General features: G+C 48.4%; 1 protein-coding gene across 2 annotated transcripts; it reads left to right on the forward strand.

The window, feature by feature from the left end:
- The first annotated feature begins 38,187 nt into the window (after positions 1-38,187).
- On the forward strand, positions 38,188-104,573 carry Elk3 (ETS transcription factor ELK3). Of its 2 annotated transcripts, XM_028880235.2 has the most exons (5): positions 38,188-38,562; positions 66,271-66,480; positions 87,214-88,011; positions 97,394-97,516; positions 102,903-104,573. In XM_028880235.2, the coding sequence occupies exons 2-5, from the start codon at positions 66,274-66,276 to the stop codon at positions 102,999-103,001; spliced, it is 1,227 nt and encodes a 408-aa protein (XP_028736068.1). In that variant the 5' UTR covers positions 38,188-38,562; positions 66,271-66,273; the 3' UTR covers positions 103,002-104,573. The 2 variants fall into 2 exon arrangements, with proteins under 2 accessions (XP_028736068.1, XP_037052713.1); XM_037196818.1 differs by lacking the exon at positions 97,394-97,516.
- The last annotated feature ends 6,876 nt before the right edge of the window (positions 104,574-111,449 follow it).

Raw genomic sequence — 111,449 nt, forward strand, 5'->3', positions numbered from 1 at the left:
TTCTTACCTCTACGAATCCTCGGACCGAATGGGGGCTGAGATCCTGTCTCCATCCACCTTATATTCCCGTCTCCACCTCCTTAGTGCTGGGATTAAAGGCGTGCACCACCACTGCCTGCCTCTGTTTCTCTTTTAGACTGGTTCAATCTCATGTAGCCCAGGGTGGCCTTGAACTCCTAATCTTCCTGCTTCCTCCTCCTGAGTGCTGGGATTAAAGGTGTGAGCCACCACTGCCTACCCTCTATGGTTAACTAGTGGCTAGCGCCTCCCTCTGATCCCCAGGCAAGCTTTATTTGTCAGAACACAAACAAAATATCGCACAGCAACACCTTCCCATCACACCTGGCCAAAACATACAACATCTAGATCAATAGGAGGGCATGTTGACATGTGAATGTGCTGCCAGATCTTTAGCTGGCCAAACATTCTAGAGGACTGCCAGAGAGAGAGCTGAATGGATGGGCTGCCTTGGGCTATCATCACAAAGCAATGCGGACTGCAGCAGTTTAATGAGAGAAATTTATTTTCTCACGACTCTAAAAGCTGAAAGCCTTAGATCAAGGTGCTAGGACAGTGGGTCTCTTATGAAGGAACCCTCCCCTAGCTCACAGGTGCTGACACTGTTCTGGTACTCCTGCAGCCGCCCCTCTGTGCATACGTATGCACGATGGCCCTCAGTGCATATGTATCTGTGATCAGTCATAACCATATGCTGTGAATGAACCCATGATGTCATATAAACCATGATATCCCTCTGTGCATAGGTACCCATGATGGCCCTCTGTGCACATGAACCCATGATGGCCCTCAGTGCATATGTATCCATGATGGCCCTCAGTTCATATGAACCCATGATGTCCCTCTGTGCATATGAACCCATGATGGCCCTCTATGCACATGAACCCATGATGGCCCTCTGTGCACATGAACCCATGATGGCCCTCTGTGCATATGAACCCATGATGTCCCTCAGTTCATATGAACCCATGATGTCCCTCTGTGCACATGAACCCATGATGGCCCTCTGTGCACATGAACCCATGATGTCCCTCAGTTCATATGAACCCATGATGTCCCTCCTGAGCACATGAACCCATGATGTCCCTCTGTGCAACCAAATTTCCTCCTTTTACACGCTTATAATTATTTCCTCTCTTTTAACATGAACCTCCTGTGATGGTTAATCTTGGTTGCCAACTTGACAGAATTTAGAATCACCATGGGAACCAATTTCTGGTCATGTTTGTGAGGGATTTTCTGGAGTAGCTTAACTGAGGTGGAAAGACCCACCCCGAACGTCCGTGACGTCATCCCATGGGCTGGGGTCCAGGACCAGAGAAGAAGGACAAAGGGAGCTGAGGAGCACCATTCATCTCCCTCTGCTTCCTGCCTGCAGACGCAGTGAGATGAACTGCTTCCTCCCTGCCGGCATGGACTGTATTCTCCGGGGCTTGAGCCAGAATAGGTTGCTTTTCTCAGCTCTTTCGTTTCCGCCTACCTGGTCACTGCCCCTCTTCCCCGTGGAGGACCCGCCTCATTCTCTCTTCCTCTGGCCTTTCTCTTCCCTCTCCTTTCTACTTCTCCAAGACAACCGCACAGCAGCTCCTCTATGAGCTTGGCTTTTGTGCGAAATGGCAAGCAGATAATTTGCCTTCGGTGAACCCTGGCTTTGGCTCTACCGTGCCACCACCACGGCGCTAACACAAGACGGAACACGGAGATACAGCGAGGAAGTCGATTTCTTCATCAATTAACAAACCAAGGCTGGAGCAGCATTCAGGGTCCGTGATCTGAGGAAAAAAGCATGGGATATGCCCCGCGTCCATCCACTAGGCCAGCCAACACTCACCTAATAGGCTAGCCAACCCGCCACGCACAGCGACTGAGCACTTGAAATGTGGCAAAACTTGCCAAACACAGATTTGTAGAAACAGAAAAACTCTAAGCTGTCCATTTAACCACACCAAACCGCATTTATACAGCTAAGAGATAAGCCAGCTACAAAAACTGTAAAAAGATTGTCAGGCAGCAGAGACTTCGTGGATATTTTATTTATATTTATTTTTGTAGCTGCAATAGAAATGGGGGCGTGTTCATTCTAAATAATCTAGCAGTTCCCACCGATTTCCTGGCCCTGGCCGGAGGCCAGTTCTGCTCAGCCACGCTGTACAAAGAGCACAGCTCACACCTTCCCAGTTCCTTGCATGCAGATCTGGGATGCTTGGGTGTATTTTCACGTTGCTATTCCCAGCTTTCTGCACAAAGTGAAGCCAGTCTCTTGTGACTTTAGTTTGCAGCCTGCCTTGGGGTAAATTTTTTCTGTGCCATTTAAGATACATGCTTACAGATAAGCGTATGTGTATTGAAATATAATGAATCGGGATTGTGTGTGTGTGTGTGTGTGTGTGTGTGTGTGTGTGTGTGCTGGTGCAGATTTCCACACCACCCATCAAGATGCTGCAAGACACCGTGCACGCAGCCAGCCTGGGAACTGCACATTCCATCTCACCTTAAGCTGCCAAGGTATGGAATGCCAAGGCATGCCAAGGTATGCTGTGGAAGTCCAATCAGGACAATTAGGGGCTTTAAACTAGCAATGCCTTAATGGTATGCCCACTGGAAAAACTTCCTTGGCCCAACTGGACCTCCTGGCTCCTGTCACCTTCTTATTGTGGCTAGAATTGGCGTGGCAGCCCTGGAAAGCGGGCACCAATCGCCTTTACGTTCAGCATGAATCGCCAGCTCTGTAGAGGAGCAGGGTTTGCCTCGGACGTCTGCAGACGTAACAGACAGTTCCTTTCCCGTGTCCTCCTTTCCCCGGGGCCTAGAAGAGGGCTGAAAATTCTTTCTGGAGCTGCTGTGAGTTTCTCTCTCCTCTCCTCTTTCGCTGCCCTCTCCAAATATCTAGTTTCTTGGGAGTAGCATGTTTTTTAAAAGTCTCTCACATAGCTTCCCAGACATCCACAGCAAATATGCATGTATCTTGAAGATGAGTCTGGCCAACACCAGAGGAATTAATGAAATCAGAGGCGTGCGTGTGTTTTAAACACTTTTCTGAGTCCCCATCACTCAGTCTGATCCAAGCTTATTCATACGACTAAACTAGGCCCGTTGTAGTCTGGGTCCTGCCCGCACTGAGAGCCTCATCACTGCCTCTTCCCACATTCCTATGCTCAACAGTACCAACGTGCCCATCACACATGCAGCTTGCACCTTCACTTTTTACCTGGGCTTCTGCCAACCCAGAAGGCCCTCTGTCTCATGTCCATTCTGGTACAGTTCCCTCCCAAACATCCGGGACAGCAGGTATCTGCTATGGGTAGCTTTCTCTTCCCTCTCCAAGAATGACTCCCTCCCAAGCTCCGTTCAGCTCCCTATGTGTCTCATCTGTCTTCCTTTGTTACATTCTTTTGCTTGCCCATCTTTCTTTTCTGCTGTCTTTGAGATTGTTGAGGGCTAGGGCTGTACCTTTCTTTAATCTGAACACTCAGAACTAACCACTGTGCGGGGCTCATACCCATCCATCAAAATCATTCAGGGATTAGTTGAGACAAAAAGAACATCAAGCCAGGTGGTGGTGGTGCCCACCTTTAAACCCAGCACTCGGGAGGCAGAACCAGGCGGATCTCTGTGAGTTCGAGGCCAGCCTGGTCTACAGAATGAGTTTCAGGACAGGTACCAAAACTACACAGAGAAACTTTGTCTCGAAACGCACCCCCACACACACCAAAAAAGAAAAAAGAAAAAAGAAAAATAAAAAGAACATCAAATGGGAGAAGGCTGGGGGTTTTCCCACACTGCCTGATTCATCTCAAAGTTTTGTGGAGCCGACTGGAATCAATCTGACATTAGACAGGACTCATATCTGTCTATTTAATGAATAATATGCCGGACACTTAAGAAACACCTAATGCTAGGCTCAACAAATGAGACAAGGTGGTAGCAAGGGGTTGAGAGATGAACAGAGGTCACCAAATGCTGTGGGAGTTCGACCCGTTTAGCCAACGACATTTGGGGTGACTAGCCCCATGGGCATGGCTTTCTCTGGATACATAAAACTGAGGAGGGGGTCACGTTCTCTCTCTCTTGGGTGGTCGGAGCAGGAGCAAGCGCCGGCGGAGAGCATGCCTTGCATTTAGTTGGTCGTCATTGCCCTTGGGCAGAACAGCAGGACCACAACAGCTGGATCAGCAGCGATGTTACTTTATTTTGATACAGGAGTGTGTGATCCCCATTTCATCCCGTAATAAATAAGTCTTCTTCTCAGACATCCATGGATTTCTCGTTATATCCACATGTGGAGATGTTTGCTGGGGGCCCTGATTCTAAAGGATGCCCTGAGCTAGTTCACCTCTTTCCCCCCAGTTATGCCCAACCCCACCCAGACCCCACTGTCTCCCCTGGACCTCAACAGTCGCTCCCCTCCTTCCCTGTGCTTGCTTGTCCTGTTCCTGACAAAAAAACGCATGAGTCCTCTTATAGGAAAAGATCTCCCTCTCCATCCCCCGACCCCACCTCTCCTCTCTCTTTTCTCGGTTCATAGACACTAAAGAGACACTCCTCTCTCCTTTCTCAGTTCATAGACACTAAAGAGAGGTCCTGTTGAATACACAGCAAGACGCAGCGGGCACTCGGTGTGGCCTGCTGACAGCCCAGGGGAGAACCCTCACCTCAAGCGGAGTCTCCCAGCGCCCTGACCTGGAACCTCCCAGCCTCCAGAACTGCAGGTCATAGATGTTTGTCCCTCAACCCGTCCAGACTAAGTGCTTTGTAGCCTCCTGCGCTGCGGCACGCTCCCCTTCGCTCAACTATGCACTAGTTGCCGGAGTCACCGCTGATAAAAACCACTTTTGAGGACACTGAGGACACTTTGGACCATTTTGCCTTAACCTCCTTACTGCGTTCAGTTCAAATATGAAAACTACCCACCCGTCTTTGCTGCCTATAAAACGCTGTGATCTGGTGGCCACGCCGTTTCTAGGCTCTCCCTCTTGGGCCACCCCTCACACTCGGGGCATACCACTTTCTTCCAGCCCCTCCATGCTGAAACCCGATGTATCATTGCCCAAATGTGTGTGTGTCATCCTGCAGTCTTCCCGATGACTGGCCCTCCCAAGATGCCTCCGTACTGACTACTGTGTGTGAAGTCCCTGGGGAGGTCGCTACCCATCATTCCATCTGTCTGGCTTGCTTCACAGCACTTTTCAAGACCTGACACCCTACTGTCTGGTACCCCGTTCTCTGATTCCTTGTTCTTAATTGAGAACAGGAACTTGGCCTGTGCGTTCACTGATCTGGACTTGACACAGGACAGGCTCATCTCAGGCAGGAGTGACTAGACCTGCTAGCAGTGGGAGCAGAAAGACACTTAGTCTCTCCAAGTTTGTTTTTCTCCTCCCTTAAAAAAAGAAAAAGAAAAAGGAATGGCTGGATGTGTTCACAAACTGTATTTTTGATGCATTCCCAGAGCATACACCAAGGGATTGTTGATGACTCCTAGGATTTTGACATACCTGGGGTGAGTTGACTCATAATTAGTTTCTTTGAGGTAGAAGTGAGTCAGAGAGCTTGCGAGCTCATACTCAGATCCACATCAAAGTGTTTAGGGGTGGATGCAGAGGCAGCAACATTTAATGAAGACTTCAAGTGGAAGGTGCGTGAAGCCCAGACACAAGGGGATGTGGTGACAGCATCCCATGGGGGTCCATGCTTGGCTTCTTTCCCTCTCCAGCCCTGACACCCTAAAAACCTGCCAAGGGTTACCTACCTGAAAAATATATCTAGCCTTGCTGAGAAGAGGAAGGGGTTACAGTTAGTTGGGGGAGGGAGAGGAGGCAGAAAGAGGGCATGAATATGATCAAAATACATCATATACATGTAGGGAAATGCCACAACGAAGCCCACTTGTATTAGCATATAAATGCATGCTAATAAAAACATTTCAGAAGGTACATCTAGTATCTCCTGCCTACCCACTTTATGTGGTAAAAGATGATGGAATTTCTTAAAACATTGAGCTTCATACAAGCAAAATAGAACGCAGAAGTCAGTTTAGGAGAGCGTTGTCCGAGGGCATCTGGAAATTTTCTTCAGCTACAGAAAGAAAACCAGACACAGAACCAGAGAATTAGGTCTGAGCCTAGGTTCTAAAGTTGAAAAGTAACTTTGGGTAGGAATTTTAAACAGTATCTCATCTACTTTTTTTGTTTGTTTGTTTTGTTTTTGTTTTTGTTTTTCAAGACAGGGTTTCTCTGTGTAGCTTTGTGCCTTTCCTGGAACTCGCTTTGGAGACCAGGCTGGCCTCGAGCTCACAGAGATCTAATCTACTTTTGTCCTCCTTGTTAAAGAGATGCTATTCTACACACCTTAGAAGTTGGTCTAGAGCAGAGGCTCTCAGCCTGTGGGGCGCGACGCTTCTGGGGGTCACATACCAGACATCCCACACACCAGATATTTACATCCTATTCATACCATAGCAACATTACAGTTATGAAGTAGCAACAAAATAGTTTTATAGTGGGGGGGTCACCACAACATGGGGAACTGTATTAAAGGCTTGAAGCATTGGGAGGGCTGAGGACCACTGACCTAGAGGCTATATCTCCGTGGCTCCTTGGGAAGGTGTTGGACTGTTAGGTACCAGGTACTGTGGATTGTTACTGCAAATGCCATTGAGATCAGCTCTCTACAGAATAAAAGGACCACAGGATGTCAGAAGCCATTAATCAATACCCTTGCACATGGTGTGTGTGGTGGGGAGGTGGGGCATGTGTATGTGCATGTATATGTGTGTGTGCACATGGCTGTGTGAGCATGCATGTGATTGTGTGTGTACGTGTATGTGTGTGGAGCATATTTGCCCATGCATACATATGTGTGCATGCATATGAGTGTGTGATCGTGTGTGTGTGTGTGTGTGTGTGTGTGTGTGTGTGTGTGTGATGTTATATGTGTTATAGGTTCCTTGCTTTCAATTTTTTTCCAGTAAGAAGAGACCACAAAGCCAGGCAGTGGTGGCACACACCTTTAATCCCAGCACTCGGAAGGCAGAGGCAGGCGGATCTCTGTGAGTTCGAGGCCAGCCTGGTCTACAGAGCGAGATCCAGGACAGGCACCAAAACTACACAAAGAAACCCTGTCTCAAAACACACACACACACACACACACACACACACACACACACACACACAGAGAGAGAGAGAGAGAGAGAGAGAGAGAGAGAGAGAGAGAGAGAGAGAGAGACTACAACTGGATGCAAAGCTAACCGTTGAAAGAAAGGTCAGATGAGCCCTTGAATGAGATGCTGTGGAAATCTGGGACAGTGACTGGAATATTGCAACAGTTTTCTTGCTCTTCAGGCTTCCCTGTCCCCAAACCATGTCCTACAAGACACATACATATCTTCAACAAAAATTAGACAGGTAAGTGCTAACTAAAGCTGACTTTGGAACCAGATTGCTTAGGTTCAAACCTCAGCTGTGCTGGCCAACTGGAATTGATTACAGTTCTTTGTGAAGTTGGGGACATACTACCCTCAGGGCTGTTTAGAGAATTAAGTGAGTGTGTATGAAGGTATCCACCTGGCTTACATTTGGTGCGTGTTTTCTATGAATAGTAAACTGTTCCTGTGACCCAGTCAGTGGTCTTATCCACATTATTTGAGGAGTCTTGCTTCCTCCCAACCAGGGCAGGAGATGCCTAGCAGATGGCAGAACCTTCTCCATAGTCCGGCATACCCTGCTGCTGCTGTACTCTCCAGAGGCTCCTCTTGCCCTCACAGCTTGTGGTAGTTTGAAAGAAAAGGCCCCACAGGGAGTGGCACTATTAGGAGGTGTGGCTTTGTTGGAGGAAGTGTGTCACTGTAGAGGTGGGTTTTCAGGTGTCATATACACTCAAGATACTACCCAGTGTCTCGGTCCACTTCCTGTTGCCTTCTGATCAAGATACAGCCAGCACCACGTCTGCCTGCATGCCGCCATGCTCCCTACCATGATGATAATGGTCTGAACCTCTGAACTGTAAGCCGCTACCTCAATTAAATGTTTTCCTTTATAAGAGTTGCTGTGGTCGTGGTGTCTCTTCACAGCAACAGAAACTCTGAGATACAGCTTCACCCTACTCCCCAGGGCCGGGATGTCTTTCCCTCCCTTAGAACCATTATCAGATGCATCTTTATACACATTTCACTTGTTTCCTTCTCCTGCTGGACTATCCACTCCCGGATGGCAAGCATGGTGAGCATTCAGTGACGTCTGTTGGATGAACAATATGAACAGAAATGATATCACAGACACCAGGTTGAAGTGCTTTGAGGACGAGAATTTCAACAGCCACACTCACTAATTTGGACAGCAGCGCAGTGATTAAGAGCACACACCCCAGAGCTAAACTACTCGAGTGCAGACCCCAACATTGACTTCCACTGAGACTTTCGGCAAATGACGTGATTTCAAGTGCCTTGGTTTTCTTATCACACTGAGTAGAGTTCACATCGATCTTTTCGGCGGCTTTATATTATGAGGGTTACCTCACAAACTTCATGGTACCTCCCAGCTCCCATAAGTGCTCAGAGTACCGCAGCAATTGTTGTTATTATCACACACATAACAAAATTTCTTCTTGTATGAAGACCAACAATGTAGCCAACGTGGAAATGTCCCCTCATTCCACCCAAGCAACCTACCTGCATACAGAGCAATGGCCATTGCTCTGGTCAGCACAGTCCCGGAGGTTCTGTAAGTATAAAATACATTAAGTGGTATGAACAGAGACATGTGCCGCCTTGTAGACTGTGCACACAAACGTCTCCGTCAGTGTCAATGCATACCATTCCTCTTTGTCCCCTTTGACACCTGCCCAGCACTTTGGGCTATTGATCATGATAATTAGCTTACTCAGTGCCGTTCTGGGAACCACTCAGACCTTTCCAGTTCCTCTCCATTATACACATTATGTAGGGCCTGGCTCCGGAATATGATGCTCAGTGCCAGAGAGTTGCAACAGTAGGCAAAGTCCTGAATAGGACACAGACCGCGCCGGTGAGAAGCGGTCATCCCGATGTTCAAGGACCCCAGGTGCACAGTATAACCTTCGGGGTTTGTTAGCGAGGTCGTGGGCTAGAAGGTCAGATTTGAGACTGAGCAGCAATGCTGAAGAGCTGCGGACTTAACTGACAACAGGCAGTGAGTCACCGAACAAAGGAGTTATTACCATAAAGACTTGCCGGTGGACAGTCAAATTACATTATTGTAATTTGCCAAAAATAGCCTGTATCGGTTAGGAGAGACTGAGTCATGCTCTAACGACAAATCACCCTAGCTCCTGCCTCGCGAACACTGAACCAGAACCACTGAGCACCATTCGGCTGTTTGCCCTGCTGTTGTGTGGTTGGCAGGCACCACCGCTCGGCTGCAATTCCAGCCCTGTATACGCATGCGTGTGGGTTCACGTTGGTGTCAGTTTCGAGATAAGATCTTTCTGTGTAGTCCAGGATAGCCTCAGACTCAAGATCCTCCTGCCTTAACCTCTCGAGTGCTAGGATCACACACACACACACACACACACACACACACACACACACACACACACACACACACACCACTGTACCCAACACCTTTACCCCATAAAACTTTATTTCTCACTCATGCTATCTGCTCACTGGATGTTGGTTGAGAAGGGGCTGGGCGTGTGGTGGCTCTGGTCAACATTTATGAAAGTCACCGAGGTTTGCAGACCAATGGTATAGTCCCCACTTTTTGCTGGATTCCATGCCAGAAGGAAGGACAGCATGGATAGATCTTGTGTTAGCTACTAACATGCTTTATCCTGTAAGTAACACACTTGACTACAGACAACTCATTGACCACAACTAGCCAGTTGGACCTCATTCAACCCTCCAAAGGAAGCTGGAAGAATGTGATCACAACACCAAGAAGAGAGGTAAAAAATGATCACTGATTATTCCTACGGCTCATCCCTATCCCATTATCTGCTGATGAAACCTGATCCTGAGGAACCCCCAAGCCAACTAAGAGAGAAGAGCTAGGCGAGGCTGCTGTAGCCAGTGTCAGCCGAAGACAAAGCTTGGGCCTTCTTCAAAGTGGTCTAGTTCCACGGGGCAATCCCACCCCTTGAGAACTTCTGCCTTTTACCCATTTATTTACTTAACCTTTTGCAATTTCTTCGGTCAAAACCTCGCCCTTTATTCTCTCTTATTCCCTTTCCCCTTCTACCAAATCCCTCCTTCTTCCCCAGTCCCACTCCACAGCCTTGTGTGTGTGTGTGTGTGTGTGTGTGTGTGTGTGTGTGTGTGTGTGACCCACTGCACCTGAGTAGGACTCCTGCATGACTGGTAGGGTGTCTGTCTGTCTGAGTCAGGCCAACGTACCAGTGGCAGCATCATTGACTGTCACCCCCCTTCCCCACCTTCCCCGGCAACTTCTAACTGTCGCTAGCTCTCCCGGAGGGGTGGGGGCTTATGAGCCCCTCTCCCTTCCATGATGGGATGCTGATGATCCAGTCACCTCTGAGTCTTGTGCAGGTAGCAGCCGCTGCTACGAGTTCGTGGGCCCAGCACCCATTCATTATCCTGTGCATAAGACAGCGTTTTACAGCACTGATTCCCATTCTCAACCTCTTTCACGCCCACCATGTAGCCCCGAGGCTTGCAGGAGCGGTACAGATGTCTCATATAGTCAGGGCATTCAGCATCCACTCATTCTCAATGCACTGAACAGTTGGTAACCATGGCTCACTGTAACAGAAGCCTCTCTGGCTAATGAATGAGTCGACTCCTATACTGATAATGGCTTTGAATGGGGTGAATGGGATGAGAGGTAGAATAGTGTGAAGAAGCTTCTGAAATGGATAAAAACCAAGCAAGCAAGCCAAAAAACCTAAGATGGTTACAGAGGCTACCCTGGCCCCGCCTTGTACTTCTTAGAGTTCCAGACCTTCTTGGGGACCCATCCACTCTGCAGCGTTCACTGTGTTTCTCAGTAGAACACAGTGATAACAATAAGGACCATCACGCCCGTGACCTTCAGGTCTATGTCTATGAACCAGTGCTTTCTGTTGACAGACTCATCTCTCACTGATGTGACAACACCTGAAAAAAGCAGCCTGAGGAAGGAGGGTTTGTTCTTGCTTATAGTTTGAGTCCAACACACAGTCCATCAGTGTGTTAGGAGCACGGGGCGACTGTCACATGGCATCTGTAGTTAGGAAACAAAGAGAAATGAGTGCTGGTAGTCATCTGCCGCCTCCCCCCCCAAGTCCAGTACCCTGGATATGGTACAGTGTCACCCATACCAGAAAATAGGGTGGGTCTCCCCAGTTAATCGTCTCTAGAAATACCTTCCTGGCCACACCCAGGGTTTGTCTCTCTGGTGATTCCAGATCCAGTCAAACTGAGAATGATGATTAACCGTCACAGACATGAACTCTTTGATCCCGTCACCAACCCCTGAGGTAGGCATTTTCACTATTGACACTTGACAAAGGAAACAGAGCAAAAAAAAAAAGAAAAAAAAAAAAAAAAAAAAAAAAAAAAAAAAAAAAAAAAAAAAAAAAAAAAAAAAAAAAAAAAAATTGACAACTATGACAAAGGAGGAAACAGAGGCTGCAGCACATTGACTTGCCCCAAGATATCCATGATCTCAGAAGTATACTCACAAAAGAAAGCAAGAGCACTATATGGGGACGGTACACCATGAAAGGAGTCCTGTCCCTATCCTCCACTCTGAGACACACACACACGGTGAAATTATATGAATATTCACCAATTTTTTTTAAAGTAAAAAGCAAACGTAAGGGATTGTGTGTGACAATAAAAAACTTCTGGTTTTGAGCGTCTCTAGGACTAATTCTTAGGGAAACTCATTAAGTGGACCCTTCAGCAATGAAGTGCTGGAGAGAAGACCCTGGAAGGCACATGGGAAAAGTTGAGAAGAACCAAAAAGTGCTGGGGATTGTTTTCCACGAGAGATTAAGGGAATTTGGAAGCAATATCCTTTCACTTAATCACTTAAAAGTGCATTTGGTGAGTTCAAAGAAAGCTGCAGGTTATTCAGATAAACAGTCCTTGTTCCCTGACCCGTGGGATCTATTGCACTCAGAATAATAATAAACACAGGAAAGCTTCCTTATTGGAAGCATAGACACTCAGAGTCAATAATGATAGTGGTGTTAATCAACCACAGACCATCCACACGGATGACTGTGACAGTGACTTCATGCCTTCTGATGGGTCAGCGTACACAAGCGTGACTTCACACACAAAATCATTAAAAATGTATAAAATTATTTTTAGACTCTGTGTATTTGGCAGATGCGAAACATCAATAAATTCAGAGTTTACATTTGGGTCCCGTTCCTAGGATAACATTATAGATTGCAGATATTCCAAAATATAAAGAGAAAAGGGCCCCAAAGCAGAAACACTTCAAGCATTTCGGATAAAGGATATTCAACTTTTAATATGGTTCCTTGAGTCATCCCAGGCGGATCTCCTCTTTCTGCTGATATCACCATCCCCACCCCCCCCCCCCACCCCGGCTCCATTTTAACTGCAACTCACTCCATCTTAGGTAAGATGGAGGAGTATAGTTTGATAGACACTTGGGGTAACCCCCAGGGTCCCTGAGGTAGGGGACTAATGTGCTCATGATGAAGGTGGTGATTAAGACACTGGGACTGAAATCCCAGCAAATTAAACCTGCTACCAACTCCGCCCCCAGGAGCTGTGAGGTCAGTGTTTTATGGTGAGGGGTATGGAAATGCTGAAAATTAGGGAAGTGGCCACAGTGATATCAAGCAGAAAGAGGAGATCCGCCTGGGATGACTCAAGGGACCGTATTAAAAGTTGAATATCCTTTATCCAAAATGCTTGACATATGAATGTCAAGGTTAAGGGACAGGCTGGGAACGCAGCACACGTTAGGATAACACAGGTTAAATACTCCCAGTTCTTCAATGAGGAAGACCAGCGTGGGCCCTAAGGACAGAGTTTTGATGTGGGGAGGGTTGAAGGGAGTCCATTCCACCTTCAATTGTGGACACAAAGAAGTTGTCCTTCCCTGTCGTTAACTCGTCATGTGTCCAACCGCCACTTTCTTTCGAGATTTATAAGCATCTCGAGATATTGCACTTTGGGCTGACCACATTGTACAAGTCCACCGGGTCCAGGGACAAGGGTGGCTGTCATTCTTAATAAACAGTCATTGAGAAGAACGCTACCAGCGGTCCTAGGCAGTCCTGACCAGAGGCAGAGGGACAAGGCACTAGTGTGGTTCCCAGGCATAAGTACCACAGACTGTGAGTGAATCATGGGTGGCCCCTGGAGGTGGAAGCTGTTCAGTCCCCTCAGATCTCGCCTGTCACACTTTTCTTTTCCTTGACGCTCCCCAATTCTTGAAGCACAGAGGTTGTGGCTTAGCTGGGATCTGTGCTTATCTGTGGCATTTCTGCCAAATGATTTGCCCTTCCTGTGAGTCTTTTCTATTTCCTCAATAGACTACACTTTTTTGAAATGCGAAAGTCAGGGAAAGTCTTTTCCTGGCTGTTTTTTTTTTTTAAACTGTTTACTATAATCTCCTTTCTCAGAGCCAGTTGGCACAGAAAATCTCCACCATCTCAGAGCTTGTAAGGATGCAAAAAACATGAAGAGAAAAGAAATTTGGGAGCAAGTATGGCCTAGACCATGGTTTTCCTCTTAACAATCTAATTCTTGAGCAAAGATGTAACTGTTTCCACATCGGTCATCTTACCAGGCAGGGGGGGAAACATTGCCCAGGAGGCTCTTGGCAGGTTCTTTTGGACTTTGGCATCAGAAACATCAATCGGGTACCCTAGAGTGAGTGAGCTTGTAGGGGGATAGGGAGGTTCTCATCACACACAGCCCAGGGTGTGGACCTGCAGAGAAATCTGAGAGCAACAGCCATCCCACAGGGCCTGAGAAGAGAGAGGGAGGCTGGAGGGCTTCCCCAAGCCTACAAATGCCCTCTCCCAGTGTGCGAGCCCAGCCAGCAGCCTGAGCTCTGGAAGATGGGATGGGAGCTTTGATCAGAGGCAAGACTGTGGACTGAGGCTGGCGTGGCCCGGCAAAATCACAACACAGTTGAGTGGAGACACGCGGGTTTCTGATTCTGGTGTTCTTGAAGGGCGTTTAGGTAGAATGGATTGGGTCGTGACTCCACCTCGCAGGAGCCTACCATCTTCTAAGTCTGAGCTCCAAGACCGAGTGGAAATATTGAATAAATTTCCCCCCAACCCCCATTCATGAAATATAAAGCTTTATGTAACTCCCGTATTTAGGGCTTATCAGCAAAATGACTGCTTCCCTTAAAATGTTATTCGCTAGTGTTGCTTCCCTAGGACACAAAGCACCTGGCCAAAGCCTCGTTCCTGTCCAGGATCAACGTCAGCGGCTGGGCCTGATGAAGTGGAAGGTAGGGGGTTGACCACAATCATACGAGAATCCTTGCAAAACGGACGTGGCTTCTGTCTGCGTCTCACACCGGTGTTCAACCTACACCGCCAGGCAGCTGTGAGTGGTAACTGTTGATATCTGTGAACACCAGGCAAAGGCTTTCATTCCTCCAAGGTGCTGTGCATTCCTGGGAGGCAGTAGTCAGTGCATTCAAAGGTCTCCATGCAAGATGGACTCATTTCCAATCCCGAGAGGCCTGCCTTTGTGTAAACGTAGGACATATCCATTTGGGGGTGAACGGAAATGTCCCCGACTTGGGGTGGTAGAGGATACATCTGAAAAACAGAATGGAATCAGTTTTCCTCCCCAGAGGGACAGGTGGAGGACTCCCAGTTCCTGCCAGTTCGGGGGGTGGGGGGGAGATAGTGAGGAGAGCGAGGGGGGGGGGACGGAGCCCTCCCCTCTGGGTCTGGCCTTAGACATGAACTCCTGATAAGCTCCTGGAAAACAAGCAGCATTTCTAACAGCCTGTTTTCCCTCTTCAGCTGAGAAAACAGCATGCGCCCGAGCTAGGGACAGGGGCGACCTCTATTGTGAATGTGGCCAGGCGGACCGGTTGTCGCCAAATGGCAGAGCCCGAAATGACTGAGATAAGGAATATAATAACATTTTCACATGAACCTTGCATTCTTACCTCTTCTATAGGAAAGGATATCCCTACAGGAAGGAGGAAGTGGGGCCCTGCCCATGTCCGACTGCAGGGCCCCCGGACTGCATTGTCCAGGCCTTCGGGGGGACTCAGGAAGAGGGTACGGAAGTTTCGACCGGAAAACAGAAAAGTTCAAACATAAACAGCGTCCAAAAAAATTTACCAATAGCACACGAGATTTCCTCTCTGCTTCTTCCCATGTTTCAGTGCATCTCTGGGCTGGCAGATTTTAATCTTGGCTTCTGTTCACCTTGGTAACCTCCAGCCGGGCAATCGCACTGTTTCCCTCCTTAGTAAGTCAAGAGGATGTGTTTTCCATGGCGATGGAGACAAAAACAACCTCTTTCCAGAGACTGTATCCTGCCTGGCCTGGCCCGAGTCTGTTCTCTCTTTTCCATTGGTCATTTCTGGGGAGAGCAAGAGCTTCCTCCAGTCCCCACATGGTGTATGGGAGCTGGCTGCTAGCAGGATTTAAACAAGCCCAGGGGTCCAGCTCCCCTTCCTAAGGCAAAAGTTTAGTCGGGCTGCCCAGTTGGGGCCCGAGATGGGTTTTGAGAGTTCCACTCCTAAAGAACATTGAGAGAGTTGGACCTGGTCCTCCCCGAAGGGTTCCAGAGGGGGTGGGATTTCCTCCACCTACCCTGTGGCCTGTCCTCTCAAAAGAAGTTGCATGGTGACTCTGGGTTCAAGGTGAGGAAGACCAAGGATGTGACAGGAAGAAACCGGTCCCCTGATATATCTGAAAGTCAGCCGCAACAACAAAATGTCTAAGATACCAGGGACAGTGGTTTCAGAGAATCTCCTCCACTCAGCTCCATCCCTTTGTAGGGAACCAAAACGGCTCTCTTAGAGGAGCTGGGAAAATGGTTGACAGGGAAAGAAAAAAAAAAAAAAAGATAAATGTTATCAGACTCCCTGCTGAAAGTCTGAGTGAGGGCAGACCCTAATTGGAGGGAAGTTCTCTCCACTTTCCTGGAGACTCTAGCTAAGAACTGCAAAGACACTTCTAAAGTGGTTTTAATGGGGGCTGCTAGGCACTAAAAGGAGCATCCATTACCACTCGGATAGACCCGATCACACATTCCAGGAGCGAACAGTTGCAGGTAGTAGACAGACTTCTGTGGTACTGCCATTATGGGAAATCAAAGCATCCCTGTCCCGTCAAAACAGCAGCTAAGCTCCAGTGTGTCTGACAGACCCTCCATGGAAAAGCTCTGAGTGGGCCGCTAGCAGCGTTGGGAGGGAGATCTCTTTCGGAATTGCTTTTTCCAGAATAAACGCTACCATTATGTTCAACCGGGGACCAATTCTCTGCTCAAGTATGTAAAGCAAACCGTGGCTTGTTCTTTAGAATGTGCTTCTCGCTACAGAAAGCTATTGTGTGCTGCTCTGAAGGGGATGGAGAATATTGCATGAAAAAAACCCAAGCACCACCAAGAGGGTGACCTTGAGTTATGCAGCCAGTTTAAAGCGGCTTGAGATGGATCCAGGGAGATCTGCCGTGAGTAAGATGTGCATTCTCAGAAAGCAGGATGCGAAGAATGCATTCCTGACACACGTGCTTATTGAACGACCGCTGATTCCATCCATCCATCCATCCATCCATCCATCCATCCATCCATCCATCCATCCATCTCCATCCATCCATCCATCCATCCATCCATCCACCCACCCACCCACCCACCCACCCTTCCTTCCTTCCTTCCTTCCTTCCTTCTTCCTTCTTCCTTCCTTCCTTCCTTCCTTCCATGCACACACACCTTTTTTTTTTATTTATTTATTTATTTTTTTTATGTGAGATGCTGGGCATTTAATTAAATTTTAAGGACAGTTAGGGGTGGGCTTCAGGACATCTAGCAGCAAGGCATTGGCCCTACCTCATCAGAAAGGACCCTGCAGACCTCATGGACATGCTGTGGGAGGTCACCCACCTCTGTGTCAGATGGTTCTTGTGTCTTTTGCTGCATTTTATTCTGCAATGGCCACTCCAGCTGTGTGGGAGCATGCCAGCCAGCTAGGGCTTGAGTTCAGTGATGTGTAACGCACAGACTCCAGCTCCAGAGACCGACACCTGAGGCCCGCACTTTCAGTCAGAAACCCCTGCCAGGGAGATCTGTGGGAGTCTCGGGCTGACTGGAGCTGGCTGGAGATGCTTAACTCCATAACAGAGAGCAGCATGGACAGGCCTTTCTCTCCAAGCGAAGCCTTACTCTTGCCTTCAACTTGGATGTGAGTTTTGTTGAAAGGGATAAACAGAGGAGGGGCTACCCTGGAATGCTGAGCTCTGCTCAATGCAGCTCAACAGGAGGTCACGTCTGCCAGGAGAAGCAGGCCTGCCACACCCTGAGGCCAGCAGGCCTCTGAGTGGGAGTCCTTTAAAATGTCGGTGGGTCGGGGCAGACATGGAGGCTCCTGCTACTCTGTGCTCCGGTGTCTCGTCTAACACCAAGACCCCATTTTCGGCTGCCCACAGGGAGACGACCGTTTCTGCCTCTCCATCATTCTTCCCACACTGCCTTCCCAGAAACAGAATCCTGGATCCACAGCCCTTTTCCAGCCAACTCCTGGGTACCTTCCACCCTGCTCCAGGCTCTCCCCTCAGCCTCCGTTGTCTTCAGTCACCCATGGCACTCACACACTCACTCAACAAATGCTCAGGAGCACGGACCATGGCCAAGCAATGCGACATTTGCTGAGATGCGCATGACCTTGAATTCAGAGGGATGTTGGCCTAGCAGTAGCAAGAAGGGGGTCAAAATAGACTCTGTTACCTTGAAAGTCTCTTCTTAATTCTATTCCAATACATTGTATAGAAGCAGAAATATAATTTATTAATGCTGTTTATATTTGTTTAAATGCTTTTATCATTAAAACCTTGAACATGTACGAAGCCCATAGACCCCCAACTAGTATGCCCACGTAACCCAGGCTGTCTTCCTGAAGGTGAAAGGTCACCCAGGCTCATGCCTTCTGCCTAGTGGTAGAGACGCCAGGTTTCAGGCTCTGTGCTCAGTATTCTACACAGATTCCCCCATTTATCATAACAACTCAAGAGGCGGTTAGTAACACCATCCCCATTTTACAGATGTGGAAACCGAGGTCCAGAGAGGTTAATAAGTTTAAGAAAAACAAACCTTTTAGTGGGTAAGTCAGAAGTTTGTTTGATATTGTTACTCAGGCTCGGGAAGGAGGTAAATAAGACAATTAACAATTGGTTTGATGTAGGCACTAGGTAGTCAGACAAGTGCCAGGCCAGGAAGCTAAGGCATGATACCAACTCTGAGGCCCCTCAGGGGCAGCTGGGTGATGAGTGTGACCAAGTCAGCAACAGAGTTGGCCAAGACGGCATGGACCTAGTATTTTGCTATGTTAAGTACTGGCCTAGCTTATCCAGGCCCACCAGGAAACATGGAGAAGCCCCCTTCCCGTTCACAGGCTGCACGCTAGTGAAAGTGTTCCTATTACTAAATTGGAGAGTTATTAAGGGTCAGTTTGACCTTTACAGACCATTACACATTCTGTGTGCTTTGGAAAAGGCTGAGGCGGTGAGTCTGATTTTCTTCCCTGTCTTTGGCTACTCAGACCTTTCTTTCCTGATTCTAGACCAGAGCAATAAAATCATGTTCTATTTAACCCACGCAGAAGCTTCTCATTTGTGCAAGTGTGAGAGTGTGTGTATGTGTGTGGTGTATGTGGAGTGTGAGTGGTGTATGGGTGTGCCAGTGTGTGTGTGTGTGAGCAATGCGTGTGTGAGTAGTGTTTGTGTGTGAGTGGTGTATTTGTGTGTGTGAGTGGTGTATTTGTGTGAGTGTGTGAGTGTGAGTGGTATGTGTGAGAGTGAATGGTGTGCGAGTGTATGTGTGTGTGTGTGTGAGTGGTGTGTTTATTGTCTCTTGATATAGGCAGGTGGGCTCACTCCCCTTGTGATTTGTATTAAGACCAAACTAAAGCAGAATGGCCAGAACTGAGGCAAAGCAATCGTGGGCGAGTTTAAAGCAGCCATTGACTAGAATCTGATTTCCCTCGAACCCAAATTGTACAAAGACATGAAATTTGTACTTGGAGAAAAAAAGTGTTCTGGTTATTAAATGAAATTCTTCACAATTGCCTACAAACATGCGAAGTTGGGAAAACAGTACTACAGACAATGAGATTGTCTTTATAACTCATCTTCTGGAATTCTGGCTTAGACACAAGCCAGCGACGAGAGGTCTCGCTGACACCCTGACCTGTCTGTGTGCCGCGCTGAAGGAATCCCTTTGGAAACTGCCTTAGGGGCTAACCACCAAAGCCGGTTTATGAGCCACCGAGGAAAAGACTTTTATATGGCTTTATTGTCAGATTTTATTTTGATCACCTTTTCCACCATTCTCCAGAGGATACTGCTGCTGTCACGATATGGAATCCACCAGAGAATGAATATTTATTTCTACGGAGAAAATAATTAGCAACGATCTTGGAAGGCAAGGCCTTGGGTGTTTCCACAACAATAAATCATTGAAGTAGGAACACAACCTCGCAAGGTGACCTGGAAGAAGTCACGACTTGTTTGTCCATTTAAAAGGGTTTGTTTAAGGAATTTACAAAGGGAATACTAAATATACATTTACTTTTTAAAGAATGATACGTTTGTATGTGAGAAAATTGTAGCTGTGCACACTAAAATATGAATTTTAGTTATTTCTGGGTGGTACCATTACATGTGATTTTCAAAAATTTTTTTAATTAATGTTAATTCAAAAGAACTCAGTGCTTATTGTCACTGGATTAAATGCTGGGAACATGGTAGGAGGCTCTTTACAATTTTGTATATAATGACAGGGTATAATTTTTTAATCATAAAAAATTAAGTTATTTCCATTCTGAAAATGGCAATGTTGCATATCCATCCGCCAGGTAAAGATAATGAGGAGGAAGAGGGTCTGCCTTGGTCGGCTGACTTACCGAGGTAACCAGCTCTTGGGACATCCCTAATTCTGTTCCTAGAGCTCTAGGCAGATGAGATCCCAAGCAAGCAGCAGCTCACAAATGCAGTGACTTGGAAGAGAGTAATAAAAACAGAATGCGCCAAGTGTACATGCCTTTAATCCCAGCACTCGGGAGGCAGAGTCAGGAGGATCTCTGTGAGTTCGTGGTCAGCCTGGGCTACAGAGTGAGTTCCCCGAAAGGTGCAAAGCTACACAGAGAAACTCAGTCTTGAAAAAACAAAAATAAAAAAATAAAAAATAAAAATAAAAACAGAACGAGTTGACTAGAGGTTTAACATCTAAACCTGCCATTGTTGGTGACTTTGAACATGAGGTTTAGCTGTCCCGGGCTTTGGGTTTTAACTTGTTTCTGGTTTTTGTTGTTGTTGTTTACTGTGCTCCCCCATGACAGAATGCCAGAATAATATATAAACAATGGAAACATATTTCTCATGTTTCTGCAAACTGGGAAGTCCCATATCAAGATGCCAGCATATGGTGTAAGTTCTCTTCTCTCCCCCACCCCCTCTCTCTCGGCTTTTCAAGACAAGGTTTCTCTCTGTAGCCTTGACTGTCCTAAAACTCTGTAGACCAGTGCTGGCCTCGAACTCACAGAGATCCACCTGCTCCTGCCTCCCGAGCGCTGGGTTCGAGGCGTGCGCTACCACCGCCTGGCATCACACATCTCATAGCATAAAGAGAAGGGGAGAGGAATAAATCGTTTCTTCAGGAACCTACGTTTGCAATAATAAATCTACCCGTGAGGTCAGAACCCTTCCAAACCGGTCACTTCAGGGAAGTTCTAACTCTCCATGGTATTGCTTGGGGATCGGATTCCTAACCCAAACCTTGAAGCCACAGCAGATCCCTGGCAGCCTTGACTTTCTGTGGCTCCATGAACTCATTGGTGTAAATCATAACATCAAAATAAGTTGTTAGCTGTGAAGTAGGTGGTGCTGATAAAGAGGTCTACAAGTTGCCAAACAGGAGCTTGGCTGTAAAAACAAAACAGAGCAGCAAATGGAGGTGGCTTTGTTTCCTGAAGACCATGTAGTTCGTGACCCTGGAGTGGGTGGGTTCAGAGCGGGTGGATACCAGGTAGGAAACAGAGGTCGGTCCTCAGCTGTTGGGGTCGATCTTCAAAGACAGGCTTTGGGAAGGAGAAAACTGCTGTGCACAGGGTGATGTTGGTCATGGGAGAGACGGGGAGGGAACAGGGGGCAGTGGTGAATTTCCAGGAGCTCGCCCGCCTTTCTATAGCGAGAGGGAAAATCTACTACGTGTGGCCTCTCAGCAGAGACCGTGGTGCTATTCAGCAGACGGGGAGCTAGGGGAAGGGAGGCAGAAGTGTGTCTTTCAAGTCCTCTGAGCAAGCCTCAGGGGTGTGGGGTGTGCGTGGGGCCGAAGGGAAATCAGCTGAGCTCTGCTTTCTTCTTAGAAGTTAAAGAAGATTCTCTTTCCAGGCACCGCATAAATCCTCGGGACAGCCACAGTCCAGTCTCTCCAACGAGAAGAGCCTTAGATTGTTTCCTCTTGGCCTACGTGCGGTCTGTAGAGACACAGAAATTCCTCTAGAATAGTGATTCTCAACCTTTCTAACGCTGCGACCCTTTAATACAGTTCCTCATGTTGTGGGGACTCCCTCCCCATCATAAAAATTTTTTTTGTTGCTACTTCGTAACTGTAAATTTGCTACTGTTAAGAATCATAATACAAATGCCTGTGTCTTCTGATTGTCTTAGGTGACCTCTGTGAAAGGGTCATTTGACCCCCAGAGAGTTGCGACCCACAGGTTGAGAACCCCTGCTCTAGACCTTCTCTCAAGCTAAGCTAAGAGGCAGGGCCTGAGAGCTGATGGGCAAGAAGGGGGTCCCCACAAGCTCTCAGGTGTGACGGCTTAGCTGCCTGGAGGCCAAGCTGATCCCACACATCCCAGAAGCAGACACTGCTCTCAGGGGCTCCAAGGCCAGAAAGTCTGAGGTGCGGGTCGGGAGCAGGGCAGAAAATGGTGCTGAGCTCTCGCAGGGCAGAATCGGAGGCGACCCCTCTCAGCCCAGCCAAGCCCTGCCCGACAGTTTGATGGCAGCCTCTGGTCCTGCAGCTAGGGGACCCTCCCTGGAGCCTTGAGGAGGGAGGGAGGCCAGGAAGCAGCCCTGATAGGAATTTTCATCTCTGAAAATTGGGGTGAGGGGTGGGGGTGGAAACAGATTATTGTTAACCAGAAGAGGTTGATACCTTCCAATAGGAAGTTTAAATTACACACACACACACACACACACACACACACACACACACACACACACACACACAGAGAGAGAGAGAGAGAGAGAGAGAGAGAGAGTACTATATCAGAAATGAAAGCAGATGAGTCCAATTTTAAAAATAAGAAAACCAGACTATTTTATAGCCACCTTGAGCGCTGGTTCAAACATTCCCATTTTACTGAGTTAAGTATAAAAATATGACTGTTAGCCGGGCGGCGGTGGCGCACGTCTTTAATCCCAGTACTCGGGAGGCAGAGCCAGGCAGATCTCTGTGAGTTTGAGGCCAGCCTGGTCTACAGAGCGAGATCCAGGACAGGCACCAAAACTACACAGAGAAACCCTGTCTTGAAAAAAACCGAATATATATATATATGACTGTTGTGAATCCTATGAAGAAAAGGTCTGTGGTGCTTTGAATGCATTTTATCAGGTCACATACATAGACTGGCAGATAGACCTCAGGGGCAGCTTCTAGCAGGAATCGTGTTGGAGCTGTGGGTTAAAGGAGGTGTGACATGGGCAGGGAAAACCCCCGACTCTCCCTGGAAGAAGCGGGCTTGTCCACTGGAGGTTAGATGGGCTGGAGGACTGGGAAGGGCCAGCAAGTGATCTCAGAACAAAGGTCGGGGTCAGGTACCCAGGGCAGTTCAGCTCAGGTTGAATTGCCTAGTTCTCTCCCCGCTGTTAAATGGATGGGAAACAGAAACAGTAAGAGTGAATTTCCCCCAGCAAAATGAGACGCTCAGAGATGCTGAGGGCAAGGCAGAGAAATGAAGAGGGAATCTATAGTCAAGGCAGCCGGCTGACCAACAGTGCTGCCCACTCCTGCCAACTTCTATGATCCCCTGGGCCACCGGGCATTCCTGGGCCCAGACAGTTTCCCTGGATCTCCACAGGCCTGTCTTTGTGTGACTGAGCCAATAGAAATGTCATGAAGAGGCTGGTATGCTTCTGGTCATTTCTGGGGACCCGGGAGTGCAGCATATGAATTCCCGTTGGCTCGGGGCATGAGGTGGTACCTCTAAGGATTCTCCTGGCTGTACAGAGGGTGTAAAGGTGCCAGGCCAGAGAGAATGGCACCTCGTCTATGTAGAACCGCTGGCCTTCTCCCCATTTCTGCACCCAGGCACCTGCTCTAGGCGCCCCCTGTGTCTGTCCAGAATATAATAAAAATCTTTTATCAAGTCTTTGTGCTCTCATTCTCTCTTCTTGACATTTTTTAAAAAAGATTTGTTTATTTTTATTTTATGTGCATTTGATTTTGCCTGCATGTATGTCTGTCTGTGTGAGGGTGCCAGATCCCTTGGAACTGGACCTACAGACAGTTGTGAGCTGCCCTGTGGGTGTTGAGAATTGAACCTGGGTCCTCTGGAAGAGCAGCTGGTGCTCTTAACTGCTGAGTCACCTCTCCAGCCCCTCAATTTAGTTTTTGAATTATGTGCATATGTGGTGTGTGTGCACGTGCGTGCGTGCGTGCGTGCGTGTGTGTGTGTGTGTGTGTGTGTGTGTGTGTGTGAGTGCAGGTGCCCAAAGAGACCAGAAGAGGGCATGGGGTCCCCTGGAGCTGGGGTTACAGGTATTTCTGAGCCAAACTCAGGTCCTCTGGAAAAGCAAGAAGTACTTTTATTGGCTGAGCCCTCTCTCTTGGCCCCTCTGCTTCCCACCTTTCTGCCAAGATTACTTTTAAGCAGCTTTTTTTAACATTACAAAACGAACCAGATCGTGTCTATACTCTGCCTAAATCCCTCTGCTAGACTTACTCCCATCTCGCTTGTAACAAAATCAAAAGTCCTTCTACACCTTTAAGACCACAACCTGGCCCCTGCTTACCCGTCCAAGGCCGTCTTTCCCCCCACTTTCTCATTCCACTTCCCTGATGTCCCCATGAGGCCACCCTCTCCTGGACTTTCTTGGGTGTCACTTTCTATCAAATAGGTCTTGGCCCACAGGTTGCCTGCCCAGGAAGGCTTCCCCCCAAGCAACAGCATCTCCCGGCACTGGTGGGTCACTTTCCAGCTTACCCATATGCCCGTTCCTCTCATGGCTTTTATTTAGTCTGGCGTTTTCTCGTTTGTTTGATGTCTGGGTCGTTCACTAGCATTTGAGTTTTTTGAAGGCGGAAGCTCATCCTTGAATAATGCTCATTGAAAAGAAGGGGCACAGTTAATGAGTGCCCATCAGAGGAGCACACGAACAAGTGAATGAATGAGCAGATGTCTCTTTTATTAATGGTAGATCAAGGTGATAGAATGGCTATAGATATAAACGTGCATCATAGATCAGTACCGGGGCTGCTGATGGATGAAAGACACAATGTTGGAGGGGGAGTTTTGCCTGGAGCCCCCTAACTGAGATACACACAACAGAAATATTGCATGCTGACATTGCCTGGAAAATTGGAAGTATTCCCTAGATCCAAATTTAGTCCTGCTGGGGTTTGGATCTTGCATGTTCCCCCAAAGACCTCGCCCTCACGGTGGTGTTATTTGAAGATGTTGACCAGTAAAATGTTGTGAGGCAATTGAAAGGGACTGAGCCTCGTCCTGGTCTCTCCTGCCTCCTTTCCTTGGCTCCCTGGCCATGTGATGAGAAATTTCCACCACAAACTCCCACTGTGATGTGTTGACTTGCTACAAGCCCCTGAGCAACACAGCCAATTAACCTCAGACTGCAACTTGCAAAACTGTGAGAAAAAAGAAAGTATTTTCCTCCTATGAGTTGATTTCTCAGGACTTTTGTTACAGGGACAGAAAACTAGCTAACACAAGTTCAGTTAACAACAAACTGCGGGCATTTACTGCCCCACAACAGCCTGGATAGGAAGATGAGCACATTGGGTCCTTGCCCTCAGAGCATACAGCCTAGTAGAGGAGTCAATCACAGGAACACTGAATTAGAATACAAAGTGATAAGTATGGGCGAAGCCAGAAGAAACACCCAGAACAGCTCTGAGTAGGGATGTATTGGCTTTCCCTGAAGAGGGTGAGACCAACTTTGTGTAAGAGCTGGCATCTCATGGTGCCCTGAAACCGAACAGGATTTTTTTTTAAATTTTTTAAATTATGTGCATGTATGTGCATATGCACTTGTGTGTTTGTGAACAAGAGTGCAATGACCTCAGAGGCTAGAAAAGGGGGTCAGATCCCCCTGGACCTGGAGTTCCAGGCAGTTGTAAGCCATTCAATATGGACGCTGGGATTGAAACTCTCAGAGGCAATTCTGTTGAGCAGATCACTGTAGTGTTACTGTAGCTAAGAGATTTGCTTATACGTCTTCTAGGATATACTACAGACTTATTGCCTGAGGAGGGGAAAATCACATCTTCTAAAGCTGTGTTTGATGAGATGCCTACAATAGATCCTAAGGAACTGGGGTTTGACTCTTAAATCTAGCTATGGCCTGGTTAGAAGACTTTCTTGGGAGTGGAACCCCATTCCCATTCAGGAGACTCGTCCAGTCAAAAAGCTGCAATCAGCCTCAGCAACAGGGCTCTGGTGTTCTGTTCAAAGTCTGTATTTGTGCCACATGGCTAGCCAGAAAGATATCCTGAGATGTGGAATGGCTCATTGGACAGGCTTGGCCACTGGGCTTGTATGAAGATGAGGATCTGTTGGAAGAAGCCCTTGAAGGTATGAGCACACTGGACCGAAAGGGAGGAGATCTGAGTCCCACTTTGGATGTGACGTTGATTCTTTATGAACTTGGCGAGGGCACTGAACCTATTACGTCTTAGATCGCATCAGCCTTAAGGCCTCTGCAGTAGATTGTTAGCAAAAATGGTCACAATGTCGCCCGTCATTTTTTTTTTTTTTTTGGTCCATCTTTGCTACACAATTTTGCTTTTCTCCTATCAAGGGGTGAAATATCTCAAGAAGAAGGGATTCCCTTTAAATCAGGGCTAGTCCCATAGCATGATGTGAGGTAAAGTATATAGTACACGCAGCGCTATGTTTGAGTCTGAGCCAGTGATTCTTAACCTATGGGTCGTGTCTGCTTTAGGGTCGAATGACCCTTTCACAGGGGTCGCCTAAGACCATCAGAAAACACAGATATTAACATCACGATTCATAACAGTAGCAAAATGACAGTTATAAAGTAGCAATAAAATAATTTTAGTATTGGGGGGGTCCCCACAACATGAGGAACTGTATTAAAGGGTCGCAGCACGAGGCAGGTTGAGAAGCCCTGCTCTAAGCAATCAGAGGTCCTATCTGCATCTGCTTCTATCACTTGTGGGGTGAGGCTGTGGCCATGAGATCAAGCCCGAACTCGTCTCCTTGAGATTGAAAGATTATGTGAAAAGAAGGTTCGGACCATAGCCAGTACCAACCGCTGGGTATGGGAGAGGCCAGCTTGGATTATTCAACCCCAGTGAATTCGCCAGATGAACTAACACTGTCAAATAAGCCATCTGTCCATGATCAGCAGAGAGCAGCCACTGAACTGAGCCCAGCCAATGTTTCTGACCCATAGAGTTGTGGGTGAATAAAATGGCTGGTGCCTTAACCTGCAGGCGGTAGGCCTCTTGTAGCTGACACTATGAGACCAATGTCTTGCTCTTCAAGGAATTAGGCCAAGTGATGTTTCCGTTGTGTGTCAGGCTTGGTGGTAGAGAACTGAAGCAGAGGTTAAAGGAAGCGTCAGCCTTCTCTCACCCTTGACCTTGAACGTGTTTCCTTCCGACACTATTGTGTGGACCCCCTAGAGCAGTGGTTCTCAACCTGTGGGTCTCGCCCCCCTTCGGGGTCAAACAACGCCTTCACGGGGCTCGCCTAAGACCATCAGGTATTTACATCACGATTCATAACAGTAGCAAAATGACAGTTATGGAGTAGCAACGGAATAATTTTACGGTTGGGGGATCACCACGACGTGAGGAGCAGCCTTAGGAAGGTGAGAACCGCTGTTCTAAGGAAACATGTAAATGAGAACACTCTATTGGCAGGTGGAATCCCAGGGTGGTGAATGAGGCAGACAGATAAGGGAGAGGAAGGAGCCCCAAATGCTAGGGTTTATGCTTGTGAGCTTGTGAAGAGTCAATGCTTCTTCATGGAGACAAAACTAGTTGCTTAGTCATTTGGGTTCATATCTACTTGTGCTTAAACCTCTGCCATTTCTCACTGCAAGGAAATTCAAACGTTCCCTCCAAAAGACTCAAAACTATAGTCACTGAACTAAAAATCACAACAGATCGACAGGGGAAAGTTCACAACAGATTTATTAATGCGTGTGTGTGTGTGTGTGTGTGTGTGTGTGTGTGTGTGTGTGTGTGTACAAAAGGCATACAGAGCATAAAAACTCAGGTTCAATGACAGAGCATGAGCTTAAGCATGGGTAAAGTCTTCAGTATGATCCCCAGCACCAAAGACGAAGAGGCAAAAATAAATAAATATTCAAACACGACATCAAAGAGTAGGAAGCTGAACGCCATGCCATATAGGACAAAGGGAAATGGGGGAGATGAAGGAACTTCAGATGAGAGGTAAAGGCTTTTTAGAGAAAATGAAGAAGCCTGAAGAGCAGACAGGCTCCCAGAACGAAGGTGCTCATGACGTCCGTGTGTGCTGTTTGCTTAGTTCCGTTAGTGATATGAGTTTAGTCTCCCTCGAAGAGTGAAACGGCACTGAGCAGATCGCAAGTAACTGTGTTTCTCTGGCAGGTCTGATCCTTTGTGGATGACAGACCCTCAGGGAAAACTTCTCCCTTTGCGGGAGAGGAAAGGAGGTGTCAGGGATAAGCCTGGCAGGTTTCAAGGCTGTTTCTGTCATGTTGCATGTCAAAGTGCCCAGTGCCACGGTCTGCTCCACCTACCTCCCATTTGCAAGGATTGCAGGGTGTGGCACCACACCCAGCTGGAGTGTCCCTGGCCCCAGCAACACCCTGGTGGGGATTGACTTGGAGGACACCAAGCACCACAGGAAACAATTTGCATGACTCAGTAGTCCCTCATCTTGAGTCACCAAGTTGGCAGTCCCCAAGCTCTACCATGGGACTAGTTTGTTCCTTCATTCTGCTGATCAGTGAACAGCTGTTGTGTGCCAGCTGTGTGGGACACGATGTGTCAGGGGAAGAGGGATATGGACTAGGTCAGGAGAAGGGTTCACTTATCCTCAGCATCTTTCTCGTACCATCTCATACCCTTCAAGGTTTCCTCCGAGGTGGCTCCAGCCTACAGGCACGGAATCTCAGACCTGGGAGAACTTCATTTCCTCCTAACATCATGTGCACCAACAGCATGGGAGAACACCAGCCCCACAGACAGCAGCTAGGGGTCACATCCATCCTGTCCTCAAGATGGGGGTCCCAGGCCCTTACCCTGGAGCCTTCATGGGGCATCTTTGGGGACCTGAACCGGAGCCAGAGCTGAAATTGAAGCTGGAGCCCTGGCTTTGGCCAATGGAGTCCAAGGCTTTGGTAATGCAGATATAGCATCCTGTACGGCATAGGGCGGGTGATGTAGGCACACCTATGGAGCATGCGGCTTTTCCTTTTACAGGGAAAGAGACTGCACCCAAGAAAGATGATAGACATTAGTGCTGGAACCAGAGCCCTGGGTTTGCGGGCTTGACTGTTCATGTCCTCTGTTATAATGTGGTACAAAATGAAAAAAAAAAAAAAAGAAAAATAAAAAATGTAGACTTAGATAAAGAACCAAAAACCCTGGATTTTAATCCCAACCCCATTATTCATTATCTGTGTGACCTTTAGTTCAAAACTCTTATCTTTGTTCTTTGATTGAAGCAAAGCAGGATTAATAATCTAAGTATCAATGGAATTCATCTATTGCATGGAACTGTTTAGAATGTAGGCATTACAAATAGTCCCCTTTTGCTTTTTGAGTACTTATTCATGGTATTTATTCACAGAAGGTCTAGGAATGTCGTATTGTTAAGTTTCATCCCCTTAAGATCATTCATTGACATTTTCTAAGAGAACATGTGTAGGCGAGCTTTCATGGGAACCACGGATCAGCTCTGTCCTGCTAGCTACTCCCAAATAACCACACAGAGACTTAATATTAATTATAAATGTTCAGCCGATGGTTTAGGCTTGTTACTAACTTAAATTAGCCCATATTTTTATCTGTGCTCTACCATGTGGATCCGTATCTTATCTCAGTATGGCGTGTTCATCTCAGGCTTCCTCTGCCTCTTGCTGGCCACTCGTGAGATTCCGCCCTTCTTCCCACCCAATCTCTTCTTGCCCAGCTATTGGCCAGTCAGATCTTTTACTAAACCAATCAGGAAGCATCCTGGCAAAGACACATTTTTCCCAAGGTACAGAAGGATTATTCCAGAACAGACATGTCATTATCTCACCCCAGCATCTCCTGCTGCCTCCTTGCTCGGACAGAACCTCTTTAGGTCCTGGAACCCTGACGAAGAGCAGGAGAATGGAGAAATGACAGATGCACGAACACAGAAAAGCTGGTGATCTGGGTTCTCAGATGCAGAAGCTGCAGCAACCTGGAAGCTCAGCCTTTCTCTGTGTACAGGAGGAGGCATGGTCATTGTGTATAGCTGAACCAGGAGGCAGAGTTAGATGATCTCGGTGGGAACAGTCTCTGCAGGAAAGCAGTCTTCAGGCTGTAAACATGGTGTGTGTGGCAGGGAACTATGGAGGACATTTTCTGTACATGCTATCAATATATCAATATCTGCACATGGACCAGGGAAAGGCCTTGCCATTTTTTATTTTATTTATTTATTTATTTATTTTGTGAATCTAAGGCATTGGGATCCTTGGCATGGTCATGCCCATGCCAACCAATACACATTCACTCACATTTTCACTCACTCCCCACAATTTCTTGTCTTCAGATCCATAACAGTGGCTTATGAAGTCAATTTATTTAAGATAGTCCAATAGCATGGTATCAGCCAGCATCCTTACCTGTAAACCTCAGGCAGCCTACAAAATGACCTTTTCTCATTGTCTTGGGGTATTGTGACTTCATCTGTGTTCCAGGTACATAGGAGGCCTTGAGATAATATTAAGACATTGCTTAGCCAACATATGCTCCTGTGGGAACTCAACACCTGCCTCCCCCAAGTAGTCTTAGAGTTTTCTTTTTCCTCATGTGTATGTGTGCATGTATGTGTGCTTGCAAGTGCATTTGTGTATGAATGTGTAGCGCCTCACACTAGCACCAGGTATCTTCCTCAACCTCTTCCCATTTTATATATTAAGGTAAGGCTCCTCACGGAACAGGGAACTTGCCTTTTCAGCTAGTCTGGCTAGCTAGCTAGCTCCAAGGATTCGCTTTCTACTTCCTGCTGCCTGCATGAGCTGCCTTGCTTGCCCAGTTTTACACTGGTTCTGGAAAGCCAAACTCCAGGCCTCATTCTGAGCCTTCTCCACAGCTCTTATTATTTCCAAGTTACAAGGATTCCAGGTTCAGGGGGCGCTCACCAACCTAAGACAGAGTGCCTGTGTGGCCTGGGCAGGCGTCTCCATGACGGGTAAGGTGACCTGCTGACATCCCACGCAACCTAAATCAGAAGCTCATTTATTAGTAAAAGGGGGACCTGTAGGGTCCTGACCCCCGTTTTGGGTAACTGTTGCCTTGCTTGCTGACCTTGACCTTGATATCCTCCCTGTGCTAATTCCCTGCTGGGTTTCACCCTCCTGAATGCTTAAGGGAAGTTCCTTGTCTGTGTATCCTGAATAATGGGCATTAATAGCTTAGATGCAAGATTGTAAAACATCGGTAGTGAACTTCAGCCCTCTGGGGTTCTCCCATTGTGCTGTAAGCCTGTATTTAAGACCTCCTCCCTCCTTCAATAAACGGCATTGGGGGGATTATACTGTATCAAGCTGATAATAGAAAAATGAATAATAAATAAAAATGAAAAAAAAAAAAGAATTCCAGGTTCTACATTGTCAATGTAAAGAAAATACGCTCCCCTCCTCTCTGTGCTGGGCCCCAAGAGCAACAGTACCTGACTCTACCTAAGAAGCCTCTGGTAACAGCTTCATCACCGCGCATGTGTTTTGGAGTTTCCCTGTGTTCAGAAGCCCCTTATCTGGAGTTCCCCCTGGCGGTTTGGTGGGCCTGAGACCTTCCTGCACCATTCTAAATAACTACTGTCATTGGAGTGTCAGGGATCTTTCACATGGGACATGACGCCACATGTCTCACCCCTTAGCTTTTTTCAACATTAAACAGTTGGTCTTGATACTTCAAACTGTAACTTTCCCCCACCTTTGCCTTGAACCTGCTAGTTCTTCCATGGTATTTCTTGATATTCCATGGTATTTCCTGAGCTTCTGGTAATTGGAGAGATAGAGATAGAGATAAAGATAGATAGAAAGAGAGACAAAGAGATAGAGAGAGAGATGGAAGAGAGAGAGAGAGAGAGAGAGAGAGAGAGAGAGAGGGAGGGAGAGAGAGAGAGAGACTGCAGTTTCCTGTAAAGGCTGATCCAACACCTTATAGGATCAAAACAAAAGAGAACCCCCCCCATTTTTTTTTTTTTTTTACTTACACGTCTAAAATCCAAACCAGCTGTTAGCATAGGTATTCAAGGCATCGCTGAGCGCCGAGTCCATCTGTGCTTTTTTGGGCTTACCACACTTATGTCATGTAGGAAGTGATTTCGACTAGTCTGGGCAGGTTCTGTGTTGTATTGTTCTGGAAACGAAGGCAGTGCCTCTCAGCTCGGGGACCTGTGCTACTCTGTCACTACGTTGTGCTTTTTCCTTCCTTCTTTCTAATGACACAAAGGTGGATTTGGGGGCGAGTCCTAGAGTACAGAGTCCTAACGAATTTCAAGCCACTGAAACATGCAAACATCTGAAATTAGCTTTAATTCCCCCATCGGGTGCTCTCCTCTGGTGTTCTGCTCATACCTGTACCACCCCATTGTAAAACTTCGTCATGCACCATCCCTCTTCTTACGGGCTACCGGTTAACTTAACAACAACAACAAAATTAGCATGGCCAGGGAGATGGCTCACTGGGTAAGAAGCTCCGTTGTTCAGAGGGTAAAAGTGGTCGCTCTGTACGCCCAATGACCCGAGTGCACGGAACTCATGTACAAAGCCCAATACCACGGCGCACTCATTTGTAATCCCGATGCTCCGATGGTAAGACAGAAGGCAGATGGGAATCAGTTAGCATCTATGGGCTCTTAAGCCTAGAGGACACAGAACAGTGGCAGAAACTACGAGAGAGACCCTGCCTCAAAAAGAGGTGGAAGGAGAGCACTGGATCTTAAAATGTTGTTGTCTGAACTATACATCTGCATGCGAGTGCACAAACACACAGCAAATACATTAAAAAAAAAAATCAAACAGTTCCTTTCTGAGAAGGTGTTAAGGTTAGAGATGAAGGATTCACAGGGGAGTGATTTATATAAGCAACTCAAAAACCGTATCGGAGTCATCTGACCGGCTTATCTCTCAGACCCATTCAGTTGAAGGATTTATCCTTGGGTGTTTACATTGAAATGGACTGAGACCAAAAATCAAAGCATCGTATTAGCTAACAAGAAATTGTTGTGGTTCACACAGAAAGACGTTATTGACGTATGAGTTCCAAGTCCATCTATACCGCATGATCCCAGGCAAATGTGGGCTCATAGCCTCATGTGTCTGCTATATTTGTATTGTTAGTTTGTTTCTCATTTATTTATTTATTGAAACAGGGTCTGGCTCTTTAGCCAAGGCTGACCTAAAACTCATGATCCACCTGCCCCGGCCACCTCCTGGGTCCTGCCTGGTATTACAGGTGTGTGCCACCACACTAGGCTCGATGTTTGTGTTAATGGGTGTGCACAGCAAGAGGAAACACATAATGAAGTTGGGGTCGCTAGAGTGAGTGTGAGTGCGAAAGGCTGGGTGGCCCTACACACCTCCCACGAATCAGAGTGGATGGGAAACCCAGCTGCACCACACGGTGTGGCTGGCAGCAGAGAGCGAACGGAAGGCTTGCTAGCCATTTCCCAGACGTGACGGATAGTATCGACGAGCACCACGGTCACACGTCCCTCTCCAAGAATCGGACCCACAGGGCAGAGACAAATAATTCCATGAAAGAATTGGACATGTCGGGACAAATTTTTCAATGGGTCTCCACCAAGTTCAGACATGATCGTGCATGGGTAAGGAGAAATGGTCCAGGTGGTTTCTCTGGCTGATCTTGGAAGGCTGCTTGGAGGAGGCCGGATGCGGGATGAGTAGGGATGGATAAGACACTGACGCTTGCTTTTCAAGGACGAAGGTGGTCTGGGTGGAGCTTTGGAGAAATACAGATTCCTAGGTTTGACATCAGCCTCGGGGATGTGGGGGTGGGGGTGGGGGGAGGACCCGTGTGACCAGCTGGGATGTAAAACCAGCATCAGGGCCCATCAGGAGCGAGGCTCAGGTCCATTCAGAGACTATGAATTGAGTCTTGAAGGGGCATCTCAGGGCTGTGCCTGGATCAGTCAGCTATTGTTCACCTCTTCAGAAGACCAGACCAGAGGAATTCAGTGAGGCATGGTTTACTCTGAAGACGCAAGTCTTGGATGTGAAGGTTGTTAAAGACTCTGAGATTTCCATCTGATATCACAAATAAAGGCCTTCTTCGGAACAAGAAGAAAACCATTTAAAAATCAAGCCCTTGTCTGTGGTTGACATCTTGCACACCCCAATAAACTTATCTGGGGGTCAGAGAACAGAACAGCCACTATATTAAACATAGAGGTCAGGCCATGGTAGCACACGCCTTTAATCCTAGCATTCTGAAGGCAGATCCATCCAGATCTCTGTGAGTTCAAGGCCACATTGGAAATGGCCAGGCAAGGTGACATACGCCTTTAATCCCAGGAAGTGATGGCAGGAAGCAGAAAGGTGTATAAGGCCTGAGGACCAGGAACTAGAGGCTTTTAAGCTTTGAGGCTTTTAGCAGCAGTTCAGCTGAGATCCATCTGGATGAGGACTCAGAGGCTTCCAGTTTGAGGAAACAGGATCGGCCTAGAAGTTGGCAAGGTGAGGTTAGCTGTGGCTTGTTCTGCTTCTCTGATCATTCAGGATTTACCCCAATGTCTGGCTCCTTGTATTTAATTAATAAGACCTTTCAAGATTCATCTACAATTGTCAGCATGGTGGTATACGCTCATAATCTCAGCACTTGGGAGGCTGAGGCAGGAAGATCAGAAATCTGAGATAAGCCTGGGTGGGTTGTGTAACCCGACTCAATCTCAAAATTCAAAAGGCAAACCTAAAGCAAACCAAAATGAAACAGAAAACATGCCAACCTCCCCACCCCCAAAAGAACAACAACAATCAAGAAGGATTCATAATTTTGTTGGCTAAGCCAGTGGTAGACAAATGTTTCCTGTAAAGAGCCGAAAAGGAAATACTTTCAATTGTACAGACCATATGGTCTCTGTCACAGCCTCAATCCATTCCATTGTGGAACAAACATGATGTTAGACGGCGTATAAGTGAATAAGCATGTCTATGTCCCAATAAAACTTTATTGATGATGAAATTGAATTTTATGTCATGTGCACCTGTTACAAGATGCTACCCTTTAAACATTTTGTTTTCAACCATTTCAAGATAGTAAATTCCTGGGCTTGGGATGTAGTGGATTATCTAATACATACAAGGCCTTGGACTTGACCCCCCCCCAGCATCACAAAAATAAATAAAACAAATTCTTATTATTTCCAGTAGCGAAGAGATGGATCTACATAGACTAGAAAAGTGTTCAGCTTTCATCTTAAGGACGTTATGCTAAGTGAAATAAGCCAGCCGAGGAGAGACGAATATTGTATGACTCCACTTACGTGAAGCATCTCATCAAATTCATAGGAGCAAGAAGTAGAATCAGTCTTTCCAAAAGCTTGGGGCAGGCTAAGGGTGGGGTCGAGGTTGTGCTTAATGGTTATAGCATTTTAGTTTCACAAGGCGAATGTGTTCTGGGGAATCAGCTTCCTAACAAAGCAAACACACTTAACATGACTGAACTAGACATTTAAAACAGGTACATTTTATTGCCTTATTTTTCAAAGCTACAATTAAAAAGAAAAAGAAGTGAATTCTTCCACTTAAGCCCGGCAGATCTTGCTATTTTTTTCCCCCCAAACTATAATTACAAAGGAAAAAGAGAATCTCCTTCACTGTAGCTACACAGGAACAGGCCGTAGACTCCTGAGACAATCCAAATCCAAATCCATGCTTCTCAGCGTCCCCAGCAAATCCTCTAACCACATCGAGTGTGAAAGGCAGCTCCCACGAGGCCACCCACAGGTCTATGAAACTTCTTTAACTCCATAATGCATGCTGCTTTGATGTAAATGTGGCTTTCACTGTAAAAAAAAAAAAATCATTAGGAAAGGGACGTTTGTTCGGGCTCAGTGAGGCTGGATAGTTCAGTCCCAGAAGCACAGTTCAAAAGGGCAGCAGAGCACTGGGTCTTCCAGTGGACACTGACTGCAGAGTGAATCATGTTCCCTTTACCCCATTTCGCTGTCCATTCCCGACCACTAACCACTGCCGCACCCCCAATACGGATGCCTCTCCAGAGCAATGATGGCCGACTACTTTGCGGTTTCTCCCCAGAACCACCAATCCCCAAGTGTCTAATATCACTCACTCTGTTGATTTTCTTCTCCCCCTCTGATTATGCTTTTTAAAAAAATCTACCTGTAATTCTTTCCCCCTTCACTCTATCTATCTATCTATCTATCTATCTATCTATCTATCTATCTAACTATCTATCTATCATCTATCTATTTAGTAATGAGGATTGAACTCACGGTGTTGTGTATGCTAGGCAAGTACTTTTCCCCCAAGTGAGACCTGTGCAGATTTCTAGAGCATTCTCTCTGAGCTGCTGTACAGGTGTTGTGTCTCCAACCCCCAGCCATCTTCCTCAAGAGAGTGAGGTACCACTAACAAATGACCTGCCTGGACACTTTGACACATCCCTCCCTGAAACCCACCCTTCACTTGATGGCCCTGAAGAAGACCTGTGGGTTTTGACCAATGTGAGATTACACATGTCTACCACAGTAGCATCACACAAGGCAGTTCCTGGCTGGCCCTAAAAAGTCTTCTGCCTCCTTGTCCCCAACTCCCAGTGACTACAACATTCTCACTGCCCCCCATAGTTCTGCCTTTTCTGGAAGAGCTGGAATCATACATTTAGCCTCTTCAGACTGGCTTCTCCGAGACGCACACTTTCTAAAATAAAAAGCAACATGAGTTGGATGGCACATTTACAGTTCTACATTCAGTTCACACGGACAGCTGGATCGTATAGGGACACACACAGTCTGAGTTCTTCTGCTGAGTGACAGGAGAAGCCAGCTAGGGATTTTAAATGATAATCTCCAAAGTGGGAAATGAGCCGTGGAAAATCAGGGTTTGATAAACAGCCCCCTTTCCCACAGTCCCCTCGCTCTGTTTCATTTGTTACCTGTTTCTTCTCAGAGCACTGGGGAGCCTGGTCCCAACCAACAGGTTATACACATCAGTTATTAAGCAAAAATGTTGGCCCTGTTTAACAGGGTGTCCGGATAAGCACTAGCAAGTTTGGGGGTGGGGGTGGTATTTATTTCCATGAATCCAATCCCCCAGACCTTTAATAAGTAAAAAGATACTCATAAACAAGTAATTCAGAGACATCACAAATACTAGGAAAAAAAGAAAGCCAGGAAATGTCAGAATGTGGTCCTCCTGACCTGGAAACTGGTGTTGGTCTGCTTTGAGTATGCTGTGGCTAGTTTTCAAAGCACCCCCAACCCCATCCCACCGGGATTCTGTTGTCCTGCTCTGACAATCACACCAGACACAGGGGGCGGGGGACAGGCGGGGTAAGGCCGGGCAGTTAGGGTTTTAACAAGTCACTGGTCCCCCCTAGTCCCCCCCCCCACCCCTGCTGAATGTTCAGGTTTGAAAACCACTGATCTGAAGCCCTAAAGAGTGAAGGCCTGGGGCTGGAAGGTTCTGGAAGGCTGTGAGTTTGAGGCAGGAGGCTGGGGTGGGGGAACTGTGCTGAAGAGTTTGTTAATTAGAGACCCATTCCCCCCCACGCCCCCCCCCCTGCAGCCTCAGAGCAATGTCCAACTCTCCAATCAGATCCTGGCCAGGGCTTTCAGGGACGGGGAGTCCAGGCTTGAGACCACAGGGTGCCCCTTCCGGAGTCTCAAGCCACCTGGAGCTCCAAAGTAGGCACGAGAAGGTGGTGTCTGTTAAGTTGCTTTACAGTCTTCTTTCTTCTGTTTCTGGTTGTGAGCCTCGCCTTTAAGGGCTGAGCCATCTCTCCAGCCCTACCCGTCTCCTTCTTAAGAAACCTGGCTTCTAGTTTGTAGCTCTTAAAAAAAAGTTTTTCCCCCCAAAGAGGACCCTAATGCTAAAAGTTGGCTTAAAATGATGATTATTATTATTAATTATATTGTTACTGTTAAGTAAGTCCCTGACAGTAACTCTATCCGACCGCATCTCTAGGAAGCGCCCATCATCTCCTTTTGTGTACACCCTACTACATCTTTTCACCCTAACCTCGCCTGGTCGGCAATAAAAGCAGCCCGGTGCCCAGAGCATCCAAGCCCCGAACCCCACTCGCGATTCCTCGAAACGCTTCCATGCCTACGGACAGAGATCATCGCGCCCAGCTTCCTTTCAGGCCAGCTTTGCAGGGCACGACCCCAGCAGGGTGATGCCCAGCTCAGGGAGCCGCCGGGTGCACGGGAGCCGACGGAGCCCGCCGTGTGGAGGGGCGGCGGCCTTGCCGGCGGGTCCCCAGGCTCCTCCCCTGGGGTGGCCGAGCAGGAAGCGGGGCGGGCGCGGCGCGGGGGCGCGCGGGGCGTGCGGGCGGGCGCGGGGCCCGGCGCCGGGGGTATGCGCGGGTCTGGGCGAGCAGCCCCGGCGCACAGCCGCGGCCCCGGGCGCGCGGCGCGGGGCGGAAAAGCCTGTTTACACAGACTGCACACCGCCTGGGGAATAATGCAGTAAAGGAAGTGAGCAGGCTCGGCCTGACTGCTCCAACTTCCTGCTCTCACACACAGCAGAGGAAAAAAAAAAAAAAAAAAAAAAAAGAGGAGCGAGAGAAAGAAAAAAAGGGGGAAAAATCAGGATCTCATTACAAGAGCAACAGACCGTCTGCAGACGCCTGTCAGCATGGAAAGTCGGGGGCTTTCGCCCGGGTCCTCCTAGAAATCTCCCCAAGAAGACTCCCAAACGCTCCCCCACATCTGGGTAGGTTGCAGGACTGTTTGCCTGTTGCTCCGGCGCTTGCAAAGTTCTCTTCGGGGTAGTTTTTTCTTTTTCTTTTTCCTTTTTCTTTTTTTCCCCTTCGTTCTTTCCTTGGGCTGGTGGGGGTGGGGCGGTGGGCGCTGTGGGGTGTGGGTTGTGGATTGTGGTGGGGGAGGATGGGGGTGCGTCCCCGCGGGGGAGGATGCTGCGCGCCGTCACCGCCACCACCACCGCCACCGCCACCACCGCGGGAGCTCGTGTGCCGGCCTGGGGGCTGCCCTGCGAAGCTGGTGGAAGGGGACCCGGGGCGTGCAAGCTCTCACACCCCTGCAGGCTGGCGAGCGAGGCTCCGGGGCCCTGGGATGGAGACTGGTGGCCGGAGCCGGCTGCGTGGCTGGAGGCTGGGTCGCCGCTGACCTCCAGCTGGGGCTGCGGTCGGGATTCCCTTCAGGATGGGCACCAAGGCGCGGGTGCTCAGATCCAGGGAGGGCACAGGGATGGAGAAGCGGGTGGAGGACGTGGGCCGTGGAGATGTGGGGCCCGGGGTTGCGTGTCCACTCTTCGCTGGGCAGGTGACCCCTGCCCAGGTCACCGCCCCAGGCGCACGCCCAGTCCAAGGGACCTTTAAAAGCCGGCCGAGTCTGCTGGTCCGGATTCGGACCTGGGAGATGGGCCGGGCAAGGGATGCTCCTGAAGTTCTCACTTCTTTAACTGCCAACAAACTGCCTGCTGGCCTGAATTGTTACTGAAACTTTTTATTTTATTTTATTTTTTGGGGGGGAGAAGCGGGGATTAATTTGGGGGCGGGAGCTAAAAAAAAAAAAATTAAAAGGTCTCTGTTTTGTTACGTTTTCTGAACCGAATCATTGCCGAGGATAAGCTGCAGTTACGCGGCGGGTGGGGGTGGAAGCCAGAAAGGCTATTTCAGAAACTGCAAAAGGGGCTTTTTAGAAGGAAAAAAAAAAACGAGTGTCGGGAGAGTTTCTGGCTTGTCTGGAAACGGCAAGACTAATTGCCGTGCGCTTCCGCTTTGAAACTGGCTGCAGACAGCATCTTGAAAATGACTCACTGAGGAGCTCACAAAGAAACTGTGGTTTGCTGCTTCTCAGGTTTATGTATTTTGTGCCCTTTTACAGTTTCCTTTGTAGTGTTCGAGAGGGTCCCCCCGCCCCTTCCCCGCCGGCCCCCTCCCTCCCTCCCTCCCTCCGTCCTTCCCTCCCTCCCCTCTTTGAAAGCCCCTTGCTGGCCTTTAACTCCCTCCAGCCCTCTGCCCGAGGTGGGGACAGTTGGGGGTGGGGGAGGCCGAGTTGTTTTTGGAGTTGGCTGGGGAGAGGGTTAAAGGGATTCTGCTGCTGTAGGGGAAAAAAAAAATCCTTGAATTTTCCACTGGCTGCCGCAGGAAGAGAGAGTCCCTTTAGTCATTGCTAAGTAATGTCTGCACACACACACACACACACACACACACACACACACACACACACCGACTAATCTCATTGGGAGTTTCCGCTGCTCCGCACAGGAGGGGTTTTGTGCAAGGCACTGTCAGCCTGCGGAGCAGGCAAGTCACTGCCTTATTGACTGAGAGGTGCCTCCTCCACCCCGACAGTCTTTCCAGGGCAGTCTCAAAAAACTTGGAAGTCTCTTTGGCCATTTTGGTGCTCAGGCGAACATGCTTTTCTCTGTGCGTGTGTGTGTGTGTGTGTGTGTGTGTGTTTTGTTCTCTGTTGTCCAATCAACTCTTTTACACACACGTCTGCCCATCCTCTCCCATCTGTGCCTCGGCTTTGTTGGGGGGTGGGGGCGGAGGGGGGGGTCGCTGGGAAACCCAGCGTATTCCGGGCATCTATTAAAGAGCCTAAATCGATTTCTGAGCCTTACTGCCCAACAAAATATTCTCTGGCCTCTCTCCTTTTCTCCCTTTCTGTGGCACGCATTTATTTGGAGAAGGTCAGTTATGGGTTTGAATTTATGAGGATTATAAAATTAGAGATTGTGTGAGGAGGGCGTACAGGTCAGACAGTTAAGGAGACTGTCGGACATAAGTGTCCTAAGAGCTTCCAGTAATGACTCTGCTTGCAAAACCCCCAGAGCATGAAAAGTGATGGCCTTTCATTGCCAAATATAGCTCAGGCCTTCTGGCTTTTTTATTTTTTTTTCTTTCTTAAGTCTTTAAATGTTGACTAGAAACGTGTAGCGTTACTAAAAAGGACAAAGACTTTTAGGGAGCCCCCCTTGGACGCACAGGACCCTTTCTTGACAAGGATATGCCGCCTCTTCAGACTTCCTCAGTGGCAAATGTACCCCCAAAACAGCCCAGCCCGCCCACCCTATCTGAGTGAGTGGGCCCAAGTTCAAGATTTCTCCTGCACCCTTCCGTGTGCTGAGTGGGTGGTCAGTAAACTGTTGGTGCTGAGTGACTGAGTTGGAGAACAGAACTCTTAACTGATGGGGAAGCCTTCCGAGTGCTCACATGCATCGTCCTGTCCTCCAGGAGAGTTCCCTGAGGTCCAGGTCGTGAACCTCTAATCCAGTGGTTCTCAACCTTCCTAATGCTGCAACACGTTGATACGGTTCCTCGTGTTGTGGTGATCCCTCCCACCCCCCACCATAAAATTATTTCCATTGCTACTTCATAACTGTAATTTTGCTACTCTTATGAAAATATCTGATATGTGACCCCCACCCCCAGGGGGTTGCGACCCGCTGGTTGAGAACCACTGTTTTGATCCTAAGAAGGACGGGTGTCAGAGAGTCCATCCAAGTTGTTGAAGATGCTTGAGATCTGCTTCTGTGGTTTTTCTTCAGGGCTGATTTTTGCTTCCTGTAAAGAACACCTACAAGGGTGCCACTGGCATCCACCAGCCGATGCCAGGGGTGCTGCTGCTCATCCAACAATGCCTGGGACACCTCCCTATAAATAATCGGCCAGCCCCAAGAGTTAGTCGTGCTTACACGGAGGAACCCATTCTCATTCACCTTAATGATGACAATGATAAAAAGCTCCCACGGGCATTCATTCAACAAATGGGCATCAGAAGTCTTCAGTTACCCTTTTCCTGAGGGCAGCATACTCTTTATGTCTGTTTCTGTCTCTGTCTCTCTCTCTGTGTCTCTCCCCCGTCCTGTCTGTCTTTTTTTTTTTTTTTTTTTTTTTTTTTCTGGTGCCACAGAATGACAGATACTGACATTGTGATGCCGTGACTTTTGTGAGCTGAATTTTTGAAACTCTCTCAGCTCTGACTCTTCACACAACCAGTACCGAAGCCTTTCAGACGGGAAGGGCAGTATTTGGATGGGGGAGAGCAGGATTTTTTTTTTTTATCAGCTCCCAGTTGAATTTTGAAGTCACCTAAGCAATTATTAAAAGCCTTGCCTTTTGTCTTCTGTAAGAAAGCAATTAATTAAAAAAAAAACTGCAAATAAACAGTAAATGCAGCTCTGAGGTCATACATTAAAATTTATGTTTGTCATAACTTTGTGGAACTTAAATCTCTTCCTGAAATTGCTTTTAGAGGACTTCCAGGCAGTGTGTATAAATTAAAATATTCCTTCTCAGTGATCAGATACTGGATTTTGTGTGTCCTGTGCCACTAAATTATATGTATATAGATGGCATTGTCAGATGTTACAAAACGTAACCTATGACAAGCTCAAGGCACTTAATTAAAAGATTCCCCATGGATGGGCCTCCCTGGAGTGAGGTGAGTTACACCTTACTAGTAGGTCTTTTGGGTCTTTGACGTGAGTAGGCAAAGACATAGTCCTCTTTCCTTTCCTGTGCAGGCAAAGACATGGTCTTCTTTCCTTCCCAGGCCTCAGGCTCCTCATCATGCATAAAAAGCAAAGGGATCTCCCTTTGTTTTGATTTTACCCTGGTGACCCTTTCCTCAGCCTACTTTTATTCACTAGCGTTTGTGAGTGGCATGACGTCCCTCACATTCATCAAATAGCCTTGTATGTTCTGGGCAGACATTTTCTGTGTAATAGACGCCTTAGCTCCTCTTGGTTGTTGGAGGGTGATTTAGAGCAGGTTGGAACCACACCAGTCAAAAGGCATCTTCTAAAAGTTACTTTTTCTGTTTTTCTTGGTTGTGAAGCATATCACAAATTACCCTAGGAAAACATAGAAAGCCACAAGGACAACAATAAACATCTCCAAAAATCCTGCTGCTAACATGTCGTTGTATATTTTTGTAGTCTTTTAAAATGTGTGCTGTGTATACAGACGCACAGGAACATGTGTGCTCGCAAGGTTTTATTTGGAGTCATGTCGTATTTTTAAAAATAGCTGATTTTCGCATGGCATCCCACATGGTGCATTTTAATAATGAGTACCGAGACTCAAGTTGCCAAACATTGAGCTTGTGTTTCTTGGGGATGGGTTGACACGATTTCTAATGAACTGGTCTTGTGTTCTGTCTTCTGGAATGTTTTCAGAATGCTGCCCTCTTGAAAGCTTGGGTTCCTGTGTGCTGTGAAATTTGGGATTTTGGTGAGTTTCTCTATGACTTAAGTGTGAGTCATGATTTGCAGTAGAGTATCGGGCTGTGGTAACAGGAAGGGAGGGCACTACTCACCAGAACAGAATGCTAGACGAAGGTAGAGAAAGGAAGTCACACTGAAAAATACACCTTGGGATGATCCAGATGTGGAGGGGAGGAGTTCCGGTCCACGTAGACAAACACTTATTTATTGCTGTAGCCATACTTTCCAAACTTTGGTGTTTTAAATTTATTATTATTTTTTTTTTTAGAAAAAAACTCAATATTATCATTGCCAATGGCCAGTTTGAATTGAAGTCAGCTTTTTGGTCGAAACCATGGCAGCGGCACCATGGTGACTCCCTTTTTGCCATGTAGAGCGCAGCGCCAGCAAATTAAATTACCCCTGTGTTTGTGTGGTTAGCGTTCTGTTAACAAATCCTGAGGGCTCCAAAGGTGGTAGCTCATTCTGTCTTTTAAGTAAGTGCTCTTCAAATATTTAACTCTCTGTGATTCTCTTCCACAATCAGAATTAAAATAGCCTTGTACTCATTCCTGGAAATCCGCACCAGGGTCAGCAGTTTGAGAATAAACTCTGCGATGGTCACTTCAGACAAATGTGATTTGGGCTGAATTCTCACTCGGAATGAACTCTAGCAACTTTACTGACATGTAGTGATGTACATTTCCTGGGAAGAATTACCGAACTATTTTAGAAGTTAAATAGAATTCATTTATAACTTAGCTGAGAATTCTAGTTGCATATTTTTAAAGTAATCAAGGTGATTGGTTGTAATAACATTCGAATTTGAATCAAACTAAAATGAATTGACTTACACACTCAAAGTGACTCAAAGGCTTTTAGTATTTTTAAGTATTTCTCAAGCCATAGGAGTTAAGGCATTCTCATTTAGCTGCGAATCTGATAGGAATCATGGAGTAGATATAAAACACAAATATCTGGATGTGTTTTCTGAAGACTAGTTAGGTTAGGGCCCTCAACAATAGGAAAAGCAAACCAAGACAAAAAAAAAAAACAAAAAACCGTTAAGACCCTGACATATTATTTTTTTACCTTAACAAAAAGGGAATCGGTGTTGCTGCTTTGGTGTGTACACCTCTGACCCCAGCATTTGGGCAGTCGAGGCAGGCTGATTTCTATGAGCCTGAGGCCAACCTGGACTACAAAGTGAGACCCTGTCTCAAACAAGTAAGCAAATAAGCAAACAAAAGGTGGCATTGGTTTACATACATTCATATATAATATTTTTATTTCCATCACTTCAAAGTATTCCCTGAGTATTTTTTTTTTCATTCCAATGGAGATAGTTTCATGATTCTACCAAGCAGATTTTTAAATCCCCAAATTCCTTGATAAAATACTGCAATCCTTTTACTTAACTTTACGGCTAAACATGAACCAGTAGGATATGTGGATTTCCTCATCATACAGGGAAGAACCTCTTCTAGTTTATTTGATGTAAAAATTATTTAACCAGTGTTGTAGGAAAAAATGAAAGTATTGCTTTAAAGCTAACTGGGTTGAGGGGATATTACTTAATCATTCTGTGCCTCAGTTCCCCTGGCTGGAAATATGACTGAAATGGAGGAGCTTGAATGTCAAGTCCCAAGTCCTATAGCGGTGTTCTTGGAGGACATACTTGGCCTTGTGAAAATGTGATATGAATTTTTGCTGCTACCTTAGGGCCTAACGTAGCAATTTAAGTTTCCCGTTGACTTCACTTGACCCTTTATTGAATAAGGAGGACCCAAAGAAGGACAGTGCCACCCCCACCTGGCTTCCTTCCATTCTCCCTGAATTTGGGGACAGAGCTGAATGCTCATTTCCAATGACCTTCTGCCCTCTCATACTGTGGAGCACAGTGACTGAGCTGGGCTGGGCTTGGAGTCTGAGTTGTCCCAGAGAAGGTCCTTGTCTCGGGGCTCAGCCCTCCCTCTTTTGTATGAGCATAATGGTATGCTCCATCACCTCTGCTGCTCAGAAGGGCACCCACCTTCTTTATCCTCCCCTGTCCCCAGACCCTGGCAGCACCAGGAGCTACAGTCCTCTCTGGAAGGACGCAGCTCAGGGTGAAGATGCAGATCTCTAACTGCAGCTGCACACTGTGGATGCCGCCAGCCTCATCAACATGTGGTCCTTTCTTCTGTTCCTCAAGCGCTTACTGGTCCCCCTGCACTTTGCTGGGAATCCACTTTTCAGAGGCTTGCAATCTAGTCATCCTTTATTTATTTTTATCTTTGAATGAACTTAGTAGTTTTCCTGGTTTTTTTTTTTGTTTGTTGGCATACAAGGTAGTAGATGTCATCATGTCATGCATGCTCATGTATGTACTGTACCATGCTCACACCCCTTCTCCACCCCCTCCCTCCCTCCCTCCTCTTCCCCCTCAACTGGTCCTCTTCGGCTTTCCTTATATCTCTCTCTCGGTTCACCTATCCCCTCCCTGGCAAAGCCTGTGCTGGCCCTCAGCCTTCCCTTGGGACCCTAGCCCTCAGGAGAGGCTTTATTCCCAGGTTTCCTCATTACCCAGATTCTTGCTCTCTGAACCCAGGAGCTAGACAGTTACAGGCGTGTATATCTGGAGACTGGCTGTTATTCCTAGTTACCTATTCATACCCCTTACCCCAAACTCCAAAACCAAGGGTATGTGATAATATGTTGTCTAGATCCTTGAACAGGGTAGCTTCAGAGAGTGAGGGATGCTCGCAAGTGTGTGCAGCCTGATGTGTCCCACATCTGTGATGCCCATCCGGCTGGGCGCTCGCTTTGGGCCCACATCTGTTTTTCTCGTCCTTATGTCCACCCAGCACTGTGTGCAACACCTGGCACTTGGTGAATTAAAGCCAAAACAAAGCCAAGAAGCCTTATCAATGTAGCCTGGGCTTGATAAACGGCCTTGTTGTGCATAAACCCAGCCCTTCTCTAGAAAGTCTCCTGCTGAATGGCTAACAGGCAGGTCTCCTGGATAAATCATAAAGCCAGCCGAGAAGAGTGCCTATGCCATTAACCATAGTTTTTATTTAAACTTCCCAGGAAGGTGGATGTTCAGAAACCAGGTTAGTTTGTTACTATTGAGACAAACTTGCCTCTGATTTTAGGATCAGTGGTCGACCGAGAATGGCCGGCCACAGCTCGGAGGACTTTCCTAGAAAGCGCTTTCCTGCCAGAGCCCATCAATTTTAAAGACACCCTACTCCTTTATGGAAGATTTCAGGACAAGAGTCTCACAGCTGCCCTGATCATCCGTTTTGAGATCTGCCGTGTTCGGATGAAAGCCGTTCTTTACCTAGAACAGCTGCACATGAAGTGTCCATCACCTTTTGAAATCAACGATGTTTCTGCCTGAGTTTAAAAATAATAGAAAATATGGGTTAAAGACCAGCTCATTTTTTGACCGAGGAGGACTAGTTATACTAACTAGTTTCCCCTTGGTTTTGGGAAGGAGCCCTTTGCTGGGGTCAAGTCTGTATTAACCAGAATATATGATCAAACAGGTACACCCCCCACACACACAGCCCTGCCACCATGATCTTAGTCAGAAAAGAGTAACCAAAACAAGCCTCAAGATTTACCCCAGGGCCAGTAACCCAGCATGTCTAGGAATTAACTGGGAGACTGCTCACGCCCATAGCCTGTCATCCTCAAAATGATGTCACATACACTCACAGTGCTCACCTAAGGAATACTGTAAGCTAGAAGAGGGGTTGTTGATGTTGGATGACTAACACTCGAAGTTAAGAACGTCTCGCTGGAAGGCTTCACTGAATCTGGACTGGAGTGTCTCCACACTGTCCCCTTATTGGAATTTGTTAGATTTGCCTTTGGAGGCAGAAATACAGACTCTACTTATTAGGATTATTTTTTTAAAAAAATGAAAGAGATTGGTGTGGAAAGGGGAGTGTACGTATGTGTTTGCTTAGGTATCAGTGGCTGCTGGGTCTAAGAGAACCTGGCAGGATGTGACCTCAAAAGTGACCAAAACAGCTCTTCCTCCTATGTAGGGAGCAAGGCTGCCTGTGTGTGGTTTGAACCCTCCTTCTGTACCTAGGGAGGTGCCCAAGGAATGTTGTTTACTGTGCCTCTCTACCCGGAAGAATCATTGTTTCAATGTAGGAAGTCAGGCGAGAGCCTGGGTTTACGCTATAATTTTCAGGAAAGAGAAAGCTTAGATCCCCCATAATGCCAGCCAGTCCCATTATGGACATATAAAGGAGGCACCCAGGCAGCTAGTGCTGTCTGAAAGGTTAAGTAGCAGATTCGCTGCCTTAGTTTCCTTGTATGATCTTGGACTTGAACCCTTGGAGTCCAGGAACATTGATAAGGAATGTTATTTATTATTTATTCCTTTTTTGTCCTGCCTTTGTCCATCTCTATTCTCCAAGCTTCACCTCCAGAGGCCATTTAGACCAGAGGGCATTAGGTTCTCTCTCTCTCTCTCTCTCTCTCTCTCTCTCTCTCTCTCTCTCTCTCTCTCTCTCTCTCTCTTTCTCTTCCCCTACCTCTCTTCCCTCCTCCTGTCTCTTTAAAAGAAAAAAGTATTTTAGAACTGTACCTCCAAATGCTTCTAGGCAGAAGCACGTGGTCACACCTGGACTGCATACCCAGTGTCTGTAGAGATGGCCTTGGGCAGACTCACTTCATCTTTGATGGCTGAGGCAAAAGCAGTGTGGTCAGCCAGCCACTTGGTATCCCTGGGTTTGGGTTAATCCATCACTTTACTATTCCCGACTCTTTGAATGTATGCTATGTGGGTAAATAGACTAATGTACATGATATTGAAATTGACTTTTAAAGTGAGTCATTTTAATCGCCAAGATGCCTGAACCAAATAGGATGATGTAAGAGTTCTGTGGTTCTCAGAAGGTTGAAGGTTGGGATACAGGCCAGTCAGAAGAACGCCTCACTGGCACACATGACCCTGGGTGCCATCCCAGGCACCGCCTTCACTAGGTGTGGTCGAGTAGCTTGGTAATCCCAGAGCTCCGAAAACGAAGGCAGGAGAATCAGAAGTTCGGAGTTATACTTGGCTACGTAGTTAGTTCAAGGCCAGCCTGGGCTCCACGAGACCCTGTCTCAAAATGCCAGCAGCAGTAGCAACAACAAAAACAGTATTAGACCTGGGATTTTGTCCTTAAAAGATCAGAAGCTGCCCTGGGGAATGCCTTAATAGTTCCCTACTACCCTTACAGTGCTGATTGGATCCCTAGGTCCCACACATGTGGTAGCCCTTGCTTGTGATCCCTGTGCAGGGGAGGCAGAGAGAGGCCAATCCCTGGAGCTCACTGGCCCGTCCAGAAGGCGGATGCTATTCCTGAGAACATCTGAGGTTGCCCTCTGGTGTCTGTATGCATGTGCCCTCCAACACGTGTACACACACACACACACACACACACACACACACACACACACACAGAAACTTTAAGACCTCGTTGTAGAAGATTATAAATTCACTACTAGATTAGACTATTTCACTTTCCAAAGGGGTATTTTTCTTCTTGAGGCAGGGGGAAATATCATCTAAATCCAGTACTGGCTATTATTATAGCTAATACATTCATGCTGAGAAAAAAGAAATAACATCAAGTTGTATGTGGCATTTCAGAAAGAGCCACCTCTGTGAACGGCAGATTCCCGAGTAGGAGTTCAAGGAGGTGAAGCTGCTTTGGGATGAGGGTCCACGTTTGAGACGGGTACCATCTTTTTTGTGAGACGCTTTTGATGACCTTTATGCAGCATCATTCATGAGACGTGAGTGAATGGTCCATTGGCAACAGAACACTGTGTACTTGTTCAGTGCGTTTTGGTGGTGAATTTTTGGAAAGGTTTTAGGTGTAAGACACTGGAGAAGACTTCAGTTTTAAAGCCACGCACTGTGCATTCTGCAACCGTCTTCTTAGAAATAACAGCATCTCTGAAGAACACCAAGGCATTTTAAATGTGTCTCCTTTACTGTCCCATTTCACGTACTGTTGTTGTCCAGCTGTGCTTTAAAATAGACATTCATGAGGAGTTGGGTGACCTCTGGCTTACTCACTTACCTCAACACCACTGGGCTGTTACTTCCTGTTTTTTTGTTTTTAAAAAAAGAGCTTTATTTGATGTTATTTACCATTGGAGGGAATTCTCTGCATGTGTCAGGTCCCATCTGACGAGACTTTTGAGTCCATGCAGGAAAATACATGGCATGCGGGCCAGTGAAGCTGATGGGGCCAATCGCCACCTTCCTGACTTCAGATACCACCACACCTCCACACATGCCCACCACATGAGCGGGTGACGACACATTGAGGACTCTAGCATCACTTCCAAATAGAATCCGAAGACCAGACTGGGGTGCGAGCATCAGTGCCTGGAGTTTATCTTTTTCCTCAAGTATGAAACAGCTGTGCTCTGAGAACGCTGAAGTAGCCACAGCCTCCGAGCCCAGAAGCACCCAGCTCCCAGCACGGCAGGCACTCTGTGAGGGGCTCTCTACGCTTCTCCAAAGCCCAAACACGATGTCGCCAGTCAGCTCTCGTCCATAAACACCAGTAGCACGTAACCACTTTGTGTGAGGATACTGTCTGTCTCTAGCAGCACCAGAGATCTGCTCGTGTCAGCCCTCAGTCTCAATACTGGCAAGGGTTTTGGTTAAGCAAAAGCAAAGGAATTATAAGACTGTTAGCCTCCTGTAAAATATCAGCAGTTCCAAGGTGCTATCTAGAAACATTTTAATCTTAATCATATACTTCTAAACAAAGACAAGATCAGCCAGCTGATTTCTCTTTCTTTATTTCTTGATCTATGTACCATTAAGAACCAAGAGATTTAAAATAGTTGCAGTGGAGTTAGTCCTGGGAGAGAGAAGGATTGCTTGTCTAGGAGGGCTGAAGCTGTCTGAAACAAGCTTCTTGTTATTTATTTCATTGATGGTGGTGGTTGTGGTTGTGGTTGTGGTTGTGATGTGTGTGTGTGTGTGTGTGTGTGTGTGTGTGTGTGTTAGATAGAGACAGAGTGACAGAGATAGACACTTGAGAAATTATCGTCTTAACTTTCGTGGAGAAGACAAGGTTCTAAGCTTCCATGGTAGACATGGCCGTTCTCCTTCGCCAGGGCTTCTGGGAAGGAGACTGGAAGGAAGGATGTGGTCCAGGATTCCAGTTGCTCATTCTGGTTCCCTAGAAAACTAGTCTAACGCACCACACATTTGGGAAGCAGGTCCCGACGGAAAGCTGTGTTTTGGTGATGACAGTTAATGACACGGAGATAAACAACCTGTCTGTTGCCTGTGACGCTCACAGTGATCTTGGAAGGAAAGGGATAGTCGTGTTCTTACGGAGACAGGACCCGGGAGAAAGGAGAGGACCTGTAACTGTCTCCGAGAATCTCTCAATGTGATGTCAGAGGTGGCCAGACCAGGTGCAGCTCGCCAGGAGAAGAGGAAGGTACCCGGATGGCTGGGTACCGCTCTGCCAGGAAACGCCTGACCATCCTTGTATCCTGTCTAGGATGTCCAGCACGGCTGTGCAGACTTCCCATCTCCAGAATCCCCCCGGGGTCCTTTGGAGAGGAAGGGATTGCGAGGCAGCTCACACCTAACCCCACCTGGGACCCCTTCCTTCCTAGGCTTTCACCATGCTTCTTGACCCTGCTCAGCCTCTGTGCACAGGAGCAAGAGAGGTCGCTTGCAAGCAGGACCTATTGCAGGGTGCCATCGACGGCGAAGGAACAGTGCTGGGACTTTGAGCTGGAGGAGCTGACATGACTTTTACTCAGTGCTTCAGTTCGCCCCCCGCCCCCCACCCCACCCCATGTTTCCACTGGGTGGTGCTACAGGAATTCCTACCTTTTGCCGCAGGAGTTTCCCCCTTCCCAGAAAGACGCCTCTGCAGCATAATAGGAGGAAGTCCTGATTTAGAAAGGTTTTGCAATTTCAACACAATGGGAGAGCCGGAGGATGCTCTGGCAGGAAGCGCCTCGGTTTCGGGATGTGGAAAACCCACCATCATTCTGTGGCCTGCAGAAGTGTGTTCTCACTGCACGGGCTTGTGTTTTTGCCTCTACCAGCCGCCCCGTTAGCACCCTAAAGCTTTCAAGTTTATCTGAAGGATTCCAGTTTTCCGTCTCCCGGAAGTGGCGTGGAAGATTGCCTTGATTTTTTTTTTTTTTTTTTTTTTTTTTTTGAAAAGCCATCTTCAGGTCTCTGAGATGAATAAACCCTTCCTGATGGTAACACAAACACAGACGTAAGAAGGCCTCTTCCTTAAGGGGATGACAGCTGAATTTTGGAGTCACCTCTTACTGGAAGGACCCTGTGTGCATTGTCACTTTGTTATTTTGTTGTTCCTATTTGTGGTGCTTGGGGGGGGGCCTTAACCATGGTCTCAAGCGCACTGGGACTGCTCTAGCATTTCACTGTGTACCCAACCTGGATTATATACTTTTTATTTGCAAAATATTTTCAATCTTTAAAAAAAAAAAAATCTTTTATTTTGCCCATGGTCCTGTCAAGAGTGACCTTTGCCTTCTCTTAGATGGGGAGCCTGAAGGGGAGCTACCAGTGTCCTATCTCAGAACCTATAAACTCAAAGGCTTGGTAGGCACCAGGGTTTTTTGTTTTTGTTTTTTCATAGCCCAACTCCCAATGTCCTTCCCTCACCCCCAATACACAAGACTGAATTTATTAACGTTATACGCTAGAAATTTGGGGAGAAGATTTGCTATTCCAGCCAAGGCCTCTGAAACACACAGATAAACAGTGTTGGGGAGGCGTGTCCACTGCTTTACACTGGAACCCAAATTTAAGGACAGTTGGCAAGGTTTTAGTAAGTTGAATTGCCTGCTCTGCCTGATGGGAAGTCACTGAGGCTGCTCTGGGTGCTAGGTCCATTCCAAGGGCTCCCACACACAGGTCGGGGCCCCCAGGCTGTCCCTCTCCACCTGAGGAGCAAGTCTCACGACTCGTTTCTGAGTGCCACGAAGTGCCCATGTTTGGGGTTAGGCTTCCCCTCCTTCCATCCTCAGGTTCCAGAGTCCTGGTGTTCACACGTCCAATAAAAGGACCGGCCCCTCCACCCCTGAAGAGCAACCGAGTTCTGGAGTTCACAGAGGGCTCCTGGCCTGTTCTGTCATTTGTCACCGACCTTCGGCCTGGCCTGGTGGCACAGTCCTGAAATCCCAGTTACTCAGGAGGCTGAGGCAGGTGGATTACAATTTCAATCAATGTCATCTTAGGCTCCATGATGAATTCAGCATCATTCTTCCACTTACCCAGATTTTGACTTAAAATTTTAAAAAGTGAGTGGAGAGTTAGGCCCACTTGTCGATGGTTCTCTGCCCAGTGTGACTCTGAGGTTCAATTCCCCCATTAAACAACCCCATTGGGTGAACCTGGCAAGTCCATCTGATGCCTTTTTCCTGTCTGTCTCTCTGTCCTTTCCCACATCCATCCATCCACCTGTCTATTTCTATCTCTGTTCATCGAGGAAATTGGCTAAAAGAAATGGGGGCAGAATAGCTCAGATTCCTTTTATTTTTTTTTTCGTTGTTTTGAGACAGGGTCTCTCTATGTAGCTTGGGCTATCCCAGAACTTGCTCTGTAGACGAGGCTGGCCTCGAACTCACAGAGATCCACCTGCCTCTGTCTCCGGGTACCACCATGCCCAGCTCGGATTCCTTCATCCCACAGCCCAGTCAGAGTGCCTGGAGTCACAGAGTGGTGAGATCAGAAGTGACGGGCACCTCGTGTTATCTTGCTGAGAATGTCACTGTGCCCTCTGGCTATTGTCTTAGCAGCAGAGAGGCATGGGAAACAATTCTCCAGAGCAACCGTCCTCAGCCTTGCTAACTTCGACGCCTTAGCACAGTGCCTCACCTGGTGACCCCCAGCTGTAAAATTATTCTAGTTGCCACCTCATAGCTTTTTGTTGCAACTGTTAAGAATCGTAATGTAAATGTCTATGTTTTCCCATGGTCTCAGGTGACACCCGCTAAAGGGTTGTTTGACCCCCAAAGGGGTTGCGACCCACAGGTTGAGAACCACCGCTCTGGCGTGGCAGTGTGCGTTGGGATTAGAGATCCAGCCTTGGGAGCAGATATTCCTGGGTTGGGGGTCTGTCTGCTTTTCTGGTTCCTGGGGCTACGTGTATCTATCTGTCTTCGTGTTTCTAAGTCGTGGCTTCCTGGTGGACAGGCCTGATGGAGAGTGTGAACATGTCCTCAGTGTACTAACACAATGCTTGGTGCATAAATGGCCATCGAAGGTTAACAGCTGAAGGAAAGGCTCTTTTAAGGGTGGAAGTTTGGGCCTGAGCTCTGTTCTGGAAAAGTCCATGGTTCTTAGTATTGGCAGTGGTGGAGAATGCAGCTAGTGTTTCCTCAGACCAGGACTCTCGATTTGGAACTTACAGGTCCCTTTTAGATGGCTCCCAACCCTGCTGACATGCTATGTCCAAGCATACACAGGTTTATATCTGTATGCACAGACATGTATGTGATATTTTTCCCTCAGGGAGTTCTCAAAATGGTCTGTGGGTCAAATGCACAAGGAAGACCCTTCCCTGTGTTTGTGATGATGATGATGTGTGTGTTCCCATCTATTTTAGGTGTGTGATTATATGTTTTAGGTGGAGTAGATGAGATTGTTGCTATTTAACGGCTTTTGACCATAAGCACAATAATTTCATAGAGTTCAACCTAGCAGACTGTGATACTGAGGAAACGTAACTTTGAGTAGCCTCATAGCGGGACTGCCTGTAGGGAGGCGTATATTTACAGCTTCCTCTCCTGTTCTGCACCAAAGTCTGGCAAGTTCAAATGCATCAGGCAGCTTGTAAATCTATTTAGCCAAAACGACTTCTGTTGTGTCTTGTGTTTTACTGGAGTAGTTTTGAATTTTCACTGGAGATTCGATTGGATTCAGGGGATTCATTGCTTGAGAGAAGCCAAAACGTCCGACAGGCGCGTGCGTTCTTAGCCGTAAGCATATGAGCGTTCTTTTGGAGAACAGTTTGGCCGTCGCGTGGAGGGTTAACATAGAGCGGACACATAGGCCGAATGAAACCAGAGCTGCAGTTACAAAGTGGGACAGATGTGGGAGGCCAGGTTTCCTGTGGCCCATTTTCCAGTTTCCTGCCTGCAACCTGCAGAAGAAGAGGAAGCCGTGAGAAGCCTCGGATGGGGGCTGTGCCTCGAGCCAGAAATAAGACTCATGCAAAGAGCCTGGACAATGAAAACAAGCGCACAGAAAGTAAATGTGCAGGTTTTCATCCAAAAATGTCTGGAAAGGAACAGCCCTGCTGCTGCTGCTGCTGCTGAAAGAAAAACACGGTCCGCATCCCTGGGGTACGGGGTGGGGGCGGGGCAGCTGTACCCACCATGCCGGAACCTCTGTGTTTTACGGCCCTCCTCCTCCTCCTCTTTCAAGACATGGTCTGCTTTGTGAGCCCAGCTGGTTATCTGGAAAGATTTTTTTTTTCCCTCCATAGTGCTATGGTTTCTCATTCTGTCTCCTGGACCTATTGATACCCAGAGAGGTGGACATGGACAGACCAGTGACTGCAGCCTCCCTTGCGAAATCTGGGTTTCTTTCTTTGATCTAGCTGCTCCACAACACTGTGGTCTGTTGTTTTCAAATAAGCTAGGAAGTTGGAGGTTTGTATGTTGAAGATACCTTGCATGCTCTGTTGGTGTGGCTGGCTCCCGGATAGTGCATGTAGGGTTCAGATGACCAGAAGACACTGGCGAAGTGAATAATGCCTTATTTTTCCAAGAGAGTGATTACTAAATGTTTGTGGGATCTTTAGCTTTTATTAAGCATCTATGAAGCCAAATACTTCACCCCCCCCAAAGGAAATAGGATAAAAAATTGGGATCATTACACACTTGTTTAGTGGGTGCTTGTCTTTCATTATGTGTTGGAGTCGTTGGAGATGCTGGGGATGCTAATGAAATACTGGCTAAAAATATTTAGCCAGTTTGTAGAGTCCTTGCTTCTTATAAGGCAGCTCTGGCGGCCGCGCATAAGCTTTGCCGCCGCCTGCTAGCACGCAGGATATTATTCTGAGCTCCAGGGCTGTCCCAGGTAGAACTGAAAATTGCATCTTTGAGGTCCATGGAAGGTGTGTGCTTCTGGGACACGAGAGATTTATTTATCCTGTAGATGGCCCCCCTCTTCTCTAGGCCCAGAAAGAACAACATGAACCTTAGGAGAAGCTTTGGGGCGTTGCCACATGAGAGATCAAAGAGGGTCTGTATTAGGCAGGCTAGAGAGGTCTGAAAACGTGGGGTAAGATAGGGTTGGGCTGTGCCCCGCCGGGGTGGGGTGGGAAGTGGATGAATTTGCGGATGTTGGAGGAAGTAGAAGGACAGTGGAGACGGTGGAGACATCCATTTAGTTTCCAAAGAAAACAGCCTTGTATGGGATCCACTAGCAGGCCAGTCCTGTCACTTCTAATTTACCCACAGATGACAGAGTTCCAGAAGAGCTGGGCAGTTTGTGTAGACAGTGAATTGGAATCCTGTTAGGACAGCGGCTGTCAGTGATTTCTCCTGAAAATTCTCTCCTCAGACGGGAGAACCATTTTTAAAACACGGCAAACTGCCGGACATAGTCTAGAGGATAAATTCCTCGGGTGAACCGTACTCGCCTCTCTGTGCTCTTCTCTCGTTCCTTTTAAAAACATCCACAATCTATAGCTTATTTACGGAACAAAAGGAGAACACAGACATTGGCTGTCCCATGGGAAGAGCTTTGGGGAACATGAACCCCTTGGCTTCATGTGTTTATTTTTCATTTGTGATGGTTCGCAATGACTAAAATGTTTCTTGGAAATGAATTGTGCTGGACGGTGGTGGTGCACACCTTTAATCCCAGCACTCCGGAGGCAGAGCCAGGTGGATCTCTGTGAGTTTGAGGCCAGCCTGGGCTACAGAGGGAAATCCAGGCACCAAAACTACACAGGGAAACTCCGCCTTGAAAAACAAAAACAAACAAACAAACAAAATTGTAATAATCTTAGGCTCATCTCAGAAAAAAATACTCACCCACCAGTGGTTCTCAGCCTGTGGGGTGTGACCCTTTAGGGGGTCAACCGACCCTTTCACGGGGGTCGCCAAAGGCCATCAGAAAGCGCAGATACGATTCATAACACCAGCGGAATTACAGTTATGAAGTAGCAATGGAACAATTGTATGGCTGGGGATCTCTACCACATGAGGGTCGCAGCATCCATCAGGAAGGTCGAGAACCATGGCCTGAGACAAAAAAGACTTCAGAGTTTGTAGGGGTTGTGTGCTCACGGACTTACCAAGTGACTCTTTCACACCTTGAAGTAGCCTGTCCAGGCTTCGGGCAGACCCCAGATGTTTTCCTGTTCCTTGACTTCAGTGGGTTTGTGGTTTCTGTCTGTCCCCTCGGGCCGGGGGTGATGCGACAGCCCTGAGCCCTTCCTTCAGGGGACAAGGAGTTGCGTCCAGGAGAAATGCCAGCAAGAACTCTCGTTCTTTCTCCTTTCTGGATCCACACACATTTTAACAAAAAGACAGCCTCTCCTCTGTGAGTCCTCCGCACGGGAGTGTCCCTTCCTTTCTTTAATCTCCCCTCTCTGTTTCTTTCTTTAGTTACCACAGGTAAGGAACTCAAAGACAGTAGGTAGGGCCGCACACACCTTTAATCCCAACCCTCGGGAGGCGGAGGCAGGTGGATCTCCGTGAGTTCGAGGCCAGCCTGGTCTACCTAGGGTGTACCAGGACAGCCAGGGTTACGGAGTGAGACCCTGTCTCAAATCAAAGCAAAAGGAAAGAAAGGAAATCAAAGAGCATCCTCCCTTTACCCTCCCAGCTGCCACTTCTGGTCCACGGCAGAAGCAGAGCGGACATGCTGGGAGAATCAGGTGTCAGGCAGCAGAAACAAACCAACCAACAAAACAAAGCAAATGAGAACAAATCAAGCGGGGTTTGGGATTTCTAAGAGCGGCAGCCCAAACCCGGCTTTGAGCGAGGCGCCTGCCGCCAATTCACAGGAGGACGTCTGGCGCCACCTTGTGGCAGATGGGGAGTAGCGCGCCCTCCGACGGGCGGACCTGAGCTTCGGAGGGGCGGGGGGGGGGGTGGTAGCGAGGAGACAGATCTCCCAAGCTGTCAGTCTCGCCTGGGTGTGTTTGGGACGACAGCAAGACGTGGTCAGCCTGTTCCGTCTGCGGCATCTTTCACTTTATGATCCTGCCCTAGGTTTGCAAGAGCGACAACCAGGAAGAATAAAAACCGTGTCGTGTTTACATAAAAACAACAACAAACCAGAGTGTTGGAACACCAAGGCAGTGAATACTCAGAGTGTACAAACACCCCCACCCCCGTGCCCCCTCCACCTCTTTGACTGTCCATGTCGTCCTAACCATCTGGCCTAGGGAACCCCCATGGAGTACGTCACCCACAGACAGAGACTTGTTGTTTTAGAGAACCTCCTTCCCCCCTCCCCCCTCCGCAGATCTCATCCACTTATAACTCCCTGGCCTTCTTCCAGAACACAAGATCCACGGGAGCAAAAGTGTTCCCAGGGCCAGCCTGACCAGCCGGGTGGCTCTCTGCTGAACCACCCAGCCTGGAGGCCTCAGGAGTTAGGGTCTTACGCTAGTGGAAAGGATTGGTGCTGTGTTACCTCCAAGGACACCGGACGATAACAGTGTACACAGTTATACCCTGAGTCACCTTTTCAGCCCACGGGCACGGTGTAGCCGGACGTTCACCTGGACTTCGGTGACTGTATCGAAGCCATTGCCTAATGATAGAGACCAAAGTGCATACAGGATCTGAATGACGCCTTTGAGCCGGGCAGAGGCCATCTGCGGTCACGGCCTCACTGTGAAGAGCTTTCCTCTAGTGTTTAGTACTTACTATGTCCCCATTATTATTAGTAATGCTGTAATATTTAACAGTAATCTGCAAGACAGGTGTTTTTACCCTCTTGTTACCATTATAACACCACCGTCACCATTATAACACCGCCGTCACCATTATAACACCATCACCATTATAACACCATCACCATTATAACACCATCACCATTATAACACCACCTCCATTATAACACCATCACCATTATAACACCACCTCCATTATAACACCACCGTCACCATTATAACATCACCATCACCATTATAACACCATCACCATTATAACACCATCACCATTATAACACCATCACCATTATAACACCGCCATCACCATTATAACACCGCCATCACCATTATAACCACCATCACCACCATTATAACCACCACCAACACCATTATAACACCACCATCACCATTATAACACCGCCATCACCATTATAACCACCACCATCACCATTATAACCACCATCACCACCATTATAACACCACCACCACCATTATAACACCACCATCACCATTATAACACCACCATCACCATTAAAACCACCACCGTCACCATTATAACACCGCCATCACCATTATAACCACTACATCACCATTATAACCACCATTATAAATACCATGGTCACCATCCCCACTTCACCTGTGAACATACAGATTTACAGAAAGGTGAAGCCACATCCCCAAAGTCCCACCAGAATCTTGTCACGCACCGATGGCTTTCCACGCACGCACGCACGCGCACTCCTTCACCAGCATCTTGGAGGGGTAGAAAGGAGCCCTGCTCCGGTAACACCGTGCAGCGTCTAGGTTCTGGAGAAGACCCCTCTGGCTGGCGGGATTCAGACTTTGTGGAGGCTCACTTACGGCTTTGTTTGTTGTAGAGAGCTGACGTAAAACAACCTGTCGCTGGTACTCAGCGCTGCCCACAACGCTTCACTGTTTCCCTCCAACCCCCTTTTTTGTCCCCATTTGCTTATTCATTCCAGTATTCCCCGCTGTAAATGCCCCATTTTTCAGATTTTTGTTATCACTAGAGCATCTCCCGAGTTCCCCTTGTCGGTTCAGTGAGTGAAGATCGTCTCTGGCCTGTGTTCGTTGTGTATCTGTCTGGCAACTGCGATTTGATCCTTGTTTGAAAATCCCATGACAAAGACATTTCTTCCCTGTCACCGTCTCAGCAAGCTCTTCTCTGATGCCCGCACCCCCGCCCCAGTCCAGCCTGCACCCCCCCCCCCCCCCCCCCCTGCTCCCTGGTCCCACCGTAGTGATTTTCCAGGGCCCCTGTCTTCCGGCACACTGCAGAATTTGATTCATCGTGTGTTTTGTTGTTCACAGCCTGTCTCTTTCCACGGGTGTGTGAGCTCAGTAAGGACACAAGGACAGCACCTTGGCACAAGACAGATACTTAAAAAGAGAGAGAGGAAGAGCCAGAGAGTGATGCTGTTGGTTGGGTGTAGCATATGTACATCGTATTTAAAAGAACCTACAGTGATGTACACAGTATCATAGCTTTCAATTAATTTTGTTTTCCTTTTATTACATTTATTTATTCTTGCTGCGCGTGCGTGTGTGTGTGTGTGTGTGTGTGTGTGTGTGTGTGTGTACATGCGCTTGTGTGTGTGTGTGTGTGTGTACATGCACTTGTGTGTGTGTGTCTGGGAACACATGCCATGGCGTGCGTGTGGAGGTCCGATGGGAATTGGTTGGAGCTGGGTTCTCTCCTTCCACTGTGTGGATCTCGAGGAGAGAAATCAGGATGCCAGGCTGTTGGATAAAGTGCCTTTATCCGAGCTGTCTCGCTGGCCCTGTCTTGTCTTGTTTTGTTTTGTTTTGCGAGATGTGGACAGGTTTCCGCAAACATCATCTGCCACGTGTGAAGCTAATTGTTCATTTGAAAAGGCTGGGAGAGGGTTGGCTTCTGCCTCTGAATTTCATATCATCCTTTGAGAACTGCCTGTCCTGAGCCTTTTAGGCACCGCTTTGCCCCTTTACCCGTATGGAAAACCACAGTAAGAGTGTGGTAAAGAGAGATAGGTTGTCACCACTGCTGGTGAATCCGTCGGCTGCCTGCCTTTTCAAAGGAGGCTGTTCAGATCTGATAAGCATTTTATTTTGTCATTTTAATCATTTGATTGGCATGGTAATGGCATGTGTTTATGAGGTGTGATGTGTTTTGATGCTTGTGTACTGTGTGATGGTTGAATCAGCAACATTAGTCCATTCAGTACATCAAACGTTCATCGTCCCTGTGCGGCGAGACTCGAACCCCATCTTCCAGCTACCTGGAAATATGCAATCCATTACTACTGGCTTAGCCACCCCACTGTGCAGCAGACCCAGGACTTAGTCCTCGGACGTCTTGTGACTTAGTAACCATTCTGCCTGGCTTCTGCCCCTCTGTCCTCTCCGTTGTCCCCAGGCTCTGGGAACTGTTCTTCTGGGCTCCACTTCCTGGAGACAGGCTTCTTAAGACTTTGTGCAGCGCTTGGCTTTCTGAACCTGGCGTATCCACCTGACATAATGCCCTCCAGGTCCCTGATGAGGGTTTTATCATTTTAATAACCGAATAGCATTGCATGATGCTTGTAACCTATCTATGTATCTCCCCATCTGTTGATTGACAAGGTGGTTGATTCCATGTCTTGTTGACGGTGACTAAGGCTGCTATAAACACAGACATGCAGATATCTGTCTGTCTCTTTAACATGCTGATGCCATTTCCTGTGGATGTGTGCCTCGTCGTGGGGTGGCTGAATTGGGGTGTTTCGGCTTCTCCGTGGGTTATTCTTCTGTTGTAGGGCTGGTCATTTCCACGCACCTCTCACCAGCACTGGACAAAGGTGATCTAACTGTACTCCACCCCGACAAGATCCAGCCTGGACATCCCAGAGTAAAAGGGGCCCTGGAGCGGGCTGGTGAGTTCAGTGGCTCCTGCACTGACTCTCTCTGTAGAAGTAGAGAGAAGGAAGAGCCTTGAGAGGGAAGGGCCCTGTAGGCAGCAGGCTGGAGGTGAGCACCAAGGAGTATGGCAAGTCAGGGCAGCGCAAGTCCTGTGAGAGCAGTGAGCTGTCTAAAGCTGGATGGTGCTGGGTAGCAGGGAAGGGCCTAGAAGGCACTGGCGGGCTGGTGAGGTGGAATAGCGGATGAGGTGCTTGCCGGCAAGCCTGGAGACCTGAGTTCTGTCCCTGAGAACCAACCGCACGAAGCCTTCCTCTGGCTTCCGTTCACACATTCTTACACTACAGCGTGCCTGTGTATCCCAGCCCCCCCCCCCAGTCATTTTTTTCTTACAGGGTGGTGCTAACATGCCTGATAATATTCCATATATTCAAAATAAGTCTGGGCAGGGCAAGAGAAGCATTTTTTTTTTTTTTTTTTTTGTTTTTTCGAGACAGGGTTTCTCTGTGTAGCTTTGCGCCTTTCCTGGAGCTCACTTGGTAGCCCAGGCTGGCCTTGAACTCACAGAGATCCGCCTGGCTCTGCCTCCGAGTGCTGGGATTAAAGGCGTGCGCCACCAATGCCCGGCTAAGAGAAGCATTTTCTAATCAGCCACCAAACAAACACACCAACAAGAGCAGCAAAGTGTGTTGTGTGTTCCCTTCAGTGTGTGGTTTGAGTGTAAAGTCGTCCTTACTGGAGGCTGGGAAGGTTCGGGGTGCCCGATAAAGGGAGGTTCGACCGCAGAGACCAGCGCACGTACCTGGAGGAGCAAGTTCTGGCAAGTTCTATTCTAGGGGACCCCATACTTTACAATAATCTATTGTTTATCTTACGAGGATCTAAAGACAGAGAAGTCCGAGGCCCCAAAAATAAAGAGGAAAGAATTCACCTCGCTGCCTTTTGTGTGTGCTGACAAATCCTGAACTAACAAAAACCAAAGTGTGTGTGTGTGGGGGGGCAGCATTTAAAACATTTAAAAGCCTAGACTGCCCGGGAATGGATGTGGGAACGTTTGTCACATTTCTTTCAAGTGTTCTGTTCATTGGGAGCTTGCAGGGCTGGGCGACCAGCCAAATGAATGTCAGCTGATGACATATTGTAACTTAAAGCAGGCTTGGCTGCCAGGACCTTGTGTCGAGATGCCAGAGTTACAATATGATACAGTCTCATGGATACGATGTATCCATGTAAGTGCTTGCTGTGATAATGCAGCCAACATCCAGCCCAAGCGCAATGCTTTCTTGAATTCTTCCCTAGTAAGTCCCACCGGAAGCTCAGTACAGCCCCCACAGTTCTTAGAGCACACCCCCCAGGTACGGACGTCAGAACCTTTCTCTTCCCCGGACATTCCAAATGACAGGTACTCGTAGCTAGCGGGTGGGGCCGCGTGACGCATGGCTGCGTGTGACAACTGCAAGTTACACAACTCGATGTTGTCATCTTTAAAATGAACAGAAGAAATGGAGTCAAAGAAATATAGCTTGTGTCCTTGGGGGAGAGGGCAAGAGTAGTGTCCTCGCGGGTGACTCACCTGTGCCTGGTCTTGGCTCCCTGCTACATGGCTTGATGGTGGGGGTCCAGAGCCGCCATGTGCCTCGGTCACACACACACACACACACACACACACACACACACACACACACACACACACCTCCACCCCCAGAATGACTTCCACAGTGGTGGGACTAGAAGGTGACTGAAAGGGAAATATGTCTGACACTCACCGCCGGGCAATGTGCGGTTTGGACTTCCAGCACAATGTAGAACTTTGTGTGACTCAGTCATCAAAACTGGGGCACCTACTAGGGCAAAGCAGCGGCTGGAGTGAGTTTTGAAGAGGAGCAAGTCTGTGCTGGGTGGGACGCTTTCCACACACGAAGCCTGAGCCCTGAGTCACACCCAGGGAGCCCAGATGTTCACCACAACTCTGAGTGATCTTCCAAGGCTCCAGCTTGCTGCCTCCCAGACTGAGGGTAGCTGGGTGGCTCTGAGGTCCTAATCTCCCACTCTTGCCTTTTGTGGGACCGTTTCCCCCATTTCAGGAATCTGGGAGTCACTGCAGCTGGGCGCCCCATCTCCACCACCCACTCCTTGGTCTGTCCCCTGTCTGCTCTTTCCTGCCTCTTTGAGCTCCAGAGGGCATCCTAGTGAAAGCAGCAACAATGATGCTATGATGTTATGATCTTACAGCCATCAACTTTGGCTGTAGCAGCGGCGCCATGTAACAAACTCCCCCAAAAGATCCTTGCCTTGCTCTTGCTCACTGTGGCCTTTATTTTACAACGTGTCTGTTTCTTCAGACTGGGTCCATGCCAGCCTTTGATAAAGTTCAAGTAAACTCCGAGTATCTCATCGTCACTCCAACCCAGTATTTCACTGGCTGGATAAAGACACATGGCCAAGCCCAGCTCTCAGGGTGCTGAAGATGTAGGAACCCCCTGCCATGTAGTGCCGCCTGGACCCCCCCGCCCCCCGGAAGGAGCAAAGCAGGGAAAAATTGGGAAGAAATTCCATCCTATTCTTGGTGTCCAAATTCTGGCCAAACCTTTGGACAATAGCTTATTTGAAATACGTTGGAAACTTTTGGTAGCCATGTGAAGGGCTCTGCTTGTAGGTGCAGAAAGAGGCTGCCAGCGTGGAGGTCCACACAGACAGGGACCGAGGAAGCCACATGGGACCCCACAGGTTGTACTGAGTCCCTGTTCCCTGTGCACAGGTTGGAGCCCACAGAAGGGATTCTAGAAAACACAACCCCGCCCCCCCCCCCCAGGAACCTGGTGAGGCCATGGTATAGAATGCGCAGGCACGTCTGCTTTCTTCCTGTCTCTTGTGGAGCAGTACTGGTTCCTGGCAGTTAAAGATTCGGGGTTCCTGGGTACGTTCCCACCTGGCCTGGGAGCCTGAGAGAGAGAGAGGCAGACCTAGACCTTTCCTTTCTGCAAAACCTGGAACTGGCTGGCATCTCTCTGCCTCTCCCGGAAGGTTCCTCTGAGTGGCCACGAAGTTTCAGAGATAACTTAAAAACTCACTGCCAGAAGGGTTTGGCCGGAGACACCCAAGAATTTGAGACGTGTGTCGCTGATTCGAGCTCATTAGGAGCGGGAGCCGTAACGCCGCCCATCCTGCCCGAAGCCCTTGCAGGGGTCAGGAGTTGCTGGTGTGGTTTGAAGTCAGAAGCCGGGGGTTGACTCTTAACAAACCCGGTGACCACTGCGGTGAAGGCGGATCGCTTTAAGAATACCCCCTTTAAAGAGTTATAAATAACACCCCCTGTGGATGTGTGTAGCACGTTCTTAGTCTGGATTTTTCTCTAACAGAGACCCCCGCGTGGCACCCATGTTGCCCAGAGGAACAATGAGATTCTTTCTTCTGGCTGGGCCGGTCGGAGGAAACAGGAAGTGAACGCTTATAAGGGGTGACTGGGGGCTTTCATATGGCAAGGGGGGGTGGGGTGGGGGTGATGACTGCTGTTAGGATCCCAAAGCTGATTCTTGTGGTGCCGCTGTGGAACCCAGGGTCCGGGCCACTGAGCAATACTTCTGTCCTCTGGAACTTGCGGAAACGAAGATGCCAGCCAGTTGGCTCCTTGGCCACCTAGAAGCTGCTCTATGAAGGAGCAATGGAGAAGAGGAGCCAGGAGATTCACCGTAGAGAACTCAAGGCCATTGCTCTGTCTTCTGGGCGTCTTCGTCACTGTCCCTCTTGGCTGTCCCAGAGACTCCAGTGTCCCCTCATTCTGTCGGCTCGTCTGCACCTCACAGCTTGACTCTTGTGCGTCGTGAGGTAGAAGCCTGGCCTCCACCTTGGGCCTTTCCTGAGCTTTCTCAGCTCAGCTCAAAAATCCCAGCTCCATCTGCCCAGATCAGAACACCCTCGGCGTTTGCTCATGACAATTGACTGGAGGAAAGCTTTTCCTAATTACATGGATGATAATAAAATAAATGGGTAGGACTAGCAAGCTGGCTCAGCGGGTCTAATGAATGGTGCCTGCCAGCAAGCGTGTGAGCCCCAAGTTCAATTCCCAGGACCTGGCGGAAGGAAAGAACTGACCACTGCAAGTTGCCCTCTGACCTCCACACACATGCCACGGTGTGCATGGGTGCACATGTGTAACACACACACACACACACACATGCACGCATACACACACACGATGAATAAGTGTAATAAAAACATAAGGTTGCCGGGCGGTGGTGGCGCACGCCTTTAATCCCAGCACTCGGAGCAGACCACGGATCTCTGTGAGTTCGAGCCAGCCTGGCTACCAAGTGAGTCCAGGAAAGGCGCAAAGCTACATAGAGAAACCCTGTCTCGAAAAAAAAAAAAAAAAAAAAAAAAACATAAGGTTAATCTCTTATGAATATACTCAAGTGAACAAAATTTGGAACCTCCAACAATCCCACCTGAACTGCATCCCTGTGGGTGAGTTAAGAATTCACTAGGTTCCAAGAACAGAGAGAGCAGCGTGTTAGGAGGAATGAATGCCAGAGTTGATGCTACAGGCAGAGGCAGAGGCTAACATATTTTGTGGGATTTCCTCTCCTGGTGGGACAAACACACTTGTGTGCTTGAGGCTGTGCGGTTGGAGCGGCTGCCTGATAAGTGCCTGGGGAATTGAAGTCCTCTTCTGTTGGCCATGACCAGTTCTTTAAATTCACCAGCATCTACCACGTCTGCTCTCTGCAAGCATTGTCCTGGGTTCTGACATCATTGGCAATGCAAAGTGTAACCCAGTCCCTTCCTGGCCAATGCCACGCTGGTGTGTAGTGTGCAAGGACGGTGCGACCAAGGGATGCTGCGTCTTCCTTACCCCGGGCCCTCTGTTTAAACTCAGTCAGCCTTGGCAGGTGCTCATGGCCACGTTTCAGCAAGTAACGACCAGAGAATAACCAAAACACAGTTGATGTGATGGGCGGGAATAAAGCCAAGCCAAGGAAGAGTTGGGTGGGGGATCACTGTACGAGTGGTCGTCCCTTTAGTCAGTTTAATGCCATATAGTTCCCAGTGCAGGGTGACCGCTGCTGGTTTTTTTTTGTTTGTTTTTTGAGACAGGGTTTCTCTGTGTAGCTTTGCGCCTTTCCTGGAACTCACTTTGTAGACCAGGCTGGCCTCGAACTCACAGAGATCCGCCTGCCTCTGCCTCCCGAGTGCTGGGATTAAAGACGTGCGCCACCACCGCCCAGCCCGCTGCTGGTTTGTACATCATGAATTCCAGGATCCCAGAGCACTGCCGTCGTGTTTCTGGATCAAGGCATCCAGAGAGCCTGTGTGTGGCGAGGCGGTCCCCCCGGGATGGGGTGGGAAGCGCTGTGGTCTACGGAGCAGACCCAGGTGTAGCGTCCCTGGCCTGTGGGCCCCAGCTCTGACCTGCCTGCCTCCCCCACTCCACCCCCAGGTAATGGAGAGTGCAATCACGTTGTGGCAGTTCCTGTTGCACCTGCTGCTGGACCAGAAACATGAACACCTCATCTGCTGGACGTCTAACGACGGCGAGTTCAAGCTCCTCAAGGCGGAAGAAGTGGCCAAGCTGTGGGGTCTCCGCAAGAACAAGACAAACATGAACTACGACAAGCTGAGCAGAGCCCTGAGATACTATTACGACAAGGTAAAGCCATGCTCAGCCTCGTAGGGAGGGGGTGGGGGGAGGCGGGGGGTGGGGGGGTGGGGGACACTCCTCTCCTAGCTCACCGATGAGCGGGTACCGTGGATCAAGTTATCAAGTTAAAAGACCGAGTGGTGGCTCAGAGGCAGTTCAGTCAGTCAAAGGTGTGTCCTGTAGGCACAGGATCTAAAGCCAATTCACCGACAAAAAAAAAAAAGGCCTAGTGTGGTGGAATATGCTATTCCAGAGCCAGATGGGTGGAGATGGGAGAATACCAGGGACTCACTGGCCAGCCAGCCTTGCCTGCTTGTCAATTCCAAGCCACTTAGAGACCCTGTTTCAAAAAAAAAAAAAAAAAAAGGCTGATGTATGGAACCTGAGGTGTGATGGCCACGTGTATACCCATGACCATGTGTACAAACAGCACACAGAAAGCCCAAGAAAATGGACGTTACTTATACCTTTAATTTTGAGAAAAAAAATTTTCCTCCTGTGGAAACCTTTAGTGTGTTACTGGGGCTCAGATCTTGTGTCTCCCCCCCCCCCACCTTTTCATGTGTAATTTGCTGATGGCGCAGGGGTGTCAGGTGGCTGTGGGGCTTTCCAGATGCTGCTCTGGGGGGCAGAATAAGAATTAGAGTCTTTCTGGATGGGGGTGCAGTCGGAAGAACCTTCCCTGGGAAAGGGCAGTTTGGGGGATGCAGTATTTATCTCCCCCCCCCCCCCCCTGTGTGCCGGGAGTGAAGCCCAGTGCCTTGTGCATGTTAAGCAAGTGTTCAACCATCGAGTGACGGCCCTGGACACTGTTAAGATTCTGGCATCTCAGTTTCCCTGTTTGTGAAATGGGAATCATAGCAATTCCAGAATGCAGGGTCTCTGTGAGGATTCACTGAGCCATAGCATGCTAAGTACTTCTCTCTGTGCTTGGCATGTGACATTTGACGTTGTTAGTAACTTCCCTAGGTAGAAACAGGGCCAGTTCCACTTCTACATCGAGGTAAGAGAGCACTATCATTTTAAAAAATTAATTTTATGTATATGGGTGTTTCACTTGCATGTGTCTGTGCACCACATGTGTGCAGTACCCACGGAGGCCAGAAGAGGGCGTTGAGTCCCCTAAGACTGGAGTTACAGACAGTTGTGAGCTGCCATGTGGGTGCTGGGAATTGAACCCAGGTCCTCCGGAAGAGCAGCCAGTGCTCTTCACCACTGGGCCATCTCTGCAGCTCGTAGAATGCTTTTAGAAGTGAATCACAGCACAGTTGCCGAAGCCTGGATGATTGGTGTGAGTCTAATTCATTTCTCACAAATTAGTTAGCGTGCTTCGTAGGGCAAAATTCCTTCTCTTTAGTATCAACGTATCCGGTCCGTAATTATCGGGCATTTCCGTTTGAACCCCTGTTCACCGACTGTTTAGCTTCTTGAACGCAAAGGCTTAGAATCCTAGTAAGCGCTGTGAGCTTTTGTTCTGGGTTCACTCTTGCTATGAAAAGGTGAATTCAAACTGATTTAAATATTAGTTCCCGATCTATATTTAGCGCCTTCTGTCTGCAAACCCCTTTGGGATTGCAGACAGAAGGATTACACGTTCCAGGAAGCGAGGACGTCATTAGCTATAAAGCGCTCCTTTCTGCTTGCCCCTAATTGCATGTGATTATGTCATTGGAGAGCTCAAGGTGCATCCCATTAATGTGACAATTAATTAATCCCGGCTTAGCGCAGAGCCCTCCGAAGATGTGAAGGCACGTCTCGGCTAATTGCACTGTCTGGAAGCCAAGCAGATGGCGTCTTGCTTTGCCTTTTCCCCCTGGGTTCCCTGTTCTGCCGTGGGAATTGGGGGCCCTGAAGGAAAACAGTCTGCCTCGCCTGCTGGCGGAGCGCTCCCGCGCTTGGCCTCTCCATGGTTTTAAATCAAGGTGTGGGAGAGCTGAGGGTTTGTCCTGTCAACATGGAGGGGTCTGTGTCAGGCCTGGGGAGTGGCTGCTGGTGGCCGCCAGCGCGCTGTCAAGGGGGAGCAGCTTCAGCTGGAGAGAGAGAGAGAGAGTCAAGCGCCTCCCTCCCACGGTGAGACCCCTGGTGTGATGGCGTCCGCGTCACCCCAGCACTGGGAAGACAGAGACAGGAAATCCTTGGGGCTCACCGGACAGCTAGCCCAGCTTAACCGGTGAGCTCCAGGCCAAAGAGACCCTGTCTCCAAGGAGGTGACTGGTATTCCTAAGGATGACACCTGAAGTCCTCTGGCCTCCATGTGTGTGTATATGAGTGTGCACACACACACATACACACATGTTCACACATACATACATACATACATGTACACACACACATATACACACATTGTACACACACATACACACAAGTACAATATACATACTCACAAGTGCACACACAAGTACACATATATGCACATGCACAAGCACATACATGTACACACAAATACAACATACATACACACAAGCACACATACATATGCACACATACATATGCACACACACACGTACACACGGGTGCAGTATACATACAAGCACACACACATATGCACATACACATATACATACAAGTACAATATACATACACATAAGCACACATATATATGCACACACATGTATACACAAGTACAGTTCTCATACATACAAACACATACATGCACACACACTTTTTTTTTAAAGGTGTTTCATAGCTGTCAGTCAGGGGGCGTATTGCTGCTTTTTGTTAGGTGTCTAGGGACCTGGCCCAGGCAGTTCCTGTTGAACTAGATGACTTTAAACCGGATGACACCCCATGAGACAGGTCCTTCCCCAGCCTCTTATACAAAGCAGAACAGGAAGACGAGGCTAGCCCACGCAGCCGGTGAGTGGCAGGGCCTGGCTGCTGCGTGTTCTTTACAAAACAAACCTTGACTTTACTTTGGAACCTTGGAGCTCAGGTTGGCCACCCATAAGCTCTTCTGACCTCAGGAGGGTTTGTTTGTTTGTTTGTTTGTTTTGGTTTTTTGTTTGTTTGTTTTTTTTCTTCAAGACTGAGTTTCTCTGTGTAGTTTTGGTGCCTGTCCTGGCTCTCACTCTGTAGACCAGGCTGGCTTCTAAGTCACAGAGATCCTCCTGCCTCTGCCTCCTGAGTGCTGGATTAAAGGCGTGTGCCACTGCCACCAGCCCGGTCCCCAACTCTTAAAATTGCAGCAATGCCATGCTGAGGATTTGGCTTCCACCTTCCGGACTCTGGGGACCCGCTCCAGCCACGGCCACAGACTCTCACTACAGTTTAAAAAGAAAAGAGGAGGAGGAGGGAGGAGGAAGGGGAGGATGATGGGAGGGAAGAAAGGAAGGAGGTGAAGGAAGATGCGGAGGAGCAGAAGAGCCGAGAGGGAAGAGCAGGAAGAGAACTGCCATTCTGTCACCGAGACCATTTATTTGGCGTTTTCTGGCTAACCCTTCTGGTTTCACCAGCAGCACCCTGATAAGCTGCATCCGTTAGTTAGACTGGTTCAAATCTCTAGTGTCTGGCAGCACTAGCCTGGCAACCCCGGCAGACGTAAATGTCAGACCTCTCACGGAAGGGCAGCTTGGATCAGGGTCTCTGTGGGGGTGACGCCCTTGGGCCACACGGGCATGCTGTGATGTGTCCTGCCCTGCTCTGCTTTTCAGGCGAGGATGGGAGAGTGATCCCAGACACAGGCTGGTCCCCTCTGCTTCTCGGTGTCCTTGTGATGGTCTTTGACCTCCTCTCCCCTGTCCTCCTCACACTGAGCCTGTGAGTGACGTCAACCTGTGGCTGTCTCGCTCGGCAGCCGTGACCGGTTTTTTTTGTTGTTGTCTTTTCTGGCCTTCTCTAGCTAGCTAGCATCCTTTCCTTGGTGGCTGAAAATGCACATCCTTCAGTTTGTCCTAATAGGGAAGTTTCTCTGCCAGAGCAGACAAGCCTGTGACTAGCATTATTTTTATATGGTATATGTTGTATTTTTAGCTTGTTCCAGCAGATTAAAAGTGGGCAGAGGAGAAATGTGTAAATGTGTATAAAGCTATACACGAGACACTAAAGGGGAAAATATTGTATATGTTCATGACATCTGGCAGAGTGAAGAGCTATAATCAATGTCCCTTCAATACACGTGCCCTCCAGCCCACAGGTTGGGATGGAGAGGCGAGCATGGTGTGGGTTTGGGATTAGATGTTTGGGTCAGTCTCTCTGGGCCTGCCTCAGCCTCCTTCCTTATAAATTGATCTTTGTATGTGTGAGTAGGTTTGCATGTATTAGTTTTGTGTGCGCATGTGTGTGGGTGCTTGTGGGAGCTAGAGGTCAACATCTGGGCTCTACCTGGATCACTCTCCAGCCCTCCTGACCCTACCTCATCGATACTATGAATGCACACCAGAAAATCAGAACTGAGGTCCACTTTACTGACTGAGCAGTATCAACACTATTCCTCTACCCCATTTTTCCCCCCTGTGGTACTGAGAATCGGGCCCAGGGCCCTCACATGCTAGGCGAGTACACCCTCCTTTTTATGTAAAATGGGGATGACAGCAGAATCTTCCGAAGCGTCGTGGCGGATAGGCTCAGTGGCACCCGGACCCTCCCGACACAGTGTGCAGTACTTGATGGATATGACGAAGCCTTGGCCAGAGTCATAAGGCGGGTAATCCTCTTTCCCTAGCACTCATTTTAAAGCTTTGGGTGATTGCAGAGTAGGAGAGTGAAGCCTTGTACCAGCCTCCAGAATAGGTGTGCGGAGATGGAATGCTTTCGTCTATACAGTATCAGGAGCCCTGGGCCCTGCTGTTTCTTAACGGAGAGTGGCCAGCAACTGTACCAGCTGCCTGTTTCTACATAGTTAGGCTGTTCTGAAAACTCTCCCACATTTCAAAGCCCTCCCTGTCCCTCTGAGTCAAAGCCTGCACACTTCCCTGTGCATTCGGAGGGAGTGAACATCTGTCTCCAAGTCCCCTTAGCGTCCAGGTTTTGAGTTTAGGGCCGTGGAGGTGGAATACAACCATTTTCACTTCCACCATCACAAAGCATGATCTCGGCGGCCCCGGCTCCCCTCACCGGGCCACAGGAAACTCTGGGGATGAGGATCTGGGGTTGAGGATGTATGTGTGGTTCTCAGCAGTGTTAGCCTCTGCAGAGGATGTACATGCTCGGAAGGGCATGCCATGTCACCGCCCGTGTTTGTGAATCTTAGTGCGTTAGGTAACAGAGGCCGATTTATATAAATGTCTTCCTCCACGAACCCCACGTTACTGTTACTATTTGCTGGGGAGGTTGAGTCTAGCCACGTAGCCCACAACAAATATAATGCTAGATTCTGTGACGTCTAGATTAAACAGCATGCATGTCAATGTGCCCACCATCAGCCGTCACCCAGGCCAGGCCAGAGATGAGGGAGCTGAGCCCTGCCTTGGGAGCCTCGGAGTCGCTGGGACTTAAAAGGTCCCTGATCTCTGACACCAAGGGCTTGAAGAGGTGACTGGGGCTGAGATGTAAGCTGCTCCTGAGGGCTCAAGTTCTGGGGTGGCCACAGCCTCCACCTGCCTATCTATGGGTTTCCTCATGCACATACCCATTATTTTAGGAAAATCTGGTGTGTCGGGGGGGTGAGTGTCAGGGTTTGCAACGATGACCTCCAACAAAGAACCCCTAGGCCTCCCCAAAGCTTTGGAAGAGGCAACTGAGCAGGCCCCACTTGCGTTCTAGGAAGGAGGTCACTCAGTCCATGCTTTGATTTCAGGAGGAAGGGGGTTTGGGGTAGGGTAGGTGGGTGAGGGCTGAGCGGCCTCTGGCCAGCCTAAGGAGCTCTCAGGCATTGAGAGAACACTGTCTGAGCCCTGGGCAGGGGAAGGTCGAGGTGGCAGCGACCTGAGCAAGGCACTGAGTGGCACTCACCCTCTTCTGACAGACGGCCTGCTTTCCCAGGTGTTGTGTTAGCCCTGGGTGAGCTGCCCCATACAGCTACAGACTGCCGAGTGGAAAGTTTCAGTAGGCTCCCCCAACCTTAGTTTTAAACCAATGCTTCCAGAAGGTAGACGGGATGATGTAATTATAGGGATGCCTTTTGGAGATTTTGTTCACAAGCTAACTGTTTCCTCCACTCCTTCATTCACATTTGGTTTAAAATCTTTCATCTTAGGGCAGAGGAGGGAAGGACTGACGGACAGTTAATGTCTGTAACCGCTTCCCCTGTAGACCAAGGGGTGTGTTGCCCACATTTACTTAGAACATTAATTTATTTCCTCCTCGTACCGGGTCGCCTTGCCCAGCCTTAATACATGGGGAGGAGCTTAGTTAGTCTCACTGCAACTAGATACACTATGTTTTGTTGAGATCCATGGGATGCCTGCCCTTTCCTGAGCAGAAATGGAGGAGGAGTGGATGTGGGGGTTGGGACGAAGGGGTGCATGCGTGCGTGGGGACTGGGGGGAGAAGAAAGAGGGGAAACTGTGACCAGGATGTAAATAAATTAATTAATTACAAAAAAAATTCATTTATTTCATGTGTATAGGTGTTTGATGTGCATGTATATCTGTGAGCCACATGCATGCCTGGTCCCCAGGGAGGCCACAAGAGGGCACTAGATCCCCAGGACTGGAGTTTCAGGTGGTTGTGAGCTGCCTTATGGTGCTGGGAATTGAACTCAGGACCTCTGGAAGAGCAGCCAGTGCTCTTAACCACTGAGCCACCTCCCAAGCTCCGTTCATTCACTCTTTAATGACTCCTTTGCATTGACAGTTACATCCTTCTCTACTACCTCTGTTTTCAGGCTCCCAAGTCCCTCAGCTCTTTCTTTGAAAATGTCCCTCCCTGCACTTACATGGTTCAGCAGCTATGGGACTGGGGACAGAGACAACCAAATCATCCCCACCCCACCCCCCAAAATTGTAAAAAGTGCTAGCATAGATGTGGCGCCAGGCCTTCCAGAAGAGGGGGGTAGGGAAGTAGGGATGGAGGGAAGACTTCTGGGGGGTCAAGATATTTGACCTAAGGCTCCTGGGCTGAACCCGAGTCCAGCTGGTGCCAGGCTGGGAGAAGAAGACTAAGCAGGGAACAGCATGTGGGAAGGTGGGAAGCGCGTATGTTTGATCTTTCCTAGTGCAGAGTATTTATTCAGGGTATGAAGTTGAGATGAGGCAGGGGAGAGAAGCATGGGGCATCTCAGGTTGCTCTTGGTACTTTCTGATGAGAGCCAGTAAAGGATGGAAACCAAGAAGGAGCCATGATTCGATTTGCATTTTAGAAATAAAAATCCTCATCTGGCCGGGCGGCAGTGGTGGTGCACGATTTTAATCCCAGCACTCGGGAGGCAGAGGCAGGCAGATCTCTGTGAGTTCAAGGCCAGCCTGGTCTACAAAGTGAGTTCCAGGAAAGGCACAAAACTACACAGAGAAACCCTGTCTCAAAAACAAAACAAAAACAAACAAACAAACAAACAAAATCCTCATCTTCTCCTGTGCTCCTTGGCGTTGGTGGTTTGACACTCGGCTCTGATCTTTTCTGGCCATTTCCTGAGGAGGCATTTTCCACACTGGGTGAAATGGCCTCGTCATGACATCAGAACCAGGGCCTGCAGCCCTGGTCTCCAGCACACAGGGGCAGGGGAAGCGAGAGACACACTGCCCGGCACCCTCGTGGGTGCAGCTGCTCATGGGAAGCTGATGCCATCCACCTCGGGTTGCTCCGCGAGAAGACCCGGAAGCTTACTCAATCCCTTATCCTTCCCCGTCCAACAGACCTTTTGTCTGTTGTTGTTGGCAGAGAAGGTTCATCCCAGGGGGAGATGGGAAACTCTGCCAGCTCCTGTCTCATCCATAGATGCAAATGGTGATAGGCTGAACCGCCCTCTGGTCTCCACAGCAACGTCCCAGCCGATCCTCACAGGGCACCGAGTGATCTTCACCTAATTGGAAGGAAATTAGGGGGAGCAGTCAGGGCAAGAGCCACTGGCAACAGATCCCAGGAAGTCGGATGCATCACCTTCTTAGCTTAATTGGGTAATTTATTTTAAATGGGGTGTTCAATCATGACGAGAAAATGTTAGTATTAATAGCCTGTATCTGAAGTCAGCTGCCTGTGCCGGAAAGCTTGGCTCTGGTGGAATCCTTTAAGACCCCCAAAAAAACAAATTTTGAGAAGACAAAAGGATGGATATATCTTCAGTCCCGCGAGTGTTCCTCTCCTGGAACTTTCTAGAATGCCTGTCTGGGCTGTTGTGATGGCGTTCTGCGTATGGTTGAGATCCTTCCTGCCTGGCCCTAGGCCTGAGTATCGGGGAGCCTGAGAGCCTTGCTGGGTGCCTCCCCCCCGCTTCGCACCACGTCAGCTGCTCCGATGGTGGGGGGCACAGCAGATGGCACCTTGGCTTTTGTCCAGGGGCCAAGGAGGGTAACCAGGGCTCCCCTGCATGAATTTGGCCCTGGAAGCTGCCTGGAGACCTGTGTGCAGCTGAGCTCCTTTTTGGAGGACTTCCAAGCTGGTCACCTTGCTCCCCACCCCCACCCCCCCCACCCCGAGATGGCAGCCGGCATGAGAAGGCAGGCGGTGGGCGTGCAAGAGACCGGATACCACGCGTTCAAATTTGGGGGTGCTTTCTGCCTTGCCCGTGCTTCCAAGCCGGTGTCCTGTGGCAGTCCACATTCCCCCAAATAGGGCGGTTGCTAAGAAACAGGATGAGAAGCCGGTCTTGAGAGTACAGTTAGCATGTGGAGGGCGGTGGCAGCGGCTGCAGGGGCGGGCGGTGGCTGCAGGGGAGGGGTGGGGACGGAGCGGGGGACGACTCAGCTGCTAGAGGCTCGCACAGCCTTGCCAAACTGCCTCACCAGGCACTTGCCCTAGCCCACACCGAGTCCCCCTTGGCAGGCACCAGCATTCCTGCTCCGGGCTCTTAGCTGCAGGGAAATTTAGGGATTGTGTAGACAAACTGGCCAAAAAAAAAAAAACCCCAAAAAACAAAAAACAAAAAAACAAATGCTAACATTCACATCGCACCTCCCACCACCCACCAGTCACCAGCTGCTCCTCTGGGCGGGCTCTCCCCCCACTTTTCTCACAGGCTCAGCTCCTACCCCAGATGGTAATACCAGGAGGGAAGCTCACGTGTGGGGGCGGGCATGCTGTGCCAGGCTCTGTGCTAGGCATCGCACATCACTAACCATTGTCTGACTCCCAAGGCATTCGGCCTTGTGGCCCGTGATGGACCCATTCTAGAGATGGAGATACTGAGTCTAGGGGGGAGGTTTGAGTAGCGCGCACCCAAGATGAAGTAGTTGCTTAGGGTCAGGCATTCAGCCTGTAAGTTTTAGCCTCGAGGCCGGAGTTGGGATACGGGTACTTGCGGGTCACACAGGTGCAGGTTGCTGGGGGCCCAGGCTGGAGTCTTCCCATCCTTCCTGTGGCTGATCTGGGCCTGGCCGAGAGACAGAGAGGTCCCGACATTGACTGATCAAGTGGCCAATGGAAAGACTGCTCTGAGCCGTGAGTGCTGAGTGCTAGGGTGCCCTGAGCGAGCTGAGAAAGGGAGGGGTTGTGGGGTTGGAAGTCCCAGAGAACTCCTGCTTCTAGAACATGCTTCCTTAAGGAGCCAGGATGAGGGCTGGGGAGATGGCCCTGTGGCTAAGACCACTTGGTGCTCTTCCAGAGGACCCAGGATTGGTTTCCAGCGTCCAGATGGGGGGCTCACAGCCATCTATAACTTCAGTCTCAGGGCATCTGAGACCCTCGTCTGGTCTCTGTGGACACTAGGCACTCACGTGGTGCCCGTGCATACAGGCAGGTAAAAAAAAAAATACCCCTGCACATAAAATCAAAATAAATAAGTCTTCAAAAACAATACAAGAAATTATGAAGCCAGACATAGTAATGCACACTCTTACCCAGTGTACAGGGAGTAGAGGCAGACATTAGTTTAAAGCCAGTCTAGCGGACATCATGAGTCCCAGGCCAGCCAAAGCTGCATAATGAGACCCTGTCTTGTGTGTGTGTGTGTGTGTGTGTGTGTGTGTGTGTGTGTGGTGTGGTGTGCAGGAAGCCATGCTGGCATTCCTTACCCGTCTGCCTTCTTACCTCCCTGGCCACCCAATGGCCCTGGGAAATCCCCACACTCCTCTCTTTACCATCTGGCCTCACTCTACCGGTTTTGAACCTTCCTCCCTCTGGGCCTCACCATGAGCCCCAGGCTCACCTGGCCTGTCTGCCCCAGGCCACCTCTCCAGCTGAACTTCTGACTGTTCCTCAGCAGCCTGTGCTTGGCTGTCCTGTCCCGGGCTCCCTTCCCTCGCCCATCACTGCATCCACTTTATTTGGGCCCCCGCCTGTTTTTTTTTTCCCCCCTAATTTGCCATCATCTCCACAGTGTGGGCTGTGGTGGCTTCCTGTCACCGGAGAAGTGTGAGTGAGGAGTGAGCTGGCCTCTTCCACAGCATCGGGGGAAATCTGTCATTGTGAAATGTCAGCCCCCGGGTAAGAACCGAAGAAACCGCCTCACCCCGCCTGCTGGACCTCTAACCAATGAGGAGCCTCAACGCAAAGTATTCTTAGTTTTCTTTTAAACGCCTCTTTTGTTTGGTGCTTGCCTTAGTTAGCTTTCTGTTCCCGTGATAAAGCGCCATGCATCAAAAGCAGCTTGGGGAGGAAAACGATGTATTTCTATCACGAGGGGAAGTCAGGGCAGGACCCTGGAGGCAGGAGCTGATGCATAGACCATGGAGGAGTGCTGCTCACTGTCTTGCTGTCTTATCCGGCTGCTCACGACCACCTGCCCAAGGGTGGCACCACCCACAGTGGGCGGGGCCCTCCCACGTCAATCATCAATCAAGAAAACGCCCCACAGGCAGTCTGATGGAGGTTTTTCTCAATCGAGGCTCCTTTTCCAGATGACTCTAGCTTGTGTCAAATAGACAAAAAAAAAAGCAAACCAGGCCAGTGCCAAGGCTCTGTCTCCAGCATGGAGTGTCCAAAATCTGTCAAAGCTGGGGGTAAGGGTGTACTTCTGTCCACCTGTGGCCCTGAGGTCCCCATGCCAACTGTCTCATTAGAGCTGTCCAACTCAAAATGGAGAACCGTTGTAGCGGGTCCCCAGCCCAGCCAGGGAAGGGCTCTGCTGGCCGAGCAGTCACGGTTCCATTTATTTTTCAGGACAGACGACACCCTTAGAGGGGTGTTTAAAGGAGCCAGGGTGGAGTTAGGGCTGAACCTAGCAAGAAGCAGCTGCAGAGAGAGCATGGGAGAAAGATGCCCTCAGCATTCAGCTTGCGTCTCCCAGGGAGGGGTGTCCTGCCGGACCAACGGGAAGAGGGGTCCTCGGGGTGTCCCGGTGGCTCAGGCAGTGAGTCTGAGGAGCCCTCCCAACGTTACGTCGCGGCATGGGGCGAGCTGATTCACACGGCAGTTTACTAATGCCAGAAAAATAAAGAAACCTTAACCCAAACCAGAAGAAAAAAAATAAATCTCCCAGCCGGGAGCTGGCGGAGCAGGCCAACTCCGAGCCAAAGTTAGGGTGTGTTATTCTTAGAAGTGTGTGATGGTGTGCGGACACGCATGCGTGCCCACGCTCCAGATGTAAGATCTAGACAAAGGGTGTCCCAGCTCTGCCTAGCCTGGTGCCTAGACCAGCATCCAGCGTGAAAGACGTAGGCTGGGCACTCCACGGAGTCAGTGGCTCTGCTGAGCACAGGTAATTTAAGAAGCCCCTCAAGGCTGCTGTAACAGATATTCCCCCCAACTTGGTAGCTCAAAGCAGCAGAACTTTCCTGCCCCCCACTAGGAAGCCAAAAGTCTAAAGTTAGGTTTCAGCTGGACTCTTGGCTGGTTTCAGGGAAGACCCCCCCCCACCTCTTCCAGCCCTGGCAGTTCCCAGCATTCCTTGGCGCTCCATAGCTGTGCCCTCCATTGTCTGCCTCTGACTTGACGCGGGCGTCCTTCCCAAGTGTCCCTCGCTGTCCTCTTATAGGACACTAGTCACAGCACTTCCTGCTGACCCTGAGTCTTGACCCCCTTGTCCAGGTTCATCAGCAGAGACCTTATTGCCAAATAAGGTTGCCGTCTAAGGTTCTGAGTAGGCATGAGTTCTCAGGGGAATACCATTCACCCACCACACTGTGGGGGTAGAGGAGGCTGCCTAGTTAGAAGCAGCTCGGGTGGATGGGGTCAAGGAGCCACTGTTACATGCTCCTTGGGGGCAAATGTGAGGGGACCTTGCCTAAAACAAATGGATAGCTGATCTTAATAAAGCTAAGCAACTGCTTAGGGCCCTGGCAGTCCATAGGCCCCAGGCTGAGCCGAGTCAGGGCCTGTACTTCCCACCGACCTAACACTTGGAGGCTTCCGGGACTCCTTCTGGTTTTCTCGGAGCCTGGGCATTTCCAGAGGAAAGTCTCTTGGGGTTTTGTGGGCAGGTTTGCTGGTTAAGGACAGGGAACGTGGAGCGTGGCTCCCGTAGGCACGGTGTTCTAACTTTGGAGAGAGGATACTTCAGCAGAGTGAGTCAGCCTCCAGTCTGTACATGAATCAGGTGATACACTTACGTGGGGTGTTGGCTGGGAAGCCGGTAACTTGGAGACACGCCACCCCTGCTGCTGGACTGTGGGAACTCAGGGCAAAGCGCCGGGTTCCTCATCTGTGAAATGGGCATTTGGGTGGGTGAGGCTCCCTCACAGGCTTTCGAGTGAGGTGCCATCTAAGGCATTCTGGTTGCCCCACCGCAGAATAATAAAAGTGTGGTACCACGGCCACTGTTGGCCAGGCAGAATTCAGCTGTGCACAGTCGTGTTTCAAGGACTCTGTGATCAGGGTACTGACACCTACGGGCTTCTAAGAGCAAACCCATGAGCTATTTTTTTTTTCTTCCTATTTTAAGGCAAACGGAGGCCTATGGAGGTTGACTAATGTTTCCGGGCTCTACCAAGTAGAGAGGCTGGGATTTGAACCCGGGTCTGGCTATGCCAGTGTTATTTCATGCAATGTTTGGTTCGTCAGTGCTAGCTTTAACTGTGGGAACCGCTGGCCACGAAGGCCCACCAAGCCACGTGTACTAGAAGTTAGTTTTCTGTTACTCTCCTTAGGTAGTATACCACTCCTTGGTTGGTTGTTGATAGCTAGTCAAGGATGGGATTACTGGGTCCCAGTGCTTCATGCCAGGGGATCTTACGAAAGCAGGTGCCTCCATGCCCCGGGGATGGGCAGAAACGGTTCTGTTTGTGGCTACGGAGAGTGCGCCTCCCCACAGGGAGGAAGAAGGAACCTCTCTTCAGCAAGGACCTTGCTTCTGCACCCAGGAGCCAGTTCCTAGGCCCCTGTCAACAAAAGCCCACCGCTGCTCCGGAATGCAGTGGTTTAACATTAGTAGCAGCCTGTGAACCCAGGGCAGCTGCCTTCTGGAAGCGGGTGTGGTCGTTGAGCAGAAACGTCTCAGGCCTAGCTGTGAATACGACCCAGTTTAGACGTCAGGTACGGTTACAAGCCATGTGACGCGGGCTCAGTTTGACAAGCAACATATACTAGATACATGTCATGTAGAAAACGCAGATGGAAAAAAGAATATTATAATCACTGTTACATTACGTTATCCATCTTCTAAGATTAATTTCTTTCTCCTATAAGCATGCATGCATATGTATGTGCATATATAACATATATATATATAACATATATATATATACATATTAACATCAATTCACTGAAATGATGAAACCTCCCATGGGTACTGTAATTTTTCACTTAAGTGATATGTAAAGATAGATACAAGGGAGCAAGCACACTGTTGTTGTCTGAAATAGTGGCATGACAGTCCACTCTATGGCTGCCCCACTATTTAATTCCCCTCTCTGTGGTGGAAAACTGGATGAAACCTCCACGACCACCCAAGAGCAGTGACTTGACTTCATCTTTAAAGCAGCCGGGTCACGTGCACCTTGTCAGGTGGCTGTGTTCAGGGTGGGTGGTGGCCTGCACGTGTGCTGGCTGGGTCTGTCCCCTTACCCTTCTTTCCCACAGCTCATTTCACACAGAGCATCTACTGTGAGAACGTGCCCCCACAGAAATCCACCATCCCGCGTCCGCTGGCACTCAAGCTCCTGGGTCCCACTGCCAGGGACCTGAGTGACAGGCCCCCAGGGTCAGCAGCCTCCAGGGGTCTCCCATTGGAGCCACAGCCACTGTCAAGAAGCCAGGCTGGGCCTTCTTGTCTGGCAGCACATTTCCTGCCTCAAGAGGCTTCAGGAGCAGTTGGCATCTCCTGGGTGTCTGGCTCTTGTCTGTACGTCCACACGGGGACCTGATGTGCAGCGTCTCTGCTGTAGGCTGTGATCCCCATCCCTGGGCATCCCACGAGTCCTCAATTTAGCAGTGGCTCCCTGATGGCCAACTGCTCTCGCCTCCCCCCCCCCCAACCCCTAGAATTCATTGGATCGTGTGAGATTTTCATATCATGGTGAACGTCACATTACGGCTTGTGTTCAGCGTGATGTACTGCGCACATCTCTTTCTTGTCTGAATCCAACTAAGTAAAACAGCATGTTTCCCCTGCTTGGTTGAGGTATAGAAACCGGATGCAATCTGTCTGCTGGACCGTGGGCCACAGAACTGTGGATAAAGCAAGGAGAATACACACAGCCTCCCAAGAGGTTCGTTTTGACTGTTGACCTGTCATCCAGGCTAAGAGCAGGTAGCACAGATAGATTAATATTGACTAAATGGGCGTGGAAAATAAGGATGGCGATGCTAGGGCCAATACACGTTTGGGGCTTCTATTGGGTATTTGGCTACAAGCGTTAGGTGGATGGGTCCGTCCCATGCTACAGTTGAGGATGTCAAAGCATGTGGGTAGGAGAATGAGACTGGGTGGCGCTCCAACTTAATCCAAGCAGCAGCCGGGCGGTCGTATCAAGTAGATACTTACGGGAAAGGCCCAACTCTGTCGTCTGTCCCCTTCCCCAGCTGCGCTCCCCACACGCACGAGCCTGAGAAAAGTCCCAGCTGGTGGAGGAAGTTTCTGTACAACTTCTCCCTCTTGGCTGTGCCAGGGAGCGGCTGACCTTAGTCAGGGCTGAGCCCAGGGTGCGGGGGGGGGGGGGGGGGGGGGAGTGGCAAGGTCAGAGGGCAGGAGGCTGCAATTGCAGGGAGCCCACAGAAGATAGAGCGTCAAGGGAGCGCAGCCAGGAAGCAGGATGAGAAACCCTGTTGAGGAAACTGGTTGGATCACAAGTCTGAACACACCAAAGCCTGACCCATGCCTTTAGATCAACATTGAGGTGCCAGACCTGTAAAGCATGTTACACACACACACACACACACACACACACACACACACACACACACACACACACACACACACTGAGCCTCCTGAGCCAACAAACGGATGAAACAGAAGACGATGAAGCTCTCAAAGGTGTAACATTGTAGGGATGTGCATATGGTGACCGTAGACCGTATCTGTGTAGATTTTTAGCTTAAAAAATGCCATGGGGGTGCTGGGCGTGGTGGCGCACGCCTTTCATCCCAGCACTCAAGAGGCAGAGAGACAGGTGGGTCCTCTCTTGAGTTCCAGGCCAGCATGGTCTACAGAGTGAGTTCCAGAGCAGCCAGAGCTGCACTGTGAGACGTTGGGGATCGTGGAAGAGGGGGCGGAGAGGCTGTAAGAGCCAGACGTAGCCAAAGAGTCTCCTGGACATGGCTGATGCACTCCAAGAACTCACTGCAGCCAACCTGTACAAGACTCGACCCGTCAGCCTTTCATCATGGAAGGGAAAAGGATCATGGGGCCTGACCCCGCCCTGAGGGACTGTTCAGTTGCCATTGGCTGGGGAAAAGGGTGTCGCTTTCTTCAGTAACTACAGCCGCTGGGACGCTGCCCAGTCACTGACCTCCCTCCTACGGCTTATGCAGGCAACCCTGTTAAACTCAGTAGACTCAGGCGATCACACACGCACACACACACACACACACACACACACACACACACACACGGGATGAGAAAGTGGGTGGAGGGGAGATAACAGGGTCATAGGGAAAGAGATGAACTAAAGTTCGTCAGATACATGTATGAGACCGTCAAATAATAAAAATATATAATTATAAAAGTGCTGTGGAGCAAAGCACATGTAGGCATGTATATGTATGAGATATGTGTGTGAAAGTGTCAGTGACCTCTGGCTTCATGCGAGGGTCATCGCTCTCTAGAGTCAAATTCATGCACTTCGGCGAATGCTTAGTGAGCTTATTTGAATATTATCCCGATAGAACTAGGAACGTAAGTTCCACCCCAGAAGCATCTCTCTGTGTGTGCACACTTAGTAGACAGTATGTGTGCACATGCCCTAAGTTGTAAAAGTTCAGGAAAATTCTCATCTTGTCCACTACACGTAGACGTGATTTTGAGAATCCAGCCGAAACAGAGTGGAGAAGATTTGAAAAGATGTGCCTGCCCCGCACACATACACGTCTGTCCTTGCCAGTATTCGGTATACTGACCATGTACATAACATTGACATCAGGTTAGGAGATAGAATACGGAGATTGTGTAAAGTATATGGGAGGGTGTGCACAGTCTGTCTGGGAGTCCTGTGTCACTTTGTGTAAGAGACTTGAGCAGACGCAGGGTCCCGAGGCTAACCGCCACCCCCACCCCCACAGACAGTGAGGTATGAGATGACTGTATTTGGGATGATTTACACAGTCCTGTCCTCTTCAAAGAGAGAAGGCCGTGTTCACACCCACCACATATTTAAGCAGAGTTATGGACACACTCATTCTCAAAGGTGAGTCCGAGCGTGACCTGTCAGGGCTGCAGACAGTTCTGGGGGAAGCGGAGGCCAGTGTGTTGCTGAGGAAGTGAGCTGGGAGAGGCGTCTCTGCTCTGACACCTTGTGCCTTTACCTGTCAAACCGGCCACACCTCAGGTGTCATTTCCTGAATGACCAAACTCCACGGAGGAGTCATTTCCAAGCCCAGCCTTCCTTTTCTGGGTATCGCAGTTGTGGGTCGGCTGTAGGGGAATCTTGTCTCCCTTTCTCTGCAGTTGGCCTTGACCTTGTCCCTGCTGCCTGGGGCTCACCAGAAAGGGCGCCGAGTCGGCTCTGGCTATGAGTCACATTCCACATTTCATGGGAGATGATGATACCGTGGCTCGTTCCCCACATAGAAAGGAGGCAGATGTATCAAACTGTCTCTCTCAAGCCACAGAAAGTCCCTTGGCTCAACTGGACACGCATCGGCGTTTGTTGGGTTGCCAGGCAACAGGGAGTAACAAATACTTGAGTCTGGTACTCAAGGGGTGAAAAGCGGACCTCTCCAGAATGTCTCCATCACTTACCATAATAAGAGCCCTACCCAAGCGCTGCTCTGCTTTGGCTGACGTAAATCACCTTCTATTCTGGCCGAGAGCTCAGGAGCCAGATGCTTCCAAGTACGAGTTTCTGATGGTGTGTGATTTATAGTCCATGAACCTCAGTTTCTTCATCTGTCGTATGGGGTAATAATCTCATGGAAGACTAAACGAGTTAATAGCTTCGAGTTCTCAGGCAGTGCCCAGCAAATGCATGCTTAGCAGACCTCAGCCACTATTGCTGCTACACTGTGTTTGCCCAGCCGACTTGGTAGGAAATCTTCTTCCGGAACAGCAGAGAGGTCTGCAGCTAGGGTCTCTCCTATTCTGGGGATCTGCCCTGGAAGACAAGTTGCTTTAACTGCCTCCCTAGCCCACCATACTTCTCACGCTCTAGCTGTGGGTGCCGACTTGATTTTCCTTGCTAGTTTCCGCGGTGGGAGATGTTGAGCCCCTGGCAGGCTGGGAAGCCTCTCTCTGATGCTTGGCCCCTGCCCTTCCTTCCCCATCCTCGCCTTGGGTCATTCTCAGCCTTCTCTGTGGCTAAGGAGCCAGATGGCATCCACCTTGCCAGCTGGTCTTTAAAGAGGTGGCGCCATCCTCGCTCTTCCCTGCAGTCACACTTCCTCCTTCCTCCTTGTGGCGTCTTGTCCCGTCTCCCCCCAGTGCTGGTGAACTTTCCTCAAAAGCCTTTCTAATGCCCTACTGGGAGGCTTCCAGACCAGCAGTCCACACAGCCCCCCACCCCATTACCACTTTTCTGGTTGTGTGTGCGTGCGTGCGTGCGTGCGTGCGTGCGTGCGTGCGTGTGTGTGTGTGTGTGTGTGTGTGTGTGTGCATGAGGAAGCCAGAGGCTGATTCAGATGTCTTCTTCATCTTCTTCAATAGCTCCCCACCTAATTTTTTTTGAGACACCGTCTCTCTCAGAACCTGTAACTCCCCCATTTGGCTAGACTGGCTGGCCAGTGAGCCCCCAGTGATTTTTTTCTGTGACCTCCCCTCGGTCCTGGGGTCACAGGCATGTGCCACCATGCCTGGCTTTTCACATGGGTGCTGGGGATCTGAACTCTGGTCCTTATGCTTACACACCAGGCCCTTTACCCATTGAGTCCCCTCCTCCAGCCACGCCCAGCCCTTGTTTCCACCTTTTCTCTGCATTTAGCAAATGAGGATGTTGCCATGGAGCCGCAGATCATGCCCACTGTCTTCTAAGGAGCACGCACAGTAGGCTCTCCACATTCTTCTTAGGAAACAACTTTATCCAGACGTAATCCCCACGCTGTTCACCTGACTTGGGTCAGGCAGGCTCAGGACTCCCCTATTTAATCTTTTCTTGGGGGGGGGGTTTCCTGGCATGGCCTCTATCCAGCCTGGTGCAGTTCTCAGTAGAGATGTCCCTCGTCCAAGCAGCTAGTGGAATCTTTGTGTTCCCCCCATTCCTCTGAAGATTTGCCGGCGTGAGACGTGGGAGTGAGGTCAGCCAGAGTCACAGGATTGGGGGGTTGGGGTGGTAGGGAGTTGCTGGCCAGAGCACCAGCACACCAGCCATGGGACTGTTCTACGTTGATGCTCATCTGACCTGTCCCACGGCAAGGGAGCATCTGTGTGCTGTGCCGGGCAAGGTCTCCCTCTGGGGCTCATGTGTTTGGGATTTCCTGCATAGGGACCTTGCACGCCTCCTGTAAAATCCTGCCCCAGGGAATTTCTTCTTGAACATCTCAGTGCCAGGCAAAGGGACCCTTCTCTCTTGTTGAAAGGGTGGAAAAAAAAAAAAGGAAACCTAGCAGGCAAAAAGCTAACATGCTCATACTTAGAACGAGCCATGACCACCCAAGGAGGGTCAGAATGCATGGAGATCTCTCTATTGGGGTACTGGGCTCCCCCGCACCCCTGTGTGGAAATGTGGACAGGTTCTGGCTTTAGCGCCAGAAGATATTGGCAGTCTGGGCCTGTGGCTCCATTCCCATGTTCTGGCAGGGGAAGGATGCCACCTTCCTCCCTCCTTGTGCGCTGCTGTGGGATTTATACACCAGGTAGCTGCACTTGTGACCCAGTCAGTAGAGCGCTTCTTCCTCAGATGATTTATCTCACATGGCTGAGGAGGAAGGGCTTTTAAGGAAACCTTCAGGGTCCTTTCTCCATAGAATAATGCTGGCTGTTTGAACCAGAGGGAAGCCATCTTTTTTTCCCTGGAGTACCCAGGACTTAAGAGTCAACCACGGGGCGAGACCCGCAGCCAGCGTTTGCCAGACAGACACGGAACTGCGGTTTCGGCTTGCTTCATGAAGAACGTGCTTCCATATCCACTCGTTGCGCGGTCCAGCCTTGACAGAACAGCGGATCTCTGGAGTCGAGCACTTCCATGAGTAAAACGCAAACTAAAAGAAATGTCGCCACTACTTTCTCATGGGCTGGGAAAACTTGGGCCCTGACAGTGATTTTCATTTCTTTCATTTACATCCTAATGTTAGAGGGACTGAAGAGCCCGAATGTAGACACTAGCAACCAAGACTATGAAAGGAATGCCATAAATATCCAAAAGTAGGCAATTCGTTTCCCTCCAGTGGCTCTCTTCCCAGAAAAGGCTGCGGGACTGAAAAGAATGTTGTGTTGCCGGGTAGCCATAACACACATTTCTCCGACGCTTTGTAGCAAAGTCCTTTCCTGTTACAATTTCATTGCGCTCGCCCAGAGGCAGGTAAGACAGTACTGTCTTAGGGTGAAGGAAGTTCTCTCTTGCTGTATGAGTCACTGCAGTGCTGAAAGTTGATTTCCTAATTCTTAGAACCTTTGGTGTTTGCATGTGTGGCGTGCATGCATGCCTGGGCATACATAGTATGTGGGTGCAGGCACATGCATGTATGTGCAGGCACAGAGTTGACATTAGATGTCTTCCTTGGTTACTCTCCACTTCACTTACCGAGGCGGGAACTCTGGCTGAACATGGAGCTCGAGGATTCAGGCTAGTCTCGCTAGCCAGCTTTTGCGCTGGAGACCCCTTGTATTCCGGGTGCTGGCCACCACACCTGGCCAGCGTTTATGTGGACGCTGACGATCTGAAACGCGGTCCTCACCCTTCATCCTAACTGTAATACAAGGCTGACCAACCCTGCTTGTAGGGTTACTGTGCAGATTCTGTGAGCGGAGGTGTGAATCATCCCAGCCACACAATACCTGCTAACTCAGCGGGTAGCTTTTGCTATTACAAAATCGTCCCAGTAATACAGATAAGAAAGTGGCCAAAGGCTGGAGAGCACAGCACTCCTGGGCAGCAGGACCAAAGTGCAAATGGAACCTTCCATCTCTGACGTCACTCCTCTTAACCACCCTGTGGACATCAGGAATATTTTGGGGGCTTCGGCTTTCAACCTTTCATCCTTCCTTGTCTCCGGCTCACCCATTTTAAGTGTCTGCTTTTGTATTCACAGAACATCATCAAGAAAGTGATTGGGCAGAAGTTTGTGTACAAGTTCGTCTCTTTCCCGGATATCCTAAAAATGGATCCTCACGCGGTGGAGATCAGCCGGGAGAGCCTCCTGCTGCAGGACAGCGACTGTAAGGTGTCCCCCGAAGGCCGAGAGGTCCACAAGCATGGCTTGTCCGCCCTCAAAAGCACAAGCCGAAACGAATACATCCACTCCGGCCTGTACTCCTCCTTCACCATCAATTCCCTGCAGAACCCTCCCGAGGCCTTCAAGGCCATCAAGACGGAGAAGCTGGAGGAGGAGCCGGGTGACGACAGCCCCCCTGTGGAAGAAGTCAGGACTGTGATCAGGTTTGTGACCAATAAAACCGACAAGCACATCACCAGACCTGTGGTGTCCCTGCCTTCCACATCCGAGGCCGCGGCAGCGTCCGCTTTCCTGGCTTCGTCTGTCTCGGCCAAGATCTCCTCTTTAATGTTGCCAAATGCTGCCAGCGTCTCGTCTGCGTCACCCTCCTCATCGCGGTCCCCATCCCTGTCCCCCAACTCTCCCCTCCCTTCCGAACACAGAAGCCTCTTCCTCGAGGCAGCCTGCCATGACTCGGATTCTCTGGAACCCCTGAATCTGTCATCGGGCTCCAAAACCAAGTCTCCGTCTCTTCCCCCAAAAGGCAAAAAACCCAAAGGCTTGGAAATCTCTGCACCTCAGTTGTTGCTCTCCGGCACCGACATCGGCTCCATCGCCCTCAACAGCCCAGCCCTCCCCTCAGGATCCCTCACTCCAGCCTTTTTCACGGCACAGGTAAACACTCTTCCCAGGGTCCTCGTGGGGAGAAGGAGGAGCCACCCCCATAGTCCTCAAGAGTTCTCCCTTGGCCAGTGTCCCAGAGTCACTGTGTATACTGAGAGGCGCACCCGAGGAAAGGCTTGGTGTCCTGGCAACCGGGGGACATTTGCGCTTTGTGACTCAGAGTAACCTCAGAGGGATCATGCACATAGGCGATGAGGGTGGGGAGATCTCTGGGGACATTTGCACTTTTTTGGGGGGGGGCATTTTAGGCCTTGGGAAGTTTTTATGGCGTGATTTTCTGAAGGCACGTAGAAGTCACGTGCGTCCTGATAAGAAGATCCGTGTTCACGGGTAACAGTGTGGAGCTGCGTGTGTCATGTTGACCTTTAACAAGAAAGCAAGGGTTCCACGCAGAAGGAAAGTCCCCACCAAAAGCAGGGATGCTGGGGGGGGGGAAGCTCCGTGGGGAGAGGAGAGCCAGCTCACACAGTGTGAAGGTCTTAGCTGCTGTGAGTCCCTGGAGAAGGTGCCCCCCACCTCCTGGCACAGTGCCATAGTGGTGTGTGGTTCCGCTGCAGGACAGAAAGAAGAGGTGGTCCCGGACCACAGTGTGGTAGTGGTAGAGGTTAGCATTGGCTTAGCATCTGCTTCTGCCTCCCCAGCTTCCTAGGTGTGGGACAGAGGGACAGTGCTCTCCGAGTGACGCCGTGTAGTGACAGTCCATTGGGAGGGTGGCCATGCTGCCCTTACCTAGCCTGCCCCAACTAGCTGGCTGCCCGGCATCATCATCCTGGAGCCTTGTGGCTCCAGGTGGGATCACATTGTAGGAGGGCTAGAATTCTGGGCCCCGCCTCTTGGCATGGTCATGGCGGTCTTGATCAGCCCCAACAGTAGACACCCAATTCTCTTGGCATGTGCCAGAGATTCGCCACACACCGGTGGCACACCTTGCCATCCATGCCACAGCAGCCCCCTGGTGTGGATACCGTTGTCATTGCCACTGACCAGCTGAGGTGACCCGGGGTACGGGGGTGATGTACCTAAACTCGGTCCCATGGCTGTACGTAGGAGGGATGACTTTGGACCTGTTTTGTCGGCCTCCAGCATCCACTCAGAAGCCACACACTCGCTGCTGCCATCCTATGGGGATGGGGGTGGGGCTGGGCAAGCAGCTGTTGGACCCTGACTGAGGGCAGACCACAGTTTCTGCAGACCAGCTGCCGGCAAGTCTTTGCTACTTTGCTTGGCAAGGCTTCCCAGGCAGGGGTGACAGGACGGCTCGCTCTTGGGAAGTGGCAGTGGCGGCATTCATGACTGAGGGGGGGGGACACGACGGATGGACGACTCTTGTGATTAGCATTCCCTAACAAAGCAGGGCTGCCTGGCGACGACGACGTAGCAGCTCATGCTGAGGCTCAGGCGAGTCAGGGATCAGAGCTACCAGGTGGACAGTCTGGCCTCCGTGTTTATGACTGTAAGGTTGAGAGTGGGTCTGGAACCAGGCCAGGTCACCTCTTGTCTTAGTGTTTATGTTCTCTGTGAGCCTGGATCACCTACTCGGCGCGCGAAGTAGCCCTGGCTATCTCGGGGTGGGGTGGGGGGTGGGGTGGTGGTGGGGAGAATCGATCCGATTTCTAGTGTGGCTTTGAGCCTAGCTGCTCTGAACTTGGTGGGGTGGACCTCTCAGAGGGACTGAGGGAGGCAGGGCTGGGGACCTTGACCTGAGATAGGGATCCTAGCATGTGGACAAAGCATTAATCCCAGGAGATAGAACCTTTGCCCTAGAGCCTGGAGAGAATGCTTAGGGAAGCTAGGCTTCTGTAACGGAGGCCTGTGGGCCTCAGGCATCTGGGAGTCAGGCTGAGGGGTCTCCACCTTCATTGAGTGAGTACTAAAACATTCAAAAATGGGCCCAGGCTTTCTGAGGGGGGGAGGAGAGAGAGAGAGAGAGAGAGAAGAGAGACAGACAGAGACAGACAGACAGACACAGAGACAGAATGAGAGAAGAGTTTGAAATGGAAGGAGGGTGCTTGGGGACACAGTGGAGACTCGGGACCTAAACGTCACCAGAGGTTCCTTTATGTTCCTGGAGTGTGGGTCCCTGCTCCTGGTGTGGTTGTGGGCAACAGAGATGGGGGGAAGGGCAGAGATAAGGTAAAACTCAGCCACACCTGCCTTCTCCCAGCCTTTGGTGGTTTATCTGGGACCAGACGGGCCTCTCTGGCTTATCCTGACCAGCCTTAGGTCCTTCAGGACTGGCTGTGCTTGAAGTCGGTGTAAGATTTAGATTTGTAGAGAAGCTCCCTCCAACAGGTTGCTCCAGGAGCTTACCCACCCACCCTTAGCTCTCCCACCCACCCTCGGCTCTCCCTCTTGGAGGACAGGCAGGGTTCAGAACCAGGATGAACAACATCCGGTTGAACCCTTCTTATGGGAGGGTTTACTCCCTGGCTCATGGGCTTCCTTGCCCACCTTAGCACTTCTCCTCACCCCCTGTGGGGTGGCTTTGCGAAGTGGCACATGGCATTTGGTCACCTGTGAGAACACCCTCTAAACCTTTGCCCGGAGAGGAAACTTTCTTTACAAGAGAGGAAGCGTGTGCTGCACTAACCCAGTCCCCTAAAAGTGAGGAGCCTTGACGCAAGCCGCATCACGTGATTACCGTCCTTGTCCACATCACGTCGTTAGAGCCAAATCCAGATTTGAACTTTTCACCTCCCGCGTGATGTGCAGAGAAGAAAACCAGCCTGATTATTCTGCCAACCCCTCGGTGCCCCGGGGCCACCTCATGGCAGGACCACTTGTGATGCCTCTAACAGGAGCTATAGAGAGCCGGGGGGTGTCACCCTGGGGTTTAAGTTTATAATAAACAACAGTTGCCAGAGCAGACAGTCAAGAACGTCTCCAACAAGGGACTGAGAAACTCAAACAAAAAGTCGAATAGGTATAGAGATGGGAGGCGTCAGAGCTCAGCCACAGAGGTCCTATCCGAATGTCGCCCGCCCGAGAAGCAAGGCTGCTTACTGTCTCTCTTGGCACAAGCTACCAAATTGAAGGCAGAGGGGGAGGAGCTGGGATGTGAAGCCCCCCTGGCCTCTAACCAGACACCTTGGCAGGCCGATGTCCCATTACTCCTGTCTCCCCGAGGCGAAGTTAACTCAGGCTCCAAGGCCGATGCACTACGTTTCTCGTTTATGCCAAGACTCACGTTCATCTATCTCACCTGCACTGTGCAAGATGCTGAAATCAGATCCGTTCTAGCACGGGGCAGGCATTCACCCTCAGAGTCTGAGTATGCATGCCCCAGGGTGTTTGCTCAGCAGCCGCCCCGGATTAGTGCTGACTGAGTGGAGACAGCCTGCTAGGTCTGAAATGCTAAACTCGACTTCCTTTTATTATGGGGTGGCCAGACGGCTTTGATCCGGAGTCAGAAAGCGGGAAGTCTGGAGCAAGGGGGAGCAACCAGAGTGCAGGCATCCTGCGGGCTCCCCCTTCTAGGGATGCTTTCCACCCTCCTGTCTCCTGTACCATCCTCAGAAGAGAAACAGGGTCTTTTCTCTCTCCCTTCTCTCAAGGGTTGTTCAACTTCCTTCTTACTCTGTTAACACTTCCCCAGCCAAGCCTCCAGCTTTGTTTACCATGACCTTTCCTACAGGCGGAGAACTTCCTTGTAGGAGGTCTCTGCGGTAGGTAGATGCGAAGGTTCTTGGCTCCCGCGTTGTGGGTTGCCCCCGATAAACACCCTAAGAGAGTGCCTCCCTTCTCTGCCATTGACGGCTCATGGCTCTTTCTTCTCATCTGTCTTCTCCACTGTGTTCAATACTTCTTTCCCATGCGTGAGATTCTCCTTAACCCTTTCCTTCAGATCGGAGCCGCACAAACTCTTATGGGATTCCAGTCCTCTTCTTTCAAGTCTTTGAAACTATGTTTTTATTGAATTAAGACAACCTTGTGGCTTTCTAGAGATTGTCACTTCTGAAAGTGATACACACACACACACACTCACACACACACACACACACACACACACACGAACGCACGCACGCACGCACGCGATGGCGGGGTGTGTGCTACAGTGCACATGTGGAGTTCAGAGGACAAACATGGAGGAGTGGTTCTTTCCTTTTACGATGTGAGACCCAGAGATCGAACTTCCGCCTGGTGGCAAGTGCCTTTACCACTGACCCCACTTTTCTAAAATGTTTAACTGGGGCGCTACTATCACGGAGTCCGTTTGCCGCCTGCATTGGTTTTAAGGTGCATGTGCTGGGTTCCTCCTTGACTTTTCCTAAAGTCTGAATGACTTTCCTGTTGTCTCAAGCACCCACTCAAGACGTCCGCAGATACTTGCCACTGAGGAGATCCTGCATCCTGTAAGGTCGCGAATGCCTCCTCTTTTTAATCAGCTTGAAGGGAGCTGGTCACTGAACACCCAGATGCTTCCTTGCTTGCCCAGGGTTAGCAGAGAGACACGGTTCTCGTTCTCACGAGCTTACAGATGCTGCTCACAAGGTCAAGAATATTGGCCGATATATAATTTAGGGTCACGAAAACTGCCTAAGAGGCTGAGACATGAGTTGACAGGACATTAACAGCTTCTAGAGGCATAAGCCAAGTGGAACACAGATTCCTCATTAGAGTAAATAAATAACCACTGAACATTAATTTTGCAAGACGTAAAAAGGACATAAGTGACTAGTTTTACAACCTTGGGACCTAGTGTAAGGATTCTGTCTTATTACGTCATCAGCCTGTGCCGGCGTCACGAGTGCCGCATTAACCTCTTCACCTAGCCATGATGAAGTGCACACATGTGCATGCACACACACACACCACACACACACACACACACACGAGAGAGTTAGGACCTACAGAGGAGACCCGAAGAGCACAGGGAACAAGAAGAAGATTTGGCTCCGTTCCTAACCATGAAGGGGGAGCACCACCCCTGTGTAAGATGCTGTGGTTGGAGCTAGGGATACACGCCTGGGTGGAACAGTCCCCTGAGAGCTGGGAGGCACAAAGGGGATGTTTAGGAAGAGGGGATTAATTTGCCCAGAGGAGTAGAAGAACATGGAGACGTAATTGCTAAGGGATGGGTAGTCACACTTGGGGCAGGCATGGAGGAAGCAGTAGGAACCTTTCCGGCACACAGGATGGGAGTGCTGTGGGCTGAGGAGAGCGTGAGGCGAGGATGTGGGAGAGCTCTGGGTATCAGGAAGAGCTGTAGTTTAGTCAGATGGGAAGGTATCCTCAAAGGTAAAGGCAGCAGTGGGGGGTGGGGTGGCGGCGAAGGAAGCCGGAGGGGTCTGAGTGACGACGGTATTAACTGTGTTGGAGAAATGACCCTGATGGCGTACATCTAGAAGGGGCCGCTGTATCCAGGTAGGATACTTTGTAATAAACACTCCAGGAAAGGACATTGAAGCTGTCAGGCTATGACAGGCACAGCCAGAGGAGCTGGATCTGGGAGACATTTGGAGAGTACCGGCCACAGGCCGTGGTGACTGGAGGGGTAGGAGAGAGCTGGAGGCTGAACACAAAGACCACAGGAAGCTATTAGAGAAAAGGTATCAAGTGTGAACTGTGATAAATCAGAGGATACACTCAGGTCAAGATGTACCCGCTCCGAGAACCAGGGGACAGAGTTAAGGCGTCACCAACATGTGAGAGACGGTTAAAACCATGGGAACCAAGCTGGATAGTGAGGGAAGCGGAGTGTGGGAAGGTTGGTGAGAGAGTCATCTAGGAACCTCTGTATGATAAGCCCAGGACACATAAAGCCAAGGAGGAGGGTTCACAGAGGGAATTTACGAGGTACGTATTAGGTTTTAGGGGACGTAGCATTTATGGCTAAGGAGGCCTTTTTTTTTTTGTCCTGAAACTGAATGGATTTTGAATGAATGGTATTTCAGAGTGACTAAGTTGGCAGATATGTACAGAATAGATGGGGGGTGGGGTGGGGGCGTGTGAGGCAGGTGACTGGTCTAGGTTGTAGATATCACTGGTTGAGTGACGTTCTGGCTGAGTCTTGAATGCAGATGAAGCAAAGAGATAGAAAGTGTATTTGTGCCTTCTTGACTGGATGCTGAAGGAAGGGCCGTGTGTGCAGACATCATGTCTTGTGTTTTTCTTGCTTCTGCAAATATTTCCCGTGTCAGTCAGGGTGTACATTGAGATACAGGACTGATGGTACTGCCTGCTGAAATGGAAGTCTTAAGAAGCAGCGGGTGTGAAAGATGAGTTCAATTTTGAACATGTAGGTCATTCCAGGCAGAGAAGCTAAATGAAAAAAACTGAATTAAGAGGATGAGGCCAGACTACCCCTCAAGTATGGAGAAGATTTTTGTTGAGGATACGAGGGAGAAAGGAGGCAGAGGGAAGAGTCCAGGCTGAACATGGTCAGCAGACTAAACTGGACCATGCGAGGAGAGAGGGAGAGCAAGAGAGGAGCTGCCTATGAAGAGAGGTGACCTGGGCCAAGAGACCAGCATGGCCAAAATGGCTGAAAGATACAGGGATCAAGCTGAGGAAGGGGAAGCGAAGCCCCGCCCCTGGGAGGGAGGGGCTTAGGGCAGGGGGCGGGGTGAGAAGTGCTGGGTGGAGCCACTGGTACCAAGTGAGACTTGTCCTGTGTTCCGGTGGGAGAGCACAGTGCTGCAAAGTCCTCCAGCTCATCAAGCACGTGGGGACTGAGGAATGAGGAGGAAAACAATGAAATGCCCCAATGGCTGTGGGAAGAAATTCCACTTGCTTGAGGAGAGGCCAGAGGTCTACTTTGAGAAGGTGGCGTGGTTTTTTGATGGGCAGAGGGAGACGGGTAGAAATGGCTGAAGGATATGACACAGACAAAGGAGCATGGACCAGGACACACAGGTGCAACACATCTGGATGAGGCCAGCTTCTGTGGTGAGAGGTCACATGTCTAAGTGAAGCTGAATGGTGAGGAAGAGGAAGGAGATCCTTGTGGGGAACCCCTTTTCCCTTGTAAATGGGTGCCCATTGACCTTGGGGGGCTTTCACTTGGGTCAGGGACTCCTATGGCCATTTGTTAAGACAGATATACTCAGGTGGACCGGAAGAAGCAGTATGGGTTCTTCCTGTAGCTCTCCTCTCCCCAAGCCCCCCCCCCCCAGGTCCTTCTTTGCAGGTACTCTCTCCCTCCAGGAGGGCAGGCAGAGATGCAGGGCTCTGTCTGCCATGTCCTGAGATAACCCAGGCAAGGCTCTTGAGCAAGTTCCCCTTCAATGTTCCCAAGTAGTTCTTCTTTTAAGGGCACAGGATCTCCAGGGAGAGCAGCGATCGGAGGAGGAGTGAATGAAGTCATTTCACAACGTTTATTTGCATAAATTATAGAAGACATTTCAACTGTATTACCATGAGAAACAGAAGGCCCCTGCAGTCTAAGTACATCCTGTATTCCTTGGGAACAAATGCGCAAACACCTCCAATCCAGAGGGGCATGTAAATTGTAGACTATGGAAACAGAAATCCTCTGTTTTACATATTGCCCAGAGGTGTGAGTTTGTGGCCTTGGGTGAGAAACATGTAGCTGTCCTGTATGGTTTAGAAGACTGTGTAGACTTGGAGAAGTCTTCATTGAGGGTAAACCAAAAAGCCTTAACATTGGGTATTAAATGTTAATTCGACACACTGTGGTTCGAACCTGGCTCTGGAGTATCATGTAAATTAGTTCTCAGATCACCCGAGTCTGTGGACTGGTGCCCAACCCACCTGCAGCGGCTTTCACAGAACTTTTCTCCACACAGTTGAGAATTTCTCCCATGAATAGATAAAGCCCATTCAATGAGTATGTCAGGCACATCTTATCGTTAATACTGATTCATTAGTTCACAAAAATACTAGGACTTGGCATGACTTGAGTCTCTTAGACTTGATATTTCTGTGTGTTGGTTGTATTATAGATTAAGAGTTTCAGATGGATTGTATTATCTTCCCAGCAACCCTGCCATAATAGCATGCATTTTCATTCTTACCATTTAACAGATTAAGATCGAGGTCCAGAGAGGCTAGATTTCTTGTCTTAGGTTGTCTAGCTAGTGAGTGGAGGTTCTGACATGGGAACCTTGGCAGAGCTCATTAATTTTTAACTGTGAGGCCAGCTGGCCTAGCATACTTGTGAAATTGCCTACGACTAGGAAAAAAAAAAATGGAACGCTGATTCAAAACACGAATTTATCCTAGTAACCTCGTAGGCCATTCACTACGTAGAAGGAAATGCCGTGGAACCAAAGACTCCAATAACTTGGTTTGAATTTGTTTACCTGTCAGCACTTCGGCTGGATGTTTGTCTCTCCCGCCGAACAGAGCAAACCTTTCAATTTGGGTTTAAGCTCAAATGTTCCTGATAGTTATTGAAGCTGCTGAGGCCAGTTCTAGGAAAAAATAACACGGCAGCATCCAGCGTGATGCAATCTGAAACGCTGGCGCCTTTGCCGAGTTCTTACACAAAGAGTCTTATTGAGGGGCTCCTTCTGGTCACCAGAGGTGCAGACACCCTGGGCCAGGGAGCGGGCCTCTGCGGAGAATAAAAGCTGTGCACATTTCCTGGCTTGGGCGGGTTTGTTTCTCCTGCCCTTTAGCTGGCTTGTGGGCCAGGACTCCTGCCGAGTGTGGGCAAGCAAATGCCAATCCTGTCACTTCTAAGAAATGCTAAGTTCTGGCCCTACAGCCCTACTTTCCATTGCCAGGGTGATGAATTCTTCCCAGCCCCACATCCAGAGGAAGTCTGCAAATTCAGCTCAGAGGTTCTGAACAAGCTGCTGCAGACTCTGCTGATAGAATGTCAATTATTAAAGGGCTGTTGATAACAGTCCGTGAAGCTTGAGAAGACTTTTACAAACATGTGTGTGCCCATGTAACCTAATAGGTGTCCACTGTGGCTAATAGTGTGATAAGAAATGAAGCGCTCCCAGGGATGCTGTTTTGTCTGTACATTTCTTTGTTGACTGGGAACGGAGGAAGAGGCTGAAGGAACTGTTCTGACAAGCTGCTACAAACCTGACTTTTCCACCGGCATGTTTAGGCAGGGGGACTTGCCTAAGAAGTGTGGATAAAATGAGCATTAAGAAACTTAAAACTTAGCCGGGGCGGTGGTGGCGCACGCCTTTAATCCCAGCACTCGGGAGTCTGTGAGTTCGAGGCCAGCCTGGGTTACCAAGCGAGTTCCAGGAAAGGCACAAAGCTACACAGAGAAAACATTAAAACTGCTCATAGTCGTGCAGACGGAACTCAAGTTGCCCAGTTTTCCTGAGAAGGCAAGGTTTGGTTCACTCTCCACGGCCAGTGCACCTAACCAGTTACTGGGCTCCTCTTGGTCATGGCTGGCGTTAGGTGAAGCCCTAACAAGACCTGCCTGTTGCTTGTCTTCTAGACACCAAATGGACTGCTGCTGACCCCAAGTCCGCTGCTCTCCAGCATACATTTCTGGAGCAGCCTTAGTCCTGTAGCTCCATTGAGTCCTGCCAGGCTGCAAGGGCCAAACACACTCTTCCAGGTAAGGGTTTGCAACTAACTTTTCAACATGGCTCACCCGTGGCTTTTCCTCTACATTCCATATAATACTTAGTTACTATGTTAAGTTTCCAAGGGGATTCGTAAGGATTGGGCTGCACAGCCTTTTAGAGACAGACAATGTCACTGAGGCAGAAAAGATGTGCTCATGTCAGGAATCCAAACATGGATTGTTCAAGTGTTCTGGATATTTGTACATGACTAGGAAAACTGGAAATCTACTACAGGAATTATTTAAAATAAAATAAACAGTTTTCACAAATGCTCAATAAAGGACTTTAGAATATGAATCCAACGAGCCAACATATTCACATAGAAAACATTAAAAAATAAAAAGAGTGAACAGTTCTTCCAAGCTGGAGTAGAAGTTGCCTGCACCAGTCTATAAATTATAACCAAACTCTAATTTTGTAATACAATACCGTGCAGCATATGGTTAAAGAATAATGAAGGACCTCCCTGAGTTAGAGGAGCACATTCATTATTCATTCAGGTTCTGGAATCTTCTTTCTCATCATCACGTGGAGGTCAGTATTTCCCAAAGACAGCTACTCACCCACTCAAGGAGTGACTGTTGTATGTGAACACAGGCAGGGCCAGGAGTGAAGCAAATATTGGTGGACAGGATGCCAGCCAGCTCTTCGTTCCCCAGTTCTGGCTCCATCATCTTATCTGGCCTGCTTCCCCTGCCCTAGTATGGCTCACCCCAAACCGACCGTAGCTCCTTGCTCACACTGCATTTAGCATGTTGTATTATGACTGCCTGTTGATCTGGCCAACTCTACTGGTCTCCAAATGACGGGAATCATAGTCTGGTCACTGTGCCACTTCCCAGCATCTAGGATATCAACAGGTGCACAAATGTCAGTCATTACTGATGACCTAGTGACAAGTCACCAAAGCGCAGATGCCAAGAGAACGTGTGAAGAGCTCAAGTCTCCTCAGCTTGTCATTGTGCCTCTCTGCAAGAGCACAGTGTCTACACGATAGGATGTAGGGTCTCCTTGGAAGAGCGGGGGAGCCACAGAGGTTTTGATTGCTATCATGTTGCCCCTGGTTTCCTAGCAGGCTTGGAGTAGGGTGTCATGATGTGACTGTTCCCTGGAGTACTCGGGTTTCCTTCTCTCCCTGGCCCTCAGAACCATCACAGCTCAGTTCCAGTCAGGCACAGTGAACATGGTGATTGTTAACAATTTTAACCGGAAGTGGCATGTTCACGTAGAAGCAGAGTGGGAAGGAGGTACAGGAATACAGCAGCTCCTTGGGAGTAAGACTGCGATACTATATTAAAGACTCTAACATGGAGCTTTTGTAGAGTTCACTAAATATCTAAATAACAAGCGGTCCCTCATTTCTGTTCTATTGGGAGGCTTGGAAACCTCCTTGGAAAACCACAAGGAACCCATGGAGTCTTATGTTCCTATTCTAGTCTCCCTAACAGTAAATACAGCTCATACCCATAGTCGATAGATAGCCAGGACCTCTAGGAGCTGGGAGCTGCCCATAACATATACCCGTGGCTCTGTAAAGTCAGCATGCACCCGAGTCACATGGATAGTGTGTCAAGTAAAGATGCCACGCTGGGGCTTCTGATTCGTGAGTTCTTGGATAGGGTCTGATAAAACATTTTTTTTTTTTTTTAGAGACAGGGTTTCTCTGTGTGGTTTTGTTCCTTTCCTGCATCTCTGTGTAGATCAAGCTGGCCTCAAACTCACAGAGATCCACCTGCCCCTGACTCCCAAGTCCTGGGAGTAAAGGTGCGGGCCACCACCACCTGGCCTGATAAAAACATTTTATTCACGTTTCTAATGACGCTCTAGTGTAGGAACCATATTCTGAGAACTGTTGTGGATGGACTAGGGGTTCGTTCCTAATTTATACTTCAAGTTCTGCAGCTTACTGCCTATAAAGGCCATCTGCAAAGAATTTCAGTTTTAATTTTACCAAACAAGCTCGTTTTCACTCCAAGAGCCATTCAGAAAACAAGTGGGGAGGTTGAGGGCGGGGTTAAACTTAGCCCGGATGACTGACAGGTTGCATGTTCCTAAGTTACGGCTGCATCCACGAGACAAGGGAAAACAACTTTGTACCTTTTAAAATATCATTACTCTTTTCATACAAAAAGAGCAATGGAGTATGGTAAAAGTCAGAGGTGGCAGTTTTAAAAATGGTAAACAACAACCATGCTAACGGGAATGAGATTTCCAACTAAAAATAATAGGCATCAAAATGGATTTCTCAGAACTCAGGTTATTACTGTGCCCCTTCCAAATGAATAAAATTAACAAGCCTCATTTACATATAGTAGGTGTTAATAAATGGAAGAGAAAATACAAGTTTCCTGTGTGATCTCTCTGGAAAAGCAAATGGAAATCCTTAGGGAAAGACTTGTCTGCCACAGAAGATCTCCTGAGACAATTATGTATCTTCCCGTCTATCTTAAGAGGGAAAGGGACAGGCACAGGGTCACACACTGCACCTCTGGCTAGCCGGGAACTAACTCACTTTGTAGCCCAGGCTGGCCTTATACTCACAGTAGTCCTCCTGCCTCAGCCTCCTGGATGTTGGGATTACAGGTGTGCGCTAGCATACGTAGACCACGATTAGGGGAGATCTGGCAGGGCTCAGCAAAGACGAGAGAAGGACAGAGGTAGGCTTTCTATCTGCAGTATGTTTTAGTGGAGAGAGAGGACCAAAGACAGGGCCTCGCATGACTGGAGATCCTGATCTACAGATACAGCGCAGTTCGGTTTCAGTTGGTCAGGTGATCAGATCAGGACTGCACCTCACAGGCGGGTACACGTGGAAACCAGGGAGAAGTGACGCAATCCCCAACTGAGAACGTGTCCTGTCACTTTTTAGCTTGGCACGTTTTTACAGTCCTCCGTGGCAGGGCCTGTAGCCGAGGCGGCCGATGAAGAGCTGGAGCTGGATCAGCAGGGGACGGCAGAGCTCTTCCCAGCTGGAGACCGCGTAGAAAGGCCCCAAGCAAGAAGCTCCACCTGAGCTGAGCCAGAGAGAGGGTCAGGGCTTCGACAGAGAGAATGTAGTTAGGTCTTAACACATTTGCGTGGCTGGTGACGGATCAGGTGGGAAAAGCAGCTCCAGCCTCGAACTGTGTGCTCAGGAGCTGCGGCCCTCCCCTGTTAATATTTTATACATCGTAGGTATGAGAGTATGTTAGGAAAATCCCACTGATGTGCGTGTGGAGGAAAAGTGAGAGCCAGTTAAGGAACAGAATATAAAACAAGAGTACGTCAGATAGATCCGAATTGTAGCAGGCATGTCTTTAGCAGACGGTTCAGGGGTAATGGGTTTGAGGACTAGGGTTAAGTACTGAAAATCATGTATGAACAAAGCTGGTGGGTTCTTAGAAGGCGGGGATGCCATTAATACCGGCTGGCATGCATCAGTGTGCTAAGTTACACTTTGCTTACTGCGTGCCAGACTTCGGCCTAAGTAAGCCACGTTTCTTTCCGTGTGTCTGCACTTCAAAGATGAGATTTACCCAAGGTCACACAATAGTATATTCTGGTTCCGGTTGACCTGTATTCCTAACCCTGCCTCTCACAGACTCAGAGCGCCAAAGAGCAGGATCTGTGAGGCTTCGGATTCAAACATCTAAAAGTGAGTGTAGCTGGCAAGTTAGGGGTATGGACTGGAGAAGAGACAGGAGGTCTGGGGAGCGTTGAAAAGAAAGGCTGTGGTGGAAGAAAAGCAAATAAACAGGCTAGGAAAACAAACAAACCCAAAAGCCAATCAAGAAGGATAACAACCGAGTGCATACACAGGAATTTCTAACACATGGAAGAAACTAAAACTAAAGACAGTGCTTTTACAGCCACCTATAAAGAGGTTATAAAAAGAGAGAGAAGACACAACTGTTCTTCAAGAAGGAACGCCCAAGGCCAGTTCTGCTGTTCACCTGCAGTCACCAGGGGAGGGGTGACCAGGACATGGACGGTAGCTTAGACGGTGTAAACCGCATACACGTGAAACAGAGTCCTACAAAATGTAAAGATCCCAAAGCTGCCGGAAAGACATTACCACTAAAGAACTGGGCAGCTTAGTAGAGCTGGAGATAAAACTTAGTTTTGCTTATAAGCTATGACTTTTAGTTAATCAGAACCTCTTTGGGTTGTTTTTCTCATTTAGAAAGTGAGCCTAAGAAGCTTACTTTCTATTCCTAAACACCCAATGAAATGGCAGCTCCTGAGAGGGTGGTGTTGGATGTGTTACTAAAATAGTTTGAAAAATTTAAAAAAAAAGTATTCACTCATTCTACAAATATTTATTGGACTTCTAACATGTGCCAGGCTCTGTGGTTTGATATTTGGTGTTGAAGTTTAATATTTAACTTTCCCGGACTAAACAGGGATTAGGCTAGAGAGCACCTGGCGGATCAACTGGACACATTTCATCTTTGGCAAGGCAGAACTCGAGCTGTGAGCAGTCACATGCTCAAAAGATGCTTTTCCTCAGTCTTCTTCACTTAGGATTATAGCTGAAGGATTTGTTCGGGTCATGAGGTCAAACCATAATGCTTCCATTCTGCATTTACCATTCTAGTTAACCAACAGTACAAAAGTCTCACTGTCTCCTTCTCTGGCTGTCATTGAATACATTGATATTAAGTCAGAGAGAAAGTACGTTCTCGTCTCCAAAATTAAGACAGTCTTTCTTTTATAGAGTCATCTTGTTTTTAATTACGTGTTTGTGTGTGTGCGTGCCCACAGAGGCCAGGACAACAAGATCTCTGGCATAGGAATTAAGTGTTGAGCCACGGGTGGGTGCTGGAACCAAGCTGGGGCCTTCTGTTAAGGGAGCAGCCAGCACTGTTAACTGCTGGGCTGCTTGTCCGGCTCCCTGGTCCTCATTTTAAACGAGTACTGCCGGACAATTTTGCTGTGCTATGGAAAATGGACAGCGAGTTTCAAAACTCAAGATGACTGACTCCTATGTAAATAAAGAATCTTGGTTTCCAGTCTCTCTCTCTCTCTCTCTCTCTCTCTCTCTCTCTCTCTCTCTCTCTCTCTCACACACACACACACACACACACACACACACCCCGCCCCCAATATTTAAAGCAAATCAGCAGGGTATATAGCTGAGAACCTTTAAAAACAATAGTAGAGTGAGTTTTACAGCAACATGTAAAGCATGTTTTGGGACCTCAGGCACACAGAATAGAGATATTTTCCGGGCCTCCCTCTGTGGCTCTAGGTAACCTTTGTAAAACAGATCAGCGACCAACTCCCATCTCTCGGTGCCGAGAGCTGCCTCCACCGGTGTGTCTGTGTGTGAAAAGCATGCACACTCTTCAATACATCTGCCACGATTGATTACTGAATGCCTCTCATCCTTTCCAGTTCCCCACACTGCTCAATGGTCACATGCCGGTGCCACTGCCCAGTCTGGACAGAGCCCCGTCTCCAGTCCTCCTCTCCTCCAGCTCTCAGAAATCATGATGACCGGCGGCGGCGGCGGCGGCGGCAAGGAAGGACTCAAAGCTGATGACGCCAGCTTGTCCCCAGGGACTAGTTTACCTGTGTCATGAGAAGGACATTGTGAAACCCTGTTCATTTGGTTTGCGCTTTTCATAACACAGATAATCTAGATGTATGTTAGCATTTTAAGAACCATTTTTTATATATTCAGCTATATATGAAAGTCTGTTGTGCATTAAGTGGATTTTAATGTTTCTGTTTTTCTATCCTTTTGGCTCTGAAGTGTTGAGCACTGACGGTGAAGAACCTTTCTTAATGTTTTCTATATAACTAATAAGGATGTGAAGCTTTTTATTGCTTTAATTCTGCATATGCTGAACTCTGCTTGTATACACAATATAACCAGCTGTGCCTTCCTTTGCATTTAGTTTTATGTACATGAGTTATGTATTTCTAGTGTTAAGAGAAAATGTCTGAAAGACAAAACAGCATCAAACAGCTCTCGGAAGAATGTTATTTTCACAAGTAGAAACCATGAAAAGTGTGCTCCTATCACTGTAAGAACTGCCTTAGACCCTCTTTTGAAATGAAAAATCAGTAAATACAAATGTCCAAGTAATGTTTTTATAAGAATGAACGAAGCCATATTTAGACAATAAACATTCTTTAAAGAACATGTTCCAAAGTGCATTTTTTAAAAGATGAGCTTGCCAGTGGCCAGCTGCTTAGCCATATGAAGTAGCCTTTCTGCCCTGGGATACTGAAACCACACTAGGTCCACACCGGCAGAACTCTTAGAAGTACTTCCCAGGTTTACAGGTTGTTATCTCTGTTCTCTTGGTTTCCTGTAACCACAACCATCTGGTATCTTTATCACTTCTGGGAGTTAGGGTTTCTTTAGAATCCTGGCATGACAACTAATATTTAAAAATCGAATGTTTTAGGGCTGAGGGTGTACTCCGTACAGTGTGGGTGCAATCCCTAGCAATCTGCTCTTGGTCCCTCCTAGAAAAGGGGGGTGGGGGGAGAAGAAGAGACAAAAACCAAGAGTGGAACATGCTCACAGACAGTGATGAACTCATACCCTGAAGAAATGATGATATTACACCAGGTATCTTCCTGGGTACAGATACCACAATTTTTGATGGGTTAAGCAAACTGTACTACGGAGAACTGGAGGAGCTGGAGGCTTTGCTGGAGAGGAGCACCTAGGAGACATGCTCTCTGTATTCCAGTGAGGAGGAGAATAAAGGCAATGGAGTAAGAGAAAACTCTTCAGGAGGCTCACTGTGGACGTGACTGTGCGGCCATTTGGATGCTCTGCGGGACAAGCATTGTGGGAGGGGTGGGTGAGGGCTGGGAAGGCAGCAGCCCCTCAGCTGGTCAGACACTGGGAATGGGCGGAAATGCTGATGCAAACTACGAACTCAGAGTACGGCCCATGTAAGCTTGGGTGTGCTGTCATACTCACCTACCAGTAGGAAAAACCGAATCGGAAATGTGCCTCAACAGCTGTTCCAAACTAGGTACTAAATAAGAGGATTATATGGTTTGTTCTTTTTAAAAAAAAAAAAAAAAAAAAAAAAAAAAAAAAAAAGCTTGTGGAAAGACATTTGAATTTTAAAAAAATCTAAAATTCTGTTTAGATACTTATAAATGAGACTTTGTACCAAAACTGACCATGTTTCTAAGGGGGGGTGTGTGTCTTTACTGAGGGGCGGGGGTGGGGGGCCTCTGACTGTAAAGCCATGGAAATAGCTCCGAACCCATAAATAGACTGTCCCTGCCACTCCCTCATGGGCGAAGAACAAATCTCCATAAAATAAAAAGGAGCTGTTTCAGGGAGCTGCAATTACTGCATACAATGTCAGAGTCAGGAGAGGCTTTGAGAATGCTTTCCTCCAGCTGGGAGAAGCTGGGACGCCTAAGACAGAGGAAGGCTGGCCCAGAGTTCAGGTGAAGAAACGAGGCTGGGGTATCTAAACCTGCTCCATGAGAATGCATCTGATGTGCAAGATTCTCACAAAGAAGCAAGAGGAATTGGGGTGCAGGAATTTCAACTCTAAATGTTGGTTGGAAATGGTCCAATGACTTTCTTCCAACCACTGTGATTATCCTATATTATAGATTCGTTGATTAGAAATGGGAAAAATGCTCTAATTCTTGGGGGAATCCAAATACTCACTGTAGTGAAGGGAACTGGAGGTTTGGAGAATAATCAGCTTCCCCATCTTTATAGTGTTTTTAACAGGATTGATTTAGCCAGAAAACAGATTCCAAAGAACGTTAACATTTCTTTTTTTTATGCTTGCCTAATCAATGCTGACCTGCTGTGGCTGAAGTCGGAGCTCTAGAACCTGATGGTGGGACCCGAACTCAGTCTCTGTAGGCAGCATCTCCAGGACTGCTAAGCTTCATCCACTTCCACGTGGGGGTTTTGTTGTCTTTACTGTAATACTGTTTTGGTGAATAAAGACTTTGTAATAAAGAGTGTGACAAGGCAATTGGGTTGGTGTACTTGCATTTCCTTACAATGACTCAAATATCACTGTCGACGTAGACAAGTTGGATCAATACACTTTGTTTGCTACCTGTAACTATGGCACAACAAATGCTTTATATATCCATAAGGGTTATAGCACAGTAGAAGAGCACTTTGTCTCCTAATGCCAGTGCTGTACACACACACACACACACACACACACACACACACACACACACACACACCACTGAGGATGAATTGGGTGGAAGACTGAAATGGGTGTGGAGCTGAGAAGATAGCTTAGTGAATAAGGGCATATGAGGACCAAAACTCATGCCCAGCACTCCCGTGAAAAGTAGGGCATGACTGCATGTCCCTGTAAGTCCAGCACTGCTGGAGAGGCGGGGGTAAGGGACAGACCTGGGGCCTGCTGGCCAGCAGTCTTGCTGATATGGGGAGATGCAATTCAGGGAGAGACCCTGTCTCAAGGAAGCAGGGCAGGGTGCCGAATGGAGCATCCGACATCATCTGGTCTCTGAGCTTGTGCATGTACACCTGTGCACGTCACTCTCACACACTCACTGACACACACCACCACCACCAGCAGCAGCAGCAGCAACAACAAAAGTAAACAAGTTCTGTCCATTGTTCTCTGCGCTGAGGAACAGGGAAATGGGAAATAAAGGGAAGGCTAAGCTACAGTTTTTCCTTTTAGCCATTCTGTTTACAGAGGGCATATGAACTACAGACTTATTGCAAAGGTTATTATTCCTCCTTGTTTTACTTCCGAGCTGACGTGTGTGTTTGTGTGTGTGAGGGGGGAGAAATAGTTGATAAGCAGGGACTTAGTCTGACACGTACAGTGTTGCTACAGTTTCAGAAGGGACACACATTCGTAGCTACGTATGGTATAACGTATCTGTAGTTACGGTAGGAGATCAGTCACTAAGAAACACCTGAAAATAACTGGTCCAGGAAGTGCTGTAGAAACGCCCCTTCTACCCAAGAAGATCGTATGTGTGTGGTCCTGCTTATACACAGCAGGCCACCGCAGTCAGTGGTACAAAGTGCCCCTTCTGTCTTAATCCTCAGGCATCTTTTCTGTGCACCCATACTCCCTCTTGGCATACCCCCCCTGGCTTGTGTGGCTCTGACTCTAGAAGACTGACACGGAGTTCCGGTACCCTCTTTCAAATGAGTCTGGATCCTAAGACCCATTTCCGCTTCATCACGTGACAGTTTTAGTTAGTGAGAATAACTATCTCCAAACTACTTAAGATGTACTCTGTGGGGAGTTTATTTATCCAGACCACTCACGAGGCCCTAGGAGGGAAGTGCTATTATATATAATTTTATAAGGAAATTGAGGCCTTTTGTAGTTAAATAGTTGACTCCAAGAAACAGCTGATCAGCTTTCAAACTTTGACTGTAGAGGCCATGATGTTGGTCAGTAACTCTTACATCTTTACACAGTACCTGGCACACACCACTGTTGTCTGGGAGAGTCCCAGTTATTATAACGTGCCCTGTCTGGACTTCATTTTATTTCTAGTCCTGTGTGTGATCTCCGCCTTTCCCCTCGTGTGTGTGTATGTGTGTGTGTGTGTGTGGAGAGAGAGAGAGAGAGAGAGAGAGAGAGAGAGAGAGAGAGAGAGAGAGAGAGGACAGATATAGAACAATTTGATAGCTTGATTATGGGTTAGTTCTTAGGTTTCTTTAGATAATTTTTGACTGCTGCATTTATCTTTAATTTATTCATAGAGAAGAGACCAGGCCAAGTTAATGTAAGTGATACGGTTTACTTACAAACAAGGATCTCTTCACTCTGTGTCTTAACAAATATTAGTAGTTCTTTAAACAGGAGGACACATAGCCGTCTGTGGTAGGGTAGGGTGGGGTATAGAGAAGGACCTCCAGAATAAAGAGTTGAGACCCAAGTCTTAGAAGACAAGAGAAAGAAGAAAACACAAGTGGAAGAAAGTGGGAGTATAACTAATATGCAAGAGAAGAGACACTTGAGGAGCTCAGAGAGCAAAGGACACATCGTGATAAGAGATGTAGGTGGAATAATTAGTAGCGATGAAGCCTGAGTTCAAAAGAGAGGGGCAGTTTCCAGGTAGCTAAGACGTAATGAAAGAATGGTTGATTAGGGGTCTGGAAGAGCCAAACAGTTGGACTGCTTCCAAAGCAATCTTCTAGAGTTCCAATGTTTCCAGAAAAAAAAAAAAAATGGTGCATGAACATTATCCCAAAGTGACCCACACAGTCGACACCACCACCACCTCACTCATTCATTATTAACAGCCGGGGGAATTAAAGACCGGGTGGTGAGAACCGTCACCACAGCTGGAGCAGGGACCAACACATCTGCAGCTCTTCACCAATGCTCTTCCGGGAATTCAGTCTGGCAGGAGCGGTCTCCTCCCCGGAGCCCAGCTGAACATCTTTCAGACCAGAGCTTTCGCAGGCGGAAGTGGTACACCCAGGTGCTCATCTTCTGGTACGTGTCTACCACTTCTCTATGCTTCAGTAGGACGGGTGGAGGAGGGCGGCAGGGACAGCCACTGTCCTGTGCCAGTCTTGTCCGTCTGTCTTTCTTACAAGTGTACACTCGTACACCTAGGGGCTAGGTATGCAAAAAATGTTTAGTTTTGTCCCGTCTCTAAAGAGGTGGCTTTCCAAAAAAAAAAAATGTTAGTTTTTCCAATACACTTATTTCTCGTAGGGAGAAGCCACAAATGAAAAAGTCTTCCAACCATCACAGGTCAAGACTTCATTCCTTTCACATTAAAGTAGTTTAATAAGCGGTAATTTGCTTATACTCTCCTGTTTTAGATGGACAGATGTTGTCTGTAGTTTTTTAGGTCAGAAGGAAGAACTCTTGACTAGGAATAGTAACAGTTCCTGATCTCTGTAAGTCCAGGTCTAGGAATGATGGTAACAGCTCCTGACCATTGTAAATCCAGGGCCTGAACTCAGCATTAGCAAAAGTTCCAGAAGGAAAACATGTATTGCTTTGTATCGAAAGTAATGCATTAAAAAAGGTCTAATTCTACCAAGCTTGTGGGCTTTATATTGCCACTTAACACTTCTGTACGGATGAACATGAAAAACAAAGAAAGAATTAATTTAAAAATCTAGATGCATGCCTTTAATCCCAGCATTTGAGAGGCAGAGGCAGGGAGATGAGTTCGAGGCCAGCCTGACTGGTCTACAGAGCAAGTTTCAGGACAGCCAAAGCTACACAGTGAAACCCTGTCTGGAAAAGCCAAGGAAGGTTGGGGAGGAAGAATTTAGATTAGAATATTTAAAGACTAGAGCCACTGACAGAAAAAAAACAAAAAGAGATGACATTTGGAGATAAATCTCTTAAAACCACACAAACTCAAAATAACTAGTATAGATAATACATATTACCAAAACAACTAAATACATATATATCCTTCCTTTCTCATATATATTTTTTATTATATATATATATGAAAATCAAAATGACCTACTATAAACAAACACAACTAAATACAAACAGTATGGTATTAGGAGAATTAAGACAAAGTACCTGAAGGGTAGAATATTTTCTTCACTCATTCTAATGCTAGCAAAGCCCTAATACCAAATCGAGAGATACTGCCAGCACACAAGAGCACAGGCCAAACCCATTATGAATTCAGGCTAAAACTCTCAACAAAACACTAGTGAACCGAATTCAGCAGCATGTTTAAAGAACCACAACTTTGCATCCCTAATATGAAATCTAAAAGGCCTTGACATCTGAAGCTTTTAGAGTAACGATATGCAAAAAAAACAAAAACAAAACAAAAAACCTTTCAGATTTTGTAGCATTTCAGATTTTGTAATTTTGAAGCAGGGATGCTCAACAACCACAGACTATGCAAATATTCCAAACTGGGGGCAATCCCTTGAAATCTGAGACACTCTGGGTCCCAAACATTTTCCTAAAGGATGCTGAAATTTTAATTCATCACCAAATGGTTTCTTCCCAGAAAGGCAGTGCTGAGTTAACCAAAAGCAATCAAGGTAATGAAGGAAGAAAGCGACGTGACCATCAGAAAAGACAGAGGAAACGCTTTAGAAAATGAAAGAGCCAGGAACCTCCCATGATCAAACAGTCTGCAAAGTAGGAACAGGAGGAAAGTCCCGCAGGAGGGCTATACAAGGAAGCCGGAGACTGGTGGCACCTTAGGTGGTGAATCCCAGGAAGCTTTTCCCCCAAACCAGGACACAAGTCAGTCAGCTTCTTTTACTGCTTCTCAGTGATAATGGAGGTCTACAACACCAATTAGACAAGAAAAAAAGAAAAGAAAGAAAAAAACATCCAATTCATAAAGGAAAAAGTCAAACTATTTCTTGCTGCAGACAACATAATGTTGTATGTAGAAGAGGCTAAAAAACAGACAAAAACAAAAAACCAAAAACAAAAAACTTTAAAGGCAACAAATTCAACAAAGTTGGAGGTTACAAAATCCAAACAAAATCATCTGTACTTCAAGAACTAGCAATGAATTTAGGAAAACTATCCTACCTGCATCAGTAGCAAAACACTTAGGAATAAATTTACCACGGAGGAGTAATAATTCTATTAAAAACTACTAAATGTTGCTGAGAAAAATTAAAAAACAACCTAAGTAAGTGGAAAACACCTCAAACTCACGGACTGGAAAAAATGCTGTTAAGAGGAAAATACCACCTGAAGGGATAGGATTAAAATGGGAAGCAAATCTCCACTATAATCCAATTTTGTGGAAATAGGAAACCTTACTCTAAAACTCATACGCAGAGTTTCAAGTGATGCTGGATAGCCTCAAGTTCTAGACATGTCTAAGCTTCAGACCGTCAGCTATGTGGAACCAAGCATGGTATGAATACAGCCCAATACAGACTCACGAGCAACTTAAAACATGGTGAGATTTTCCTTTTCAATTCATTTTATGTAACTTGGTTGTGTAGCTCTCAAGCATGGATTTTGGATGATGATATCCTGTTATAATTGTCAAAAGGCTGTTGGATTAACTCACATTTCCTGATTCCAAATTTTAACCTCAACTCTCTCCCCCGCCCAAGCAAAGCAAACACGGTCTAGAAAACTCCACAGTGAACAAAACATGGAGGCACTATCTGAATGGCCAGACTACAGACATATGCTCACGGAACAGCAGAGGGCCCAGAAATAAACCCTTCCTACCCCGGAAGCTGCCTGTCAATGAGGTTGTGGGGCTCATTTGAGGTTGTGGGGCTCATTTGATGTGGGCACCTTTTCAAGAAATGGTGTTGGAAATGATGCTTCACACTCAGAAGAGTGAAGCTGGACATGTACAGACCTAACTTAAATCTTAAAATCTTAGAATCTTAAAAGAAAAAATTGGGGCAAATATTTATGATCTTGGAAAACTAACAACAGGTTTTTAAAATCTGACACCAAAAGCACCAGCCACAAAATTAAAGACAGGTGAGTGAGATGCAAACCGAAAGCTCTGAGGCCTTACAAGGATATCTTCAAGAAAGTGAAAGACAACTCATAGAACAGGAGGAAACAGCTGAAAATTATGAGCGTTATAAGAATCCATAAAGAAGCCGGGCGGTGGTGGTGCACGCCTTTAATCCCAGCACTCGGGAGGCAAAGCCAGGCGGATCTCTGTGAGTTCGAGGCCAGCCTGGGCTACCAAGTGAGCTCCAGGAAAGGCGCAAAGCTACACAGAGAAACCCTGTCTCGAAAAGAAAAATAAAATAAAATAAATAAATAAATAAAATAAATAAATAAAAACACCCCCCCTAAAAAAAAACCCAAAGAATCCATAAAGAATTCTTATAATTCAGTAACAAAAAGACAACCTTGTTAAAACTGGCAAAATTTTTACATAAATAGCTTTTCTTCACACAAAAGACACTCAATCTGGGTAATCGTTAGTAAGTGTAAATAAACCTACAATGACCTCCGTCTTCATGCCTCTCAGAATGAACAGGATGAT

This window comes from Peromyscus leucopus, chromosome 18, assembly GCF_004664715.2.
Source record: "Peromyscus leucopus breed LL Stock chromosome 18, UCI_PerLeu_2.1, whole genome shotgun sequence".
NCBI lineage: Eukaryota > Metazoa > Chordata > Mammalia > Rodentia > Cricetidae > Peromyscus > Peromyscus leucopus.

Coding starts and splice junctions, on each gene's coding strand:
- Elk3 (XM_028880235.2), top strand. CDS start 66,274: ATGGAGAGTGCAATCACGTTGTGGCAGTTCCTGTTGCACCTGCTGCTG. Junction 66,481..87,213: donor TGAGATACTATTACGACAAG/GTAAAGCCATGC, acceptor TTGTATTCACAG/AACATCATCAAGAAAGTGAT. Junction 97,517..102,902: donor GGCCAAACACACTCTTCCAG/GTAAGGGTTTGC, acceptor CATCCTTTCCAG/TTCCCCACACTGCTCAATGG.